The 144,179-nt window shown below is 31.2% G+C and overlaps 3 protein-coding genes and 1 long non-coding RNA gene across 9 annotated transcripts in view; 3 read left to right on the top strand and 1 right to left on the bottom strand.

The window, feature by feature from the left end:
• The window catches only part of LOC145312058 (uncharacterized), a 102,152-nt gene extending 95,093 nt beyond the window's left edge, over positions 1-7,059 (bottom strand). For 2 of the 6 annotated variants that reach the window (XR_013876884.1, XR_013876883.1), the window contains exon 1: positions 6,442-7,040. This is a non-coding gene — a long non-coding RNA (uncharacterized LOC145312058). Of the gene's footprint in view, positions 1-6,441 lie in introns of all 6 variants that reach the window. The other 4 variants (XR_013876886.1, XR_013876885.1, XR_013876887.1 and 1 more) reach the window with 4 other exon arrangements.
• Positions 7,060-60,186: 53,127 nt separating this feature from the next.
• Positions 60,187-62,631, top strand: LOC145312044 (uncharacterized). The gene is made up of 4 exons (XM_080151175.1): positions 60,187-60,385; positions 61,371-61,461; positions 62,116-62,169; positions 62,457-62,631. The coding sequence occupies exons 1-4, from the start codon at positions 60,310-60,312 to the stop codon at positions 62,503-62,505; spliced, it is 270 nt and encodes an 89-aa protein (XP_080007301.1). The 5' UTR covers positions 60,187-60,309; the 3' UTR covers positions 62,506-62,631.
• LOC145312043 (uncharacterized) lies at positions 62,566-68,915 on the top strand. Its single transcript, XM_080151174.1, has 8 exons — positions 62,566-62,698; positions 63,021-63,074; positions 63,769-63,830; positions 64,256-64,374; positions 65,435-65,541; positions 66,572-66,681; positions 67,378-67,492; positions 68,164-68,915. The coding sequence occupies exons 1-8, from the start codon at positions 62,654-62,656 to the stop codon at positions 68,221-68,223; spliced, it is 672 nt and encodes a 223-aa protein (XP_080007300.1). The 5' UTR covers positions 62,566-62,653; the 3' UTR covers positions 68,224-68,915.
• A 6,871-nt stretch (positions 68,916-75,786) lies between these two features.
• On the top strand, positions 75,787-142,289 carry LOC145312587 (insulin-degrading enzyme-like). Its single transcript, XM_080151842.1, has 43 exons — positions 75,787-75,893; positions 76,140-76,206; positions 76,523-76,564; positions 86,114-86,211; positions 88,830-88,883; positions 89,608-89,682; positions 90,957-91,047; positions 95,627-95,705; positions 96,954-97,049; positions 101,222-101,339; positions 101,937-102,008; positions 107,950-108,131; positions 109,437-109,497; positions 110,152-110,255; positions 111,166-111,247; positions 111,765-111,905; positions 113,231-113,309; positions 113,851-113,926; positions 114,896-114,938; positions 115,332-115,379; positions 115,864-115,910; positions 116,350-116,382; positions 117,656-117,717; positions 118,457-118,535; positions 119,091-119,197; positions 119,687-119,814; positions 120,448-120,515; positions 121,347-121,461; positions 122,668-122,727; positions 123,351-123,428; positions 123,955-124,064; positions 124,402-124,631; positions 125,032-125,213; positions 126,074-126,159; positions 126,509-126,645; positions 128,936-129,037; positions 129,564-129,678; positions 135,927-136,065; positions 137,055-137,131; positions 137,907-137,955; positions 138,717-138,815; positions 139,569-139,684; positions 140,927-142,289. Exons 2-43 carry the CDS (start codon positions 76,200-76,202, stop codon positions 141,030-141,032), a joined length of 3,873 nt encoding a protein of 1,290 aa, XP_080007968.1. The 5' UTR covers positions 75,787-75,893; positions 76,140-76,199; the 3' UTR covers positions 141,033-142,289.
• The last annotated feature ends 1,890 nt before the right edge of the window (positions 142,290-144,179 follow it).

Here is a 144,179-nt window from a genome sequence, read left to right as displayed (position 1 = left end):
CAACTTTGCTTTTATGAAGTCCTTCTTAAAACCTCTCTATGTATGATTTATTTTAGGCTGAATTTTCGTGTCCTTTGCAAAGCAAGTGATAAAAATGGCCATTTATAATATTTGCTTTTCTTGTCATGATTATGCGGCATCTCCTAGGGAGTGAAAATTGAACTTGAAATTTTCAAATCAAATTTTCTCAAAAAGCCCCCGCTGAAATATTTTGGTTTTACCTGGAATCATCATAGTTTTATGTCTTTTTTCACCATACATAGGTCCCAGGGCTCGGCACTTACTTTTGTCTTGATTCAATTCTAGCCCACAGTGACAAAAAAGGTTCTTGAATTAAATATATAAACCAATTTAACTTTTATATTAAAGCAGTTCATCTATTTATATTGGGTTGTTCTCACTTTGAAATTGCATGTATTTTGATTAAACATATTTTGGATGCACAAGAAACAAGGGTAAAATATATTCTTTAATAACAGTAAAATCTAACAAAAGTGAAGCATTTTAAACAAGGACAATCAAATCCATTACAAGCGCAGCTACTTTTTAGGATAAATAATAAACAGTGAATTGTATAACTGTAAAAAAAATAATTCCAAACTAAAGACGAACAGACATACAGTTGTGATAAAGTGGCTGCTGTGCTTCCAAAAATTGACCCTACATTGTAGGAGGTTGTAAAAATCAGTGCATAAATAAGAATTCAGTGAATGAAAAAGCTTGGAGGGAGAAAAACAGGGGGGGGGAGGTGTAAAAGGAGATACACCCCTGAAATGCATTTTTTCCCCTATCAAGAGAATGGATTGACTCTTGAACTATCTTCTCTCTTCTCTATGCATACGTTTGAAGTAAGCTGCCGTTTAGGTATTCTTAAATAATTCAGGGAGGATCAAGACAGTTTTTCATGCTTTTTAACATAATAAATTTGAAAATAAAAAAGCAGTTGACAAAGAAGGTAGGTATTTTATCTTAGGAAAGGGTTATACCTGCAACTTTTTTTACCAGTCAAAAATCTATGTTTAATTTTGACAATGCAATTGTTCTAAGTAAATGGCATTCAGGGTATAAAATTGTGTATTAAAATGTAGAATTAGTAGGTATATTTTATTAAAAAGGCAAAGTGGTTATTCTTACAGAGAAAAAAAATCAATTTAATTTTTAGTTGAACTGAAAAAGCAAGAATTAATATAACGCCCCTGACGGCAGCCCTGTTTGAAAGATTACTATCTGTGAGAAGTGAGGGACTCCTAACTCTAGATATGGTGTGCACCTAATTCCGCTGATTATTACAATATCAAAACGTTAAAACTGCATACATTTTTAAAACAGCTAAAACTTTACTCTACCCTCATAATCTAGAACTCTTTCTAATATATTACAGGGATCTAAAGTGATAGGATGGCCGATAAATTGATGTACATCTTCAATGATAATATACATAATAATCCCTTATTTATATTACACTTTGTGGTGGAAATATTTAGACACTTAATGAAACATCCAACCAAAATTCCCTATAGTCCCCAAAGTTGTTCAGCCAACAAATAGAAAACGTTATAATATAGCTTTGGGGGCCAGTGAAATAAAAAGGCTAATGTCCCCTACCTTCCTGAACATATCAGCTATGTCCCTTTTAATAACGAATATGAAAATAAAAACTAGCGGAACTGAAAGCACTCCCTTGATATTTGATCTTTCATGCTCAACGTTTTCAATTTTTAAATCGGGAACATTGTGACTTGTGTGTATGTATGAGTGTTTGTGTGTGTGTATGTGAGAATAGAATATTTAGATGCGGGGACATATTATATTTTTAGAGATTTCAATCATGTGGTGTTTTTAGTTATTCAATTTCAACCTTAAACCATTTAAAGCTATTCTAATAATCAACAGGGGTTAAAGACAAATGTTTAAAGATAAGAATTGAGAAGAAAATTAATTTATCGACCATTATCAACTCCCTACCTAAATTCCTGATAATATCGACTGTGTGTGTGTGTGTGCCCTTTATCTGTCGAAGAAATGTCAAAAATCGGTTAACTATAGAATATTTAGATAGAATCAGAGATTATTCATTATTTAGTCAAATCAACCTCTATTAATCAAAAAGTCAATGTATTGACATACTTTTTTGTTAACATATATCGACTGTTGGTATTACAACAGAAGGGCAATGGCTGACCTATTATTCTTAACCTGAAGTTAAAGATGTAAATTGAATGATATTTACGTCGACATAACGTCAAATCTTTCGACACTTCTACTGATAAACTACTGTAACCACAACACAATTTAACTACATATTTTGTTGATATAATAACAGCATAATATTATAACCGGGAAATGTCTACAGCTTTATAAAATATTCAAATTTTCCTGTCTTATCTGAAACTTTTAAAGAAAATTGTATCTAAAGGTAGCGCATCAACCTAATAAAGAGTAGCTTCGCTACCAAGACACACATTCAAGTTTTTGTTTTGTCAATTACAATGTAAATAAGTTAAGATTGTAGAATTGATATTCTTGATTAAATCTTAGCGCAAAGGAGATAAGTTTTCAACCGAGTGACAACACAAAACTAGAATTTCATAGAATGTTCAAAACTAAAATTGTTAGAATTCCCAAATTTATTTTTAAGTACTTTTTTTTAATCAGATTAATTTCTAATGAATACAGAAACTTGCAACCCTTTAATTGGGTCTGTTTATTGGCCATGACATTCCCTTTAGCCTTATACGACTATTAAAGTTGAGCATATAAAATAAAAGAAGTCAAGAGTTTTTAATGTCTTGTTATATGACGCTATTAATAAAGCAAATTAACCCCAACACCCGAACCGTTTCAATCAATCTATATAACAATGAAATAACTATCTTGGCAATTTGAGGGGAGTAAAATGAGATAAATCAATGGACTAAACCACTTAGTAGTAGACCTGCCTTTATTTGAAATATTAGACTTAGTATATTAGACCTATTTTATACCAGAGTTGCTGGTATAGTCTTACAATATTAAGCCCAATTGTACGAGGAATCCTCTTTTCGATTGAAAGGATGGTTCCATGGTTAGGTTACCACTTACGTTGTCAAGAATGGCGTATTGACGCACATGTCCCATATGAATAAAAGTTATGCTTTTTATTTACAAAATGAAGAAAAACTAAGTCTAGGTGTAGTCTAATGGAGTGACGTTATATGGATGATTAAGATAAAGAGACAGATAAAAATCAAAATTTGAAGGGTTTTAGCCTAGAGAAGGGTGGGGTCCATTTTTACCCGTTTTCTTATCTCAGAAATATATTAAAATTAACATTTATTTTTATTTCATTTTGTGTGGTAGGTTACGTTTTAAGAGCGCAGCTTTACTATAAAAAAGGCATTATTTGGTAATCATCGTTACTTTAGTTAGATTAAAATAAGTTTTCTTTAGCCCAAAGGGACGAAAAATCCAGGCTAACAAAACTGGTGGTTACTAATTTTATGGTTGTTATTTAAATACTTTATTACAGTTTACTCTTTTTTTAAAATCTCAATCTAAAACGCTCTATTTTACATCAAAAGTATCTGGACAAAAAATGTTACATTTCTGACTTTCTCTTTAATGAAAACGCAATTAACTTGGAAAATATCTTTACTATAAATATTAACTAAAACAAGAAAGATAACATCCATATATGCGAACTAATGTATCGAATGACCATAATATAGATGATTTTATAGAGTTGCTCCGCCTTTATAAGCAGAATAAATGACTAAATGGTAGCGCCAATTAAAGTTTTATAGCAAGAAAAAGCCTCATATAATACCTAGTAAATCTCAGTTGTTATTTCAAGTAGATTGGACAATTATCTCTTTCTAAGCTATATTACAGACGGACAAATTACAGAGAAGCCTCGCTCTCAAACAAAAATTTGGTTGTGTGGGTGAAAAACATTAACTTTAAACAAGAAGTAAATGATTTAAGGGGCTGGGGGGGAGGGGGCGAGTTAGAGTAATCGTATCAGGGGTCAAGGGGTGAAGTTGGAATTTTAAAAACTAGGAAGGAGGGGGGGGGCACAGCTGGTGGGTAGAACAGGGGGTGTAACTGCGGGATATTTAGGTACTGAGATGTGATGGGATATATCTTTAAAAGCAGTAGGGTTTTAAATAAAGGGAAAAATAAATAGGTCAAAAATTTCCTTTTTTTCACATAAAAAATTAAAGAGGAATATTTTATCATTTTTCCGTTAAGATCTATCTAACCACTGAAACAATTAAGTTTTCAATTTTAGAGAACCTTACATATGTTTTTTGATGGTTTCAGGCTTTATTACTCCCTCCCTCCCTAAGGGGTGAAGTAGATAGAAAAAATACATTTTATCAAAGACTCAAAACTGTTTCGAAGAAAGCAAATAAGTTTCAGTTTTTCCAAAATTTGTTTTTAGTATTGGTATCTTTAACCACATTTTTTATTTAGATTATTTGCTGTTTCCTTTACTGTAACTAGATTAGAGAGGGGGGTAATAATGAGGGGTAGGGCTGGGAACATGGGGCGTGTCAGGGGTCAATCGTAAGACTTAAATTCATTGGAGAGGGGGGGGGGGGGTAAAATAGGAAATAGGTGTTATGGTGTTGTATTTAGAAACTTAATTTAAAGTGTAAGTGATGATTTCTTTAAAACTACTTTGAAAAGCACCGACACCCGTCTAAATAAGTTACCATAACTGAAAAACAAATTAATTTTACTCTAAAAACAAGTATATTCATATCTTTAGGTAGCGCAGCATTATCAAGCTCACAAACAATTTTGTTAGTGAAAAAGAACTATAAATTATTTTTTTTTATTTACTGACTAAAGGAGGGACAAGTTATAGAGTAGTTGTGTTTCTAAACTTGATGACGTTATTCAGTTGTCAAAAGTAAGAATTAAAAGATTAATAATTTTAATTGACTTATTTACAATCATAATAAAAGATAGGCGGGAATTATAAGTTGGTAAATAAGGCAATAAAAATAAAATATTTTTGTTTTTTTTAAATTCATTTGTATTTAAAATGTTTGTAATTATAGATTAAAAGTAGATGTTGCTCTATATTCAAGAAAACGTTACATAATATAAAACTAAGGCAAAACAATTAAATATGTACATAAATAATAACCCTTATTAAAAATGAATACAAAACAAATGTCAATAAAATTAAAACCAACAAGACTAATATTGTCCTAAAGTGGGTAGTATAATTATAGTTGATGAAAATTACCTGTAAAATTTTTTTAACAAATGTTGCCATAAAAGTTACATTTGTAAAGTCCATTCAATTTAATTTAAATTAATGTAATTTCTATTTTTAATTAGTTTATAAACAAGGAAGATAGAGCTAGTTAAAGAGTACAACAGATAAACACCAGTTATATTGTAGCTACGCTTCTAAAAGCAGGAAAAATAGCAATTAAACATTAAATGATAATTGACGGTTATGTTCTCGTTGGTGACATTTTTATATTGAATATATATAATCTAATATATTAACAAATTAGCGGGTTTTTTTAATTAAGCGTGATTATTAAACTATAAGGGAAGCTTTATATATGATCAAGGACGTCCAAGCTTCTTTATTTGGGGGGGGGGGGTATCTTTTAATCATAGAGGCAAGGACGACAAAGCCTTTTCAATTAGGGGGAGGGGGTAAAAAATTAAAATCTAAAATTTGGAGGTGCCAAATTCATTTTTTTTTTGGGGGGGGGGGGGGTTAAACACCCCTCCCCCCCCCCTTCCTGTATATGTTCAGAAGTAGAGCAGTTTTAGCTAAATAGAAAAGTTTTTAGCTAATGAAAGAGCAAATAGATAATAATCAAATAGCTTCGCTATTTTTAGGACGAACAGCTCAAATATATTGAAACAGAACCAAGTTATGGAGTAGCTGCGATTCTATAAACTGATATGTATATATATATTTATATTATATATAAATATATTTTACGTATATAATAGACAGCTAGATTAGTTTTGAGGTTTATAATAAAGTGTGGTTAATTGATAAAAATTAAATCATATCTTATCTGCTATTTAGCATATAATTTATTTTCCTACGTACTAAATTTTTGGGTGGTAATTTTTTCTAGGGGCGATTTCTCTTGGGAGGATAGTAGTATTCTCCCCCCAAATAGATGTAAACCTAACCAGTACCTAGGAAATGCTACATTGTAAAAGAGAACCATATCGGTTCAGCAGTTAGCGAGATCATTCGGTACAAACACAAAAGTATCCTGTTACTTTATTACATCGCCAAGGGGAATTAGTTAAAAATATATTGTTCTACAATTAAAATTACAATATTTACTACAATAGTATATAATATATCTATACCTATATATTTCATATATTATGTAATGGACATATATACCTTTAATAAAATGATGTCTTACAGATAAATATAGATCTAATGCAAAAATGGCATTATACCTGGGTCCATGAAGTATCCAACGACTTTTTAGTTGAGGGGGACGCTGCTCGTCTAGAAGAGGGGGTTGGTACACCCCCACCCCGCAAACCTTCCAACATTACTCCCCACCATTAGAAGGCATGAAGGAGCCCTTGTTTAAAAATCACTTTTTTATATTTTTATATGTATTTTTTGAAATCACTAATCTTAAGCTTTTTCTCTTAATCAATTAATTCTCACTTAATTAACAACAACGTGTATAATTATTTAATTCAAATTTTAACTTCTTAAAAATTTATTTTTTAACTAAACACCTTTTTTATAAGGTTTGACACTCACAAATATGTAATAATTTTCACATTTTATAAACAATTTATGTGTAAATCACTTAAAATTTATTAATTTTATCTAAAATTTAAGTATAACCCAGCAAAACTTTATTTAAATTAATAAATCCACTGACTCAGCTGTGTATATAAGCTAAGTGTAGTGCACACCGGCAAATACACCACAACTTTACTGAATAAAGTGCCACCAGCTGAAATATTTTTCCTGGCCATTTTTTATAAAACTGCTTTTTTCTTCAATAATTTTAAAAATTTTGACATTTAACCTACAAAAATAATTTTTTTTTAAACCCCTAAAACTTCCATGAAAACTGTTTCACATTTCTTTGAAATTAATTGATGAAAAATGTATTATTTTAACAACGTCCACCAATTTGTACAGATGGCAACATTTATTTCAACTGGCTCCACAAACCCACCCTTCTCTCTCCTTACATATATTACACTTCTTCCCCCGTTCCCTTTTTTTCATTTCTCCATTCCCTTTTTCAGTTACTCGAATTTTTTCGTTTGAAATTTGAATTTTTAATAAAGTTGACTCTTCAATCTTAATTTATAAATCATTCAAAATATTATTAAAATATATTTAGAAAAAAATAGTTAGCTTTTTTAGGAACAAAAAATTCGTCTGATCAAACAAGCCTTCCTAAATTCAAATTGATCCTTTGCCCCTCTCCCTCCCTCTCAGTGATCTCCCTCTGTGAGAAGAGTTACACAGGCTTCCCTTTCTTGTTGAACCCATTATTACAACAATTGTCCTTCCCATTTCTCCTTTTGTGATATTTAATTCCCCCGTTCCCTGCCGTTCCATTCCCCCCACTCCTTAACAGCAAGAAGATTATATCCATTCTGACAAAGAAACAACGTGAAAAAATGAACAATATCCACTAAGGCATATTAATTTACAAAGCAATTTACGCAAGGGACTATTAGGCTAAACTATTTGTACAATAATTACACCTCTTAATATACTTTCTCTCTGTTCAGCTAATAACACTTAATTGTTAATTTTAAACATTTTTAAAAGAAGTTGAAATTTAAATTAGATAATAATTTATTTAAATTTATTCATGAATAAGAAATTAAATGATTTTTAAACCAGAAAAATATTTTTATAACAAGGTTGAACTTTAATAATTTTAATGAAAAAAAAAGCGAAACAAAATCAACAAAATGGGAAAATGATTTATATCCAACAATTAAAAATTCTCTGTTAATCAATTAAAATTTGAAATGTACACTTAATAGAGCAAAATCTGCATAATTGCACAAAAATGCTGCAAAGCTCGGCATCAAGATTTCCCCATGACAAGCAACCTGCCTCATTTTAGAAAATTGACGCAGCCGACGAAAAAGAAGATCTGCCAAATTATTTATCAAGTTGGGGGCTTGGGTAAAAAATTATGCATTTTATCCTTATCCCTGAAAATATAATTATCTGTTAATAAAGGGTGAGCAAAAAAAAATGCGTAGATTTTTAAAATTCAAATTGCGCGGCTTGTGTTAATAGTAGAAAAATGTTACGCATACCATTAGAACCGATAAGAAGTCTATTTTTTAGAAATGTAAGAACGATTCCTCTGCTACGTATAGGTAGGGAGCTACATGTTAAAATGTCCCAACTGACTTAAAACTTGACTTGCGAGTAAATTTTGGGACATTTTACCACCTAGCTCCTAGATTATTTGTAGCACAGGAACCGTTCTTATATTTCCAAAAAATACAGTTCATAGCGGTTCTAACGGTATGCGTAACATTTTTCTACCATTAACACAAGCCGCGCAATTTGAATTTTAAAAATGTACACACGTTTTTTTGCAAGAATTATTCTCTAATATTTACTAATATACTCGCAAGTCAAGTTTTAAGTCAGTTGGGACATTTTAACACGTAGCTCCTTAACTATACGTATCAGAGGAATCGTTCTTATATTTCCAAAAAATAGACTTCTTATCGGTTCTAATGGTATGCATAACATTTTTCTACTATAAACACAAGCTGCGCAATTTGAATTTTAAAAATCTACGCATTTTTTTTTGCTCACCCTTTAGGATAACAACTTGAGTCAGAAAACACTTTTAAAAGTGAAGCTTCCCTATAATTAAGTTCCGTCCGTACGTAACGGATAGCTTTTATCGTTAATTATCTATTTCAAACTCTGAATGCTGATTCCTGTAATAGTTAGACAAGATTTAGAAAGCAGATCAACTCTATAATTGTTATACGAAAGTCCGTATGTCCATTTTAAACATGATGATTTTTTCATCGGATATTTGGAATAACGATTCATGGAACAACAAGGTACAATATTAGAAGCGAAGCATCTCTAAAATCAAGGCATAAAAATGTAAAAATGTAATCCGTCGGTTTGGCTGTATTATTTTAAGGTACTTGTTATCTCATCTTCTATTAAAGATAGAAAGCTGAAAAAATCCATGATCACTTAACCATGTGTCCGTCTATTTTGACAAGCTTTGCACTTATGGATTTTGTCATCCTTGAAATTTTTTTAATTCAAGTATAAGATGCCTAGATGATTATATTAAAATGAACATAGGAAGTTGTGTAAACATTAATGAATTAAACAAAATAAACAAATCACTATTTGTTTATTTTTAAATTTTTACTTTTTTCTAATCCAATATATTTAGACAAAATATCTTAATACATAAAATTTTAAGGTTTTTGTCTAAAGCCTAAGATTTCAATAACCACTGAACCGATAGGGTTTTATATTTCAGTTTTTCTTTAAATACTCCCTGTGATGGTTTTAGGCTATTTTTTTTCTAGAACCTATGAGCTAGGGCCGTTGCCTCTAGTAATTTTTCAAAGTACTTGGCTATTTGTTAAACAAGTATAAACGAAATCAAAACACAATATAGCGAAGCCTCGCAAAACGTACAAAAGTTTATAAAAAGAAATCCTACCAATAATCTGATTAATGTTATTTCCTAGCTTGTGTAATTGTTCAAGGGAAGTACTTACATTTTTAGTCAAACTATAGGGTAGTGATACTTATAACGTCGTGTCTAATCATATATCTATTACAAGTTTTAAATCAATAAGATGATTCTATCTTATCTAAATAAACAACTAGATCCACCATGTTTTCCGTATTGATGGACAAACACACAACAAATTTTGAAAATCATTGCTTATTTTTTTCTGTAAAAAAAAATAACATTTTAATCAATCAAATAAATCTTCCCAATAGATTAAGTTCAAATACTCAAAAAAAGGTGCTAAGGAGGCAGAAAAAATGTATTAGAAATTCAGGGAGGCAGAGGACAATGTTAACAATCAAATTAATTCTATTCTCTAAATTATCATAAGCTATGAGATGTACAATTTTACATAAAATCATTAGATTGGAGTATGTAATATTAATTTATCAACCATTATCCTATCCTTGGATATCCATGATAAAAAAATGAAGGAATGAAAAATGGGGAAGGCTCTAACCCTGCTTGTTATTTTAACATAAAAGAAAAATGGGAATTTTAGGGGGAAGGGGAATTTATTTTAAAGCAAGGGGGTGGTTAGGTAGGGATAAGGATTGAGTATAAAGTATATCTGACATGAAAAATATATCTTCTAACCGGTTTATGATAATAACAATAATAAAAGGAAAATCTCATTATTCGCTCTTTTTTTAGGTGCAACTACAAATCCTAGCGATTTTAAAAGACTAAAAATTATAAAAAGATTTTATCCCCCATTATAATAAAATTAGCATAATATTCAAAATGTAAACCTAGATATTTAATTATATCCAATATGATGCATTTCAGTATGGCTGAGAACTGATTCTAATTAAGTTAAAAGATAGCAAAATAACAGCTTTAAAAAATGTTTTTTAATAAGTCAAAAAGCATCAATTTTAACTTAAAAACGGCATAAAAAACGTTATTCTATAGCTTTAAATTACTAACAATATTTGTTTAAAAGTATTGTTATATTTGACGTTTTGTAACGTAAAAACGTAAATAAAAAAGGTTTAAAAAACCGTTTTTCTATAGCCATTAAATTACTAATAATATTTGTTAAAAAGTATCGTTAAATTGGACGGTTTTCAACGTAAAAATGACATAAAAACGATTAAAATAACCATTATTCTAAAGCCATTAAATTACTAATAATATTTGTTGAGAAGTATCATTAAATTTAACGATTTTAAACATAAAAAACTACGTAAAATACGATTTAAAAACCGCTATTCTATAGCCATTAAATCACTAACAATATTTGTGCAAAATTGTCTGTAATATGATGCATTTCAGAATGGCTGAGGACCGACTCCAATCTAGCGGACATAGCCATATATAGTTTATAAAACTTTGGGTACCAAATGTAATCTACAGTCCAATGTTTACAAATGGTTATAAAACTTTGGGTACCAAATGTAATTTACAGTCCAATGTTCACTAATGGTTATAAAAGTTTGGGTACCAATTAGTCCTGATTTAATATTATTTGCCTTATTTATTATAGGTTTAATAATTGAGAGAAAATTGCCTGTAATATGAGGCATTTCAGTATGGCTGAGAACTGATTTTAATCTAGCGGATATTTATCGGTTGCAAAGCCATACTGAAAAAAATAAAAGATCCCTCATTCATGGAAATATTTACAAGGTAGAACATGTTGGATAGTTAGGTTGCTAATATGGACCTCATTTATTGGTAAGGGGTAAGGGGTTGGGGGCAGACCCACATGGCAGGATTTATGCTAGTTTTTGTTTACTAGGTTTAAATTTAGGATCAATTATTTTTTTCCTTTCACAAAATTAACGTTAACTTTTCGTGCAAAAATAACCACTTAAAATAAAGATAGGAGTCTGAAATTTTTTGTGTAGATTCTTTAGACAAATGAGAATCGCAGTTCTTTTATGCTTTATGATCGATTTTTACGTTTAAATCCCTTTAATTATGCAATCTTTGTCCGTAGGTACTACGTTTAAAAAAGTCTTTTTTTATACTATTAAATAAAAAATGTTGATTGTCTTTGAGTGTCATTTACTCGTTAGCCTTTCAATGTAGATCGATGAAATTTTAAACATAGCTAGTTAAAGTAGTTGGTAGTCTCTGTATAAAATTTCATTAATATCACATGAATACAAAAAAACTTATTACAATCGTAAAAAACGACACTAAAAACCATAAACCCCAAATGAAAATAAAAAAAACATTTTTAGAATAAATTATTTCAGACTGTTCACGTTATCGTCAGCTAAGGGGTTAATAAGAGCCCACTTATTGAAACCATTTTTAAGATTTTTCATGAAAGCGAAAGTGTTCCCCATTTTCAGGCCATAAAGGGGGAGAGGGAAATGGCCACAAACCGGTTAAAAGATATATTTTTCATGTCAGATATACTTTATACTCAATCAGGGATAAGAAGTAATAAGGGGCAGATGGGCTGAAATGTGCCGCAGGGTTTCAACAATTCTGGGGATATTTGGTTCAGGGTTTCAGATACACTGCACTAGTGTTCCTTCCCTGCAGCTAAAGTGTGATATTAGCAAATTAATAAACACGCAATTGTAAAATTACATATCCATAATAAGCACACGAAGAAGCTCTTTATAGTGCCTATAAAAAAGTGGATAAATCTAAAAACTTTTGGCTGAAGTATCCTGATTGACTTCATATTAGTTTAATGGATTATTTTAATATGACGTCATTCGGGAAACTTCGGCCAAAAGTTTATAGATTTATTCCTTTTTTGTAGGCACTATAAAGAACTTCAGCACAGGAAAGTTTTATTTATAGTCTTAATAGCTTTGACAATTCTTAATTCTTTGAATGTATGTAATGAAAAACCAGTCTTTTTGCGCATTTGATGAAACTTCTTAAGATACAATATAATAATCACAGATCAATTAGACCATAGAATCAAGACCACAACCCAAAATAATTGGTTGAAATATAATAAATTAATATTACTTAAAATCTACCAATTTTTCAGGTTTTTAAAGAAGATGTGATGTAAGGATTCTCCATTATCATGACAAATATTTATATTTTTCGGAGGATGGGGTCATTCTCTCCATAGGCAATGTCTCTTACAACAAACAAATTCAACACTCTCCCTTTGATTGCATAGCCTTTGTGTAGAAATCATTTCTGTGGAAGTTTCTCGTGCTTGTGCCTGTTAAGGCGCCAAGGCATTCTTACTACTTGTTTAAGCAAATAGTACCCTTTTTAATCTATTTAATGGTACTAATGGCTATTCCCTAGCATCCAGGGGCTCCATATTTGAAGGAAAAGGTATAGGCAGAAGAAAAATAGCATAAATCAATTTAAAGACCTAAGTTAATGAAATAAAATAGCCTTGAACCATCCCTGGGCATATGTGAATCTTCCTTAAAAGGAGAACTCAATTGGTTTAGCAGTTATCGAAATATTAAGCTTCAGACAAAAAGATCTTACTACTTTATTTAAAAGGATGACGCAGTGTGAGTCAAAATGAAAATTAATACCCCTCCGAAAAAAATATACACTTTTTGATTGGTCTATAAAAATATAGTCTGTTAAAAAACCCTGAGTATTTTTGTGAACCTAAATCAAACATCTTTACGCCCTCTTTTTATGTTCATCAGTCAACAAAATCATTATAATTTTCAGTATTGAACAAATTTTAGCAAACCCAGGAAGGGAAAAGACAATGTTAGTAAAATTTTGATAATTTATCAAATATCTACATCAACTATAGCTGTTTGTCTGTTTGTTTTAGTTTTGAAAAGCTTTCCCGGTTTTGTGCTGTTTTCAATTGGTTAGCCTAATGAATTTTTTTTTTATTTAAATTCAATTCAAAATAAGACTTCCTTTGGATATTTTGTGTTAAATTTTTTATTTGATTTAAGGATTAACAATTATGACAACATCCACAAAAGCGAAGCTCAAAATGCGAAGGAATGAGTGAGTGTCAGAACTTAATAAGTAGAACATCAATTTGTATTTTTGTCGATTATAGAGTTGCTACGCACATGTTCAAATTAAAGAAAAGAGCTTACAGTTACGGACGGACCGAACGACACTAATTTTAGAAAAGTTTCGCTTTTAAAAACTTCACATTAAAAAGGTTGAAAGAAGATTATCCTTCTACTCTCTCAATAAATTAGAAAATAACACAGAGAATTTGAAGTTGTGTATTCACATCCGCGTATTAACATATCCACATCATTTGGGGTTTCGGAATAAGACACGATAGCAATTAAAAAGGAAGGGGTGTTTTAAAAATGTTTTTTAGCAATATGTAACATTACTCACGTGTTGCGGTGGGGACACTTTGACGACTTTCAAATGGGCCTTTGAATAATAATATCAGCCAAAAGCCTCGGAAATATCAACACAGCCAAGTAGCTACAAAAAAGTAGAAAGCTGTTGTGATAATATAAGGTTCTGATTATATTATAAAGTGATACTTGTGAAGAAATGATTACACACTGGACTTAATATATCAATTTATCAACTTTAGTTAATACTCCAATATTGAGAGATTTGGCATGGCAGGGAACCAAGGATTGGTCTTATGGGTCTGTGATTAAATTATAATTGTAGAGTGGATGCAATGCTAATATTAAGAACATTAAAGTAAAATAATAGCTAGGGCACGAGCTATGTATTTAACTATACCAACAGATCTATGTTTAACTCTAATACTATAACCACGGGATGGGGACCCTTTGCTGACTTTCATTTGGGTCTTGGGATATCAGCCAATAACGTTGGAAATAAAAATACAGAAAATTCACTACAAAAGAGTAGAATCCTATATGCAAGCAGACAAAAAAGATTATCACCACTTGAACCAGGTAGTTGTCTGGGTAAAACATCTATACTTAGATGTTTATTTCTAGAACAATGAATTATTATTCATTTTTAAAAATTCCATGGAAGTAAAATTTTATAAAACCAATATAAACTGACCAAGCTATATTTGCTCGATTCACTTCACCAAAAGATTTTAAAATATTCAAAATCCATAATGCCTGGTTACTGAAAGTTGGATGATGAGATGATTCTACAGGATGTTATTAGTAAAGTTCGCTTACAGCTCAGAGTTCATGAAATCATTAAAAGAACCAAAACAAGAAAAAGAGGCAACAAAAGACAAATGCTGTACAGGCAGATCTTTATCTTTCTAAGGAAGAGAGATTGGATACTGTATGGAGAAAGGAAGAAGGTGAACATTAAACAAATTCTCTGAATGTCTTTTTCTTATGAAGATGCACGACTTACGCAAGGTGAAAGTTGCAAGACTTGCAAGAACAGAAAAACAAGACCTGGCTTAGATGAATGTTACAGATGTCAACTTTTCAGTTAAATCAATCAAGTTTTATTAGTTGACCTTCAAGAGATGTTTCAACAAAATAACACATCTTGAAGATATTTATAGTTTAAATGTTTGAATCTCCTACAATTGTCACCTATATGTTTGGCAGGCAACATATCCATATGAGCCGGTACAACTTTATAACTTCAGCTGGGTCAGTACGGTATTTTATATAAAACAATATATAGTTTATTTTAGAAATAATTATAAAAATGTTTTCATGATAGTTTTGCAATAAAATATTAAAACTAATTGAAAAAAAAATTAATTAATGAAATACGGCTCTCCCCCGATCTGGTGCAGTGGCTACACTAAACGAGTGTAACTGGTGTGCCAGAGGTGCGCCACTTGGTGGTCCAGATCACCTATGCCATTTTAATTTAAAAATTGATATAAGGTGCGCCAATCTGGACCACCTCTGGTGCACCCCAATCCAGCCCACCATTATATGAATTAAAGATCCAGCTCAGTAGAACTGCCTGGTACAATCAAGGAAGCAAGGTTCCCAGTGCTGGATATGATTAAAGACATGCTCAAAGAATATAGAGAGCTGTACCCTAATGAGGAAAACCTGTTTGATTTTTCAGGGGATGGAGTGTCTGCTGCACAAGTAACTAGTATTTTCTATTATGTTGTTTGGATTATGCTTCAATAGTCTGCAGTCAACCATAATTTTACCAGTTTCCATTTGTAAGAAGACAAGAAAGAGAAAATTATCTAATACTTTCATGGATTATGTTGTGCAGACAATTATTAGGGAAAGGCTGAATTTATTGTCAATATCCACACGATTATGAAGCTAAACTAGCTAATAATCATCTATGAAGCTTGATAGTTGATAGGATTGGCAATAATTGGTTTAAATGTAGAGCCTTTCTGCATTATGTTGTCACCAAAGCAGAGGATTTGGGGATGAGAGGCCTTACAGGTGATTTTTCATGCCCTTACTGTGATGTAAAGGGTATGACTTACATGTGCATTCCTTTTGAGGCATGGAAGATTGAGTTGGGAGTCAATGAATCATTTTTTTAAAGCTGACTAACAGAACCATGGTGTCTCAACTGAGAAATTCTGTCAAGGTCAAGTAATCAATCAAGAGGGTTGGACATATATTCAAATCCTTAAAGATTGCATTGATCTAGTGTGGGATATAACCACCAGATATGATGCATCAAAGACATCTTGGTTATTGTAGAAAATTAATGACTATGTAAAAAGCTGGCTGCAACAATTACAAGACAATAGTAAAAATGCTCTATTCAAATGGAGAAGGTAATTGAAGTAGAAATTCACAGCTCAAACTTCTTGGTAATTTTGATCGTCTACCCCAGGCAGAATTTATGCGGCTGGATGAACCACATATTGGTGTGAATTTGAAGGCCTCAGAATTTGGAATCATTGGAAATTATCATTTCTATTTTCTTTCAATGTTGGCTGACATTTAAACCCAGGAATCTTTGATATTCTGCATAGTTTTCATGTGTTGCGATGTCTTGAGGAGTTTTCAGCAGACATTAAAGTAAATAAAATTCAGAGCATGGTCAAGAATCTCAACCGCAAGGTTGCAAGCAGATATGGAGAAAGTAGTCTTGTTATTAATACCCACATGTTCTACCATTTTTCTAAATTTCTGCAGAGGTTTGGGCCATTAATGCACATGTCCATTTATCTTTTAGCAAGTGTGAACCACTCTTTGGGAACATACATAAGTGGATACATCCAAGGACTGAAGGAACTAAGGAGAAGAATCTGTATCAAACAATAAGCCTCAGCATTTCTGAATGAAGTGATTTCAGTTTGAAAGGATAGGAAGACTACTAAGTATGATAAGGATCAATATTTCCTTGTGGAATCTAACCGTCCGTTTTTAGTGGAGAACTGTGACGATAGCCTCTCATAGTGGTGGGGATCCCAAGTTCAATCATACTTACCTCTTTCCAGAGTCTTCTCTCAAGGAGTCAAGATTGGCATTGGGTACAGCCACTCTGTAACCACAGTATTAACACACCTTCAACATAACAATGTAGGCAAAAAAGTGATGCTTGATGGAGAGGACATGATCAACAATTCTTATGGAGGTGAACTATTTTGTTAATAGTTTATTGTTGTTGATAATAAGTAGATATGTCTACTTAATTCATTACTACTGTTATTGTAATGCAATTTTGAATTGTCCATGTTAGCAAATTTTTAAAAATAAGTAAACTTTATACCAACATGAATTGGATCTATAAAAATACACATAAGTTTAGTAAACCGACCTTTAAGTTTAGCTATTTTATTTAGATAAAGATGCAGAGAATATCCAGGAAGATAAAACAAATCTGGATAAGATAGGTAAGATTTGTTTATGATTTTCTTTGGAAGAATATGATTTTTCTTAACCCATTAGTGCCGAGCGCCACTTTTATGGGCCGATCGAGCTGTAAGTTTCAGGGAAGCTTTATAATGGTCAAAACGGAATTCGTATTTTTTTGTTTTGCTCTAGTGGCGTGCACAGGAAAGTTGCAAAAAAACCCGGTTCGGCTTGGCCATAAATACCAACCAGGCATTAACACCCGTTTTTGGTGCTTTCCCCCAGTTTTAAAACCCGGTTGACCTGTATAAACCCGGTTATTTTGACCAAAAATCGAAAAATGTAATTTTTGAACGCCAAAAGTGAGATGAACACTTTTTAGAACTTTGATACGATCCGTAATTGAAAACTACACAACCTCATGTAATCTAAAGAGCTACAAGTATAATACGAAGCGATTTATTTCAAATTTTGTGTTTAGCCGGCGATTTCGGGTAAAAAAACCCTGTTTTGTTGTTGTTGTCAAAAAAGATCTATTAGTGAAACCGGGTAATAAAAATTTCAGACTCAAAATGGAAATGCCGAACCGGGCCTATATAGGGCGTAAAAAAACGATAAAAAAATCATATAAAAAATAATAATTTAAATAAAACGAATTCACAAATAGATGTACTTGTCAATAAACATTAGATTTCACGAAAAAAATCAGCAACTTTACTATAAAAACAAAAAAGTTAGATGGGGTATTTTGAATTGTCATGATTTTCAAACTTTGTTGATCTATACCAGCAAACGGAAGTAAGCTAAACTGCCTGCTCCAGGGGGAAATGAAAGCCAGGGTAGTAGAGGGGGGATTCATACTGAGAATGATGCAATTATGAAGCCGGAAACCGGTTTTTTTTCCATTTTCTGGCACCGGGTTTTAAAACCCGGTTCGGCACTAATGGGTTAACTAAAGGTCTTATCTTAGTTGTGAACTTTACATGCGTTTTTAATGTAAACATTATTGATATTCATACCTTGAATAGGATAATCAAAATAAAATTGTTTCATTATTTTCAGATGTTAAAACTATAGATGGACAGGGTACAATATCTAAGGAGGGCAACTGTGGTACATGGCAGGGCCCAATGTTTATGATGCAGTATATGGCTGTGCTGTGCATGCCTATGCCTTGTATACCCATGTACGGCCCTATGCAGTCTATGCAGCCTATGCAGTCTTTGCAGCCTTTGCAATCTATGCAGCCTCTGCAGTCTATACAGCCTATGCAGCCTATGCCTTTTAATTTTTCATCAGGTTCTGGACCCTCTAAAACAAATAATGGAAATCAGTTCTCTATCTATCACCCTTGGTTTCAAGGCCAACATGGTTGTCAAGTTAACAAAACAAATGATGTAAAAAGTGAACCCTTTCCAAAGAAAACAAAGTTGGTTGCTAAAGAAAATGTTGAGGATTTCGATCAATTATTTCTCAAGATTTTGAAGATTGTTTGGCACAGCTAGCTTAAGCCAGGTACAGGTTTACCTGGCTTAAGCTAGCTGTGTTGGAAAGAAATGGAAGAGTTGTTTTGGAATCATTGTTAAAATAATAAAATGCTGTTACTTCCTTATTATTACTGATATTTTTTATTTACAAAATAGCTATTTTTGTGTTTAATTTTATTTATTTAAATTACAATTATATATATTGAAAATAAGTGTTCTTTTCAAAAATATTATAAATATGAAAAAAGGAGATTCTTGATGAAAAAAAATTAAATAACTAACTTAGGGATTAAATGTTACCTCGGGGGAAAAAATGACTACATCGGGGACAAAAATGATACCGGGGGAAAAAAATGACTACCTCGGGGAGAAAAAAAGAATATTTACATCCACTATTTAAGGGGTCGTTCATGTGAGAATGGCTATTTTATATTATACGATTGGTTTGAATCTAATGCCGGGAACTTTTATGATATATTTGATTATTAGTTAGTTAGAAATAATTCAATTTCCTTTACACTAACTGAATTATTCATGACTAATTATATTTTCAGAAAAAAATATAAGAAGGAGCTTCGTTACAAAAGAAATTCAAACTTTTTGGTTCAATTGTAGAGTTAATGTTCTAAATGAAATGTCGAAAATTGCAAAGTAAAGCAAATCAGACAATTCTTTCTCGAATGCTCTTTAATAAAAATATAGAGTTTGTATGCATCATCAAACAAATTACATATTCATTAAGATAAATAATAGCAGACATTATAATCTAAACAAGGATAAAAACATCCATATTTTAACGAAGCAAAAAATAGCGAGTGTGCCCTAGGATCTAGGGGCATTGTAAACAAATAGGTATAGAAGGACAGAAAAATAGCCTTAAACCATTCTAAATCTCAAATCTAACAGTAAAATGGCCTTAAAACATCATGGAAGCTATGTGAAGCTTCCCTAATAGGAGGAACTCAATCATTGCTTAATGAGATATTAAGCCACAGACAAAAAAAACCTTACTGCTTTATATAGTAGGATAAATGTACAGAACGACGGACAAGGTAAGTAATACAATGACAAATTCCCTTTAAAAGTGGATTTCCACAAAAAAAGCCTTAAAGACAACCAAAAACAAGCAAAATCTTCACCAAAAATCATGCTGCCTGTCCCATTTCCTCCAAAACTGAACTGACGGACAACAATATAAATTACATAGTAGCTTGGCTACTAAAAAGTTGTTAATGAATATTGTTTGTTATCATGTGTAATTATTAAAACCACAAAAAATAATTAGCTGAGAGTTACTGTGTGTGTGTGTGTTTGTTTTTATAAATATTGTATAAAGTGTGCTTTTCTGCAAACAAGTGTGTGTGTATTAGTCTGTGTATGCATGATTGTGTGTGTGTGTTTGTGTGTGAGTATGTTTGTTTGTATGTATATGTGTGTGTTAAATGTGTTTAGAATGAGAAATCTAAGGCAAAGTCATTTATTTTGCAAGCATAAAACTAACAAACCCCACTTTAGAGATTAAAATTTTTTGCCTATTCTCAATAACACTGATCTTTAGTCTTTTAGAACCTCACCTTTGTAGATGGTAACTATCCTAATTCAAAAATCACCCATTAAAAGAAAAGGCCTGAAAACTATCCTAAATTGTAAGAAATAAATTTTAAGATTATATTCTGATGAAGAAAAGTTTTTTTTCTCATAAATATAAAGAAATTTTCCTTATCGACTTAGAGAAGACTAAAAAATCGTAATTTTGTTCTCATTTGCACAATTTTCTGAGTCGATATGAGTATTTTTCTATAAACTTGCTTGACAATTCACGCTTCGTTTTTATTAAATGAATAAGTTGGGGTACAATGTTTGGCACTTTCGATATAAGTAAATGATAATAAAAAACCCATAGAATGCGATAATAACTTCAGAAAAATCGAAGAAAATAGTTTTCATACTTAATTAATGTTTTTAAGTTTTTCTTCAAAAAGTTTAGATAAGATGCCTTTAAAAGTCGTCTATGATTTTGTCAGGGATAAAAATATAACTTTAAAATAAGAATTACAACATATTTTTTCAATTAGTACAACGTAAAATTTTGAACATTTTATTGATCATTATATTTTTTAAAATGTGAAGTAGAAACCTGAATATTTTATCATGTTATGATTTGATTGTCTGCTAGATTACAAGAAAAAAGATACTGACAGTACTTGTTGGTTCTTTTAATAAAATTAGGTAGATTACTTTCAGAACCCCTCTTTTTGCAACGTTATTTCAATAGAACAGAGCCGTAGTCTTAGTGTTCTCAATATCTAGACAGCCAACCATTGTTTTAGAATTGTTCAATTTTTTTAACTTCTGATAAAAACAGAATTAATGGTATTTTTGTAAATATTATACCTCCAAGAAATGGCTATACTTCCCAATCATATGTTGTGTGATATTTAAGAGGAATTATTTTGATATAATGTCATTAAAATATTCGTTGAAAAAAGTGCTATTCTAGCTTATACTTCACATTTTAATGTGTATGATAATTCAAATAAAAGATAATGAAGATTTATATTATATTTAATTCTTAAAATTATAAAGAAAAACCTGGAAACAGTAAAAAACTGACTTTATTTTATTGACGTAGGGAAAATTTTTTCAAATATTTGAATAAAAAAACAATATTAAACAAAATAAATTATTTTTGATATAGTCACAAAAAGGCTTAATGAGTTTAGGAAATATTTCATTCACTAATCATGTCATTTAAACTCTATTTCACAGAATACAGTGTAAAAAGATGTTCTCGTTTTAATTTTAAGTAATTTCAAATGCATTTTAATACCTTTTAATGATTTATTTTTTGAAACATCTTTTTATAAAATGTTATTGATTTTTGAAGTTATATGTTAGAATGTTTTTAAATTTTGTTAACATTTTGTTTTAAATGTAGAAAATTGGTAATTCTAAACATTCAAAAAATGATTTTATTAAATTTTCATCACTTAAATTGCATGTTTGATGAAATTTTCAACTGATAATTCAAGAAAAATCGTTTAAGTTTTATTATATTTTACTTTGAATTGTTAAAAAAATATATTATTGTCAAAAAAGGAGAAGTTATGTTTTCCTCAAAAAAAGACCTAAAACATGAAAATTAACACGTGTAATGAGAATTTTTTTCTTTCAGGTTTAATTTTAAGTAATTATTGATATTTTTTGTAAAAAGGATTTTATATAAAAAGTTTTAAAACTCGAGTTATGTAGTGGTTCTAAAAAAGGTTGCGAATTTATGCAATTTTCTTGCAAAAAAAATTTCTAGGATTTTAAAAATAGCAAAGGGTGTTATTAGACGTACTTACAGATACAATTGCTAAGTCATTTTGGCCAAACACTAAAATAAAGTTTTGACATCTGAGGGTCCAACCGTGAATTCCAAAGCTTTAAATCAACACTTTTCTTAATGTGTATGTGTACAGCTCGACTTGAATTTAGAGATTTGGTGCAGTTAGAAAATGCATTTCTATGTGGTTGGAATTATCAAAATATCAGCTACCACATTAAGTAATCTAGGGAGTAATGGGGGGGGGGGGGTGGTTTATGTAGTGGTTCATTGACGGAGTAAAGGATGTTGCTAAAATATCTGTTATAAACATAAGTCTACACATTTAATGATTCGCAATCTGCCCCCGGCAACATTTAAAATTAATAACGCAGCTTCTCTTAATTATCTTTGTCCGTATGTCCGCCTGTTTCGGATATTGTTATAATCTTCTTCTGACAATATTTTTAATTAAAACCGCAGCAACTTCAAATTTATAATTTTCTATCATTTGCTTTAATTTTTTTAGCTGTAAACATTTTTAGCTTATTTAGAATTTCATACATTGTGCATTGTAAACTTGAATTATTTACATGTTTATGCTACTTTTGATACAAATATCCTTGTTTTTCATGTTAAATCATTTAAATAAAAGATATGTTTAATTTTTTAACATTTTCACTTTTAAAGTTTACTTATTTTGTAGGCAAAAAAGTGTTATTTATTATCTTTTCCTATTAGGTATCTTTTTGGCTAAATTATAATTTAAATACACAATTAAATTGGAATGAACTTTTAGTGTTGATTTTAAAAAATATATGAAGGACCCTAGCATAAAGATAAATTTAGTAAATTTTATAATAACGCTTCTTATTTGATGGCTTAACAACCTTGGGGATTTTTATTGAATTTTGATTGGTTGGTTCATTAAGTTGAAAGTTTGAATTGTAATCTGCAGAAAAAGGTAATTTTGTGTATAATCATTGGGGATGTACATCAATTTATCAGCCATTGTCTTATCTCTGAGTATTACTGCTTAAAATATACAGTACAGCCATACTTTAGAAATATTTCCAAGAATGAAGGTATAAGACAATGGAAATTAAATTAATATCAAGTTAATTTTTGTGTAAGATTCTTTAATTGGTAGCTTGTAAGTATTGAGAAGAAGGTTTAGGTAAATATCAATTTATTTCATTATCCTCTCCCTCCTTTTATTTATTTCTCATGGCCCAAAGTTGTAGAATCATGTAATTGCTAGGCTGTTAAGTTGTCTTTTAAAACAAGGATGACAACATCTGTAAAACATTGAACAATTAGAGTTTAAAAGATACAAAGAAAAATAATAATAAAGTTGCAGAAACTCTATATACATATTTGAGTTGCTACGCTTGAAATAATATGACATATGTCAAAAGAACTAAACCTATACAAAATATTTGTAAGTTTTAGATACCTTTATAAACTTTACTTAACCTTGAATTATGAATTGTGATGTATATAGACTTACAGACCTAGCCTAGGTATAACTATAGAGCAGCCACGCTACTAAAAACTTGATGTTATCAGTCCCCTGGCCTATCAGTCATAATTTCAAATTTAGTGGTTGACAGATGTTATTAATTACTGTCATATAATTAGTAGCATAGCAACTCTATAACATAGATAGAGACTGGCTGTACGTATGTCCATAATTATCATATAATTATTAGCATAACAACTCTATACATAGATAGAGACTGACTGTACATATGTCCATAATTATCATATAATTAGTAGCATAGCAACTCTATACATAGATAAAGACTGACTGTACATATGTCCATAATTGTCATATAGTTATTAGCATAGCAACTCTATACATATATAGAGACTGCCTGTACATATGTTCATAATTATCATATAATTAGTAGCATAGCAACTCTATACATAGATAGAGACTGCCTGTACATATGTCCATAATTATCATATAGTTAGTAGCATAGCAACTCTATACATAGATAGAGACTGACTGTACATATGTCCATAATTGTCATATAATAGGTAGCATAGCAACTCTATACATAGATAGAGACTGACTGTACATAAGTCCATAATTATCTTATAATTAGTAGCATAGCAACTCTATACATAGATAGAGACTGTCTGTACATATGTCCATAATTGTCATATAATTAGTAGCATAGCAACTCTATTCTATACATAGATAGAGACTCACTGTACATATGTCCATAATTATCTTATAATTAGTAGCATAGCAACTCTATACTTAGATAGAGACTGACTGTACATATGTCCATAATTATCATATAATTATTAGCATAACAACTCTATACATAGATAGAGACTGACTGTATAAATATCATATAATTAGTAGCATAGCAACTCTATACATAGATAGAGACTGACTGTATAAATATCATATAATTAGTAGCATAGCAACTCTATACATAGATAGAGACTGACTGTATAAATATCATATAATTAGTAGCATAGCAACTCTATACATAGATAGAGACTGACTGTATAAATATCATATAATTAGTAGCATAGCAACTCTATACATAGATAGAGACTGACTGTATAAATATCATATAATTAGTAGCATAGCAACTATATACATAGATAGAGACTGACTGTATAAATATCATATAATTAGTAGCATAGCAACTCTATACATAGATAGAGACTGACTGTATAAATATCATATAATTAGTAGCATAGCAACTCTATACATAGATAGAGACTGACTGTATAAATATCATATAATTAGTAGCATAGCAACTCTATACATAGATAGAGACTGACTACATATGTCCAGAATTGTCATATAATTAGTAGCATAGCAACTCTATTCATAGATAGAGACTGACTGTACATATGTCCATAATTGTCATATAATTAGAAGCCTAAGCGTAGCTATTCTACAGATAATTTTGATTCTTCAATAAGCTTTGCAATTACTTGATTAACTGCAATATCTTAATAGTTATTTATCGCAACGTATTAAAGTTACCTTTCCGCGGATATGAAAATGAAAAAAATTTAAGTTTAAAACCAGTTTTCTTAGCCCCAAGGGACCGAAAGCTTGGGCTAACAATTCTGGTATTAAAAATATGATTTTTATTTTAATATTCATGGCAAATTACACTACGATTCTTTACACGATTTTTCAAAGCCAAACTGAAAAAATCTAACGTTATCTGTTCTTTTATCAATCAGAATTAGTTGCTGCACAAATAAAGAATAAAGTTGTTCTTGTTACAAAGCTCTGACTTTGGGACAGAATTTTAATTACTAGTTTTTGATTTGAGAAAAAAAAATGACATATATTATTGATTAGTTTTGTTAAAAATCCGGTATTATTTTTAGTAGCGAAGCTACTTTATGAATCAAAATTTTCCCTTGTTCCAAGTTATTTTTGTGTTTACTTTACATTTGAATAAGTCACTGTGCGACCACTATAACAAATGGATATATTATTACTTGGATGTTACACCAGATTATCATGTTTTCTAATAAAGTAAAATTAAAGTAACGATTATCCCTTCACACCCTTCACACCATCCCCTACCCTCCTACTGGATGAACAAACTGACCAATAAATGAGTCTATGTTAGCAACATAATTGACGATAATTTTTCCCTGTCATAATATCCACTATATTCCATTTCCATTCTTGTACATTATCATCATATCGACTTTTTAAAAGTCAAATTATTCGCTAAAAATATAATTTTTCCCCCTAGAAAATTTTTTATATTCCCAAAGGTGTTTTTTAAGGTGTACGTTCACTTCTGCCAAATATACAAAATTATTAAATTATCAGAACCGCAAAATATTTGCCCCAAGGATCGCTATATTGAACATTTCATAAGCCAAATGTGGTTTTTATAAACCCCCCCCCCAAAAAAAAAAAAATAAACTCCCAAAATGCCTTGTATGTTCGTCTTCTGTTCGTGTTAATCTCATCATCAAAAACCTTCTTTTTTTGCAACTGTGTCTTATTGCGAATTTTAAACACTTTGCAGATAATATGCAGAAGTTATGGCTCACCATTTTTGAATGCAATAATAATACACATAAATTATGACTCAATATGTGTGTGTGTGAGTTTATGTGTTCACATAGTGTGTGTGTGTGTTTTTTTTGTCAAAAAATTGTGTATATAATATTTTTGTGTGTATGAATCGATAAATTATTACTTGGATGTTACACCAGATTTTTATGTACTCTGATAAATTGATGCCTCAAGCTAGCTAAAATAACGATACCCCTCATTCACCCCCTTTGCCTCAATCCCCTCCCCTTGAATGAACGAACTGACCATGAGGTCCATATTAGTAACCTTAATTAACGACAAATTTTAATTAGAATATCTGATTAGGTTCTTATTCTACCCGATCTTATTGAAATGTTTAAAAGCTTCGCTACTTTTGGACGTGAATTTCCTTGTTTTATGTCTGTATTAGTCAGTTTGTTTGATAGTGTGTGTGTGTGTGTGACTGTTTGACAATCACGCAACAAAACTTGATTGAATTTTCCCTTTTAGTTTTTGAGATGATGATTATATATTGACAAGTTCTAAATTAACCACCGACAAAAGAAACATTGTATCAAATAGTCGCGCGGTGTGTCATAGCTTCCGTTAAATATATCTCATTATCAATTCAGCTTATGTGATTTTTTACCAAATGGTTTCGTTAAACTTTATTAATGTTCTTTGTTATTAGTGGAAACATTACATTTTGGAAACATTTAAATAGAGAGTTTTATCGATGCCCATGAAGATTAGAGTTTCAACGTATTTTTTCAATGCTTTTCAATGTTTTTTTTATGTTTTCCTAGGTTTTTTTCTCTCGATGTTTTCAAAAATATGAGAAATTAATAGCACACCTGTATGAAATGGTCGTTGGCTCCGAATAGTCATGGATCTAAAGGGATAAGACAATTGCAAAAAAATTGATGTATATCGCAAAAGATTAATCACAAAATAGCTCCCTCTATATATTACAATTAGTGGTTGAAACGTTTGGACATTTAATTTAATGAACCGAAATTCAAAAATTTTTCCAAAGTAAAGCAAACCAATAAGAAAACATTATTATTTAAAACTAGTGTAATTAACAGTCCAAGTTCCTTAATGTCATCTCTTAACACAAGCCCTAAGTTTGTTCATATAAAGATTATTCTAGTATGGCTTCAAAACTGTTCATTATCCGCTGGAATAGAACCGTTTTTATGCCAAACTCAAAAATCATGTATAGCATCTTTTTCACTTTAAAGTTTTGTAACGGAGAGAAGCAATTATTATTATATATATCTACTAGTGGCTACGCCCCTAGAAGCGTCTAGGGGCACATAAGGTAGAAGGGAAAAAAGTCGACCTCATCCCATTTTAAATTTGAGTTTCAAAAGAGTGAAAAAAATTTTTTGTTGGGAGGGGGGTGAAGACACCCGCCCCAAAAATAGTTTAAAACCTTCCCTGGACCTTTAAGAAGCTTCACTGTAAAGGAGAACAATATCGGTTCAGCGGTTAGCGAGATCCTTCGGGACAGACAAAACAGGATAGGATACAGTTATTTTTATTTTTATTCAAAATGATTTTTTAAAATTATGATTTTCTTGAAAATATTTTTGTTTTGTTTCATTTACCTTTCTGTTAAATATGATTTTTAATTTTCTTTTTAACAGGGCAAATTCTAAATAATATATTAAGGATGGTTAGGCGGCCACTAGAGTTAAGATAGATGGATATTAATATTCCTTAATCCATAATAAAAAGTACAAGGATATCTAACTGTGTTTGTGCACCGAAGAATTTTGATAACCACTGAACCGATAAGGTTCTCCTTTACAGGGTAGCTTCTTATAGGTCCTCGGAAGGTGTATAACTATTTTGCTTTTGTGGGGGAGGGTACCCCCATCCTCCCAAGAGAAAACTCCCCTAAAAAAAATTTATTTTTATTTTTAAAACAAAAGCATAGTAGTCGAATTCAAACCTCCTCCCTCAGTAGCGGGTAGTGTCTCAAAAATCAGCCATGTGACGTCATAAAAATGAGTAATATGGGAGGAGAAGTGGGAAAGAAAACCCCTAACAAAGAGATATATAATCCCTTATTTTTATGACGTCACATGGCTAATTTTGGAGACGCTTTGTCCCGATACCTTCCTCAGACTTTTGGGGTGAAGTCGCTAGTAAGTTCATATTGTAAGAATATTTGATGATTAATCTACCTCTACTTTGTCTATTATTGGTGCAATGGTTGTTGATAGTTTCAATACCAGGGATTCAAAAGAAAAAAAAGGAGGAGTGTTCAAAGTGAAGGGGGGGGGGGTATTTTAAGGGTTGGAGATGATAATTTCCTGAGGGGCTGGAGATACATTAAGTAAGTAATGGGAATTTTCACGGGGGTGAAGGGGACGCAAAGGGGTGTTGGGGGGATAGAGCCTTTAACAATAGGGAAGCAATGACTTTAAGGATTTGATACAAAGTGGGTTTCAGGGATGTAGGGTCATTCTATCACTACTTTACATTATTGTAATATATTCTTCATATTAATTGATATCTTAACAGGGTAGATATTAATATACGCAAGTAAAGGGAAAGGCATAATTTATTTTTGCAGTAAGGCTTCGAAACCTATTAACAACCGCTTGATTAGAAGTGATACTCAGCCATTCTGTATGGTAATGTATTATAGATAATTTTCCACCCCTATTAAAATAAAAACTAAAAGTTAATACCTGTTTTGTTAGCCCGGATCTTCGGCTCCTCGAGGCTAACAAAACTTACAATTTTACATTTCGATAAACGCAGAAAACTGTGTATAATACGATATTGAAATTAGATGTTTCTTATTCCTTAGTCCGTAAAGGGACTAATAATTTTCATGTTACCTATCCCTGGGTCTGTGAGGAGCGATACATTTTTTTCTCATGTTACCTATCCCTGGGTCCGTGGGGGTAGGTATTAATCCATACAAGGGGAGGAGAGAGATAATTTAATTTAATTGTGGTTACAACATAGAGTCAGGCGTAGGTGCTACGAAAAATAATTCATACATTTTCAAAAATATTCCAGGGATCTAAAGGGACAAGACAATGGCAGATAATTTGATGTACATGATGCATTAAATTACCAGTTTTGTAGTTTACAAGTTATGGTTGAAACAGTTAGGGAGTTGAATCCATTTTTATAGAAGCAGAAATATAATCTATGATTATGGTTTGGACCCTCTAAAACTGTAATCTACCTTTCCACTTTCCCCTCTCTTGGTGAAGATATCTTCAACGCCAATACGATTTTTGAAATGTAAGATTCTGCTTTCCCTTCTCTTGGTAAGGATATCTTCAACGCCGATACGATTTTTGAAATGTAAGATTCCACTTTCCCCTCTCTTGGTGAAGATATCTTCAACGCCGATACGATTTTTGAAATATAAGATTCCACTTTTGTCTCTCTTGTTGAAGATATCTTCACCAAGAGAGGCAAAAGTGGAATCTTAAATTTCAAAAATCGTATCGGCGTTGAAGATATCTTCACCAAGAGAGGGGAAAGTGGAATCTTACATTTCAAAAATCGTATCGGCGTTGAAGATATCTTCACCAAGAGAAGGGAAAGCAGAATCTTACATTTCAAAAATCGTATTGGCGTTGAAGATATCTTCACCAAGAGAGGGGAAAGTGGAAAGGTAGATTACAGTTTTAGAGGGTCCAAACCATAATCATAGATTATATTTCTGCTTCTATAAAAATGGATTCAACTCCCTAACTGTTTCAACCATAACTTGTAAACTACAAAACTGGTAATTTAATGCATCATGTACATCAAATTATCTGCCATTGTCTTGTCCCTTTAGATCCCTGGAATATTTTTGAAAATGTATGAATTATTTTTCGTAGCACCTACGCCTGACTCTATGTTGTAACCACAATTAAATTAAATTATCTCTCTCCTCCCCTTGTATGGATTAATACCTACCCCCACGGACCCAGGGATAGGTAACATGAGAAAAAAATGTATCGCTCCTCACAGACCCAGGGATAGGTAACATGAAAATTATTAGTCCCTTTACGGACTAAGGAATAAGAAACATCTAATTTCAATATCGTATTATACACAGTTTTCTGCGTTTATCGAAATGTAAAATTGTAAGTTTTGTTAGCCTCGAGGAGCCGAAGATCCGGGCTAACAAAACAGGTATTAACTTTTAGTTTTTATTTTAATAGGGGTGGAAAATTATCTATAATACATTACCATACAGAATGGCTGAGTATCACTTCTAATCAAGCGGTTGTTAATAGGTTTCGAAGCCTTACTGCAAAAATAAATTATGCCTTTCCCTTTACTTGCGTATATTAATATCTACCCTGTTAAGATATCAATTAATATGAAGAATATATTACAATAATGTAAAGTAGTGATAGAATGACCCTACATCCCTGAAACCCACTTTGTATCAAATCCTTAAAGTCATGATAGAGTTTAACTTAAAGTCAAGAAAATAAAACATTATGATAACCCGTTTTACCCCATCCCTTATCCTCTACCCCACTTTTGCTTTCATTACAAAATTCTTCCATCCTAACTTAACAACGCTATTCAATAATGTAGCTCACCAAATTTACACATAAGGTGACGTTAACATGGGAAATACATATAATTAATTATGAAAATAATATATCCAAGTGCGTCTGTCGATAAAAAGAGAAAGACGCAATAAATCATTTAGCTCTTTATTTTTAATTTTTTAAGTTTAAAAATATTGTACTCGGCTATTCCTTGGCCGATTTAGGCTTTTAATCATATCCTGGCCGAGACAAATTTAGACCGTTGACTAATCAAAAATCGGTTCAGTTAGAGGGATACCCAACGTCTCAATTTATTGCTACCAAAAGTCTTATAACTACGTTGCAATTATATAAAAACCCGTAAATTGAGTTTAATCAAAGGAGTATACTACACATTTCAATCACGCCCCCATCCCATGATACAGCGTGGCATTAATTTGTCATCGACCTAAAGTCATTGCTTCCCTATTGTTAAAGGCTCTATCCCCCCAACACCCCTTTGCGTCCCCTTCACCCCCGTGAAAATTCCCATTACTTACTTAATGTATCTCCAGCCCCTCAGGAAATTATCATCTCCAACCCTTAAAATACCCCCCCCCCCTTCACTTTGAACACTCCTCCTTTTTTTTCTTTTGAATCCCTGGTATTGAAACTATCAACAACCATTGCACCAATAATAGACAAAGTAGAGGTAGATTAATCATCAAATATTCTTACAATATGAACTTACTAGCGACTTCACCCCAAAAGTCTGAGGAAGGTATCGGGACAAAGCGTCTCCAAAATTAGCCATGTGACGTCATAAAAATAAGGGATTATATATCTCTTTGTTAGGGGTTTTCTTTCCCACTTCTCCTCCCATATTACTCATTTTTATGACGTCACATGGCTGATTTTTGAGACACTACCCGCTACTGAGGGAGGAGGTTTGAATTCGACTACTATGCTTTTGTTTTAAAAATAAAAATAAATTTTTTTTAGGGGAGTTTTCTCTTGGGAGGATGGGGGTACCCTCCCCCACAAAAGCAAAATAGTTATACACCTTCCGAGGACCTATAAGAAGCTACCCTGTAAAGGAGAACCTTATCGGTTCAGTGGTTATCAAAATTCTTCGGTGCACAAACACAGTTAGATATCCTTGTACTTTTTATTATGGATTAAGGAATATTAATATCCATCTATCTTAACTCTAGTGGCCGCCTAACCATCCTTAATATATTATTTAGAATTTGCCCTGTTAAAAAGAAAATTAAAAATCATATTTAACAGAAAGGTAAATGAAACAAAACAAAAATATTTTCAAGAAAATCATAATTTTAAAAAATCATTTTGAATAAAAATAAAAATAACTGTATCCTATCCTGTTTTGTCTGTCCCGAAGGATCTCGCTAACCGCTGAACCGATATTGTTCTCCTTTACAGTGAAGCTTCTTAAAGGTCCAGGGAAGGTTTTAAACTATTTTTGGGGCGGGTGTCTTCACCCCCCTCCCAACAAAAAATTTTTTTCACTCTTTTGAAACTCAAATTTAAAATGGGATGAGGTCGACTTTTTTCCCTTCTACCTTATGTGCCCCTAGACGCTTCTAGGGGCGTAGCCACTAGTAGATATATATAATAATAATTGCTTCTCTCCGTTACAAAACTTTAAAGTGAAAAAGATGCTATACATGATTTTTGAGTTTGGCATAAAAACGGTTCTATTCCAGCGGATAATGAACAGTTTTGAAGCCATACTAGAATAATCTTTATATGAACAAACTTAGGGCTTGTGTTAAGAGATGACATTAAGGAACTTGGACTGTTAATTACACTAGTTTTAAATAATAATGTTTTCTTATTGGTTTGCTTTACTTTGGAAAAATTTTTGAATTTCGGTTCATTAAATTATAGTTTTAGAGGGTCCAAATCATAATCATAGATTATATTTCTGCTTCTATAAAAATGGATTCAACTCCCTAACTGTGAAACACTCAACTTAATGCACTAACAAATCAAAGTCCCCAAAAATGTTAAGACAACGTAAAAGAAACTTGTACAGTGTGTTTTTTTTTATGAGAACTTTTTTGAAAGCAATTTTACCCCACTTATAGTTATCAGAATTTAATGATAAATGGCTTATTTTCTTCGTTTTTTATAACCATTTATAGAACATAAAAAAAAATATTTCAGTTTTTATTAAATAAGTAGAGTAAAATAAAAAATTCAAAACCTATGTGTCAACATCTAAAAATGGTTTTAGCGCTCAAACCTTCTACCCTTTGCAAGAATGGCTGCAAAACGCTTCAAAGTTGAGGTACAGAATTACAGATACTTTTAGGGACATGTACTAGAACATATTAAAGTTTGAAGGCCATATCTCAACCAGGGAGGGAGTACTGGCTCCTCAAAGTGGACTACTGAAAATCCAATTTTTTCTTGCAATGGGTAGAAGATTTGAGCTTAAGAAAAACGCGCTAAAACCATTTTTAGATGTTGACACCTAAGTTTTAAATTTTTGATTTTACTGTACTTTTTAAATAAAAACTGAAATATTTTTTTGATGTTCTAAAAATGGTTATACAAAACGAAGAAAATAAGCCGTTAACCATTAAATTCTGATAACTATAAGTGGGGTAAAATTGCTTTCAAAAAAGTTCTCATAAAAAAAACACACTGTATTTCTTATATTTATTAATTTTGCTTGTTTTAGAAAAGCTTCTATAAATGATCTAATGTTGGTTAGAAATTCCTTTTTTAATATAAAAATGTATTTGATATTAGAAAATTGTTCTTTTGTTCTATATCATCCTATGTATGTAGCTTAAGATTTCGAAAACTACTAAACTTATTGAGTTTTCCATTTCAGTGAAGCCATAGGTCCCGGTTTTAGGCTTTTTAATTTTTAGAATTTATAGTTAGAATTTAAGTTTCTTTTTAACTGGGATTGTTATTGCTATTCTGCTTTCCCTACCTCATCGAGTACAAATACCCTAGATGTTAGAGGCGTAGCTGATGTATATAGAAATCTTGTTTATCCTATGCAGACGGACGGTTAAGGTAAGTTACAATGGGAATGCAAACGGACAATTGTATTTATAGAGAAACGTCGCCACATTGATGACAAACAAACATCAAAATAAACAAGAAATACTTTTGAGTACAATCTTATTGCTATTGGCAGCTAGGATACCTTTTTTTTGCAAAACAGGGCTGAGCAATTATTGTGCAAAAAAATGAATCTTTTGTCATGCAATTGAATTTCGTGTATTTTCGCAAATCCGCCAAATTTTGTATTATATTTGCCAGAGATATAAAACTATTTTGAATATGTATCTATTTATCCATTTTTAGTAGCGCAGTTACTTTTTAACTAGAACTAGCGGCCGCGCCCTTAGCATATAGGGGATATGCATTCAAAAGGGTATAAATAGAAAAATAGCCTTAAACCATCTAAAAATAAACCAACCCTGGATACAAGTGAAGCTTCCCCAAAAAGGATAACTCAATCAGTACAGTAGTAGTTGAGATCTTAAGATTCAGAAAAAAAACTTTCTGCTTTAAGTAATAGGATAAACCTATCTGTATTTCATAGTTTTTCCAACTTTCCGCTAATAAAAATTAAAAAAAAACTAGTTCTCCGATGGAACTCTTATTTAACAAACCAGAGTTTACTTTAAAATATTGCACGATATTTTCTTTACTATAGTTTACTGTTTATTCTTAATCTTAAATATTGTTCGCTTATTGCTGCGCTGCCTATGAAAAATATATACTTGTTCCTCATTTACATGATTTTTAAAAATAATTTTATGTTGTGTTAAAAATAGCTCAAGCTCATTATAACTTTTTTGCATCAATAAAACTAGAGAGAAAGAAAGAGAGAGAGAGAGAGAGAGAGAGAGAAAGAGAGAGAGAAAGAAAGAAAGAGATAAAGAGAGTGAGAGAGAGAGAGAGAATGGGACTTGCAATGAATTAGCAAGCAATTTGATTTATACATTTTACAAACAGTGCTAAGATGGTAACTTTAAGAAGCTTGCTAACACAAACACACAACACTCCCACATACACACACACACACACACATACACACACAAGCAGTGCAAATATTACCCGCGAGAAAGGGATCAAATTCGCACACACACTAAAGCTAAAACACAGGATTTCTCATATAAAAAATTGAAGTGGAAAAACAAACAAAGATACAAAGACAGCTAATTAGTAAACACAAATTCAAGCAAAATCTATGCAAAAAATAAGTTTATTAATACATTTAATTGAATGAATTATTTAAATATTTGAATTGAATAAATCAGGAATCCATAATATTCAAAAATTATTAGTATCATTATGAAATTTACAAAAGAATGAAACTTTAGATCACAGATAAAAAGAATTAAAATAAACTTAAAATAACATTCCAAATCAAATTATAAGGAACGACTGAATCCAGAAAATAGCCTAAAAACAAAAGGATCATGATCGAAAATATTAATAAAAATCACAAAAAAAACGCTTTCAATAAAAGTTATTGACTAAGTCACCTGAATACATAAAAACATTTCAATACACACTAAAAAGAAACCCTTTTTAACAAGGATGGCAATATTCATCAAAAGTAAAGCTCTAAAATAAAACGTTCGAACAAACGAACATAAACACTTGTAAAGTATCAAAACTTAATGAGCTGAATATTAATTTAAAAGTTAAACTAAAATTGCGTATAAACTTACTGCAAAATTATATAAATACTGGATACTGTTTAAGGACATACTTACATTTTAAGGGCTTGATTAAAGATGATCCGCTAAAAATATTGTATCTTGTTGTCTTAGGAATCAATGTTCTAAAAATCAGATAAATAGGATAATTAAACAATACAAAAATTTGTTTTAAAAAATGTTAAAATCAGCATTTTTAAATGAACTTACATACTTTCTTGGTAGAGTTGGGCCGGATACTTTTTTGGCCTGATACCGGATATCCGGCTGATTTTTAATGCCCTATATCCGGCGAACGCCAATATTTGGCAATATACTGAATATCCGGCCCAACCCTACTTTCTGGCAATGATAAAAGAGTTGCTTCGTTTTCTAAAACCCTATTTATAGAAAAGCTTCGCTTTCAAATATAGATGAAATAAAAAAAATAACTTACTAACACAAAAAAAATATCTCTGACACGCAATCTAAAACATTTACAATAATTTTTAATCAAACAAACATTGAATAATTAATACATATTTACATAAAAAAAACACAAACAACCAACAAACATATAAAAAGTGTCCTAGACAAGAATTCGCGAGTTCATTCGAGTTGAATCATATAATGTTTGAGTGATATTTACTTTAAAATTTTAGAATGAAAGATTTAACCTAAAATTGACCAATAAGGCAAGGAAGAATATGCAGAATTACAATAATTATAGAAAAACATCGTTTTGAAAAATCACATAAAAAGTATCCATCGCAAATTGTATCATGTAATGATTGAGTAATCATTTACTTTAGAATCTTCTGAAAAAAGAAATTTAACCTAAAATTGACCAATAATGCAAGGAAGAACTTACATTAAGATTTATTCATCGCATAATATTATTGACAGCTTTCCGCGGCGATTAAATAGAAAAGTATAAGATTTAAACTATTTTTATTTTAATATTCCTAGAAAATTGTATGTAATACAATAATATACAGTCATGGCTGACTAACCGGTTTCAATCTGTTTGGAAACCAAACGGGAAAACTAGTCCCTGTCCCAAGTCAAACAAAAACACATATACATACACACACCACAAACACACACACACACAGACATGCAATGACTCTAGAACAATGTCCAGAACTGGGCGGAGCTGAGTTATTTAGTAGGTCATTTGTTAACTCATGTCTACAATTAAATTATAAATTAATTAAATCAACATTAGGTCTGATCCTTAAATTAGATTTTTAAAAAGAAATAAAACTAAATTAGGTATGATAGATTAAAAAACACATTAATTACATTTTCCAACAAACAAATATTTAACATTTTAAACTTAACAAGGACTTTTAAACATACGGTATATTTTAACTAAGCCTTCAAGTTAAAATTACCCCTTCTGTATATTACAATTACTGTTTGAAACGTGTGTACACTAAACTTATGAAGCAACCAATCAAAATTCAATAAAAGTCCACAAAGTTATAAAGCTAACTAATAAAAAAAACGTTGGGGACTAGTGCAATAAACAACCCAATTTAACAATCATGCACCAAGCCCCGTTTCATATTAAATGTATCAGCTGGGCCGGGTGACGGTTTATACTAGAATATGTACCAACAGAGAGAAAAAACTTGTAGAGTAGATTAATTTCTGTTGAAGAAATTCTTTGTGCAGAAAAAGAGGAAAATAGAACAAAACCAAAATACCCATATCAATATTCAATATTCTTTCCCTTTTATGTTTCCCCTTCCTTCCAATCCTAATTTTATTCTCTTTACAACTCCCCATTCTTCCCACCCTTTTCACTTTGTGCTTCTGGACCAGGGAAGTTTTAGGGTTGCTGTGCCACAATGGATATAGAATATATGTGGATATTATAACAAGGGAAAAAATGTCGTCAATTTAGGTTGCTAACATGGACATCACTTATTGGTCAGGAAATTTTTTGTCAATTTAGGTTGCTAACATGGACATACCGTATTGGTCAGTTTGTTTATCCAGTAGGAGGGTAGAAAATTACGATTAACCCTTTTTGTGTAGATCCTAATTGCTCCTTCTTGCAGAAAATAAATCATAAATACTCTCATTCAAATAATTATTTCTCAATTGAAATCATTATTTTAGATACCTAAATATGATTTTCTGAAGCTCTGTTCTTTTTAATACAAGTAATAAAAAAGAATATTTAAAAAAAATGTAATTGTAATTTTTTTTGTAAAAAAATATTAAAATGAATTTTCATTCTAACAAACATTGATATACATTCAAAATACAATATAGAACTTTTTTTTTTTTTTGGTTATCTTATTTTGACTTTAATTGTCCATAAGCACAGTGTATTTTCCAATTTTTCGCAGGCCATATATCATTGATGCTCATTCAATTTGCGGACAATATTTTGCAAGATTTCCATACATAGTCTGAATTCCCTGCTATTCTTGTCTGCTGTTATTATATCGATATAAGACTGTTTTCATTATGTCATTTCATCAAATCAATCAAAGTTTTAGATCTATATGGATAAGATAATAGATGATAAATTGATGTTCATCACCAATGATGATACACCAAATAACTATTACAATTCGTGATTGAAACGTTTGGACACTCAACTTAAGGAACCAATCACTCAAAATTCAATAAAAGTTTCCAATATTATTGAGGCAACGAATATATAAGAATACGTTAATATAAAACTTTGGGGACTAGTGTATTAAACAGCACAATGTCCCCCCCCCCTCCCTCTGGTAATTACCATTTTTTAAAGTCAGCCATGATCATTTTCATGCATAAATTGCATTCAGATTTGATTTTCGCCACTGCATCTAGAGTCATCTAGTAGGGTACTGACAGGGCCTAAAATAGCCTAAAACCATCCCAAGATTTTTATTTATAATTGAAATATCCAAGAACCATCCAAAGAGCTTCCTTATAATTGAGAACTTAATCGGTCAAGTTGTTACCAAGATCTTGTCGGACAAACAAAAAGCTTTACCACTTTATATTTTACTAGCGGCTTCGCCCTTAGCCACGAGGAGCTTTGCCCCAAGAGGTAATTGAAACAAATTTCTTTTTGTTTTTTAGGGGGTTGGGGGTGTCCCACCTCCCAAGAAAATAGCTTAAAACCACCACAAGACCAATAGATATTAAGCTTCAGACGTACGTATAGACGGACGGAGGGACAGACGGACGGACAGACATCAAGCTACTTTGTATTATAGACTAGCGGTTGCGTCCCTAGCATCTAGGGGCTCTATATAAGAAGGGGTAGGAAAGAGCAGAAAAATATCCTAAAATAAAATAGAATAGCCTATAACCATCCAAGGACCAAAGTGAAGCTTTCTTTAAATGGAGAACTCAATCGGTTCATTAGTTATCAAAATCTTGATCAACAGACAAAAAAAACCTTACTACTTTAAATGCCAGGAAAGATATCAGTATAGAAATGAGAATGTATATATAAATCATATTGGATTGGTTTCTATTATGTATCAATGAGTAATGGGTCAGTTGTAATCATTTCATGTTATACAATACAAGATAATATTTGAGATACAGTGCTGAATTATGTCTTCAGTATAGCTTCCAAACCGATTAATATCACGGGGATTAGAACCGGTTCTCAGCCACACTTAGAAATTATGAGTAGCATCAAGTTACAAACAATTTTCCATGAATATTAAGATAAAAATCTTAATACCAGTTTTATTAATAAGACAGAAGAAAAAATATCGTCTATTTAGGTAGGTAACATGGTCAGTTCGTTCCTCCAGTAGTACGGGAGTTGATGGGGGTAAAGAGAGTCAATGGGGGTGTATCGTTATTTTAACTCACTGTGAGTTTCACTTTATTTTTTAGAGTACATGAAAATCTGGTGTAACCTCCAAGTAATAATATACCCATATGTCTGAACCAAAGATTTCACCATTTACTTGGATAAATCGATAAATTGATAGCGTTATTTAAAATAGCAAAGCCTAATTCACCATTTCTGTTTGTCCTTGTTAATATAGAACCATCCTATCGATTTAGGAATGATTCTCGTCATAATTAGGTATAATTCATGAAGATCAGTGTAAGTTTTTTTTATAGTATTGTCGTTAACAACAAGGTTGACAACAATCATCAAAGCGAAGCTCTGAAACTGTAGTACAAACGAACATTAACTTTTGTATTGTGTCAGAACTGAATAAGCATAATATGAAATAAGTTTTTACAAAATTGCACGTAAATTTGTTGCAAAACTGTAAATTACATTTTTAGGACTTAATTATAGAGACGCTTTGCTTATAATATTGTAATTTGTTGTCCTAGGAATCAGTATTCTAAAAATCAGACATATAATATATGTATAGGATAATCATATCACAAAAAAAGATAAAAACCAACATGAATTAAACTGGATAGAAATATCATTCTCATTTAAACAAAAACTCATTTTTATGCTAAAATGTGGTTTAATTTTGGTTTTTAATTTTCATTTTTTCCCCGGAGGTAGTCATTTTTTTATTGAACATTAAAATTAAAAACAAAAAAATCTTCCAAATTAAATAGAAAAATCTTTGAATTATTGGTCAATTTAATTTTAAAAACTTTTTTTCATAGTAAAAATTGAATTTAGAAAAAAAATGAATATCTTTTTTCTCAGATTGAATTTTAAAAAGTCGGTCTGAGAGCCACCAAAGTCGGGAAACTCTATCGAATGGAAAAGGTTTGAAACCGATAGAACAGTTCTTTATACTAAAACATATTTTAAAGAAATGAGTTATTTAAGCATAAAAATGTTACCTCCGGGAAATAAATGAAATAAATAAATATTTACATCCACTATTTAAGGGGTCGTTTATATGAGAATGAAAGTACAGACGTTTGGTAACGATTATAGAGTTGATACCTAATTGTTATAGGAATCATCATGCAAAGTTTGAATCGATAAGATAATTCTAACATGTCTAAATTTACGAGAAGTGCTAACCGTTACGGACAGACCGACCCTGATTATAAGGATGACAACATTTAGTAAATAGGAAAAACTGTTGTTAATACTGAGAAATGGTTCCAGTTACGGCCGTGTAAAAGTCAAGGCGAGAAAAAAAAGGGTTTGTGTGTCCAGTTTTACTTTACTTAAGATTTAAAAAAAGACAAGGACGACAACAGACATAAAAGCGAAGCAAAAGGACAAATATACAATAACTATTGTAGAGTGTCAGAACTTTAATTTATACTTTAAATAAAATTGTACGCTGTGAAAATTTTAAGAATCAGCATGTTTTAAATGGACTTTCTGGTAACGATTATAGAGTAGGTACGCTTCCTAAATCGTACCTAACTTTTAAATAGGTGTTAAATCGATAGGACAACTCTGACTTGTCTAAATTTACGGAAAGAGCTATCCGATACGGACGGCCGGACCGAACATAATTATACAAAAGGTTAACGTTAAAAAATTTTATCTTTTGACCAAAAAATACGTTTAAAGAGCTTAACGTGAATACATTTATTGAGAAAGAAAAATAAGGTATGAAGGGGGAAAAAAATTTTTAAAATGGAGAAAACAGAAATAGAGAGAGAAAGAGAGACTAATGTTATATAGTAGCTGCACGTCCAATGCTGAAAAAAGGTTCAATATTTATCACTAAAAGTTTTTTGAATTTCTCCACAATTTCTAACTTAATTTTACATCTCTAAAGTATAAGAATCGTAATGATAATCATTATATATTAAACTAGCGGCTACGCTCCTAGTTACTAGGAGCTCTATATTTATAGAAGTAAGGAAAGTAATAAAATAGCCTAAAACCAATAAAAGATTAAAAAATAATATGATATCAAAGTTAAATAGCCTAAAACCATCCAGGGACCTATAAGAAGCTAATATAAAAGAGAACTTATTCGGTTCTTTAGTTATCGAAATATTAAGCTAAAGACCAGAAAAACCTTACTACATGTAATAAAAGAGCTGAAAGTGTTTATGTTTGCCCAGGAAGATCTCTTAAATAGCTGGTTAGTTGGAAGGGAAGTAAGGTTGTGTTGACATATCTCTGCAATAACTGTTGCCATTCTTTCATATTCAAATTCAAGAATTTATGTCGACAAACGACATAATATCAAAAGTCTAATTATAATCACAAACTTTTGTTGATATGATAAATAATATTTGAACAAGGCCTAAATCTAAAAATTAAGTAGCCTAAAACCTTCCTGGGACATTTGTGAAGCTTCTCTAAAAAAGATAACTAAATCAGTTCAGTATCAACATTACAATTCACTTTTAAAACCTACAAGCTCTTTATAACACTATTCAAATATTGACCATAGTCTTTTGTCAACATAATAACAGTGAATCCGTCTATGTGAAGCCAAGTTAACCTTGTTTGCTTGCCAATTATCAATAATTCAAATATCAGTTCAGTAAAACATTCAGATTTTACACATAAAAAGCATTTTCGCGTCTCTTTACATCTTGCAGCTGTGGGCAAAATTACCCCCCCCCCCCCCATTCCTCCCCAATATTTTCACATTACAAATTATCCCAAGCTAGTCAAGCCCCCCCCCCCTGTTCTATCTGTGTATAGTTACGTTTTCACATAAAAAGTTTAGAAAAATAATTACATCACGAAACCGAATTTGTCCCGGCGAATCATGAAAGCCTTGCTGTATACAAGCGCTTGCTCACTCTAGGGATTGGGACAGATATTCCAGTATGGCATCGCAACCGACTAATATCTCCTAATTAGAACCGGCTTTCAGCAATACTAAAAAATGATATATTGCATCGGATTACAGACAATTTTTCACGGATATGAAAAAATGAAAATCATAGAATTAATACCAGCTGTTGGTCTGGCCTCGGTCACTAGGGGCAAACAAGATTGGTTTTAATTTATATTTTTTATTTTAGTATCTGCGGAAAGCTGTTTATAGCACAAAAAATAACACTAAGATTTTAATCCATTTATTATTGTAAAGTTTCAGTAGAGAGACAAAAAGACATCTATTACTTACTGAATGCCTGTCCCTCTCCTAAGGACTCGGAGCTACCAATTGTCAGCATTAGAAATAAAAACATATAGATAGATAGATGAATTACAATAAAAACAAGTGACAACATTTAACAGATTCGCAATAAATGTCTTTTCCCTCAAAAAATGGCCGCGAAAGGTCTTTTTTTCCCTGAAAAGTTGAATAAGCAAAAGCAAAAATAAATTAATACATCCTATCATATAAAGTAGTAAGGTTCTTTTTGTCTGTTGCTTAAGATTTCGAGAACCACTGAACCGCACGTGTTCTCCATTTCAGGAAAGCTTCGCCTGGGCCAGGGATGGTTTAAGGAAATTTAGATTTATAGATTTAAGTCCCCCTTTACTTACTGAAACCCTAGATGCTAGGGATGCAGCCGCTAGTGTAACACAATTCAACGCGATTTAAATCTTTCCCCGAAAATTGCAGAGTTGTTAAATATTGAATAAATATTGAAGAATTTTATTTTTTTTCGTTGATTTCTAAATAACATTTTTTCAAACGCCCTCTCTCCAATAATTTTGATTTGATGATCATTGAGCGTAAAATTCAAGATTTATCAATAATTTATTATCAAATGACAGAAGAATAAATATTAAATTTGATTCTATTCAATATTCAGTTTCATATTCACAGAAAACTAACATCAGATGAAAAGGGGAAACTTATTGAAAAACTCTTAAAAAATCGTTTCAATTTGTAGCCCTAAGGAAGTGCTATGCCAATAGAAGAAAATGTCTTTAATGACAAACTTATCCGACATTAAAAAATTTGGCTAAAGTTTCATAAATAATGAATGTTTCAGAAATAGAATATATATAATTTAATTCAAGGCCTGTTTTATATTTTTGTCAAAAGTGAAAATAAGGTACTTATTTCTCCATCTATATTATTCTATGGTCTTCTTAGAATTATGAATAAAATTTTTCTTTGTAGTTTCTCAGATGATTTAATTAAAATTAATTTTAAAAGATTACAAAAAAGATCATTCATTTTTTACAAAACTTTTATTAACGTTCATCAATTTTTTGAGGTTTCTCTAGATCTATTGTAGGTCAATAGGAAGATTCTTATATAAAAGTAACAGGATGTCTATCTGTACCGAATGATCTCGAACGGTGAACCGATATGATATTTCTTTAAAAGCAAATATTTTTTGTTGTTGTGTTGAATACACTTATGTTAATTATCCTATAATTAGAAGGATTTATTTCCTCTGTACATGAATATGCAAAATTTATGGTATGATCCCTTAAATTGCCAGTGATCAGGTAATGGCAGATAAATTGGTATACATCCCCAATGATGATACACAAAATTACCCCTTTCTGTATATTACAATTAATGGTTGAAACGTTTAGAAACTCAACTTAAAAAAAACTAACCAATCAAAATTCAATAAAAGTCCCCAATGTCATTGTGCCAACTAATAAAAAAAACAGCATTATAAAACTTTGGTGACAAGTGTAATAAAAAGTCCATTGACTAGCCATAAACCCTTTAATGTGTCTTTAAAAAAATTGCTTGTTATCACAAACGCCCTTATTAGCTATAAATATTTTATATTAGAAATTGGAAATAAAATTAAAATTCAATAAGTTCAAATAAATTTTTTAAAGAGTTTTTACTTTTATTTTTATTAAATTTAAGCAATAAAGCTTTACTATTGGATACTAACGTCCTTATTAGCAATTAATATTTCATGTTAAAAAAGAGTAAAAAATGTAAAATTGAATAACTCCTAAACCATAAAGTTACAAAAAAAACCTCTACTTGTAAACTGAATACGGTTTGGAGTTTGTGTTGATTTTTACTTACTTTAGCGGCTATTGACCAATTTGATTATAGATTTATGTTTTTTTTTTAATGAAGTACTACAAACTTTAAATCCTGCATCGCTAAAGATCTCGCTACCCACTGAAACGAGGTTGCCATTTTCATGGTTCTTTATAAGTGTCCCACTCCTCCTTTCTTGGGGTTTTAGGTTAAATCTCTTACGAGAAATGATCATTTAAAAATTTTAACCCCAACAAAAAATTTTATTAAAATTTTCCAGCAATTAATATCTGCTCGATTAGAACCGGTTCTCAGACATACTGAAAAATCATGTATAGCTTTATATTAAGGATAATCATCCGCAAATATCAAAAAATAAAACCAGTTTCGTTAGACTGGGACTTCGGCCATCCGGAACAAAACTGGATCTAATCTTTTAAATTTTCATTTTAATATCCGCAGAAAGCTGCGATAAATAATCATTAAACATATTAATCTTGTGGTGTCATTGTTCCATTGTATTATTATTGTAAGTAATACATATATTAAATTAATCGTCGCTTAAGTAAAAAGTATTACACCCATGGCCCAAACTGGAATAGCTATTTATGGAAAGAGTTCGACACATATGAAAAAACTTGGGCAAAAAACTTTGTAAAGCTGAAGCATTCCCTCCCATTCCCTTTCCCCATACATACGTTGATGTTTTTTTTATACCTCTTTTACCACCTACCCCCCAAGTATTACAAGTTTTTATTGCTACGGCCCTTTTTTTTACCCCCATATTTTACTCCCTCCCCCTTTATTCATATGAAGCTGCTTGTGAGTTTGGTATATTCAGGGAATACGGGATGGTTATATAAAAGAAAACAAATTGCAACGTCTAACTTTATAATTTTTCATCTACGAATTACGTTCTTGTTTGCTGACCAAAATATTCATGGCTTAACTAAAATCATAAATTATGAGATTAAATTATTTATTGTTTATATCATGTTTGATTATTTATTTAAAACATATCATTCCGTTTTTATACGTTTATTGTCCAATTCAAATAATAGATTTATTATCCAGACAACTACCAGGCCCAAGTGTTTGAGACTCTTTTCGTCTGCTAGCAAATTGCTTTCTTCTCTTTTATAGGGGCTTGGTTTTGTTTATAATACCATCGCTATTGGCTGATTTCAAGACCCATACAAGACCCTGTGGACATATTTACTTATAGCGCAAGCTCTTTCTTTTCTTTTACTTTAATCAATTCACTTACATTTTTTCGTTTATCACATTCAAAAAAGTGGCAATCCCTTTCTCTACAAGAACATAATACAATGAAATATATAATATATTGTAAATTGTACAATGCAGTAAATACATCCTTTTTTTTCTTTAAAGTATCTTTTTTAGACCTTTTTATTCGCCACATGCTTGCATAGAGGTAGGGATATAACCATGGACAAATAAATAATCTTTTTTACTTTAAAGTATCTTTTTTCAGACCTTTTTATTCACCACATGCTTGCAGAGAGGAAGGGATATAACCATGGACAAATAAATAATCTTCTATTTAAATCAAATTATTATTGGTGAAGTATTAAGAAGAAGAAAGAGGTGTTGATTAATTAAACTTTCATTATTCATTAGCATCTAAGCAGTGAACATACTTAAAAAGTCGAAAGTTTTAATGGTTTACAAGCTGCTGTAGCCCTAATTCTTCCCCCCCCCCCCCCCCCCCAATTACTTCTAGATAATCTTTGCTCCAAACAAAAAAAAAACATTGCTGATTCATATTATAGACTAGCGGATACGCCCCTAGAGGCCTATATTGGTACTTGAAAGAAATGGTGGAGTGGGGCAACCATTCACTTTTTATTTTGATGATGAAAAGAAAAAAGTAAGAAAATTTTTTCTCGGGGGCAATTTCTCTTGTAGTATTATTGCCCCTGAAAAAAAATATTCATTAACCTTCCCTGGATTTATGAAAAGCTTCACTGTAAAGTTAAACAGTATTGGTTCAGCGGTTAGCGAGATCTTTTGATATACACTGCCTGTTACTTATAAGGATAATTTTAATACAAATAAGAAAGGGAACTGCAATCTTTGAAAAATTGGTTAAAATTGCTTTAATAAGTTACATATTACAGTTTTTACTTGGCTTTTTACAGCCATTTTTTGTAAGAAAAATTAAAAACGTTTTTTATGCATAATTGATTAGAGGGAGCGAGATTATCTTGTCAAATACCCACCACAGTTTACGGGTCTGGAGCTTGAGTTGATTCAGATTTACTTCAGTTTTTTATCTCCTGATACCTTATATAGTTTTCAGTGTTATAAATAAGTATATGTTCCACAACACAAAGCTCTATTATTACAAGTTTTTGAAAATTGACAATTTTTTTTATTCATGTGTTCAATTAAACTTTTTCTTATTCTGACAATACAAATATAAAATATTTGGTCTTATTATCTTTTTGTAGTTTAATAATAAGAAAAAATAAAATCAGATAGAGATTTTAATTTCATCTCAATTAAATAGAAGAACTACGTTAAGACAAGATTTTTTTTACAAATTAGAAAATAACAGTTTTTTTATGTCATTTATGAATTATCCACTTCCAAAAGTTTCATATGTGTAATATTGCCTTAGAAAATAGTAAACTAGAAGCTTTTTATAGTACATATAAAAAATGACGACATGATGACCAAAGATTGGTCAATTAAAATGTATACTGGATTGCCATTGGTAATTTAGTTTGTGTATTGGCCTGTCATTTGTATTGTATGACGTCATTTTTAAATAGGCATTATAAAGCATAATAATGTGATTATCCTCACTAGTTTACGAGTCTGGTAATCTAAACCATCAACCAATTGTTTTCAATGGGAATGGCGTAGAGAAAGAGAAAGATAGATTGAGAAAGAGAGAGAGAAAGAAAGAGAGAGGGGGGGAGAAATCTAAGGGAATGGGGTGAATGGTAAATGGTGGTTCTTTGTAGAAACTGATAAGAAATAACATTGGTCAAAACTCTTCAAATTTTTTCATTAACTCTGATTATGCCAAGCTTGTGGAGTCTGAGTGTTTTAACTGTTTTTGAGACTTACATCACAAACATTAAAAATTCTTGTTTTATTTGTTATCTTATTTGTATTTCATTTAAACAAAACTTATATTAAAATAAGATATCTTAATTATTTTAATTGCAACAACTATTAGATAATTAGATATAAATAACTTTAAGTTAGTGATAAATTGGAAAAAACAAAGGGTTTTCTTTGAAACAGAAACTTTCTAAAATTCATTTTCCAACTTATTGCTGTTCTTTTTCTTGTTGCTGTTTTACGGCCACATTTATATGTGTGGTACATTAGTCCTGGAGGGGATGGAGCAAAAGGGGAGCTATGTTGCTTCTAAAGAAATGTGTAAGGGGAAGGGGGCGGGGAGGAAGGTCCAATTTCCAATTATAATGGCAGGTTTAGTGAACTCACAAGTAGGGTTTTTAAAACTTTACATTTTATTTCTATATCTAATTTTTATCAGCGCAGCTTCTACATAATACGGTCTATCTTACCTGTCTTTTTTTATGTTTTAGAGCTCTACAATTTAGTTGGTTCCTTTATTTTCTTTAACATATTTTAAGTTCAAAAGTGGATTAAACTTGGCATGCAGTAAAAGCATCAATCATATATCTTATTTTTTCATTTGTCAGTAAATTTAACCCTTTTTTTGGTTGAAGTTCAAGGAGTCTGTCTGAATGTCTGTTTGCCAGTTTTGGATGATTTTAAGAAATTTGTTTTAACTCTCATGTTGTTGTATTCCTTGTTATTTTATATTGTTTTATAAAAATTGTTTAAATTAATATATCTTTAAATAAAAAAAAAATATCTATTTTTAAGGATTGGCCACGAACTGAAACCGAATCAAGATATTATGGTACAAAACAAAGGTCATTCATTAAATTATCATTTTCAAAAAAAAATTATCCAATAATATCAATTTTGGAAAAAAATATTGATTTTGAGTTTTTTTAACAGATTTATGATTTTGTAAAGTCTATTTACTTTGTATACCTTTAATTTTTGTTTTAAAATAAAAAGGAAATATTGAAAGAAAAAGGGGAAATTATTTTTTAAAGCATTTATAAAAAGTTTAATATTGTACCTAATAAGAATTGTTTCTATATTTCTGGAACCTTTATAAAAATGTTTGTCTAATAAAAATTATGCGATTATCTTAGAATTTAACAAAACTAGAAGATCATTTGCTTGCAGCTTACAGGGATCTAAAGGGATAAGACAATAGAAAACACAAAATTACCCCTTCTGCAGATTACAATTAGTGGTTGAAACATTTGGACACTCAACTAAATGAACCATCTAATCATAATTTAATAAAAGTCCCCAACGTTAAGCCAACGAACAATAAAACGTTATTTTAAGGCTTTGGGAACTAGTGTAACAAACAGCCAAATATCCCTTCCCACCCTGGACGGCTTAGGTCTGTTTTATGTTGAAATTTAATTTCTTTTGACAATTTTGCCATGCTTGAAAAAACATATTAGATTCGGTATATTTATAAGGAGTATTATCAATAATATACATCACAAGGACTTCTTTATATTATGGTAGCAAAGCATTGAAAAATTAGGACTTGGCAAAAAAGACTATTGAGGAAATCTTTAAAGGAATACTTTTTTCAATGGTAAAATATGCAACATGTTTTGTTATTTTACATTGCATTTGGTATTGAACTTTCATTCAATTAGGATAAACAGACAGTCAACAGATTGACAGAGTAACTGCGCATTCAATATTATCTATACCTATAATTTAAGTAAAAAGCTATCTAAAAAAATCAAAACTATATCCTTTAAATGTTAAGTAATAAATGTATAATTATCATTGCTAATTATTTTCGCCAAAGATAGTTTACTCAAATAAGCAAATATATTTAAAACTGTTTTTTTACACAATTATTTTTATTTTCATAAAAAATACTATAAAACTATTCAATAATATGGCTCTAAAAATCACCTTTTAAAATAAAATATTAAAATTTTTGTAAAAGCAAAATAATGCTTTAAATCAACAAATTTTTAAGTTTTTATTGATTAATGGATGACGACCAAACGTTTTTTTATAGAGAAGCCTTGCCACTAAAAAGCACACCACTTTTTAGGCTACAATTTGGCTTTTGAATATTTATTGTCAATGTAGAATATGGACCCCCTGCTGGCTTTAAACATGTGGGAGGGTGGTGAGGAAGGGAGGGGCGCAGGTGGAAAAAAGTCATATAAGAATGCACATTATACCTTTAAAATTTATTTATAATATTCAATTAACTATTATTCAAGTTTACATTTTATTTTATTTTTGATTTAGTATAACAACTAAAAATCTTTTAACAAAAATATTAAAACTTTAGAGCTTTAAAGTTATTATAGTTTTAAGACTAGAAAGTATCTTTTAATTTTTTCCTCGAAATAAAACACATTACAATTTTATGTTTTTTTGTCATAAAAACGCTTTTTACAGTTTACTATTTTGACTCTGCACTATATTAATCTAAGCAAAAAAGGCAACGTTTAGATTAGTGTTTTAGCGCCCTAGAGAAATAACTTGATTTCACCAAAAGCAAATTATTTTTTTTGGCAAAATCTATTGCAAAACTCAATATCCTCTTGTTTAAGTATTGTTTTTGTCTGTCAATATCTCGTTAACCATTAAACCGATTGAGTTCTCTAGTTTTGTGAAGCTTCCCACAGACCCTAGAACGTTTTTTGTTGTTAATATTTTCGACTCCCTACCCTATCAAATACACATCCCCTATATGCCAGGGTCGCTGCAGCTAATTGGAATAAAAACTAGCCTCTAGGGTTTTTTTTCTCCAAGAGGTAATTTAAAAAAAATAAAATTATTTTAGTGGTTACCGAGATCTTAGGGGACAGACATCATTCTACTTTGTACTATAGATAGCAAATTTCGACCATTCTCAATCCTTCACACATATTATTGTACAAAATTCATTTATTAATGCATGTAATATTTGCAGAATCTTTCAGGTTTTTTACACTTTTGCTTACATGATTGGACACCGTTTAGATAGGCCATAATAAGAGCTGGGGGGGGGGGGGGCGGGCTAAAAGAATTAGGGGAAAGTTGGGGGGAGGGGAGTCTGTATTAAGTTATTTTTTCTGCCTCACCTGCAAATAGAGGGGGGGGGGGGGGGGTGAGGTGAAGGATAAAAGGAAGTTACTAAGCTAAACAGATATTTAACACCTAAATAAAATCTCTTTAAAATGTCACACAAACGTAGTGTATGGCCGGGGGATGTTGGGGTGGGGGTAATATTTGCACACACGCACACACTTACAAATTTGCTAAAAATTACATTTTTACTCCCCTCTTACACTCTATTATCCATCTATCTAACAGTCTATCTATCTATCTATCTAACCGTCTATCTATCTATCTATTTACTGCTGACTAACCACAGGAATTAAATAAAATGCTGTTAGATTTAGATTATCAATTTATTGTTGTGAGAAAATAACTTTATTTGGCAATTTCTCAAAATTTAAAAGTTAGTTGCAATTTCTAATAATGATTATTTCTCAACAATTTTTTAAAATCTTTTGAAAAATAGACGGATCAAAAAATCAAACAAATTAGTTTTTAAATAAAAGAATGAAATCCAAATAACATAACAATCATTTTATTCACATAAGAATACATCTTAAAATATATTTACAAAGCTAAAACTTTTCAATTTTGAGTGACAGTTTTATTCCTAATTTTAAAAACTCTTCAAACTAAATTGTTTGAAGGGGAATTTTTTATTATTCTGTCTTTTCATTACAACTAAGAATTTAGAGTAAAATACATTGTTAGTTTAGGAATTTAGATAAGTAGTACATTTTTAAGATACTTTAAATTAAAGCTTTCACCCGTTCATTTAAGATAAAAGACATTTAAAATCAATATTACAGACAATTTTCCACGAATATTAAATAGAAATAATAAAATTAAATCCAGTTTCGTTAGCAGGGGCCTTTTTGGCTAACAAAACTGGTTTTAATCTTCAAATTTTAAATTTTAATATTCGCGGAAAACTGTCTATATTGCAATGCTATGAATAACAATTAAGAAATAACAAAACAGTGTTAATTAATGAGTGAGACAGAGAAACTATAAAAAAAACTCTGTATCAAAGTTTTGATGATTCCAAACTTGCACAAATTGAAAATATCTTGTGTGAGAGAGTAACAACATGGATAAAGGAATAAAAGGGAGCTTTCACATAAAGTATATTGTTGAACATTGATACCCCTCTCCCTTCTATTATTTTTACATAATCCTAAGATATAAAGCAGAAAATTTTTTTTGTCTGAAAATACTGAACCTATTGGTTTCACCATTTTAGGGAAGCTTCACACAGGCCCTTGGATGGTTTTAGGCTATTTATCATTAGATGTTTTCATTCCGTGTTTCTCTCTTAAATATATAGGCTCTTGATGCAAGAGCCGCAGCCGTTAGTTGAAAATAAGAGGAAAGGGTTAGATTTTGTTGGATTGTTAAATACTTAAGGCCAGGTTAGGTCAGGTTGTATTGGGTACAGTATAACCCTGCAGGATTAAGGCACTGCAGGTGGAGACCCCGCAGTGGTTAGGCATAAAAAATCTCTTTTATGAATATATACAATGAAAAGGAACCATAAAAAGTCAATATGCTTTGTAAGACTATTTGAAGAAACATTTAATATGGCCTAAAATTTAATAATGTTTTATATTTAAAATATTTATTTTTTTACAGGAATTTTTATCAATTTATCCCTTAAGAAGAGAATCAAAAGTTAGAAAGGAAATATAAATTTAAATTCCAAAGAAATCATATTTGGGAAATGAAAATTTTATATCCAAGCAAAATAGAAAATCGTTTAATAATGAAGATCGAAGTAGGACATTTTTTAAGGGAGGGAGGTGACATTGGGCTTTTTATTACAATAGTCCCCAAAGTTTTATAATATCGTTTTTTCATACGCTGCCTCAACAACTTTGAAAACTTTTATTGAATTTTGATAGGTTGGTTCATTAAGTTAAGTTTCCATACGTTTCAACCCAGGGAGTAAGGGAGGGGACAATGGATCGAATATTCAATTTTTAGGAGTCTCAGACTTTGGGGACTGGCTTAAAGGGAATGTGCAAGAATTTAGCAGTTTCTGACTGAGTTTGGGGACTTGCGCATAGAATGCCGCTACTCGTTATGTATGTTTTGAATATTGCAGACGGGGAGAAGGGATAAGGGAAGTGGGGGGAAGGGAAATAAACACTCGTTGTGTTAGTTTGGAATGTAGCAGACGGGGAGAAGGGAGAAGGGAGGTGGGGGCAAGGGAAATAAACAGAATAAAAAGGGGCAGTCATATTCTTGCTAACAGCTAACCGGGTCTAATAATCTTTTAATATAAAAATCACACCAAAAAGCCTCAATATATTTAATCAAAAACAAGTTGTGATTTCACTTTACATGATGCTATAGAAATCTATTATTCAATTAACAATCCCTTTATAATTTCCTACAAATTTATTGGATTAAACTGCTTTTCATGCCCTTTTTTTGATAACTCTTATATTAAATTAATTGCCCATTGTCCCCTCCTTTACTCCCTGGTTTCAACCACTAATTGTAATCTAGAAAATGAGTAACTTTGTTTTTCATTATTGGGGATGTACATCAATTTATCGGCCATTGTCTTATCCCTTTATATCCCAGCATTTTTGCACATGAGAAGCGCAGCAATAACAAGCATAAAAAGTAATTCTGTTGAATCGCAATATATTTTCAATCAATTTAAAGACTCAAATGGTACATTGTAGAGGTTGCGTGATTATAAAATATTAGAAATTAAAAGAAATAAGTGATATTTTCTTACTATTTGTAACAAACATATATTAAGCTTCCGTAAAATTTCATACTTAATCATTCAAGTAGTTTCAGAGATCTAAAGGGACACATACCTAATAAGCAACTTCTGTTTGTAAGTTAGAAGGAAATATCTAGAGTAAATTAGTGTTAGTTAATCCGCGGCAAATTGATGTCGTACCATTTCTTCCTTCATACTAGTTACTATGTGCAAAATCTATCCATAACAGTTTCACTTTATGCATAGCGCAAAGATATGTATCATTATTTTTTGTACTAGTTACTATGAGCAAAAACTATCCGTAACAGTTGCACTTTATTTATAGTGCAAATAGATGTATCATTTCTTTTTTGTACTAGTTACTATGAGCAAATGAGCAAAAACTATCTATAACAGTTGCACTATATATAGTGCAAATAGATGTAACACCTATTCCTTCATACTGGTATTGTTATTTTATCCAGCTACAAGTTTCACTTTATTGGAGTATACGATAATCTGGTGTAAGATCCAAGTAATAAGAAATTTTGATTTGCAACTTTTGATTAGCTATCCTTGGTTGTTTGATATCATCTAAACTATCTCAATGTTGCATAATTAAAGACTGAAATTGATTGATTTTGAAACTTGCCGTTACCCAAATATATATTAGGAATTTGGATGATATCCAAATCTAATGTCCTACCATCTCTCTCAATACATATTATATACATCTATATATAATGCACATTATACATGTAAATACTCACTGTTTAAATAGAAGTAATAAAATAATTCTGTTATTTATATTTCTATAATTTTTTTTTCTCTTTTTCCCCCCTCTAATCTTTTACAATAATTCTAAATCACTCTCTTTTATATAACGATAATGATGCGATAAATAACTATTAAGATATATTTTGCCAAGCTCTTTGTTTATTTTTTCTATTTTTTTCTCAAACTTTTGTGTAGTTGAAATGAAATGCAATGCAAATTGCAATTAATGATGTTTCTCAGGAGAGATTACAATTTCAACAAGCAACATTGTTCTGGGTGCATTAGTTTTCCCCTGCATTTTTTTCAATTTTATAGTAGTAAGCTTTTTTGTCTTCAGCTGATTTGATTCTCCGTTTCAGTGAAGCTTCTAATAGGGCCAGAGAAGGTATTGACTATTTTGGGGGTATCTACACCCTCACAAAAAAAAATGACTACCCCCAAAATATTTTTTTCTTTTTTAGACTTAAAATGCGCCCCAACCTTAAGTGCCTCCAGAGACCTCTAGTTATATTACAAATCACATTATATATTGTAGTAAGGGTTTTTGTCTGAAGCTTATGATCTCCATAACTACGGAACTGATTGGGTTCTTTGTTTTAGGTAAGCTTCTCATAGGTCCCGTGATGGTTCAAGGTTATTTCATTTTCTGATTTAAGTCTTGGGATGATATAAGCGATTTTTCTAGATGCAATGGGCGCAACCGTTAGTAATATATATGAAGCTATTTGTTTAGTTCAATTATACATCCTAAATAAGTAAAAGTTAAGCTAAATTAAAGTTATGTGTTGTTAATTTGTATAAAAGGAACACATTTTTAATTAGACTTTTAGTAGATTTATTATAATCAAATACCGCTTTGCTTTGTTTGTGAAACTTTCGAATTCGAATATTATTTCATCACAATTGTCTCTTTTTTGACTATGGAATTATTCTTTCTTGTTATTGATGTACTTAAAATTGTAATTAAGAATTACAATTTTGGAAAGAGTATCTTGCATTTCTTTTAGATTAAAATAATTTTTAATAGAAATGATAAATCAAATCCAGTTAGATAATTAGAATGTATACTTATAAATGTGATTATATTTTAAAATTTTTACACTTTTTTTCTTCATCTGAAAACAAAATAAATATATTCTTAAACGGTAAAGCCTAAAATGTCGAAAATATCATAAACCTTTTCCCAATCATTGATGATCACTTTTATCTTTGACTTACTTTTTTTTTATTGAATCATATAGTAATCTTTATAAATATTCAATTATTGTTTTTATAGTAATGTGTTTTTATTCGTTGGCTTAACAACTTAGGGATTTAATCGTAAGGAATGAAGGACCTGAATATGTTTGTCGGTACAGTACTGTACATTTACAAATTTGAAGTAGAGATACTCTATAGTTTATGCTTAAATAAATGAAATTTGTTAAAAAAATTAGCAACGACTTTTTCTTACTTATACATACATTGCAATTAAGCAACTTTTAGGTTTACAATAATTTTTTTCTCACCAGGTATATTTTAATTGTGAAATAAATCTCTTTTTAACTTAAATAATTAACAATAATTCATAAATCAATAAATGAAGTTCTTCATTGCTTTTGTTTGTTAGAATATTGATCTATCTTTGTCTGCTTGTATTATTACTCAGGGATCTTAAGGGATAAGACAATGGCCGATAAATTGATGTACATATCCAATGATGATACACAAAATTACAATTTACTTTGACCCTAACCTTAATTTTAAGTATCATATACAGAAATTAAATGAAAAGCTCTCAAGAGCTCTCTTTATATTGAGACAATGTAAAAAAATTCTAACTAGGAGCGCACTTAAAACCTTATACTATTCTATATTTCATTGTCATTTAATCTATGGAATTTTGATTTATTCAAGCTCGTATGAAAGTAACTTAAAATCTATTGAAATCAAGCAAAAAATGGCAATCTGAGCAATTACAGACTCTCATTATATAGCCCATACTGGTCCTCTATTTAAAACAATGAAAATTCTACCATTTGAATTGTTAGTGCAATACTTTAGAGTTAAATTCATGTATGAATTTAAACTTAACATAGCCCCTCGCTCATTTTTTAACATGTGGAAAACACGAGGACATATGTCCCAGGGTAATATTAGGCTTAGAAACCAAGAAGATTATAGCATCCCATTTGCCAGATTAAACTTGGTTAACAATCTTCCACTTTGTACTCTTCCAGCCACCTGGAATGCGTTTTTCATTAACAATAGCTTTATAGTGGAACAGGCAACTTCTAGATTTAAATTTTATAAAAAATTGAAAAGAAAGCTTTTAGACAGTATTGTAGTTGCCTGTGAAAGGCTATTGTGTCCCTCCTGTGACCTTAACATTAATCTATGATTGTTCAAGTCAACCTGTAGCTTACCTTTTGATTGCTTAAAATTTATACATTTTTTATAATCGCACAGAGACCCCATTTTTTCTCCACTTTCCTATTCCCCCCCCCCCCCCTACTTTTCCTAAACATCCTTCCTTACATATTGCTGTATATAGTGTACATATCTTACTTATATAAAAGACCGCTTAAAAAAAACATTTAAATCGAAGTCTAAAATTAAAAGGCTGTCAACACCGCCCTCAGGCGTTTTTCAGTCCTTGGATACTTGTATTATATTGTGTTAATCCTATAGTATTCATTGTTTATATAAAAAATAGTTTATTAATAAATTCTTAATGCAATGTAATTACCATTTATGAATGTTGAATATTAAATGTATATGTTGTTTTGTCCCAATAAATATTTGAATTTGATTTGAATTTGAATTTAAAGTGGTTGAAACGTTTAGACACTCAACTTAATGAACGAACCAATCAAAATTTGATAAAGTCCCCAAAGTTGTTGGGCCAACGAATAAGAAAAAGTTATTATAAAACTTTGGTTAAAGTAATAAACAAACCAATATCCCCTTCCTTCCTGATGTATGGTATATATTGTATGGAGAAGGGAGGATAAAGGATTATACAGATAATTCATAATGTCACACTTCCTACTAGCAATAATACAGAGTTTAGTAACACTAGAATGTTGATATAGGGTTAGGTAGGCAGATATATCCAGATAATTCATAATGTCACACTTCCTACTAGCAAGATTACAGAGTTTAGTAACACTAGAATGTTGATATAGGGTAAGGTAGGTAGATATATCCAGATAATTCATAATGTCACACTTCCTACTAGCAATATAACAGAGTTTAGTAACACTAGAATGTTGATATAGGGTAAGGTAGGTAGATATATCCAGATAATTCATAATGTCACATTTCCTACTAGCAAGATTACAGAGTTTAGTAACACTAGAATGTTGATATAGGGTTAGGTAGGTAGATATATCCAGATAATTCATAATGTCACACTTCCTACTAGCAATATAACAGAGTTTAGTAACACAAGAATGTGGGTGTTCCCCCCCAAAAAAATTTAAAAGCATATGCATGTGTTCTAAGATAATAGCCTTAATTTTCATTTGAATCAAAAAGATCTCTGATCTTTGGAGTGGAGGTAAGGGGCGAAACAACTAAATCTAAGAATCTCTATTATTGTAAAACCAATTGTTTACTTTCTTTGTTGATATATAAATACTCTAAATTTCTTAATTCTGAGCCCATGAACAGAATCACAAATAATAAAATTTTTTATTTTTTACTTTAAACTCTACTAACGGCTACGTCCTAGCCTCTAAGAGCTGTGTATTCGAAGAGGAAAAAAAACCTAAAATACCTTTATCTGTAAATGAAATAGCATAAAAACCATACCGGGACCAATCTGAAACTTACCTTAAGTGGAGAACTCAATCGGTAAAGTACTTATTGAAATCTGACGCTAAAGACAAAAAAACTTACTACCTTATAATGATAAGTTTATAATTTTTTATTTTTATTATTACATTAAATCTATAGAAATACTGTAAAAATTCTACCAAATAAAACTTTTAATAGATTTCTATGACGATTAATCATGAATTTGCAAATATTGGTTTTGTAGAATTAAAAAAAGAAAATGAAATCAATATTTAATAGTTTTTTTTATTTATGAATATTTAATAATGATTACATATTGAAATATGAAGATTAAAAAAATGTTTCTTTAAAAAAACACGAATATTAATTAATATTTCTTAACTTGCATTTTTATTAAACTTAGATATAGAGTATCCACACTGATGATGAAAAAATAAACTGCAAATCTATTAAAATAATTATTCTATGTCATAGCAACTCCCTTGGGACCAGATGGGGAAAGAATTACCGTACAAAATCATAAAATATATATGAAATTTGGGGGAAAGGAGGGGAGGGGGTTCTTAAACAAACCATAAGAAGGGGGTAGTTATATTTGAAATTGTCTGATTTTAAATAAAATTAATTCGCCAACTAATATTAGTTTATTTCTAAAATCATCCAAAGGCTTAAATCTAATTATAAAATAGCCTAAACGTTGAAAAATCGGCCTTTCAATCAATAGGTAGCATGCAAGTTCGCCATCGATATCGTAGCAGAGTAGCATAAATTAAAAGAGCGAAAGATCATACCATTCCCGGCTTAATTTAATAAAGAGTAATATATGTTTCTCTCTCTTTCTCTCTCTCTATCTCTCTCTCTCTCTCTTTTAATTTATGCTATTTTGCTACGATATCGATGGCGAACTTGCATGCTACCTATTGCTTGAAAGGCCGATATTCCAACGTTTATCGCCAAAAAAATTAGGAAGTAATTCATAAGCTACCATTTGAGATATCGAACAACGTACCATACTACCTTTTTTTAAAAAAAAAGTTTTGCTGGGTAACTACTACAGGAATCACCATGCAAAGTTTGGACTCGATAGGAAAATTCTGACCTGTTCCAATTAACGAAAAGAGCTAACCGTCTGTGACGGACGGACGGACCGACTCTAATTATAGAAAAGCTTCGCTTTTAAAACATGCCTTTCTACAAATTAACATCTCAGGAATCATCATGAAAAGTTTAATAGATAGAGATAGATGCCTTAACGATTAGAACTATTCGTTACGGACGTTCGGAAGGAAGGATCGATCCTTATTATAGAAAAGCTTCACTTTTAACAAAAAATACAATTTCTTTAATTGAATGCAGAAAACCATGTACATGTATTGTTTTTATCTTTGTTCTTTAGAAAAAAAGATTTAGTATGGAACAGGTCATAAATTATTCATGAAAATCTTACAATTCTCCTCTCTCCCTATCTCTTTCTCTCTCTCTCTCTCTCTCTCTCTCTCTCTCTCTCTCTCTCTCTCTCTCTCTCTCTCTCTCTCTCTCTCTCTCTCTCTCTCTCTCTCTCTCTCTCTCTCTCTCTCTCTCTCTCTCTCTCTCTCTCTCTCTCTCTCTCTCTCTCTCTCTCTCTCTCTCTCTCTCTCTCTCTCTCTCTCTCTCTCTCTCTCTCTCTCTCTCTCTCTCTCTATCTATCTCTATCTTTTTCTCTTTTTCTCAAATAAAATACATGTTTTATATTTTCCAATGAAAAGAATAGTTTTCGTGATTTTTACATTGGATCTTGTAATTGGACAGGTTTCGTGATTATTTCTAGAATAAAAAATGTAAGGTTTGGTGATTAATAGCTTTCATTTATAATTTCAAAAATATGTAATTATTTCAAAATAATTTATGAAGGGTGTGTGTCCGGAGGGATTGTAGAGTGTTGGAAACCTAGGGAATTGTATCACTATCTACCAACCTTATTTTTCCTAGAGGGTAGATACAACCCCCTTCTTAAAGCCTCTGGTAAGACAAATGACAAACATTCTTCCCTGCAGAAAGCAGGTTTTTACTGGGTTTTTAGAGATCATTCTTTACCTGACAAATTACAAATATTTATTTATTCATTGTTTTAGAATTTGCAAGTTAAAGAAAAGAAAGTTTCCATTAGACTTATTCTTTTAAGATTTAGAGCTATTTACATCTTTATGACTATGTTGCTTTCTTTCTTGATGTGTAAGATTAAGAAAACAGGAAGCAAATACGAATGGACATATCCTGGTTATAGAGAAGCTGCGCTTCCAAAAATCTATTTTTTTTCAAGTTTTAAGTATTTAAGCAAAAAGCTTTGATAAGTCTATATTATTCAGTCTATTAATTATATAGGCTACTTTTGATTCTAAATAGAAAAGCCTCTAGAACAGCCGCGCACAGCACAACAGGTGAAAGCTAAAAATGTACACATACAAACACACACACACACATACACATACTCACACACACACACACACACACACACACATACACACACACACATAAATACAACAGTGAAAGCCTAAACATTAAAATAGATGTTTGGGAGTTAAATTTTTACCTAAACATACTATTTCAACATTAGAATAGTGAAAAGTAGGGAAAATGGTTCAGAAATTGAAGGAAAAGTCTGTCCATAAGGCCATGAAGGCCGTGGATAAAATGTATAATGAATTGCCAGGTTAATATAAAAATATGGGGTCATGGAAAGAAAACGAAGTTGCGGTTATCGTATTTTCACAGTATCTTTTGAAAGTTTATTTTAGGTAAGGTTAGGTTAACTAAATATTAATGATTGCTTCGCAGGGGCTAGAAAAAGGAGAAAAGCTAATGTGAAAAAACGACGAAACCCGCAACTTTGTTTTATTTCCTGATCCAAAATATATTCTAATGATTGCTGAAAGGAAACGACAAATTAGAATCTAATAAACATGAAAAATATTATCTACGATACTAGTGGATGCGCCCCTAGCATCTAGGAACTGTCTATGTAAAAAGGCTTAAATAAAAAAGTATAAATAGTCTTCAAACCATCCCGGGACCTATGTGAATATTCTCTAAAAAGGAGAACTCAATCAGTTCTGTATTTATCAAATTTAAAATTGAGACAAAAGAACCTTATCACTTTACATAATAGGATTCAGATATTTAGCAATTTAAATAAAAATAAATTATGTTATTTAATACTTTTTCCCTATTATTACAGGTCAAGGAGGTATAAAGACACACTAAAATTAATCAAAAAACAAATTAATTTAAATTATCAAAAATAATTAAGTCTATAAAATTTAATCCAAAATAGATAAAATAATATCAAGCATTTTTAAACCGAGCCATTTCTTTACTACTTTAATACCTACATTTCTGCAAAAAAATCTGAAAGATAATTATCTTAAATACGACACAAAAAAATACTTATTTTTCAATAAAACAGTAAAATTTGAAATCTTTGATTCTCTAAAACAAAAGATTTGAACATAATTTTACAGTATATCTTTGATATACGCTGGATTAGAACCGGTTCTCAGCCATATCGAAAAATATCTACCAGCAGTAAGGGATGGGAAACCTGCCCAAAAATTTGATTTTGTGAGAAAGGGCCTTCGGCTCGCCAGGGTAACAAAACAATAATACGATTTGATAAATAATTATTCTTATTTTTTTAGGTTTTACAGATATTTTCGATGAAGACACCTTTTATCAGTTTGCATTTATGTTCACCATGTGTACAATTGTCTGTGTATTCTTGTTATCCAGGTATAAGATATTTTGGATAGGTCTTCAGGTTCCGGAGCTCCAGGCCTCCAGGTGCTCTCTGTACAGGTAAAAAATAAAAATTTTTTTTTTTTTGAAGAGTTAGAGGTCAACTTATAAAACAAAATATGCATCTTTTTGAATGTTATTCACATATTTGAAGAAAAAACATACATATTTTGTTTCATAAGCTGACATCTAACTCTTAAAAAAAAATTTGATTTTTAATTTTTACCTGTACAGAGACCACCTGGAGGTCTGAAGTTCCGGAACCTGGAGGCCTATCCAAAAAAATCTTAAAACTTGGGAAAATTCATCATATAAGAATGATTTTATCTTTAATAACCTATCCTCTGAGTCCAAAGATAAAGCCTATATACCAGGTTTACGCAAATGTGTCAGAACCCCGCCCCCCCTTAACATTATATTCACTATATGTACAATTATCTGTATATTCTTGTTATCTAGGTATAACTTTATATTCACTATGTGTAACTGTACAATTATCTAAGTGCCATGTTGAGGATAGAATCACCTCCTTTATTTTTAAATAAATAAAAATGAAAATTTTAAAATGGGGTGCTTTTTACTAATCAAGGCACTTTACTGGAATGCACCTATATGAATATCTGAATGAAATCATGTGATCATGTTTAGGTATATCACCATCAGATCTATAGATCCTATTGACAAGGACCACAACCCCCTAAGGTATTTTTTTATTTGGATGATATTTTATAAAATTTTTCATTAATACAAACAAGCAGGATATCTGTCTGTCGGTGTACAGCCACAAATGTATATATCCTTTAGGATAAAATTGATAGGATTGTTTTCAGTAAATGCTGCTTCTCTGCTAAGTTTTTACCTTTATTAAAAAATTAGTTAAATCTAATAGATTTCATTTATAACATAAAAAAATATTATCATCTGTTTAAAAATTAGACTGAAAGAAAAGTATTTATATAATTAATAATAACTCTTTTATTTTATTCCAGATGCCCACCAAAATCAGCCTACCTTGCTAAAGGTGAAAAAGTGAACTGAAATATTTTTTATTCCTTTAAAAACATTCTTTTAATGTGAAAAAAGACAATTATATCCCTTTGAAAAACTCTTAAAATTGTGAAATAAAAAAAACCCTACCCAAATAAAACGTGATAAAATAAAAAAGATAAAAGAATAAGTACCCAAAATGTGTTTAGTGGATGAAAATAAAACACCCTCTTTACCTTTAGAGGTAAGTTTTTCTTTTCTATGTTACATCGTTCTATTATATTACATTGTCCGTCGGTTCGTCTGTAATGCTCTGAGAGGAAGCGATTCCATGGAAAGTGTTATGTTTGAAATTTCAACAGACGATTCCTATAACAAATAATAATATGTATACTCTAACTCACTTATCCCTTCAGAGTGTCTAATAACCTAAAGTTAAAAAAAGACCTTAAGTCTGAAAGTTTTATTGTCTATCCGTCTGTTTATCTTTTATCATTTTGTTTGTAATTTTTTAAATATTTTATTGTGATAGTTTCTTATATTTTTTAAAAATCTTGTTTTCCCAGGTTTGGGTGCATATATTTTCCTTCCTACCCCCAGAATCCCTCCATATATGTCAGGTATACCTTTAGCAGCAAAGTTACTCTACAAATCTCATGTCAAAATATCTGTAATTGACTTTCCAGGATGGATTGGAAACCAATTAATATCCGCTGGATTATAGCCAGTTCTCAGTCATCCTAAAAAATCATGTATAGCATCGTGTTACAGACAATTTTCTACATGCATTTAAATAAAAATCATGAAATGAATACCTGTTTTGTTAGTCAGGGCATAAAGCCCCTCGGGGCTAAAAAACTGGATTTAGTCATATAATTTTTCATTTTAAAATTCGCGGAAAGCGGCCTATAATAGAATGCGATAAATGACTATTATCGATGATTATATACAAAACTATTATAAGGAAGAATTTAGTAGTTTATTTCACCTGTACTCTTCAATGCTTGTTTGTGTATATTATTGATCAATATTACGCGACAAATACATTGAAAAGAAATACATCAATTGATTATTATCTTGAGGATAAGACAAGAAATGATAATTTGATAAACACCCCAAATAATGATGATAAAATTAACCCTTTTATTGTGTTGTTGGAAAATTTTGAAGATTAGTATTCTGTATCAACCCTAAAGTTTTATTCCAACGAATTTGAGAAATTTGGGTACCATCAAAGTTTACAATGTTCCATCCATCCCTGATTAATATTATAGGCTATAATTTTACCAATAATTTACAAATTTTTCTTTTCAGTGTGTATGTTCTCCTTGGAGAGCTGAAATATTAAGATTAATTAATTCTGGAAAAATTCCGAGGTAGTTATTATTTAATTTTTTTCTAGACAGCCTTTAAGATTTATGGCTGCAAGTGTTCAGATGCGTTTGTGCTTTTTTGTATCAAGCTGCCATAACCGACACTGAAACAATAGCAGCCGAGTCAACCCTATTTTCATTTTTAGAGAGGCTAGACAGACATACTTGGACTAATATTACCACAGTGTAGAAACAATCTGAAGCAGCTTGTAGTGTCTACAAGAAAAGGGACAAATGTTCCAACGTTTAGCAGAACTATGCTGATTAGCGTCATTATGATTCAATCGAAATAGTTAGGCCACTTTTTTTTCGAGATACTATAAGCTGCTTCCTAGAAATTCTTTTTAATTTGGACAAACTAATAAATATGTCTATCAATTTCTCAATTTTCTGTCTGACCATTAAGAATGATATGCTTTAATATTTAGACTTGGCCTACGACTAGAACGACTGAAGTTTGACCCCAAAACTTTGTGTGAATACAGACGGTCAACATGGGAATCTTTGTCTGTTTGTGTTGATAAACCTATTCTCATCGTTGGAATAGGTATGTATTTATCTATCTATCCATCCATATGTCTATCTATCTATCCATATGTCTTTCTATCTATCTGTATGTGAATACAGACGGTCAACCTGGGAATCTTTGTCTGTTTGTGTTGATAAACCTATCCTTATTGTTGGAATAGGTATGTAGTTATCTATCTATCTATCCATATATATATCTATCCATCCAAATGTCTATCTATCTATCCATATGTCTATCTATCTATATGTATGTCAATATAAACATTCAACCTAGAATTCTTTATCTGCTTTTGTTGATAAACCTATCCTTATTGTTGGAAAAGGTATGTGTTTATCTATCTATATATCCTTATGTCTATCTATCTATCTGTATGTAAATGGAGACGGTCAACCTAGGAATCTTTGTCTGTTTGTGTTGATAAACCTATCCTTATTGTTGGAATAGGTATGTGTTTATCTATCTATCTATCCATATGTCTATCTATGTATCCATTTGTCTATCTATCTATCCATATGCCTATCTATCTATCCGTATGTGAATACAGACGGTCAACATGGGAATCTTTGTCTGTTTGTGTTGATAAACATATCCTTATTGTTGGAATAGGTATGTATCTATCCATCTATATGTCTATCTATCTATCTGTATGTGAAAAACTACATGCAACCTAATAATCTTTGTCTGTTTGTGTTGATAAACATATCCTTATTGTTGGAATAGGTATGTCTTTAAATATCTATCTATCTATTCTATCCACATGTCTATCTATCTATCTATCTGTATGTGAATATAAACAATCAACCTGGAAGTCGTTGTCTGTTTGTATAGATAAGCCTATCCTTATAGTTGGAAAAGGTATGTATCTATTTATCTATCCATATGTCTATCTATCTATCTGTATGTGAAAAACTACATGCAACCTAAGAATCTTTTTCTGTTTGTGTTAATAAACCCATTCTTAATGGTGGAATAGGTATGTATTTATCTATCTATCCATTCATATGTCTATCTATCTATTTAGACGACCATATTTAGATCTGTCTACCAATCTAATCACGCATTAATGATCTATATGAAGGTGTGTATGTCCCCTATGGAGAGAGTATTATAGCTGTAGATGCCCGATCCCTGACTGAACCCCTACGAGAAATTGATACATCCACTGAATTAGATTCTATTTATGAGGTGAGCATGAATCAAAGAAAGTCTTTTAAAAATCAAATAAATAAAAAAACTACCATTCTTCTCTATAAAGAGTCACACTTTATCGATTTACACATGAACAAGTTGACAATATTCATTGTTAGCAAAGCTCAAGAAATTTCATAGGCGTAAAAAAAGAGACCGACAATCGAAAAAACAAAATAGATTATAAATAAGTTGCATTTTAATTATGGGAATCTTCATTTAGGAAATTTAGTTATAAACAACTAGCGGCTTCGCCCCTAGCTTCTAGGGGCTTTCCCCAAGAGGTAATTAAAAAATTGGAGCTGCCCCAGTATCAATTTCAAAATTTTCGGGGGAAAAAAAAATTGGAACTGCCATGAACTGGAACAGTATCAAATTAAAAAAAAATGGGGGGGATTTTTTTTGTTTTTGGGGGGGTTGGGGGTGTCCCACCCCCCAAGAAAATAGCCTAAATCCACTACAGGACCAATAGGTATATACCCTGAAGAGTAGAATCCAATCGGTTCAGTGGTTACCGAGATCTTAAGCTTCAGACGGACGGACGGACGGACAGACAGACGGAGAGACATCATTCTACTTTGTATTATAGATGACTAAGTATTTGGCCATAACATTGCAAAAAAGCTTGCAGAATAATCAAATAACCATAAGATGCTCACACATTTGCTTTACAAGCACAGATATTCAGATTTAAAATATCTCTCTAGTTGTGGCTACGCCCCTGGAAGCCTCTTGGGGCACTTAGGGTAGGGAGAGAAATCCCCAAATTTTTAAATCTAAGTTTGAAAATGAATAAGTTAAAAAATATTTTTTGGTGGGAGGTAATTTTTCTTAGGGGTAATATCTCTTGGGATGTGTGTGGAGATATATTTACCCCAATTAGTTATAAACCATCTAATAAGAAGCTCCAATGTAAATGTAAACCATAACGGTTCAGCGGTTAGCGAGATCCTTCGCTACAAACAAAAAAGCTTACTACTTTATATAAAAGGATTAAATTAAAGCACTTTATATTATTTGTTGTTAGGAGGATGAGAAGATAACAACCTTATTTGGAATGCCCGGATGTAAGAAACCTTTCAGGTTCAGGCTAGAACCTGGAGCCTGGTGGGAGATTGTACTAAATATTAAACCAAGGTAATCTGAGAAGATGTTGGTAAGGTGAAGCTCTTTATAGTGCCTATAAAAATGACGTCATACTGGCCTACCAACTAAAATGTATACTGGCCTGTCATTTAAAATTTGGTATGTTTAATGGCCGGCTTATCTTTGGTCATTTGTAATTTATGACGTCTTTTTTAATAAAAATATAAACAGCTTTGCAGATTAGGGAAGTGTAAACCAAGATAGTTTCAAGAGGGAAATTAAAGGAAACTTAGAAAAAGAGGAGGAGAAATTGTGGAAGAAAAAAAGAAAGAAGAAAAGGATAGAAATATAAAAAAGGGAGGAGAGAAATTTAACTTATTGTGTTCGTTTTCTGTTATGTTATTTTTTTTGCTTACCCGCCTTTGGGTTATTTCAACTAAAAGAGGCTAAAATTTTAACAAAAAAGTAAAAACTATTAATTAAAGATAATTTCTCGTATTCATTCGAATCCAGTGGATAGGAACCAGTTCTCATCCATACGAAAAAACTATGTCTAGCATCTTATTACATCCAGCTTTCTACAATTATAAAAATGTACAATCATAAGATTGAAACCAGTTTTTTAGCCGGTGCATTCGGCACCTCGGGGCTAAAAAACTGGTTTTAATCTTATAATTGTACATTCTATATGCGCGGAAAGCTGTTTATAATACGATGCGAGAAATAACTATTATATGTTTATTGAAGAGGTCCTCGAACCCTGAATGGAGACAAAATGGTTTGGAGTGGAGGTGGACTTGGAGGTAAAGCGGAGCTCCAATCTCATGGAGTAAACTTCTCCTTTAGAAAAACTGTTAGAGAGGTAAAGTTTAAAGCCCATTCTATGTGAGAAAACGGAAAGTGTCATGAGTGACGTCATAAAAATACGTCTATTTTCCATCTCTTTTTAAGGGGTTCTTAACCCACTTCTACTATCATCCTTCCTTTTTCGACGTATTTTATGACGTTAAACATGACACTTTCTGCTGTCCCATCCTTTAAAAAATTATAGGATCTCGCTCACCACTAAACAGATTTATGTATCTTTGTTAGGGAAGCTTTATAGAGGTACCGGGATGATTTTTACATTTAAATCTTGGGATGGTTTTAGGTCTTTTTTACCGCCCTTATGCTAACTAGTGTTTTTCTGAAAAAATAAAAATATAATAATATAAATAAGGTATAATTTCTATTTCTTAAAAATAATAAAGAAATTATTCAAATATAAAATTTTATAAATTTTGTTCGTGTAAAGAAGACGTAGTTTTTCAGAGAAGGGGCAGAATTTACCTTCATATGATTTGACCTCAGACAGGCTATGTATGAGCCATAATTGTTGGTAAGGCGTCTATAGAAGCGTCTTGACACGCTTTACAAATAAATTGACCAAACCTAAGGTCTGCGATAGACCCTAGGTTGTGTCCTTTTGCCCTTTTTTTTTTTGGAAAAACTTCGTCTTCTTTCAATGACCCAAAAATTTTCTTTAATTTTCAGAGTTGGGTGTCAGAATACTCTTTTGGACAGTTTCCAATAATCTATTTCTGGAGACTGTGACAATTAGACTAATACAGAGCTTCCCTGATGAAATATTAGAGATAATTTCCACTAACCTATTTCTGGACACTGTGACAATTAAACCAATACAAAGCTTCCCTGATGACATTTTAGAGATAATTTACAACAGACAAAACAATCCATAGATAGAGATTTTTTTGGTCTCTAAAATAAAATGAATTGGTAATTCCATGTATTGGATTAACTAAAGTAGGTTATTAAAAATAGAATCATAGAACCAGCTTTAGGATTCTCGAGATAATTTTTGTACAACTCCATTTTTTATTATAAAAAAGTATTCTAAAACTATAGAAGAGCTATAACTTTTTAAAATTTTTTGATAAATATTAAAATATTTTTGAAATAATTTTGTTAATGCTGCTATCCAGTTACCGAAACTATTTTTAAAAATTTTAATGTAAACAATCGATCTATTGAACCTACATTCAAACTTAATACAAAATGAGTAACAAAAAGACCAATTGATAACAATGACAGCATACATTGAAATAAATCACATAATAGCCGACTTAATAACATATTCCCAAAGACATATATTTATTATTAGCTTTTCTACTGACGGACATACAACATTGTCAATTGTAGACTAGTTTTTTTTTATGTGACCCTTAACTACTGTAAATGTTAATTATTTGTATACTGTTTATTAATAAAGTATTTCTAATTTTTAATTATTTTTGTATTAATGGCAGTTTTCCTAAAATCGGATAACGACCTACTATGCTTATTTTAGGCTAGATTAGTTAAGAAAAATTAAGATTGAGGGTTTAGGAGATCAATTTATAGGTTTTAGAGAAAAAGAGAACAATCGCCTTACAAATCAAAAAACTATTCGCTTCAATTCAATAAAATATTGGTGTTATTATGCCTTTTTTTAAAAAAGACATCTAGTTTTCACTTCTTACACCAATACAATTTTTTTTCAATGCTTTTACCTCATTTGTATAGTCTTTAGGACATCTAAAACGGTGGTTTCAATTTTCTTTTGGCAATTTGTCCCTTTGTTGGTTTGTTAATAGTCCTTTAACCCTGATTCACTCAATCTAATTTGGGCCATAGTACAGCCAGGGAAAAGGGAATGTGATTCTGACAAACAATTCTAAAGAAAAATTCCCCACAACCCCCTTCCCCCCCCTTATTACCCACCCCTCTTCAGTTACATAAAAAATATAAGATATACCCCCTCCTTACTTCCAAAGGTTTCGAGATTTTTTTTGTAGAATTGATTGTTAGAATAGCTAGGCCTGAGTACAGCTACAAGAATGGATTTCACAGTTTTAAATTCGCATTCTGTTTGCAAAAACCTTTGGCATCACGTTTTATGAAAACTTATCTTGTAACTAGCACTACTTTTACTTTTCCCCGATATTTGATTTATGAATGAGAGAAAAATTACTCATTTACTTATTATTAGATATAATTATGGATTAGTTTGGTTAGGTTTATGTAATATCAAAGCTTCTCTAAAATACAAATACTTTATCCTATTATATAAAGTAGTAAGGGTTTATTGTTTGAAGCTTACGATCTCAATAACCACTGAACTGCATAGGTTCAGGTAAGCTTCACATAGGTAGACTGTGATGGCTGTATGCAATTCTTTTTTTATAGATTTAAGATTTAGGTAAATTTGCTCGTCGTCAGGAAGGTGGTAGTGAATTCGAATTTTGGATCAACACCGCGTCATTACTAAAGTCGTCAAAAATGATTACTACTGCTGCCATGTCAGATGCGCGACAGACTAGGAGAAATGTCTTTGCCCAAATCAGGCGCAATTCAGTACCATGCACAGTTAGGACTTCCAGACAAATCAAAGAGTTGGTTGGCTGTTAACCTTATACCTCGTATTGTTTGGCTCTCCTTATCCTTGGTTGTTGGACTTGATGTTAAAGTGTCATGGACAGCAGCCTCTGCCGTATGAGGTAATTAATAACAGTTTAACTTTAACATATAACATTTGACACCCAAAATTAAGTGTTATTTCATAAAAAGTTCTAAAAATAAGGGTGTTGAAAAGTTAAAATTAATAAAAAGATTAAAAATGAACGTAGGAAAAAAATTGTTACTTTTTATTAGTAAGATAGATGAAAATTAATCTACATCTCCAATGGTGATACACAAAAGTTCACCTTCTATAGATTACAATTAATGTTGGAAACGTTTGGACACTCAATTTAATTAACCAACCAATCAAAATTTAATAAAATTCTCCAAAGTTGTCGAGCCAACACATGAGAAACGTTATTTTTAATCCTTGAGGACTAATGTAATAAACAGTCAAATGTCCCCTCCCTCACTGAATAACAGGTAAAATTCAAATTATGAACGGAGGTCAGATTGAGTTTAATTTTTCATGGAGTCTCCACATAGATTATGGACCATTAATCCTATATTAAATTTTTGTAAGTTCTTAGAGCTAAAACGCAGCCTCTGTTTTCAAAACAGAAAAATTACTTTTTATATAGGTAGTATTGAATAAAATTTTTATATATCGTTAACAAGGACAAAAAGTATATAAGTAGCACAGAAAAACAAATCATATAACAATTGTTATAAACTGCGAGCCAAAAAAATAGGTAAATCTGAATTTGTAGAATGGCAGCTTTGATATTCATTTAGGATGATTCTACTGTAAATATAAAATGTAGATGCATCTTTTGGTTACAAGTTTCCACCGTTATTTTTTTTATTAGCACCAATGAAGCACAAGATCTCAAAAACAGCATTTTGGTTAAAAACTGGTGAACCAAAAAGATATGCAAATCCAAAACAAATCAATGGAAAAACGATTTTTTGGCACTTTTATCCTGTTTTAAAGATTGATTCTGATAAATTAACCATTTTTGAAGGGATTTATGAATTAATTATTATTAAATGTAGTATAAGGTAGAAATTAATGATTTTTTAAAATAAGAAATGTTAGAAAAAAAGAAATACGACCCCTATCACTTTAGAGGTCAGCTGCTTAAAATCTTGATTATGAGGATGATGACCTTCCAGATGCTCCTATTTGTGATGATGGTGAGCTAAATGTTATCTAAGTACATGCCCATTACAACAACTTGTCTATCAACCTATATACCATTTTTTGTAGTCATAGCAATCTTCAATGGAGGCTAATTACAAGAAATATAAACATCTTCTAAAAATGACAGTATTTACCTTATGAATTGGAGTAATTAAAATTGCAATTTTTTTCTTTTTAAATACTGCTTGACTGGAGGCTGAAATGAATACAAAAATTGGACCATAGTTCAATATATAAGTTGTCATCATGGTCATGCACTTTGATAACATTTGGCTCACCATCACTACCCGTAGGAGCATCTTAAAGGCCATCATCATCAAAATCAAGATTTTAAAATGATTTTTTTTAACACATTAAAAATCATTTTTGTATACTATTTGGAGTAATTTTTATCTTTAACATGTATTTAGTTTCATCCATAAGATTGGAGGTCAGCAGCTGTCCTCTAAAGTGATAGGGGTTGAATTTCTTTTTTTCTAATATTTCTTATTTTAAAAAATCATTAATTTCTACCTTATACTACATTTCATAATAATTAATGCATAAATCCCTTAAAAAATTGTTAATTTATCAGAATCAATCTTTAAAACAGGAGAAAAGTGCCAAAAAAATCGGTTTTCCATTGATTTGTTGTGGATTTGCATATCTTTTTGGTTCATCAGTTTTTACCCAAAATGTTGTTTTTGAGATCTTGTGCTTCAATGGTGCTGATTAATGAAAAATTAACAGTGGAAACTTGTAACCAAAAGATGCATCTACATTTTATATTTACAGTAGAATCATACTAAATGAATATTAAAGCTGCCATTCTAAAAATTCAGATTTGCCTTTTTTTTTTTGGTTCGCAGTTTATAATTTTAGAAAGTTGTTATTAAAGTATAACAATATAATACCTAGTAAAGTTACGTTTGCTTCTATCTATAATACTGTGAATTTTAGCCGAGCTCATGTGAAATGGAGAGTAAATAGTAGAAGGGAAAACAAATATAAATCACTTTTCTTACGTAACAACGGAAACACTCTCATGATAGAGAAGCTGCGCTGCAAGTGTAAATTAAATTAATGTGTAATTCATAGACAATGCCTTACCTATGCATTTTCTGTGTATGAAGGGAATATTGAGAATAAATTATGAGGGAAAGTAGCTTCTATATTATTTGCAATGTCTGTCTAATACCAGATTTTTAATTGGTAAATATAAATTTTTAGCATGTTTTGTCAGTAAATCAATGAATATGGCACTTTTTTATATTTTAAAAAAAGTTCTGTATATAATTAATAAAATGGTTAAGATTTAAGGAAGAACTGAGGACATAGAATTGTAAATTATACTTGTTGATAAAGTTCTCTAATTCGTTAGCTTTAAAACATTGGGGACGCTTTATTAAATCTTAATTGAGATGTACAATCTAGCATTGTCCAAATAATGTCAACCTACTTAATTTTAAACTCTGTATTATGTTTATGATTATTTGTTTTTCTTGTAAATATTAAGCTATGATTGCATGGAAGTTGTTATCCTTGTTATTGAATGAAAAATTAAGCCTCATATTATCCGTGCTTGCACTAGCTGTTATCAATACCTTTTCATTATGATATACAGAAAACAAGAACATTACTATCCGATAATAAATAACCTGAAAATCAAAATGAATATTTAGTTTTAAAGCATGGCTAATAAAGCTGGTTTTAATTCTAAAATTTCTAATTTTAATATCTGAAAAAATATGTCTATAATACGATACCATAAATAACTATTACCCCACCATCACAGGAATCTTTAAAAGATTTAATGGTAGATTAATTCTAAGCTATCCACTACAGCAAATATTGATGGAAGCCCATAAATGTAGAAATGCTTTGTTTTAACAAGCATATTAGTTTTATAGACTTTAAACCAATTATTTTCTATTCCCCTCCACCACCCCCAAAACAATTCTTTTCTCTATCCAAATACTAACCATTGCTCAATCCCACGCCCTCAGGATAATATAACCTTATAACTTACAACCCATGAAAAGGCATGGATTTGTGGGGTGGATGATGGTTCCCCCCTTTCCTCCAATATTATTGTCCATATTCTCACCTTCCCATACACACTCTCTTCTTTATGGGCCGGAGGTTGGTGACGTCACACGCCAGTGTATAGTAACACAGAGGAGGTTCACAAGGTTGCCACATTTTATCAAGAAATACTTTCGCGGATTTTTTGTTAATTAAAAAAAGTTATAAAAATATTTTGGTGCTTAATTGGCAGAATTAATTTTCACATTGAAACAAAAATTATCAAGTTGAAGGAACAAAGACAATTTAAAAAAAATATAAATATTATGAAAATTGTTGGCAACCCTTGTAGCAGAAGGATAAAATCCAACACAGTGATAATATAGTTGAAAACCTGTGAGTGCTGGGAAAGGATTATTTTGGTTTTATTTGCACTTAAAGCCAATATGAACCCTTTTTTTTCGCAGTGAATTGTTTTTATTTAATAATTAGAACATTTAAATCATATAAAATGTAAATTTTTAATACCTATAGTATTAAGGATTGTTATAAACCTATTGAATAAAAAATATTTTGACAGTTAAGTTAAGTTATCATGTATCATTTTGTTTTGAAAGTATTAAGTATAATTGACATGTACATTGTACATAATCTTATTATAAATTTCATTGCTTACATGGCATTAATAATATACATTTTTATTAAATTAAAAACAAAATTATGCCTCTAAAAATCACAAAATATTAGCAGAAATTATTTTTAATGAGAAATGGTTATTAAAACATAATATATTATTTAGATTGATATACAATTTTAGTTTCAAGACATAAATATAAGCTAAAAACATTAAAAAACAAATTTTATTCAAAACCTTTTAAGAAACGTTTTATAAAATATTATATATATTAGGCTTTTTAATTCAATGCCTAGTTGGATATTGTTTTTTTTTTAAATTATTATCTTTTGGTGGGTTAACCTTAAGTTTTGCTATACCTATCTGCTTAAATAGTTGCTTTGCTCCTAGGCTCTAGGAGAGGGCGAAGGAAGTCAGGGAAATAGCCTAAAACCACCCCAAGATATTTAATAAGCTTCTCTTTAAAATACAACCAATATGGACCAGTATTTTTAGTGAGCCTCACTGATTTTAGTGAGGCAAATTTTTTAAGAATTCACCTCTTGTATAGGCAATGGAAGACAAAAATCCTATTATATAAAGTAGTAAGCGTTTTTGTCTGTCCCAAATGATCTCGCTAACCGCTAAACCGATATTGTTCTCTTTTACAGTGAAGCTTCTTATAGGTCCTGGGAAGGTTTTAAACTATTTTTTGGGAGGGTGTCTTCACCACTCCCCCTCAAATTTTTTTTTACTCTTTTGAAACTCAAATTTAAAATGGGATGAGGTCAACTTTTCCTTCTCCTACCTTAAGTGCCCCAAGAGGTTTTCTAGGGGCGTAGCTGCTAGTATATTATATACAATTAAAAGCCTCTTCTATTAAGCTTTTTTTCCCTCACTCTATCTGTAACTATGTGTTAATGAAAAGTTGATTTCTTTGTTGAATATCTGAGTTGTTTTCGGGTAGAATTTTATGATATTTGTAATTTGGTTATGTTTTAAAAATAAAAACAGCAGGGGTAAATATTTCCCATACTTAACTTACATAAAAAAATACCTAAATTCTTTCTGACACAAACAAGAAACTTCCCTAAAGGACAAACTAATCAGTCTAGTAAATTGTAGACTAAAAAGACCCCCTATCTATTTTATTTAAGCACACTTATTATACAAGTTTATGATATAACTATAAAATTAGAAAATCTAATATTGCATCATGATATTATTATTAAAGCTTTAGTATCTCAAGTGTTCTTCAAATATCATTTATAGATATTAAGAAATATGACATGACGATGTTTTGAGGAGAAATCGTTTAATTACATAAGCTTATTAATTTCAAGAGGAGCGTTAAATAATAGTTATATATCGCATCGTATTGTAGACAGCTTTCCGCGAATATTAAAATCAAAATATAAGATTTTAAAAAAACAGTTCTGTTAGCCCTGAAGGGCCAAAGTCCCGGGCCAACAAAACTGGTATTAATTTAATGGTTTTTATTTCAATATTCATGGAAAATTGTCATTAATACGATGCTACACATGATTTTTCATTATAACTGAAATCCGATTCTAATCCAGCGGTTCGAAGCAATACTGTAATATCATTCATTCTATCAAAATTTGATTTTCTATTAATGGTGTCGTCATTAGGGTGGGGAGTTTAATAATTTTCAGACATTAATTAAGTAATATTTGTAAGGAATTTGATATACTAATCATGCATCATTCATTATATTATTTATTTGTATCCATTGAAGTGTTCTTGAAATTTTTATTTTTGTTAAATTTTAAAGATAATACATTTAATTTATCTAAATATTTGAATTGGTATTTTAAAAATTTGAATGGCTTTTATTTAGAGTTGTGATACTAAATATAATACCAATTTTATCTATAGATATAGAATTAATAAAGTATGTATGGGTGTAAAGTTTTGAAATGGTCTGATTAAAGTTTAAATGAGAGTCTGCATGAGTGGATACACAATTAATAAAGTCTCCAGGCACAGTGGAAAATAATTTCATAATATAGAATTTTTAATAAAAGTAATATCTATAATGAGGAAGTATAACAAGCGGCTTCAACTCTAAATGCATCTAGGGGCACTTAAAGAGGGAAGAATTGAATTCGACTTATTTTGATATTTTAGAAAAAAAGAGGAAATGTGGTTTTTATATACTGTTTATTAATAAAAATTATCTATATATAAACTTTCATATTTAACTGAATTATTCTACTGTGTCCCTAGGAAACAATTAGAATATATAAGAAAGGAGATATTCTGTTTAAAGCCACTGCATCCAGTGACATGATAGGTAAGTAATCCATACATGAAAGTTACAGGATCTATGTGTTTGTACCGAAGGATCTCGCTAACCGCTGAACCGATATGGTTCTCCTTTACAGTTTAGCTTCTTATAGGTTTAGAATTTTCAAAACTAAATTTGGGGAGGATACCACCATCCTACCAAGAGAAATAACCCATAGAAAAAAATCACCAAAATTATTTTACCTTTCTGTTTAAAAGTAAAAGTAGAGGGGGGGGGGGGGTTCAACTTCCAATCAACATATTATACACTAACATGGTTTGTGTGACTGAAGTGTATTTTAAAGAATCCATGTTTAATTTAGGTGATGGAATCTCCGCATTTATGGAAGAGCATCAGAAATCAAGTAAGTAATAGTCCAATCGAATTATAAACAGCTTTCCGTGGATAGTAAAAAGAAAAGTCATAAGATTAATATCAGTTTAGTTGGCCCTAAAGGACCGAAGGTCCGTGCTAACCAAACTGATATTGATTTTATGATTTCTATATTGACTGTAATGTCTGTACTACGATACGATACATGATTTTTCAGTATGACTCAGAACCGGTTTTAATCCAAAGGATATTTACGGTTTCAAAACCATACTGGAAGAATTAATCTAAAACACTTTCTGTCTTTTTTCTGTAACCACTTTACTTCCCTGTTTTAATGGATGTTGTCATCCTTGTTTTCTCAACCAATTGAGGTGTTATGTGCCTAAAGGGGCTTTACTCCAAGAGGTTTGATCAAACTAATTTTTCGTGTTTTAGATTTTAAAGAAAAGTAAAAAAAAATTTTTTTTGGGGGGGGAATTTTTTTCATTTGGGGGGGGAATTTTTTTCATTTGGGGGGGGGGTGTTAAGGGTGTCCCACCCCCCAAGAAAATATTTATAAACCTTCCCAGGACCCATGAGAAGCTACCCTGTAAAGTGTAAAGGAGAACCCGATCGGTTCAGCGGTTAGTGAGATCCTTTGCTACAAACAAACAGACAGACAAACAAACCTATATAGCCCTCATTACCCTATAGCCGTTTCCAAAATCTTAATGGACAAAAGGAATGACATCCTAAACATTTTATCAAATGATCGAAAGTTTTATATTTATTCATGTTCCCATAGTAAAAGAATGTAAACAATTTAGTCATGTTTTTCGTGCTAAAATATTTTTGCATTACGGTGAATGACGCAAGTATATTAAATCAGGGGAGGGAGGGGACATTTGGCTGTTTATTACACTAGTCCCCAAAGTTTTATGATAATGATTTCTCATTCGTTGGCTTAAGAACTTTGGGGACTTTTATTAATGAATTTTGATTAGTTTGTTCATTAAATTGAGTGTTCAAATGTTTCAACCACTTATTGTAATCTAAAAAAGATGTAGTTTTGTGATTTATCATTAGGGATGTACAGTACATCAATTTAGAGGCCATTGTCTTATCCCTTTAGATCCCTGAAATGAAATACTTTATTATTTGGTTTTTGTGTAAATTTATGTTTATACTTCATAATTTATGGTTTTTCTACACAAGGTTTTTTTTATATAATTTTTAGTAGTTCAGCTAAACTACTATACTGAGCCTGATATAGACGTCCAAGGGTGAGTATAAAGGGTAGTTTAGCCCCATTAAACTTTGAAACCCCTCAAATTAAAAAATACATTAAATACCCACTTAAACATTTGAAATCCCTAATTTTACCATCACCAAAAAAGTTTGGGCGTCCCTCAAATTTGAAACAAAGTTATAATTGTTACTACTTTTAACTGATTTTGCTGTTTTTAGATATTGAATTCTAGCGGCTTCGCCCCTAGCCTCTAGGGGCTTTGCCCCAAGAGGTTTGATCAAACCAATTTTTCGTATTTTAGATTTAAAATAAAACAAAAAAAATTTTTTGGGGGGGGAATTTTTTTTTTGGGGGGGGAGTTAGTCGACCCCACTATTTTAATTTTAGTTTTAAAAAGAAAAAAAGAAAAACTTTTTTTGGGGGGGGTATTTTTCATTTTTTGGGGGGTTGGGGGTGTCCCACCCCCCAAGAAAATAGTTATAAACCTTCCCGGGACCTATGAGAAGCTACCCTGTAAAGGAGAACCCGATCGGCTCAGCGGTTAGCAAAATCCTTCGCTACAAACAAACAGACAAACACACAAACAAACACACAAACAGACAGACATCGTTCTACTTTGTATTATAGGTATCCAGAGCTCGGCAGACGTGCGTCAGCCGCCTGTAAGCTTGGAAACCAAACTTTTGCAGTTTTAAAAATCAGCTGGAAGTCTAAACCTGACCTAAAAATGGCAATTCCTCTTAAAAAAGAATTTCAGGCCCAGTCAGTCAATATTCAAGTTCATTCATTTAAGATATTTTCGGTTTCTTTTCTTATTGAATTTATCCCCTCCCCCACGTCCTTTCACCCAACAATCTTTATAGACGATATCTTGGCAAATTATTTGATTAACAACTGTAATGTTTTAGCATATTGTTTTCACTGCACTTTTAATGAACATGTTTGTCCTTGTTTTTATTGAATTTTTCTTAACTTTTACCATTTGTATTTTAAAGTATACCAGCATATATCCTTATAATGAAGTAACAGGATGCTTGTCTGTCTGTACCGAAGGATATCGATAGCCGCCGAACTGATATGGTTCTCCTTTACAGTGTAACTTATCATAGGTCCTGGGAAGGTTTATAGCTATTTTGGGGGAGGGTACTGCTACCCTCCCAAGATAAATAAACAGAAAAAACATTACAAACCCCATCTAGCGAAGAAGCAGCTGCTCTTAGAGGCCTCTAGGAGCGTAGCCGCTAGTAATATACAAGTCCTTTTTGTTAGTCCTCGGGTCTAACAAAACTGGTTTTTAAAATTTCTCATTTTAATATCTGCGGAAAGCTGTCTATAAACTACTATTCTGAAATATTATTTACTCTACTGCTATTTTTTAAACATCCACTCTACAACTTACTTTTTATTTCATTATTTCGCTACTTACGAATGTGGTATTCCTAGTTTTCTCTCAGATAAATATTGATAAAAAAATCTCAATACTTGATTAACATATAACAAGATCTTTATTTTTAAAAGCGAAGCTTTTCTATAATTAGGGTGGTTCGTCCGTCCGAGATAGTTAGCTTTTATTCGTTGATTTAGGCATGTTAGAATTGTCCTATCGATTTCAAACTTTGCATGATGATTCCTGTAGTAGTTAGGTACGATTTAGAAAGTAGCAACTCTATAATCGTTACCAAAATGTCCGTCGTCCATTTTAAACATGTTGATTTTTTTGACTTTTTTAATAACAATTTTTTATGTGATTAAATCATCCGATTGATCTGATTTTTTGATTACTGATTCCTATTACAATAAGGTACAATATTATTAGCGAAGCATCTCTATAATCAAGTATTAAAATGTCAGTATATCCTTAAACAGAATTCTGTATTTAAGAAGTTTTGCAACAAATTTACGTATAATTTTGTCAAACCTTATATTTTCATATTTTGCATATTCAGTTCTGACACTCAACAAAAGTTAATGTTCGTCTGTTATATCGTTTCAGAGCTTCGCTTTTATGGATGTTGTCATCCTTGTTTGTTATAAGATAATATGAAAAATATTAACATACTCTGCTGCATAATCAATTGTATTGGAAAATTGTACCAATCACCGATAATAGACGAGAAAATATGTAAAAAATAACCTTGGAAAAGAGAATAGACAAATGAAAAGCGGATAGCTCTTATGGTTGATTTAGGCTAATTAGAATTGTCCTATCAATTTTAAACTTAGAATGCTGATTGAAGTAAGATCAAGATGCGATCGTAACAACTTTAATTGAAACATGTTGATTGTATAACTTTTTATATGATAAAATCATCCTATCCTATTCATATGATTCTTTGAATAATGATTCCTAGGACAACAAGTTACTATATTTATGTACTAGATATGTAAGTATTACCTTAAACAGTATCCTGTATTTAATCAATTTTGCAAATTTACTTAATTTTTTTTTAGAATTAAAAATCATATTTTGCTTATTAAGTTCTGGCACTATACAAGTGTTAATGTTAATTTTTCCTCCCGTCTTATTTTATATAGCTTCGCTTTCAGGGATATTGTCATCCTTGTTAATGTAAATCTGTATATATATGATTCGTTTTTCCTAGATTAGGGTATGACAAAGAATAAAATGGATTTAGAATATTAGTGGATATATTGACAGAGGAATAATTGTCGTCAATATAATTTTTCAAACACGGACCTCATTTATTGCTCAGTTACTTTTTCCATTAGTAAGAGATGGGATGGAGTAAAGGGGTGGATAAAGGGCAAAGTTATTTTAGCCAGCTGAGATTATAACTTTATTAAAGTACACAAAAATCTGGTGTAACATCCAAGTAAAAATGAATTGATTAGAATGAATGATTTGTTTTTATAGAACTTGCAGATAAGATTCTTATACACATACAACATTTAATTTTAACAGAGAAAAAAATGGTAATGCATTATTCACAAAACTGAGACCTTACAAATACATAGTTCTCTAAAGTGATCTTAGATAGTTCTAAATTATAATATACATACAAAAACATTAAACAAAGGCCTTACTAATTATTCTTCATTATAGGCCAATCAATTTTTTACTTTACAATATACATTTCCCAAGATTCCTGTAATTTTTTTTTGTTAGCGTTGTAAGGACCAATTAATCTCCTCTTCAACAGAATATTATCAGAAAAATATTGGTATAATACCTACAATTATTAGTTAAATATTCCCCCCCCCCCCTCCACCCAAAAAACTGCAGTTCAATGAAAGGATCTAAAGAGATAAGGAAATGGCCGATAAATTGATCTACATCTCCATTGATGAAACACTAAATTAACCCTTCTGTAGATTACAATTAATGGTTGAAACGTTGGGACACTCAATTTAATGAACCAACCAATCAAAATTCATTGTAAAAGTCTCCAAAGTTGTTAAGCTAACTAATAAGAAAACGTTATTATAAAACCTTGGGGACAGCTCAATGTCTCCTCATTCCCAAGGTTTAATGGGATTTTTATACGCTCGCAAAAGTCTGGGCATATTTTAAGCGTCAATGAATGAGGTATGGATTTTAAAAAATGGAAGTCTTCCACAAGTAGGTTCATTCAAACGAATATACAATTTTTTCTTAATAAGAACACCTGGCAAATCTGTGCCTAACTAATAGATATAATATATTTAGATGGTTCATCTGACCCTAAAATTTACCAAACTTAAAATTTGGATTCCTTAGCAGACAATCACCTTTCAACCAATGACATGTCTGGAATGTATCGCCAATGTACTCCTATTGGCTGATTTAGAGAGTGTGTCTCTAGATTATATATATTGACTAACTTAATCTAATCTTACTAAAAGAAAAGCACAAATACGATGGGTTTGGTTATGGATGGCACACTTGAGGCTTGGAGAAATGGTGCCAATATATTTTTATTTGTGTACAAGTTCTTTTCAACCAAAATCTAAAAGAAACATATTTTTAACAGAAAATTAGTTACTCTTTTATTTTTATTATAAAAAATATATATTGCCTGAATTGAGTTTTAATAGTATTCTTCTATCAAGGTTTTTTTTTGTCTGCAAGTAGCATAGCTTAAGGAAAAATAAACTTAAACTCCTATCCATTGTGTGAACAATAGTGACATGAAATACACCCTTGAAGGGATTGAATCCTTATATGAAGTAACAGGATATTTGTTGTTTGTCTGTGTGTCTGTTTGTACCGAAGGATCTCGCTAACCGCTGAATCGATCTGGTTCTCCTTAACATGGTAGTTTCTCATAGGTCCCGGGAAAAATTATAACTATTTTGGGGTACAACCACCCTCCCAAGAGAAATCATAAAAAAACAGTAGAGACCTCTAGGGGCGTAGCCGCTAGTAATTAATAAGGAGCTTGGACACTGCTAATTTAAACAAAATAATCATTATATAAAAAGTATCTAAAGTATTTAAGCCTGCGATTTGGAGCGTGAAATAATAAAAGTTTGGGTACTAGCATAATTTTAAAAACCAATGTACCCTCCTTCCCTTATACTTAACCCAATTTAACATGGAAAATGTTGAGCATGACTTCTTCGTTTTTCAATTTCTAGAAAATCTTTTGTCACCAGAATTGCATGTTTTATAATAAAGTGAAACTCACAGAGGGCTAAAATAAAGATATCACCATCCACACCCTTTGCCCCACTCCCTCCCCTCCTACTGAATAAACGAACTGACCAATAAATGAGTTCCATGTTAGCAACCTAAATTGACGACAATTTTCCCCAGTCATAATATCCAGGTATATTTTACATCCATAGCACGCCCTTGCCTTTTATGTTATAAATGTAGATAATTTTCCTCCCCAACTTTAACAATTTATGATAACCTAGAGAGGTTAAGAAATATGAGTAAAGTTTTTTTCAACTCTCAGGATGCCAGATTAACAGGGATGAATGATCTTAAAAGTTTTATTTATAGCATTAAACGGCTACCTATTTGTTATTAAAGATATAAATCAGTTTTGTTAGCTCCAAGGGGTCGAAGGCCTGGGTTAACAAAACTAGTATTAATTTCATGACTTTTATTTTAATGTCTATGGAAAATTGTCTGTACATGATGCTATACATGATTTTCCAATATTACTCAGAACCGGTTCTTATCCACCGGATACTAATCTATTTCGAAGCCATACTGAAAAACCTATCCAATAAGAAAAAGGCGGCAGAGGAAAAGTGGCGTCTGTGATGTAATGTAATGATACACAATTAAAAGGAGAAAAATAATTGCAATTCAAAAGGTTATCTAAAATCAGTTTTAATAATTTAAGGCGTTATTATTTTTTTTCTTCTGTTACTACTTCCCTTATATTATGGCAATGCATTTGCAGTTATGCGAAGCACAATTTAAAATTATTATTCTCTAAAGAGTTATAAATTTTTATACATTTTTCTTATTCTATCTTACACTTGAAGTCAACAAAAGTAGAATTTAGAAATAAACTTTTTTTTACTAGTATGGCTTCCAAACTGATTAATATCCGGTGGAATAGAACTATTTCTCAGACATAATGAAAAATCTTAAATAGCCTTATATTACTTACAGTTTTTCACGAATATTTCGATAAAAATCATAAGATTCGGAAGCTTGTGGCTAACAAAACTTAATGTTATATTTACTTCACACAGGCCATGGGATGGTCATAGTCTTTTTTATTTTAAGGATTTATTTTAAGTCTTAGTATGGTTTAAGGCTATTTTTCTGCACATCCCTTGAAATACGATGGGCGCTAGATAATATGGGCGCAGCCACTAGTACCTTTAAAGATACAATTTCCTTATATTTGAAATGTATTTTAGTATTTGGAATTTGTGCTTGTTTTTTTGATGTTTCTAAAAATATTATGACTATTCAAAAACTGCATTATTACCATCAACTTTCTTGCAGATATACAGTGATAAGACAGTTGGAATAAAATATTAAAAAAAAATTATATATTATAAATTTAGAGATGAATCAAATGTTTTTATTTTACAATGTTTTTTTATTTATTGAGGATAAGGGAAGTAATGGTAAAGTGGATGAATTAAAAATTATTTGTAAAAGCAGACCTAAATACTTTTTTTAAGGGCAGGTATTAAAAGGTGCTATTTGAATTCACAAGCCGTTGCGCCCCCAGCATCTATGAGCTCAGTATTTGAATGGTTTAATGGGATGAAAAGTAGAATAAAACCATCCTAACACTTAATTCTAAAATAGCCTAGGGCATATGTGAAGCTTCCATAAAAAGGAAAACTCAATCAGTTCCGTATTTATTGAAACCTCAGGCTTACAAAATATATTAATATTTTATATGATTGCGAAGGGGAAAATTCATGAACCGCACAAAATTTAGTGCAAATCTATTGTCTCATCTCTGAATCCATGATTACCACCAACTTTTTTTTCCCTGTCAGATGAAGGTCAACAACAATATTGCACAAAAATATTGCAATGCATTTTTGCAATAAATACCCAGAAATTTAGCAAGTACCTTACACAGCTGGTTGCAAAGCTACTCTACAAGTCAATTGTGTCTGTCAAGTCTATTTGTAATTATGAAAAGGAAAATATTAAGGAAAAAGACAATGGAAAAATAATTATATTTTATAATATATATATTTTATATTTATAATTTAGCAAGTACCTTACACAGCTGGTTGCAAAGCTACTCTACAAGTCAATTGTGTCTGTCTGGTCTTTTTGTAATTATGAAAAGGAAAATATTAAGGAAAAAGACAATGGAAAAATAATTATATTACCAATAATAGAAACAAATCTGCTCTTTTTGAAGACTAAAATCATTGGTTAAAATGTTTAGACATTGTGAGTTTAGACCAAGGAATCATTTGAATCAAGATAAAAGTTATTTTATGAAATTAGTGATTATTAGTTCTTTGAAGATCTGTTTTGACTGAAAGATTGAAAAAGTATAACAGTAAAGGCTATTAGTTCGTTTTCTCTTCCACATTGAAGAAAATATTGGTTCAAAAGAGCCATGCTCATAGCTAATAATTCTTGTTCAGTTTTATGATGAAAGTGAAAGGTTTATGGTTCTTTTCAGTATATAAAACTTTTATTGGGAATTTTTATGTAGCCTAATAAATGATAATAATATTGTGCAAATACTTTTCAAGTGTTTGGTCTGAGGAAAGATATAATACATATAACATACATGGAATTGGATATATATGGACAAGGAATAAACTTGTCGTCAATTTGGGTTGCCAACAAGGCCACTAATTATTGGTTAATTTGTTCATCCAGTAGGATTTTAGAGAATGGGGTAAAGGGGTTGAATGGGGGTGGTTATCGTTATTTTAGCCAGTTGCGAGTATCACTTTGATCGTTTGGGTTGTTGGTCGTGTCTTATTTACCTATACGTAAGGTAGTCCTGTAAACCGACCCAACACTATAACACCTAAAATTCAACAAACCCTTCGATTGCAAGATCTTTATCTGGAATACCTAAATGTGATTTGTAATGAATTGTGCCTGTTTTTGGGCTCAGGCTTTTATCACTTTTCTTGTTAATGTCATGTGTATGACATTGCACTACTATTCAATGAACTTTATCTATTTTATGACGTGGGGTAGTCAAGATTTAATTTGGTTTAGATGATTAAAACCAGGGCCTCAGCCGCGCATAACCTTTCAATAATGTATAAAAAAGATGAATTATCTGTTTAGATAATTATCTGAGACATCTAGCTAAATGATATAAAGATTTCAACCAGACTTACACTTTGCAGACGCTCGGCTGCCGAGCCCTGATAACCAAAGACATGTAATTTATGTTTTTTGGGGAAAATGTAAATCCGATACTTTTCATCGTATTTTCAACACCAAACGTTTTCATTTTTGTTTTTGCAAATATACAAGAACTATTTGGTACAAAATTGTAGAAAAGTAATCCTTATAATAATGTAACAGAATGTCTATGAGTCTGTTCTGAACGTCTGTTATATTTTTAGCTTAATAGTAAAAAGTTTATAAAAGTAACAGGATGTCTGTATGTCTTGTTAACTTTAAGATCTCGCTAACCGCTGAACCGATATGGTTTTTCTTTACAATGCAGCTTCTCACGTACAGGTCCTGGGAAGGTTTACAGCTATTTTGTAGAATGGTAACATCATTGAGAGAAAAAAAATTTGTTCCTCCCCCTAAAAATTGTCTTTTCTTTTAGAAACTAATAGCTTAAACTTCAGGGCTCCTAGAGGTCTCTAGGGGCGTAGTTAGATGTGAATAATGGTATAATTTAGATTATATGGATAAGTCTAAAGAAAGAATTTTAGGATTTTCAACAATTTTTCACATGAATCTGATAGGAATGTTATTTTTTTTAGAATGTTGTTGCGCTAGTGTACCAGATATAGTCCGGCTGGGTTCCAGCCTTTGTCCTTTCATCTGTCCCTGGCTACCATTCAATTCAACAGCTGCAAAGGTATTAATATATATGCTAGTGTACCAGATATAGTCCGGCTGGTCTCCAGCCTTTGTCCTTTCATCTGTCCCTGGCTACCATTCAATTCTACAGCTGCAAAGGTATGAATATGTTTTCTGCAGGGATAAGGGATTGGAAACCCGACTGAAAATTAGATTTTGCCTCCTTTTGAAAGTGCAAATTTATTTCTTACCTATACAATTTTTCATATTTTACTAAACTAACTAGTGCACCTTCCCAAAACCGGTATTTTTGAGAGAGTTGAAAAATAGGCATTGTATAATATTTTGCTACGTTTCCCATCCCTTATCCCTGATTTTTAAAAGCGAAGCTTATCTATAATTATTGTCGGTCCGTCCGTCCGTCCGGAACGGATAATTTTTTTCTATTTATTTAGGCATGTTAGAATTGTCCCATCGATTTCAAATTTTGCATGGTGATTCCTGTTGTAGTTAGGTACGATTTAAAAATCGTAGCAACTTTATAATCATTACATTCTGATTAATCAGTTCTGACACTATACAAGTATACAAGTGTTAATGTGCGTCTGTTCTGCCGTTTCAGAGTGTCGCTGTTATGGATGTTGTTATCCTTATTTTTTGTAAAAATATTAACAATGTACGTACAGATAAGTTATATGCAAAGTTGAGCTACATTTACATATGATAAAAAAATCAATGCTATCTATAATTAAGCTATACAAAACATGATACTGTAAAAATGCTATATCCTTTTATTAGTTCTTTTCCATAAGAAAATTCTCTAGATTAGCTATACAATAAATTGTGATGCTGTAAAGAAAAATATACAGATAATTTTGTTTTGTAATCTACTAGCGGTTTCGACCCTAGCCTCTAGGGGCTTTGCCCCAAGAGGTTTGATAACCTATTTTTGTGTTAGTTAGATTTAAAAAGAAAAAGTAAAAAGAATTTTTTTTTATTTGGGAGGGGATTTTTTTTTGGGGGGGAAGGTGGAAGGTCGACCCCCTTTTTCAATTTTTGTTTTAAAAAAAAAATTTTCTTTTTTGGGGGGGAGGGGATTTTTCATTTTTATTGGGGGGGGGGGGAGTATCCCACCCCCCAAGAAAATATCTTAAAACCATTATTATTACAGGACCATATTCCCTGAAGAGTAGAGCCCAATCGGTTCAGTGGTTACTGAGATCTTAAGCTTCAGACATACATACAGACAGACAGACATCGTACTACTTAGTATTATAGATAGTTGAGCTATACATGATAACAACATCAATGCTTTAACTCTGATTTGTACTTTTGTTCTTAAATTCAGTGAAAATAAAATTTAGATAATTTATATCCAAGGACATATTACCTATTTTGTTTTGTTATTTTAATCATATCAAATGATGCATATATTTTTCAAAATTTACCCACTATTCAAAGGGCCTCGAAAAGTAGCTTAAACCAAGACTGAAAATGATATAGTCTAGAACCATCACATTACCAAAGTGAAGCTTACTCAAAATAGAGAAATGAGATTAGTTTAGCAGTTATAAGATCATAAGCTTCAAACAAAAAATCCTTACTTCTTTATATATTAGTATATTACTTAATTAATCTTTAAAAAAATATTTTCATTCTCAAAACATTGTATAAAATAAATATAGCAACCTAAGCAATCAAGATAAAATTGTTTTTGTTTCATTTCTTATACTCCTTAGTCAGCTATTGTACTTTATCCTGAGCTATTTTTTGGTATAAAATCTACTCTGCAAGCTTAATGTTTTTACATTTCTTTTGGATGCTATGTATGTGCAAAAATGTGAGTTAGATTACTATTAAAATGAAATAGATTTATGAGACTTATAGTCTTATTTTTCAAGTATGTAAATAATCAAATATAAATATATGTTCTTTGGTTATATTTTTATATTTTTGACAAATCTTTGTAACTAATCATTTCTGATTTATGTAATTCATTTTTTCACGGAATTGTTAAGGGTTTCTTAGAAGGGATAAATCAAATGACAACTTCTTGGTACAAAGAATAAAAATAAAAATTATATACGTTAGGACTATTATCCTTATTGGATTTTCGTAGAAATATTCTTAAAGTGCATTTGATAAAAGTGAAATCTATTTAGTTTTTAGCCCTAAAACCCCGTACAAATACAGACATCTATTTCCAAGACAATCGCCTATAGACAGTAATAAAGAACATTCTTATAAAGAAGTTGCGCTTCTGAAAATATGAGATCTATTTACATAAGGGGGGAATTAATGTATGTTTGACTTTAGCAAAGCTTTGGTTAATATAATGGATTACTTCTTATCAGTACGGCCATTTATTGCCAAAAATTAAGTAAGAAAATTGACTGATCTTAAAATTTAATTTTTATTTGTGGTATAATTAATGTATATTTGACTTTAGTAAAGATATTGTTTAATATGTGATATTTGAACATAAATAAAATGACTTTAGTTTATTCATAACATGGTTAAAGGAAATTTATGTTTTCAAGTATCTCGTGTCCCTAACCCTGCAGACAATTGATGACATTGTACGGATTTTTTCTCATGAAAATCTTCTAATATTTTGATCGAAAATCTTCGAATTTACTAATCATCTAAATTAATTTGAGTGGTTCTTATTTGTAGGTTAATGCAGAGGAGGCCAGGAGAAAGGAAGAACAACAAGAAAATGTTTTGGAGGTAGTTTTAATAGACAGAAATTTTAGTTTCAAAGCTACTCTATAAATTATTTTACCTGTATTGTCTGCCTATCAAGCAGTCTGTTTAAAAATGGGATACTTAAATATATTAGGCTTTGCAGATATATGATAAAATTATTTTTGTAAATATTCCCTGCATCTAATGACCATATATAATGCAATTGGGATTATTAATATGCTAAGAAATAGCGGGTTTCGTCATATTTTTACACTGGCTTTTCTCCTATATCTCGCCCCATGCGCATGCGGGGGGCTCTTACATCATTAACATTTACCTGACCTAACCAAACCTAAAATAACCTATCTAAAGCTAATGTGAAGTTCGACGAAACCCTCTACTTCGTTTTTTTCCATGATCCGAAATATTTTAAAAGAAAAGGATTTTTTAAAGCTATAGATTGTAACAAAGCCCTCAGCAATTTAGTTTAAATAATTTTGTTCTGAAATTAAAAGCTGACTGAAAATGGATATAGAATATACAAGAATATTATGACAGGGGAAAATATGGCGTCAATTTAGGTTGCTAACAGTGACTTCATTTATTAGACAGTTTGTTCATCCGAGGAGGGGATGGAGTAAATGGGTGGATGGGGTATAACGTTATTTTAACCATCTATGAGTATCACTTTATTAGAGTACATGAAAAACTGATGTAATATCCAAGTAATAATATATCGATTTGTGTAAATCAAGTTTAAATTTAGAGTGAGTCAGAGATTGAATGTCAAGAAGTTGACAAGAAGAAGTACAAATATCTTATGCTCAAAAATGGAATGAAGGTAAAATTAAGTTTTATGTAAGGTTAGGGGACAATGGACTTTAATTTTTATGGCATCCAAAATTTACACGTTCTCTTATTTGTTGACCTAAAAATTTTGGGACTTTTATTATGCTAAAAAAATTATTAACACATATGCAAAACTAACATAAACTACTAGTTTTTTCCTTTTTATTTTGCTTCTATAGGACATTTTTCTTCTCCAATTACAAATTTACAAAATTTTTAAGGTATCCAGTATTTACAAAATTTGGCAACAAATTTTTTGTACAATGTTGCATTGTTTAGACTTATATATATGTTCTGCTTATTAAGTTCTGACACTCTACAAGAGTTATTGTTTTTTTGTCCTTCGTTCTAAATTTTGGGGCTTCTTTTTTATTGATGTTATCATCCTTGTTTTTAATTGTGATTTGTAAGATCTAAGAAGTATAGTTTATTTTATAGTAATGAAATAATGGAATTATCGAGTAAAAATTACAAAAGTTTTAATTTTATTTTTCCTTATTAGTTTGGATTACAAAATACATTAACTTTTAGAGCACAACTTATCTAAAATTGTATGTAAATATAAGTAACCAAGAGTAACCGGAGAGCCGAAGGTCCGTGCTTGTATTAACTGGTATTAATATTATGATTTTTATTTTAATGTTCGTGGAAAATTGTCTGTAATTCGATGCTGTACATGATTTTTCAGTATGGCTGAGAAACGATTTTTATCCGGCGAATATTAATCTGTTTCGAAGCCATATTGGAAACTATAATTCCTTTAATTTATCCGCTATTGTCTTTGTGAGTTTACGTCAAAGAAACATTTTTTTCATTGAAAATTTGATTATTATTATCACACACACGAAAATATTATGATGATGACACAAAATTATGACGCTTGCAAAATACTTTTCAAAGACAACAAAAAAAGTTAATATATAAAAGTTGATATATTAAAAAAAGGTAGAAGGGGTAAATGGTGTTTTACCCCCTCCCCTTCCAATTTGATAGTGTTGTAGGCACTCCCAAAAGTACATTAGATTACCACCCCTACCCTTTATTTAAACAGTCTTTGAATGTTTATTTTCATAAATTATCTAATACTAAATAAATTGTTTTCTTTTGGATATTACTTAGCCTAATATCCGTGGGTGCCCTAGTATTGCATTCCATTACACGCTGACGATGCTCTGGATTCTCTAGATGACAACTTTAAAATCGAAAGAGAACCCACCATAACAAGAAATAGGTAATGCTAATAAAAGATCAATGTATTTATTTTAGATATTGTTGATTGAAGATTCATCTGCTTCAACCAGTTCTTGTGCGTTGGAGATTAAAGTTGGAAATTTCTCTGATCCCTCAAATTTACAAGGTATACATGATTTCTGAGTGCTAAAGTCATTTAGGGAGTATGGTAGTTAGGCAGTGAGGGAAACTGTGCTTATAAAGATGAAAGTATAAGACTAGTACACAACATTTAAGGTTGATCCACAGAAGTATTAGATCAACTATTTTTATAAAGATATGTTTTGGCTGAACTTATGCAGGTTGACATTTGGAAAAAATCTGCCGACCTTAAAAATTTCAATGTTTAGTGTGAGTTGAAAAACCTTACACTTTCCTCAAGAACAGCCTACAAATAAAATGCAATGTACTTAGATTTAATTTGTATTAGTTCAGTATTTCAGAATAAATTTCACTCTTTCGGCAGGTCGAAACATAGCAAGAGGATAGCTTTAAACTTTTTTTTATAAATAATTTATTTAGTGCAATTTTATATACTAACCAGTATTGACCAGATTTAAGAGTGTAGAGTGTTTTAATTGCAATTTTAATTTACTTTGTGCGAACAATGAATATAGGATATACGTGGATATATTGACAGGAGAAAGCTTGTCATCAATTCAGCTTGCTCATATGGACCTCATTTATTAGTTAGTTCGTTTATTCAGTAGGATGGGAGGGTATGGGGTAAAGGAGGTGAAATGGGGTATCGTTATTTTAAAAAACTGCAATAGAGGGTAATTTTCATAATAGCTGAAAACAATAAAATAGTTTAAAGAAATAAGGAGCATGGATGCACCAGGAAAACTATTTCGCCCCAGAATAAAAAAAAACAATACAGCATAATATTGAACATACTGAACATTAATTGTTTAAGTATAAATATATAACCCAGACAACTACATGGTTTCTGTGATAGGGACCCCTGCTCCCTCTATTCTTTTACTTTTATTAATGAACTAGATTTTGTTGAAAAAAAATATTACTTCTTATTGATGATTGTTTTGACTGTTATCTTAATAATTTAGATGGTTGTCAGGGTAATTTAAATCCTTTTATATATTTATAATTTAAATCCTTTTTTTGTTTGTAGCTTCAAATTTCGATGACTACTGAATCGATTGAGTTTGTCAATTTATGGAAGGTTCTTATAGGTCCCTGGATGGTTTAAGGCTATCTTATTCATATGTCAGTGTTGGTTTTAGGCTATTTTTCTACTTTTCTTACCACTTGAAATACTGAGCTCCTAGATGCTCGAACTGCAGCCTCCATTAGAATAAAATCTAGTAATATTTAGCCTTGTTAAGTGTGTGTGTGTGTGTTTGTGTGTGTGTGAATATGAAAGCTTTGAAGTTACAAACTGGATGGAAATCTGGAGTAAATTAATCAAAATTTCAAAGTACAGACACAGATATACAGACAGACACACACACACACAGACAGACAGAAAGACAGACACACACAAACACACACACACACAGACAGACAGAAAGACACACACACACACACACAGACAGACAGAAAGACACACACACACACACACACACACAGACAGACAGACAGACACACACACACACACACACACAGACAGACAGAAAGACACACACACACACACAGATAGACATAGTTTTAATGTGCTTCAATTTCATTAATTGAAAATAGGGTTCGCAACCGCTACACTTTTATCTAAATTAAATTTTCAAAATAATCATATACATATGTTCCTACAAATAAGTTAAATTATTTGTATATCTATAATACAAAGTAGCTTGATGTCTGTCCGTCTGTCCGTCTAAACTAAAAAAAACCACCCCCCAAAAAATTTATTTACATTTTTTGTAAAATCTCAGTAACTGCTGAACAAATTGGGCTCTACCCAGCTGGGAATATACCTACTGGTCCTCTGGTGGTTTTTAGCTATTTTCTTTGGGAGGGGGGGAGGGGTGGGACACCCCTACCCTAGATATACCACACTTTTCTGGGATCTTGCCAAGTCAAGTATCAACTGTTGGGAATATCAAAGAATGACTCCATGCAAAATTTGGGCTGGATCCGGCCAAAACCGGCCGTGAATTTTATAAAAAACCGGTTTTTTCCGGTTTTTAGGGGGTATCTGTAAATCGATTCATCTGGAGCAAAACCGGTTGGAGGTACAAAAAATTTTACTTCACATGAAATTTAGCCAATGTAATTGCCTACAAAAATGTACTTCATCATCAACTTGATTGGACAACTCTTTCCCCTCCTAAATGTCCATTAAAATCTCGGAAACGGCAAAAATCGCCAAAAATCACGCCTTCGGCGGCGAATAACGGCTAAACGGTCAGCCGGAGGCGAATGAAACACAAATAAAGAAATGTCCGCCTCAAAAAGTTGTTCAACATCAAAGATTTGCTTGAAGTCTCTAAAACGACTCCTTCCCCTCCTTTAAGGGGAAAAAATGAAAAAACGTGATTTTCAATAGTATGCCCACTTCGTGGGTGTGGGGGGCACTGAACCTGTCACCCCAGGGTCACCAAATATAAAGTCTAGGCAGCCCACAATGCTGAATTTTCACCAAGTGAAAGTCTTGTGTCATTATCTCTTTTGAGAAAAAACTTATTAATTAATTAAAATTTCAAATTGTGATTTTTTGATGGATTTCTTTGATGAAATGACAGGCCAGTCAATTTTTAGGCCATTTTTGGCGGTTTTTAGGCCGTCACGCCCAAACGGTTTGAGATAATCTTACAGGACCTTTTGCCCAACCTAAGTCTGGTTATTTGTGAGGTCTAGGAAAAAAAATCAGACTTACGCAAAAGATTATAATTATAATCTTTACACAGAAAAATGGCACGAGGTGAGTGATAGAGGGGGCAAAATGAGACTACCAGCGATTTTTGACGGCGCGCAGCGACGTCGTGCTTCATCCAATCCGGAATTTTTTTTTTCTTAGACCTCACAAATAACCAGACTTAGGTTGGGCAAAAGGTCCCGTGAGATTATCTAAAACCGTTTGGGCGTGGCGGGCCAAAAACCGCAAAAAATGGCCTAAAAGTTGACCAGCCTGTCATTTCATCAAAGAAATCCATCAAAAAATCAAAATTTGAAATTTTAATTAATTAATAATTAATTTTTTTCTCATAAGAGATAATGACACAAGACTTTCACTTGGTGAAAATTCAGCATTGTGGGCCGCCTAGACTTTATATTTGGTGACCCTGGGGTGACAGGTTCAGTGCCCCCCACACCCACGAAGTGGGCATACTTTTGAAAATCACGTTTTTTCAGTTTTTCCCCTTAAAGGAGGGGAAGGAGTCGTTTTAGAGACTTCAAGCATCTCATTGATGTTGAACAACTTTTAGAGGCGGACATTTCTTTACTTATGTTTGATTCGCCTCAGGCTGACCGTTTAGCCGTTTTTCGCCGCCGAAGGCGTGATTTTTGGCGATTTTTGCCGTTTCTGAGGTTTTAATGGACATTTAGGAGGGGAAAGAGTTGTCAAATCAAGTTAATGATGAAGTACATTTTTGTAGGCAATTGCATTGGCTGAATTTCATGTGAAGTAAAATTTTTTGTACCTCCAACCAGTTTTGCTCCAGCTGAATCGATTTACAGATACCCCCTAAAAACCGGAAAAAACCGGTTTTTTATAAAATTCACGGCCGGTTTTGGCCGGATCCGGCTCAAATATTGCATGGAGTCATCCTTTGATATTCCCAACAGTTGATACTTGACTTGGCAAGATCCCAGAAAAGTGTGGTATATCTACCCTACCCCCCCTAAAATAAAAAAATCCCCAATTCCAAAATGTTTTTTTTTATTTATTTTTGTAAACAAAAACCAGTAATTGGGGTGGGGGAACCCCACTGCACTATGGGGCAAAGCCCCCATTAAAACCCCCTTCAAATTTTTTTTTTAATTTTATTTTTTGTGTATGCGAACAACCTGGGTTTAATTTTTTCTGAATTAAAATTTTTGTGTGTACAGTGCACAACCTGGGTTTAATTTTACCACAGAGTAATTAAACAAAGAATAATTTTTTTGAATATTTCTGTTTAGGAGGGTTGACTTCCAATTACTTCATAGGGCTAAGCCCCTAGAGGCTAGCGAAGCCGCTAGTTATTTATATAAAAAGGTGGTATGTTTGTCTGTCTTTTTGTGTTTTTACCAAAAGATCCCGCGAACCGCTGGACCTATAATGCTATCCTCTAGAATGAAGCTTTTTGAAAGTTTTGGGAAGGTTTATATTTTCATTTTGAGAGTGCTGCCACCCTAACAAAGAGAATCATTAATCAATTTCAAACATACATTAGGTTACCCCCTTAAACATTTGAAACCGTTTTTTTATCCCCCTTAAAATAAAAAGCTTAGACGTCTCGGTTAGGTAAGATAGGTTGTTTCATTTAGAATGTAGGAACTTTCCAACAAAATTTGTACTTAAAATACATAAATATATGAAGTAAATGGATTTATTTTTACTTGGATCTTACACCAGACTATCATGTACTCTAATGAACTGAAACGTTTGGCTGGCTAAGATAGCAATCTCCCATTCACCCACTCTACCCTCCCCTCCCCTCCTACTGGATGAACAAACTGACCAATAGATGATGTCCATGTTAGCAACAATTTTTCATAATATCCACGTATATTTTATATCCATTATGATGTATATATTTTTTCAGGCCTAGCTCATTTACTCGAACACATAATATTTACTGGTTCAGAACTTTTTCCAAACGAAGGATTTGCTTCCTATCTCAGGTTGGTTTATGCTATTATATAAAGTAGTAAGTATTTTGTCTGTAGCGAAGGATTTGCTAACCGCTGAACTGATATGGTTCTTCTTTACAGTGAAGCTTACTAAAATTGAAAGAAAAAGTTCAACTTCCCTCCCACATAATACATAACTCATAAGTATTCCTAGAGGCCTCTAGGGGCGTAGCCTTTAGTTGTTTTATATAGAAAAAGAATAGATTTTTTATATAGATGTACTGTCAAACATTTTAATAAGTTCAACTATAGAAAGAATTTCTAGCAGATGTTCAGTTATGTTCAGTAACAATTTTGACTATTTATAGCATAAAATGAAACGATGCCCTTTTTTTAACAAAATATGTAGCGTTCTAACCAATATTATGACCGGATTGATATTATAATTTATTCTTATATATCATTTGGATTGAGATTCGAAACTTTTAAACTCATTGATCTACCACCAATATAAAAGACTTTTGGAATATATTTGCTTTAAAAGATATTACTGGAAAGGCAAAAACTTATTTGTTAATTCTTGAAATTGTTTACAACTTTTCAGTTACCCGAAAAATACTCAACTTTTCTTTCTTGAGAAAGAACCTTGTGTCTAGAAACAATGAATATATATTACAGTATGTCTTCGAAACCGATTAATATCTGCTGGATTAGAACCGGTTCTCAGACATATTGAAAAATCGTGAAGAGCATCGTATAACAGATAATTTTCCACGAATATTAAAATAAAAATCATAAAATTCATTCCGGTTTTGTCTGCCCGTGCCTTCGGACCCTCGTGTCTAACAAAACTGGAAATAATCTTTTACATTTTAGTTTTACATCCGCGAAAAGCTGTCTATAATACGTTATTATAAAAAGTTATTCATTGTTCTTTTATGTCTAATTAAAAAAACGTATCTTTGTCTGTATTAGCTTTTGCTTTTATTTCCTGTTTTTTTAGTAGCAAAGCTGGCAGGGAGGGAGTTGATAATGGGCTATTTATTACACTAGTCCCAAAGTTTTATAATAATGTTTTCTTGTAGGTTTCCTTAATAACTTTGGGAAATTTTGTTTGTTTCGTTCATTAGGTTGAATATCAACACATTTTAACCACTAATTGTAATATACAGAAAAGGATATTTTGTGAAAATCATTTGGGATATACATTAATTTATCTGCCATTGTCCTTTCCCTGTAGATCCCTGTACGCTTAGTTAGTTGGGCTATCATGGATTTTCTCATCTCTATATCTTTTAGTACTCGAGGAGGGAGTAACAATGCCTATACAGCATCAACCTACACAAATTTTCATTTCCAAATTCCAAAGGAACACTTTCTGGACGCTCTGGACAGGTAAAATGTGTTCTCTCTATTCCTGTTACGTTGTCTTCGAATGTAAAGATCTCTGTAACAGCGTGGAACAAGGAGATATTTTGTTTACCATAAATTAGGGGGGGGGGGTGGTGAGATTATTTAATCTCCCATTGTTCTCTCCGTGAATTCCTGTTTTTATCAGATAGTTAACCAGTGACTTTTACGTATGTTAGAATAATGGATATAGAGTATACATGGATATCTTGATTGGGGAAAATTTGTCGTCAATTTATGTTCTTAACATGGACCATATTTATTGGTAAGTTTGTTCATTCAGTAGGTGGGGTGGGGCTGGAGTAAAGGGGATATTGTCATTTTATCCAGCTGCGAGTAACACCTTATTAGAGTACATGAAAATCTGGTGCAACATCCAAGTAATAATGTATCACTTGTTAGAATTGGAAATATTGAAGGGTTTCCAATCCCAGGACTTTAGGGATTAGACAATGATAAATCTTTATCCAGGGACATAGGGAAGAGATTTCTTGTAAAGTGAACCTAAAACTAGGTTTTAGGTATCCCATTTAAAGCAAGGTTGAGAGGTAGCTCTGCATATTACGGTGAAATGTGCCTGTTTGTTGGCAAATTCATCTCCCCTATTCTATGTAAAAGCAGTTGGTATAATTTCCAACCTCTTATAGAGTATTGAATAGAAATAGAAGAGTAGAAGAATATTCTGAACCCTTTTTTCGTCAAATCTAAGAGAGAACATTCCTAGCAGACAAAAGTATTGTTTACTTTCGACTCAAGCTGATGTGGATTCTTAAAAATGATAGACTCGCTATTCGATAGTGAGGCAAAATTATTTTTGTGAAAAATCATCCAAAAGCACATTAAAAATCTACAAAAATTAAACAAAATCATATGTTAATAACCCTTTTAAGATTTTATTTCATTTTTGTAAATTTTTTTATTCGATTTTGGAGGATTTTTCACAAAAATAATTTTGCCTCACCAGCGAGTTACCAGCCAAACTTTTTTTTTAAGAATCCAACTTTGTTTCAAGCTTTCAAATTGTAAACGAAATTTTTGGGCAATTAATTCTGATTCCGCAAAGCTTTCTACTAAGAAAATATACTGTTAACAGCTGACTTTTATGTATGTATGAAATGAAAAAAAACATGCCTTCGTAGGAAAATGTGTACATAATTTCAACCAATGAGATCCAATGTAAATTCCGATGCGATTCTCCTATTGGCTCAATCAGACATTCCCTCTCTTTCTTAGTACCTTTATTGAGTATTGATACTATCTTCTAATGTCTTCTCCCTAATTGATTGTATCCACAAAATAAGCTCAGATGTCCTAACTAAAACAAACTTAACTAAACTTCTTAGTTGATTCACAAAACTACAAATATTTTAATTTGAAACAAGGATGACAATATACATACAAGCGAAGCTATGAAATAAACTAACATTAACACTTAAAGCAGAATATAATTATATAAGTAAATTTGTTGCAAAACTGCTTAAATACAGAATACTGTTTAAGGACATTAATTACATTTTTAGGGCTTGATTATAGAGAAGCTTCTCTTATAACATTGTACTATGTTGTCCAAGGAATCAGTATTCTAAAAATCAGATGAATTAGACATTTATATCACATGAAAAATTGTTATCAAAAAATAAAAAATCAGCATATTTTAAATGGACTCATGGACTTTTTGGTTACAATTATAAAGTAGCTACGCTTTCTGAATTGTACCTAACTGTAATAGGAATTATCATACAAAATAGGCACCTCCCCCCCCCCCCAAATAAAAAAGCTTGGACTTTGTCATTTGTAAATTTTCTGAAAGGGAACGAATAGCGAGTAAAATCAAATAAACCAAAAAAAACTTCGTAGAAAAATTAAACATCTCCAATTTTGTTTTACAGTCATTTTGTTACCAAATAACTTCAGCAGACTTACTTTTCATTTTTAAACGTGTACAACTAAGAGCATAATATTTTATATCTAAGTTTAGTTTAAATGTCTGTTTTTTTTCATTGGAGCTAGGATTGAGATATCGAATTCTAGTCTTGACTCTAACTAAAGCATCTGACTACAGTATACTAGCATTGTAAGTGCTTATTCTATCGGCCTCCTTAATAGGAACTAAGAATTTTTTTAATGCTGAAAAATTTTTTAGCTGAATTTCGTAGCTGCTTTATAGAAACACAAAATTTGTTAGTTCGTAGTTTAGATGGTTTAAACTTGATCCTAAAACTTTTTCATTAAAGTAATCAAAGGATATTGAAAATATTTTCTACAGTATTTGTGCAAAATATAGATGAGATAAGTGTATAAAATGAGGATAATTAAATGCTCTTTACGTTTATTTAGACATGTTAGAATTGTCCTATCGATTTTAAACTTTGCATGATGTTTCCTATAAGAGATAGGTATGATTTAGAAAGCGTAGCATCTCTAAAATCGTTACCAGAAAGTCTGTTCGTCCGTTTTTAACTTATTTAACAATAAATATAAATCTGATTTTTGGAATCCTGATTCCAAGGACAACAAAGTACAAAGTTACGGGCGAACCATTTATATAATTATGTCCTAAAAATGTAAGTATGTCTTTAAACATTTACAAAGTTACGAGCGAACCATTTATATAATTATGTCCTAAAAATGTAAGTATGTCTTTAAACATTATCCTGTATTTAAGCAGTTTTTCAACAAATAAACTTACAATTTTGTTCCGACTTTTATACATTTATATTATGATTAGTTCTGACACTCTACTAGTGTTAATATTCGTTTGTCTTACCATTTTAGAGCTTCGCTTTTATGGATGTTGTCATCCTTGTTTTTTAATATGGCACGGTTTTAACTCAGATTCGAGCCCATCACCTTTCCTTACAACTGACCATATTTTAGTTGTAGACAAATATTATTTTAATTTCCAGAATGTTTATTTGTCATAAGATTAAAGTTTTTATTTATGTTTTTCTTATTTTATTTTCCTTCAGGGATTTTTCATGCAGAAACAGTCAGGGATCTTCAGAAAAAAAAATATGGGTGCTGCCATTTCTACCACTAACAAAAGTGTAGTCACTATGTTTTTGAAATAAAAAGGTGTATAATTGGCAAAATGTTTTTACTGGCAAAGTTACACATATACCACTGTCATAAACACAACTAATTGTGGATGTAAATTTAATAAAAAAAGCAAAACCCAAAAGAGAAACACTCCGTTGACTTATTTTCAAATTAGCGTCAAATTTGTTATAATTAATCCCTTTTAACGTTGTCCATTTACTTATCAACATAATTGCCCTTTCATCCGCCGTCAAAGTTTATGGTCTTGTCCTCTTCGGGTAAAAGATGTCATCTTAAACATACTCTGTATGTGAATTACAGTGTATCGCGCTCAATCGATCAGGGTATTAAGTAAGGTAACACCCAACAGACAACCAACGTTTTGATTGCACGAACTTTGTCTAGAAGTCCTAACTGTGCATGGTAATGAGTTGCACCTGTTTTGAGCAAAGGCATTCCCCATGCTATAACTCTTAATGTAGAGCATTTAACATAGTAACAGTTTTAATGTGCTACGTTTTAAGCCACAGTCGCGGGTCTTAAAGCTTAGCGGCTAACTATCCCTATCTAAAATAAGACGTAGAAAAGCTTTCAGAAAAATAAACACACACAAAGGAAAGGATATTTACAAATTTCCTTTTTTTTTGGAAGGGACTGAGTTATTAATATTTTTTTTTTTCTCGCTGAAAAATATATTGTAAATAAATCACGATTAATGGTTAGAAACCAATTTAAAGCTTTTGAGAAAGTAGTTTTATATATCAAAGTAGTAAGGTTTTTTGTCTGAAGCTTAAGATCTCGATAACTACTAAACCAATTGAGTTCTTCATATTAGAGAAGGTTGACATAGGTCTTAGGATGGTATTTGGCTTTTTCATTTTTAGATTCAAGGCTTTGTAAAAAAGATGATTAATTTGATAATTTTCATCTTCAGTGTCAGTCTGTCAATCAAGCATATTACTCTTTTTGGAAAGGTTTCGTGATTTCTATGAATTATTGCAAAAGAAATTCTTTTCAATGATTCATCTTGTCAGTTTGTTCATGTGTTTTTAATGTTTCGCTACTTAAGGATGTTGTCATCCTTGTTTTAATGATTACTAAGCTTGTCCTTATTTTAGGTTTGTATCCTACTTTATCTGTCCTGTGTTCCATGAACAAACTATTCAGAAAGAGATTGAGATAATCCAATGTGAACATCAGAAAAATAAACAGAATGATGTCTGGAGGGCTAATCAGGTATAATTATTTCTTCCAGGGATACATTGACTGGACAATATATGAATAATTAGTAATACACTTAATATTTATGTGAGCCATTGTTATTCCCTTCCAAAATTACGTAAAAATGTTGCTGGAAGAGAGTATTAAACAAATGTTGCTAAAAACGACTATTAAATAAAATGTTGCTGGAAGCGAGTATTAAATAAAATGTTTCTGGAAGCGAGTATTAAATAAAATATTGCTGGAAACGAGTATTAAACAAAATGTTGCTTTAAGCGAGTATAAAAAATGTTGCTGGAAGCGAGTATTAAAAGAATGTTGCTGGTAGCGAGTAATAAAAAAGTCAATACTTAAAACGAGACTAAAGGACAAACGACTGGAAATACGTGTTAGTATTGCATAACATTGTACCCAGCAAAGGAATATCTATAAATAATCTACAATGACCAGTAACACTAATAACTATCAGCAAACATAAATGTACAAAAAGTCTAATTATACGCGTGTTTTCCTTGGCCAGGTGATCCATGCGAATTATTGTATTTTGGATATTTACTTGTATGCCACCTTGTTTTATATTATTTGTTCTAATTATTCTAAATTTCTATGTAGGTTGAAAAGTGCAGCGCCAACCCCAAGCATCCATTTAGTAAATTTTCAACTGGAAATAGAGCTACGTTGCAGGTATATATTTATTTTCAGTATGGCTTCGAAACTGAAACTGATCAATTTCCGCTGGATTAGAATCGTTTCTCCAGGCATATGAATTAAATCATGTATAGCATCGTATTACAGAAAATTTTCCACCAATATTAAAATAAAATTAAAACTACTTAAGTTATCCCGGGGCATCGGCCCTTCGTGTCTAACAAAACTGGTATCAATCTTACAATCTTATATTAAAATATCCACGGTGAGCTGTCTGCAATAAATAACTATTATGCAGATTATTGAGCAATTTTGTTTCAGAGATACATAAAATAAGAAATCATATATAAAAATTGTAGAAATTGTATGTATCATAATTTTCAACAATCTACATATACACATAGAAATATGAAACATTTACTTCAAGTTTACGCGTGTTTCTGAATATAAAATACATGTAATATAATATAATAGGACAACTGTATGAAATAATAGGAGAACTGAGTGTATGAATGCTAAATATATAAAGATTGTATTTACAAAAGAATTATACATTTATATCACAAGGTTTGGCAACCGTCCTTTAAAGAAATAAACTCTGGTTACATTATTTATAACGAGCACTATGCCCCTAGAGGCCTCTAGGGGGCCCTTGAGGAAGGGGGAATTTAGTTCGATCAACCAAATTTTTATTTTAGATTAATTTTTGGGTGAGGGGTAATTTTTTTCTTGGGAGGGTGTTGGTACACTTCCCTAAAATAGTCATAAACATTTCCAGTACCTATTAGAAGCTACCCTGTACAGGAGAACCATATCGGTTCAGCGGTTTGCGAAATTCTTCGGCACAAAGAAACAGACAAACATCCTATTACTTTTTCATAAAGGTTGAAAGTTTTAAGAAAAGCAGCTGCAAATAAAATAATCGGTTATAGTCCCTTTTGTGGCAACGCCCCTTAAGGGGCGATTCGTCGTATTTTCAAACTGGCTTTTAATAGGTTATTTTAGGTTAGATTGGTTATATTGGGTTAGGTGATTGCCCCACAAGATTAGGGAATTAGCTAAAAATAAGAAAATACGGGTATAGTCCCTTTCGTAACATCGCACCTTATGGGGCGATTCTTCGTATTTTTCACAGTCACTTTTCTCCTATTTCTAGCCCCTGGGGGGGGGGAGGTGGGCTCTAATCCTGCGGGGCTAATTACCTAACCCTGTGGGGCAATCACCTAACTCAATATAACCTAACCTAACTTAAAATAACCTATAAAAAGCCATTTTAAAAATACGACGAATTGCCCCTTATGGAGTGATGTTACGAAAAGGACTATTCCCAAAAATACTGCTGTGAAAATACGAAGAAAGTTATGGCGATTGCTCAAATAAAATTGGAAGCTAAATATATGACAAGCTAAGGTCCAGCTAAATAGAGCTGCGATTGCCGAGCCTCAATATATTACATTGGAAAGAATTGAATTTCTGAATGGGAGAATTTTCTATAGAATATCAGATATTGAAATTTATATTCAAACAATATCACTCCATTAAAGAGAGAGGTCATTTTCTAGTAAATCCCGTAAAGGTGTGTGTTATAAGGCCTAAAAATAGTAGTAGAACGATAAGGTGCTCTATATATTTGTATTCCTTATTGAATAGAACAATAGGGAAATTTTTTTTTTTTTTTGATAACCATACCTGGAATATCTTTAAAAAATACGAAATTTCTATCAAACGCTTTGTTTGGCTCAAACTGACAAAAATTTTAAAAAAGTATAATTATAATAATAATGTTTTCTAAAGGTACAAGGTAAAGGTTAAGAACAATCTGTACCAATAAACAAAGGAAGAAGTCATTCTTTACAGGTTGATTTATTATAATTATATTTTTTTTTATTTGTGTCAGTTTGAGCCAAACAAAGCGTTTGATAGAAATTTCTTATTTTTCCAGGAAAGGTTATCAAAAAAAAAAAAAAAAATTTTCCCTATTGTTCTATTCAATAGGGAATACAAATATATAGAGCACCTTATCGTTCTACTACTATTGTTAGGCCTTATAACACACACCTTTACGGGATTTACTAGAAAATGACCTCCCTCTTTATTTAACCAGGAGAATTATTTTCAAAATAGCAATTTATTGTTTTTTAACATTTAATAAAGATTTCATTAAAAACAAGGATGACAACATCCATAAAAGCGAAGCACTGAAACGGTAGGACAAACGGACATGAAAACTTATATAGTGTCAGAACTGAAAATTCAGAATATAAATGTATAAGAGTCGAAGCAAAATTGTAAGTAAATTTGTTGAAAAACTGCTTTATACAGGATAATGTTTATGGACATACTTATATATTCAGGACTTGATTATTAAGTTGCTTCGCTTATAACATTATACTCTGTTGTCCCAGGAATCAATATATCAAAATCAGATCAATCAGATGATTAGATCACATAAAAATTTGTTGTTAAAAAAGTAAAAAAATCAACATGTTTAAAACGGACGTACGGACATTTTGGTAATAATTATAGAGTTGCTACGCTTTCTAAATCGTACCTAACTACTGAAGGAATCACCATGCAAAATTTGAAATCGATAGGACAATTCCAACATGCCTAAATTAACGAAAAAAGCTATCCGTTACGGACGGACGGAAGGACGGACCGACCTTAATTATAGAAAAGCTTCGCTTTTATAAATAATAAAACTTCATTAGTAAGAAAATTAAGTTTAAGAAAAGTTATTTATTGCATCGTATTAAAGACAGATTTGCGCGGATTTTAAAATGAAAAATAATAAGATTAAAACCAGCTTAGTTGTTATATTTAAATATACGTGGAAAATTGTCTGTAATACGATGCTATACTTGATTAATCAGTATTGCTAAGAACTGGTTCTAATCCATCGGATATTAGTTGGTTTCCATGCCATACCAAAACTTAAATCATACGATTTGTAATTACAAAAAAGCAATTTAATAACTATTTTGGACTATTAGGAGCACCTTGACCTTTGCAAAACTTTCGATACACAATATATTCAAATGGATATATGATAGATGTTGGAAATATTTTAAGAGGAATATTTGTCGTCAATTTAGCCTGTTAATATGGACATCATTTTTGGTCAGTTCGTTTATCCAGCGTGGGAGAAGGGGATGAGGTAAAGGGGTGGATGGGGTTTATAATTTTTTTTAGCCAGCTTCGATCATCACTTTATTAGAGTACATGAACATCTGGTAATAATATACCTATCGATTATTATCTTAAAATATTATGTAAAATTTTAATTGTTAACTTAAAAAATCAAATAAAAATTTTATAAAATCTTCATAAAAGAATTGTTACATACTTATCAAAGGATTCTATGCTATTGAAGGGGTTAGAAAAATATCTTACAACTATATTAGAACTTTAATCTATAAATGACATAGTTTATTATAGCTTATAAATGAAATAGTTGAAATCTTAAGCTCCAGAGAATAATAGGAGAAGTAGAATACTACTTTATAACTTACCATCTTCAACATAAAATCGGCAATCAAACATACATAATTTGTAGAGTAGCTCCACACAACAAAAAATTAATACAGTAATTAATTTAGGACACCTTGACCTTGGCAACGCTTTAGAGAGTTTCTCTAGAAAGTTTACGGCATCCAAAATTGATAAAAGTTATTTATCGCATCGTATTATAGCCAGCTTTCCGAATATATTAAAATAAAAAAATATAAGATTAAAGCCAGTTTTGTTAGTCCCGAGTTGCCGATTGACCGGGCTAATAAAACTATTAATTTTTATGATTCTTATTTAATATTCGTGTAATACATGGTTTTTCATTATTTTTGAGAACTGGTTCTAATCCAGCAAATATTAATCGGTTTTGAAGCCATACTGGAATAATGTTTCCAAGAAAATCAAATAAAAATTTGTTAATCTTTGACAATCAAGCATTTTATGTCTGAAAAGAATAAATATTATTATTTATTTAGTGAATAAGAATATTGTAGTACATAAAAATTATACAGAATTTGTTAAGAGCCCATGTATATACCTAGTACTACTTTATTACTTACCTTAGGGAATAGGCAGGCGGCGGTAGGATCATTTATTATAGCAACAAGGTATAGGCACTGTTCACTGCAACCTTTATTTAAAGAAGCAAATAATAATCAATACATAGTAAGATTCAAGGATATTAAACTCCAAAGAATTTTCATATAAGGAATGATTACAAAATCTTTAAATAGTGAAAAAATCATTGATTGACAAACGAACAAAGTGAGTTGTAGACAAGGTTTTTAGTGATCACTGAAAGAGTTAAAAAGAAAAAATATTTTGAAAATCACTTCAAAAATCTATTATAGATATACATATATGACTTTTGTAAATGATGCTTATTGGAAAATGGAATCTTCTTAAAATTTCAGACGTCTATATTTAATAGCAGCTGAGATATTTTGATTTTCCTCAATCCATTTCTTTCTATAAGAACAATAAGGGATTTTAAAATTCTAGTTCAGCTTCCAGTGATCAGTGAATGGCTATTTATTATCATATATGATTCATATGGATCAAGTCACTTTTGGTATGATAGGCCAAATCAATGCCTATATAGTAATTATTTTTTGTAAAGAAAACAATTTATCTTTTAAGGCAAACGAATAAAAACTTGATTAAAGAATAGCTGCTCTTTTTATGATCATAACTTTTATCTAGTTTAGTAATATTTTTTAACTAAATGTATATATATGGGGCAGATTTGATATTATGATTATGATCCTTTTTTATTATCCTGGATGATTAACTAAGTATAGACATACTCTATTTGCTGTATTGGTCTTATAAAGCAATGGATATATAATATACATACGTGGATATTATGACAGGGGAAAATTTTGTCGCAAATTTAGGTTGCTACTTTAGTCCTCATTTATTGGACAGTTATTTCCTCCAGAAAGAGGGAAGGGACGGGGTAAAAGAGGTGAATTGGGGGGTTTCGTTATATTATCCAGTTGGACTGACCATTTTATTAGAGTATGCAAAATATGGTGCAACATCCAAGTAATCAATTTACGTACATAGATGATATGTAGTTTGTAATTTGTATGTAGTTTCAATATTGTTTTAGTTATTACATGATATACTTCTCACTTAGACAAATAATGAATGTATAAGTATAGATAAAGCCATACAACTCCCAAACCTAATTGGCGGGGAACTTTTTTTTCTGCTAGGAAATTGCTTTCTTCTCTTTTGTAACAACTTGGCTGTGTTTATTTTACTTGTAACTAGCGGCTAAGCCCTTAGACTTTAAAGGCCTCTAGTGACACTAATATAAGTTTGAAAAGAAAGGTAATTAGGTAATATATCTAGGGGAGTTTTTTTGGGATAGTTTGCCTTTACCAAAAAGAGCTAAAATTTATAAGATTTATATTTAAAGGACAGCTCTATTGGTCCACTGGTTAGTAGGCTCTTTTTGTACTGACATACTGAATTTTTTGTTTAGGATATATTAAAACCGAAATAAAAGAATAGCTGCTCAAGTAAATAGTAGTCCATTCAAAATTCACTCTAATTTGCTTATACAGATTTATTATATGTTGTAGGTCAATTTTTTAAAAAGCAATTCATTCATGCATTTCTAAATTAAATTTCATATTTTGTCCATTCACGTAACAAATTATGAAAAGTGAAATTGAATTTTTTACATACGCGATTAAAACAATTACACGTGAATTTAAAGTTTAAGTAGATTTAAATATAACATTTTGGTAATATCCTCTTAGAAATATTTTTTTTCAATATTCGAACCTATCACCTCCCCGGCGACGAGCGGATGCACTACGTGTTTAGCCACGATCGTGGGTTTAGTGTTACGTGTTAAGCCACGGTAGCGGGTTATTTCTTTAGATAATGATATATTCTAATTTCTCCATATAGAATTAATTTGCTTATTTCTAAATAAACTTTTAATTTTTAGGTTGAAAATGGAAGCAATAAGAACTTGAAATACGAGGTGTATTCCTTCTACAAGCGAAACTATTCAGCAAACCTGATGTCCGCCTGTCTTCTACATAACACAAGCATAAACAAGCTTGAAGAGATAGTTCTTGCTAAATTTATTCACATTCCTAATAAGAATATTCCTCAAACTATATATAGGTAATATTGAATTATATTTTATTTGTAAATAATAGATATTTTCTATTATAACTTCTTGGCAACTTGTCAAAAAATTGTGGACGTGGAATGCGATCAAACAAACAACCTCCTTTAAAAAAAAACTTATTCTATAATTTCCAAACCCATCAAGTGTAGTGTTCAGGCGTCCAAATTTTTATGTCAGATATCAATTTGTCAGATTAAATAATATTTTTATGGAATTGACATAGATTCGCAAAAATTTGAATAATAAACCTAGGGTAAAGTTTAATTTTACTTGAAAAGAAGGACGCATAGATTCAGAAAGTTTGGCTAAAGGGTTAAACAGACATGCTCAAATTCTTTTATATTCAATTTATATACAGCTAGCGGCACTCTATTTGAAGGGGTAAGGAAATAATGAAAAATAGCCAGAAACCATCCCAGGACCTATGTTTAGCTTACCTGTAATGGAAAAATCAATCGTTCTAGTAGTTTTCGATATATTTAACTACAAACAAACAAAAGCCTTACTGCTTTATATTATAGGATTGTATTATGTTTTTATTTATGTGACTCAACTTTACTATATCAAAGGTCGTCGTAGTTTCAATAAATATATAAAATTTATCTCTACAAAGATATTATGTTAAGTTGAGTTTGTGTGTATTTTACTTTCTATGCAATATGGAAGAATTTAAGAATAAGCTTCCCAGGGAGGGAGGGGACATTGGACTGTTAATTAATGTTATTCATATTTTATTATTTGACTATTAAACTTTGGGATAGTTTTCAGGTTTTTGATAGGTGGGTCACAAACTGGTAGTGTCTAAAGTTTTCAACAAATAATTTTAATTTTACAGACGGAATAATTTTGAATATCATCATTTGGGATATATGTATATAAATTTACCGTCCATTGTCTTATCCCTTAAGATCTCAAAAGATTCCTTAAATTTGGTCTTATAGTTTAGTCAAGTTAAATTTTTAAAATATATATAGGTTAAGCCGTTTGGCCGCTAGCAGCCTTTAAAGTTAATCGATTTTTGTAGATAATCGATACCAGGAACATTTTACTATGAACTGCACTAGATCCAAATACTAGATACAAATATTGTAATACACTACTAAAGATCAGTTTCGACGAAGCCCAATCTGTACAACTTTTGCACCAATTTTGACGTCATATTCTCCATCTCTTTTTTAGGGGTTTTCTTTCCCACTTCTCCTCTCATCTCCCTCATTTTATGCCGTCACAGGAATCAAAAGTGGTACAGATTGGGCTTCGTCTCAGTTTTAAATTATTTTAAGTATTTATTATTTTAGAAATTCAGTCTTTCGTGCAAACCAGATGGGACTCAAATTATTTATAGTGCCACTTAGAGAGGTATATATATATTTGTAAATGTCTATCTATTATCTAAAAATATGTCTGCTTGTCTATCTACCTGTCTCTGTCGCTATGTCTATCTGTTAGTCTGTTCGTCGGTCTCTCTGTCTGCAAGTTTGTGTGTCTGTTTATCTATCTGTCTACTTATGTGTCTGTCTATCTATCTGTCTACTTATCTGTCTACATATCTGTCTACTTATCAGTCTGTCTCTTTGTGTGTCCGTCTGTTTGCCTATTTTTCCGTCGATCTGCCTATCTGCAAACCTAGGTTGTCCTTCTAACTGCCAGCTTTACTATCTAGCTATCTGTCCGCCTACATGCATGTACGTCTAAATGTCTGACTGTATATCCGCCAATCTGTCTGTCTGTCAATCTCCCAGTCTATTTGTATATATTCATTTCTCGTATTCATTCGAATCCGGTGGATAGGAACCGGTTCTCATCCATACGAAAAAACTATGTCTAGCATCGTATTATATCCAGCTTTCTACGAATATAGAAATGTAGAATCATAAGATTAAAACCAGTTTTTTTAGCCCGTGCCTTCGGCCCCTCGGGGCTAAAAATAATAGTTTTAATCTTCTATATCCGCGGAAAGCAGTTTATAATATAATACGATGAAAGAAATAACTATTATCTATCTATTTCCAGATTTTCCATTTGAACCTGACGTTTCCTCTTGTTGGGTTCAGCTGTTATCCTGAATGTTGTCCTGCCACTTTTATTAGGAATATAATCATTACAATGTGTCAAATGTGACAACTTTCCATACAAAAATCACCAACCTACATTGAAATTTGAAAAGGATAATTTTGACTATTAAAGTCAACAATCCTCCATTACGATAAACAAAATTTCCCCTTCTTAAGATTAAATTATTGTTGAAAATGTTTGAACACTGAAGGTTTGTACACACAAATCAAGATATATCAAGATTTAAGTCCCCAAAGTTTTCAAGCAAACGAATGAGAGATCATGTTCAAATGTCTCCTCCCTCTCTGTCTTTTTCATAATATCAATAAAGAGTCATAAAATCAAAATTCAAGGGTACTGTAAACACATATAAATGAAAAGGTTAAAGGAATAAAAATCTAAATGATTATATTTTATAACTTTTAGTCATCTATTACACCACAAAGGAAAAGGAAGCATATTTTCATATCTTAGAAGGAAATTATTAGATCATTTAAATCTATACCTACTCTTAAATAATAATGTTAATATATCCGTCGATCTTGAATAAACGAATAGGTCGGAATAGGTTATTATTTTAAATAGAAGCCAAATAAATGCCTTTGGGCAGTTTTAGTCTATTTTCCTGACGGCATCTTCATCTCCTAGAGGTTAGGGCCGAAGCATAAATAAATCCAAGATACTAGAGGTGAAATAGGTCAACTTACAACAAATCTTAACGGACGGACAGGAAAACACTCTAGTTATAGAGTGGCTATACTATATTAATAAAAGAAATAGGAGTTTTTCCTAAAAGTGCCAGTCGAATATTGCCTTCCCCCTCTATTTTTAAAATAAATTTAAAAGAAAGCAGGGAGTATTTTTTTGGCTATTCCTTATCATTATGGAGCCCATAACTACGGACCTAAAGTAAAAAAATAGGGGACTTAAAACTATTTTCTATAAATTTTTGAATGATCTAAAAACTTATAGACTTGGATTTGCTCATCATGTTGTATCAACACACAAAACTTTTGATTTCTCGGATATCTCTTTTCTAATACTCACCATCCAGGTAGGTTGGGAGGTCTTTAGACCTGGCCGGTCGGTCTGTCATCAATGACAATCTACAAAATTTGAATAGTTAACAGTAGAACGTAGTGAAATGAAAAATTATAAGATTTAAACTAGTTTGGTAACAGAGGGGCCGAGGAAATTTCGTGGAATATTCATGATTTTTCAGTATGGCTGATAACCTGTTGTATCCTAGATGATATTAATCGGTTTGAAATCTATACTGGAAAATTGTTGATTAGTTAATTAGGTATTCTATGTTGTCTTAAAACAGAGACTTTATATTTCATCATATATATTTAATTTTATACATAGTGTATTTTTGTTTAAGAAAAACTGTTGAAAACTATGAATTCTTTTTTCTGGCATAAACTCTCCAGTCTACTGAAGAAAATAAGATATTAATTAATTTCTTTAAACTAATAATAAAAAGGAACAAAAAGAAAACATTACGTAATACGTCATGCATATTTGAAAACATGAAAAATATCTAAACCTACTTAGATTTTACTATTTAGTTAACAGAATATGGAGAGAGGCACACTGACACAATTATATCCATAGTCTTCCAATACCTGCAGATGTTAAAGCAAGGTCCTTTACCAGAATATTTCCACCAGGAACTGGCGAAGATCTCCAGCCAGCTATTTGACATGAAGGTCAGCTTATTATCTTAATAAAAAATTCCGTTCGTTCGTAACGAATAAATCTTTTCGTTAATTTAGGTAGAAATATTCCATTGTTTTCTATTTTGGTTTGATGATTCCTGTAACAGTAAGGTACAATTTAGAAAGAGCAACTGAATAGCCATTATCAGAAATTCAGTATGTCCCTTATAAACATGATAAATTTTTAGCTTTTTTTTATAGCTATTAGATTCCTAGGACGATAATAGAAAAGTGAAGAATCTTTATAGATAAGTCTTCAAATGTAAGTATGTCTTTTATTTAAGTAATTTATGATATAAATTCTATATACGGTATTCTAGTTTAGACTTTTTAATAACGTTTAATGCGTTGTTAAGTTAATTTTCATTTGTCTTACTATCTGATTTCCTGAGCTTCGCTTTTATGGATGTGTTAACTTGCTTAAGATTTTTATTGTTGCTTTTCAAAATGTATGAGCTTGTCTTTTTGCTCTGACGAACCCCAAACTGCCCCACTTTGAGAAAGGCGATTCCAGTGACGTCATATACGAAGGGGGTAAGAAAATCTCTTCAAAAGATATGGGAGAAAAGGGAAGAGATTTTCTTCCCCCCTTCCCTAAACGTATATGACGTCACTGGAATCGTCTTTCTCAAAGGGGACAGTTTGGGGTTCGTCTTTTTTGCTCTTTGTGACTAGCTGTTAATAGGATTAAATTTTGTCATTTATAATTTTTCTTCTTCATATTTTAATCAGCTTTAGTTTTCTTACTAATATTGAAATTAATCCTAAAAGTAATCAAAAAAAGCTATTTTGAAAGAAGATTATTATAATATTTTGAAAAATATGATCGAATACTATGTTGAAGTCAAATAAATACTTAAATGAAAGAGGGGTAAATTAGCAATTGATATTTTAATTTACAGGCAACAGGGCGTTTTTTCTCAAAGTTCCTTGATGAGTCCCGACCCCCCCCCCTCTTTATTTTGAAACAAAATTGAAAATAACAGGGATTATTATGTTTTTTTTATTACTTTAGATCAGGTTATGGGTAGTCCTGTAGAGTTAGGGCCCCACGCAGGGTTTTGGCATATGAATAAAACTATCCCAACTCACTTTTTTCAATTTAATTATTGATATAAGGTAAGGGGTTTCAAATTTGGTAGGCCCTTTAAAGAAATGATTTGCAAACATATGTAGAACTTAGAATAAAAATGTTATCTGTTATTTTTTTTGTAAAATTTTAAGGGGGGAAAATAAGGGGTTTTAAAGTTTAAGGGGGGTAAACAAACACCACTTTACCTCCACCCTTGGTCGTCCATGGTCTGTAATTATTTCAGGAACAAGATCAATCCATAAAAATAGTGGAACAAGCTGCCCATGCCATACATTTATATTCTCCTAAAAGCATTATTTCAGGTAATTTTATGTAAAAGTTACATCTACTCTATAATTTATGTTTCTTTTTATAATAAAGCAAGCTTCCTATGCTCATACGTCTGTATTTCACAAAGGCAATATTTCTGGTAAAAAATCACCATTTTGAAAACAATTATACAAAGCATTCAGAGTTCTTATCTTGACCTTAAAATAGCAGGATTTGAAAAATATAAAGTCTGATAAATTTTATGTTGCTTAGAGTAAGGCAAAATTTTAATTTTAGAAAATTCATGATATGATAATTCTATGATTTAGCATAGAATGAATAACATAGGGTTATAAGTAATACACTGTGATGCTCTTCAGTAACAACAACATTTTGATAATGACAATAAAATAAAAAAATAAAAGTTTAAAGATTTTTTACAAAAAAACATTGGAGGATTTTTGATGAATTGGTTTAAATAAAGAATATTAAAAAAATCTTAAATCATGCAGTTTCAGTTTCCATATTCTTCCAGGTGATTGATCAGCAGGAACTTTTCTCTGTGTCTACATTTACATAATTAATTGTTTTTAGGTGAATATAAGTTATCAGATTGGGACCCTCAGAAAATTGTGAATATTCTCTCTTTCCTCACTCCAAACAATCTTAGGAAAGCTTTCATAACAAATATCACAGGGAGGGAGGGGGACATTGGGCTGTTTATTACGCTAGTCCCCAAAGTTTTATAATTCGTATAAAACGCTTCTTGTTCGTTAGCTCAACAACTTTCGGAACTTTCATTGAATTTTGATTAATTGGTTCATTAAGATAGGTTTCCAAACATTTCAACCACTAATTGTTATCTACAGAAGGGGTAATTTTGTGTATCATCATTGCGGATGTACATCACTTTATCGACCATTGACCTATCTCTTTAGAACTTGGCAACTATCATTTTGACCATTAAAGCCTGAACAATAATTTATATATATTTTTTAAGCAATCGACTAATTACTTGTTGTAAAAGTATAAATGGCAATTAACCCAGCTTGATTGCACAACCTTTACTAAAGGATCTGTGAGTGAAAAGTTGTGCCTGTTAATGGGCTAAGGTAATCCTTCTACTTTACAAATAATTTAACGTGTCAAAAATTTCAAAAAAAAGATAACAACTATAAAAACACTAAAGTAGAACAAATGTAAAAAAGATAAACTAAAAGCTTTAAAAAGATTATCTTCAAACTGTCTTCATTTTTGTGTATCTCAAAACCTTTTTACCAATTTCTATTATTTTTTTCTTAGTGCAGCTACTTTTTACAAGTGAATGTTTGTGCGACATTTAATTGCATATCATATAAAGTTTTCTATTAATTTAAAAAATAAATGTATAACTCAGACAACCGCCTGGTTCAAGTGTTGGGGACATCTTCGTCTGCTAGCAAATTGCTTTTTGTGCTTTTGTAGGGAATTGGCTGTGTTATTTTTTTCGACGTTATTGGCTGATTTAAAGACCTGATTGAAAGTCGGCACAGGGTCCTTTCCCGTGAACATACAGTTATTTAACCCCTGTCCCCTCTATTCTTATACTGTAATGTGTAAAATATGGACTTTTTTTATGAAAGCTTATTTTGCCTATTAGAATTACTGTGTTATCAAAGAATGCCAAATACCTAGAGACAAAGGTAAAATAGTTTTTCTTATTCATTATTCTGCAAAATATAAACGCATTACTTTTAAGAACAATTTGAATTTAGAACATTGGAGGATTTAGTAAAATAAACTACCAGTATGGTTTCAAAACCTAATAATATCCGATGGATTAGAACCGGTTCTCTGCCATACTTATAAATAATGTATAGCATAGTATTACAGACAATTTTCCACGAATATTGAAATAAAATTCATAAAATTAATTCCGATTTTTGATTTTATAATTTTTTATTAAATATCTGCGGAACTGTCCATAAGATTCGATGCGATAAATAACTATTCAATGTATTTTTAAGATCAAATAGTTTCAAACAGAAAATAATTTTTAGAATTTAAAGCGCCTGAAGCATAATATTTTTATTTAGGTTGAACCATATTATGGTACAGAATATCATGTGGATAAAATTTCTCAGGTGAATAATTTGGTTTAGAATCTTCTGTTTACATATATTTGTTTTCTTGGTGTACTTCAATTATGATTACCTAGGCTATTTTAAGTGATGTTTAAAACTATGATGTAAAACTAAAGAACATGTTTACATTTTTTGGTTACTGAAGCTCCCCCCCCCCCCCGTTATTTTAAAATTTTGAATAAAACACATTTATAGCCCCTGTGGAAGACCTTTATTTACGGGTTCTTTATTTTGTTTGTGGTTCAATGCTATATTTTGGAATCATCCTTATTTAATGATATTAGATCAGGGGTGCCAACAATATTATTTCTAAATCTTAAAAGAATGACGGTTAACATGGATAGAATATTTAACGATAAATTATTCTTAGATAAATCTAGCATTCGTTGTCTTTTCTCTTCCTGAGATATTATTTATCTACTAAAATGACTGAGACATGTGCTTTATGTTTACGAATCAGAAAAAAATTAAAAATGTTTTACAGGAAGTAATGGCTGAATGGAAAAGTGTGAAACCAAATGAAGAAATGAGGAAATTTTTACATTCTATTATTATTAAGAAATTGCATTTTTGTTAATACCTTGCTTTTTAAAATGAGAAATTGAAATGTCTACCTTCCTTGTAGAATAATCATGGGGGTGGAGGGGGGGGGGGGATTAAGTAAAAAACATTTTATATCTCCGATATATTACCCTCCTTGTTGATCATTACCCACCTCCTCCCTATAAAAAAAAACAATTGGTAGGTGAAGGGGGGAGGGTGGAGTAGAATTGTTATAAATTGGAGGATGCAGCTTATAATGTTTTCAAAAAAAATAAACAAATGTTACAACGCTTTGGCAAATTATCCCGATTTATGTCATATTATACGGGAATATGCCGTCCATTTGCATAGTTTTTGGAGAAACTATAAGGTGCTTCCAAAAGATGGTTTGGTAATAACAAAATTAAAATGTAAAATTAATTAATAGTTTACCGGAGCCAAACTCTTATCTGACAAACAGGAAAATTCATTTCTAGCAATGTTCCAATTTTAATCTTCTCTTTTAGGAGTAAAGTCACTTTATAAGTTACACCTGTTATTTAGTGTTCTTTTCTAGTAATGTTTTAAGTTTAATCTTCTCTTTTAGTAGTAAAGTCACTCTATAAGTTACACCTGTTATTTAGTGATTTGTCTGCAATGTTAACTAAATTATTTTACCAATTTTAATTTTCTTCCCGTCCCGTCTCTTTTAAGGTCTACTTTTTCACTTCTATTTTTATCCATTTCCTTTTTTGATTACATTACCAATCAAACTATTAGGCTTTTTATCTCTCTTCTTTTCATAGTCTACTATCAGGGGCATCCAAGATTTTTTATTTGGCGGGGGTAAAAAATTTGTGTAATGGGGGGGTAATTTGTTTTTGGTGGGAAGTAAAATGTGCTTGGGGGGGGGGGGTAATTACCCTCCCCTGAAATCTGTTGGCAGGGGTAAATTTTTTTACCCCCAAATAATTTACCCTCGGGGTAAATTTTTTTACATTAAGGGGGGGGGGGGGGTAATTTAATAATATAAAAAGGTACCTACCTAATTATAACTACTATTAAATATTTAGTAGTAAAATTTTATTTGATTATCTACACCCCCCCACCCCTTGGACGTCCTAGTCTACTATTAATGATAAATTGATGTATAGGTTTTATATCCACTGATTCACCATCTCTTAAGTTTTCGCCATAGTTGCATATTGTTTTCCTTGTTTTTTTTTATGAAAAATGATTTAATAAGAATCCAATGAATGCAAATTGGTAAGAAATTCTTTTTTAATTTCGAAGATTTTCTCTTGATTTTATTATCAGTAGCGGTGCTACTATGTAAGATTGTTATGTTGGCATGTCCTACGCAATATGTTGACAGGGGTTGTGAAACCATTAGAGGGTGAAAACAAGGAAGGTAGTCCTTACCAATTTTAATTTCTACAACCCCCCCCCTCCCCCCCCTGCACACCACTGCAAATATATCAGCCATGATCCCTTTTTTATTTCACATAATATATTATTTTAAAAATAACATGTCATCAATTACCACTCTTTACAATACTGTCGACGTAAAGAGAATAGTGGAAGAAAGAGTTTAAGTTTAAAATTTTTTATTTTAGCTAAATTTATTCTGATTTATTTTTAAAAATTTTTAAATCCCTTACTTCATACAATTTCTTTTATTTCACTAAATAATGCGACGCTAACTTTGGACTAACCATCCTTGTTTTCCAAAGAAATGAATTCTCCCCCTTTAGTCTGGAGCCGTTAATGAAAACTGGAAAGACTCGCAGACAGCCTGAGCTCACTGCTAATCTAGGTAATTCTTTTTCCAGTGTGGCTTCGAAACCGATTAATATCCGCAAGATTAGAACCGGATATCAGCCATACAGAAAAATCATGTATAGCAATGTATTACAGACAATTTTCCACAGATATTAAAATGCAAATAAGAAAAGTGATATTAGTTTTGTTAGCCCGAGCCTTCGGCCCCTCGTAGCTAACAAAACTGGTTGAAATTTTTTAATTTTTTAATTTTAATATCCGCTGTAAACTGTCTATTATACGATGCGTTAAATAACTATTATTATTTTATAAAATGTTTCAAATGAAACTTAAAGGATATATCACATTAAATTCTTAAATTATTCTTCATGCTTCATCCTATTAAATAAAAGTATTAATGCTTTTTGTATGAAGCTTAAACATTCTATAACCACGGAATCGATTGAGTTCTCCTTGCGATGGTTTTAGACTATTTTATTATATATTCTTGAGCTGATTTTAGGCTATTTTTCAATTTTCAATACATATCAACTGGTCATAAATGCTATGGGCGCAGCCACTAGTAATACTAAGAATGATTGATGTAAAGCAGGGAGAAAGAGGATATTTGGCTGTTTATTACACTACTCCAAAAGTCGTACTATATCATTTTCTTATCGAAAATTTAGCCAGCGACGAGCATCACTTTATCAGTGAACATGAAAATCCGGTGCAACATCCAAGTAAAAATAAATCGATTTATATCTATTATCCAAGATGAAAACATTTTGTAGAACGGGTTCGCATGCGAGTCTGGTCCTCCCCCGATACAAGATTCATCCTGCCAAAATCATACTTTCAGTTCAGATTCAGGTAAAAACAGTATCTTTAGAAAATGCAGTTAGGGTTTACACTTTCCAAAACTAGTTATGAACCTTCCCAGAACCCCTCCCCCCCCAGTTTTGAAATAAATTTAAAATAAGGGAGAGGTTAGTTTTTTTAACTTGTTTGTTTTTTATTTAAGTAGCTTGGCAAGGATAAGGCCAGGTTTAGTTAGGTTAGGTTATATTGGATACTGGGTAGCCCCGCAGGGTTAGGCCACTGCAGGTATTTCCACACCAGGGAAAAAATCAATTTCTTTAAAGCATAATTGGGTAAGTGTCAGAACTCCCCCCCCCTTATGATTAAATTGTAAGTTATTTTTTAAAATGATATTAGTGGCATGTTAATAGGTAATTTCCTAAATATGATTAGCATCATCCAGAAACTTAAACAATTGAAGATATTTGTGATTAGACCCCTAAAAATAAAAAAAAATTGTCAGGTGCAGTTCTTATAAATTTTATATTAATTCCAGGAAGCAATCGTTACCACCAATATTTTACCACTTGCCCTGAAAACAATTTCAACAAATATATATTTTTTTAGTTGGGAGGGTTGTTACTCCTCCCCCCGTGAGTACAACCTGTTAAACTTGATGGTCTACATTCTGAAAGACGCAATGGTCGAAATCGCATACCCAGCTACGCTAGCAGGTAATAGGTTGCATTAATAACTACCGGCTAAGCCCCTAGAAACACTTGAATGAAGGAGGGGGTGGGGGAGTGGAAGCTCTATTTTAGATTTTAGTTTGAAATATAATTTTATTTCTAGGGGCGATTTATCTTAACAGGGAAGAGATACCCTGTCTTCAAATAGTTATATACATTTTTGGCCCTATTAAAAGCTTAACTGTAAAGAAGAGTCATCGGTTAGCAAGATCCTGCACTACACACAGATAGACATTGTGTTACTTTAGATATTAGAGTAAAACACTAGAGGGGGAAGGGGTTGAATAACTGTATGTCCCTGTGCCGACTTTTAATTGGGTCTTTGATAAAACAATGAACAGCATTGGTAATATTAATACAGCCAAGTCGCTATAACAAAAGAGCAAAAAGCAATTTGCTAGTAGACGAAAAAGGTCATTAACAGGGGGATCCAGGTAGTTGTCTAGTTATACATCTATACTATTTTGTATTTAGGTCTTTCCTACAGTTTAAAGGTGTCCAAGTACGGGATGGAGATATTGGTTCGAGGCCATGCTAAAAAGAAAACATTGAAATTAATATCAGAAATTATTGATCAAGTTTATGGACTTGATTTTAAAGAGGTATGTTTTTTTTTAATTTTTCATTGTTTATTTCCGTTTTTATATTCTTTCAATGAATTACAAGCTTTTGAGAACATTAACCTAACATTAAGATAACCGACTAATAGACCAACAAATCAACTATAAAACTATAAACATTAGAATAATACTTAATCTATTATTGACTGTATTGCTGTATTGAATTTAAGTTTTTATTATTAAAAAAATTTATTTATTGGTAAATATTATTCAGTATAGTGAAAGATATTGTTTTTCACTTATATTAGCGCAGCAACTTTATAGTTAATTTATATCCATCCACATAGTACAAAAAAAGACCTCTTAGTTTACAAAGTTCATCTCACTTTGTAAATGTCATTCAACATGATTGGGGATTATTGTAGGTTTTTTCATAAATATCATTGGGTTTCATAGCAAACCCCACCCCCCCTTCCCAGAAAAATAATAACCAAGGAGTAAATTACCTTAGGGTATATTTTTTTGAGGAGGGGGGGGGGACTTTTTTGAGCATTTTGGTTTTAATTACAAAAACAGAATATAACCTATGTATTATTACTTTATCATAGATCTGTTTATAAACACTACGCCATATATAACCGCAATCATCCTTGTTATATATTATTATATTTTAAGGAAACCTTTCAACTTGTGTACGATGTTCATAAGAAAGGTCTCTTAAGCTGCCTAGCTGAACCTCTTAAGTAAGTTCATTATTTTTCCTCATCTTTTTATTATTTTTATTTTCTTAAAATAAATTAGAAATAGATATTAAAAACATTAAGTTAGATAATTAAACAAAAGCAAGGTGGTTTTTTTTTATAAGAAAACTTTATTGTTTGATGAACATTTTCCGTCTGCTAGCAAATTGGTTTCTGCTACTGTAACTTGGCTGTGTTAATATTCCCGTCACCATTGGTTGATTCTCAAGAAACCGATTGAGAGCCGGCACAAGGTCATTAGGGTAGGGAAATACAGTAATTTAACCCCTTCCCCATCCAGTATTTTACTCTAATATGCGATGTACACCCTGTTGAGTAGCAATGTGTGGTCACACGAGGAAATATTATTATTAGAGATACACCCTGTATTATTATCATTATTATTCTAGGAGTCAGGCTAAATATTTGATGAACACCCTGTTGAGTAGCAAGGTGTGGTCCCATGAGGAAGTATTATTATTATAGATACACCCTGTATTATTATTATTATTATTCTAGGAGTCAGTCTAAATATTTGATGAACACCCTGTTGAGTAGCAAGGTGTGGTCACATGAGGAAATATTATTATTATAGATACACCCTGTATTATTATTATTCTAGGAGTCAGTCTAAATATTTGATGAACACCCTGTTGAGTAGCAAGGTGTGGTCACATGAGGAAGTATTATTATTATAGATGCACCCTGTATTATTATTATTATTATTCTAGGAGTCAGTCTAAATATTTGATGAACACCCTGTTGAGTAGCAAGGTGTGGTCACATGAGGAAATATTATTATTATAGATACACCCTGTATTATGATTATTCTAGGAGTCAGTCTAAATATTTGATGAACACCCTGTTGAGTAGCAAGGTGTGGTCACGTGAAGAAAGATGGGCTCAGCTACAAGAAATCAATCTTGACCATGTCCTGGACTTTGCTCAGGTTTCAATTTTTATATATTTTTTTGCAGCAATGCGGTTAGTTTCACACAAAGTGCTTGTTGTCCCCTCTTCTTATTTTTTTTAAAAAACTTATAGATTTTGCGTGGGATTTGTATTCCTATGTCTAATCCCGACAGAAGGCTCTAAGCGAAGCATCATTATAATCATGTCTGAAAATGTAAGTAGAAGATGATTAAAGTCCCTCAACAGATTATGACGTCATACGATAAAATTAGCAATGAGAGGCCAGCATAAATTTTACCATTGGTCAATTACAGTGTATCCTGGCCTCTTATTGACTATTCTATCGTATGACGTCATAATCTGTTGAGGGACTTTAATCATCTTCTGTAAGTATGACCTCAAACAGTATTTTGTTTTAAAGGAATTTTGCAACAAATTATAATTTCTGACAATCTTTAAGTGTTAATATTAATTATCTCAACTGTATGATTTTAGAGCTTCACTGTTAGATACGTTATCATCCTTGTTATCATTGTATTTGAACAGTAATGAAATAACTCTTTTTTCAAAAATATACATAATTTTCAGTTAGTAAGAAACTTGATTAAAAAGTTTTTTTCTTCTACTAACAACAAAGGATTAATCCAAAAGCCTTTTGTTACTTTTGATAATACGAAAACAAATGACAAAAATTCTCTAAAAATCTAATCATTTTTAAAAAGAATTTTAATTATTGAATTAAATAGATAAATACGTATTTTATTTAGTGTCAGAAAAGGATAAATTAATTTTGTTTTCATTAGAAATGTAAAGTTGGGGATATGAGTAAATTTATTGTTCATTAAGTGAATTTCCAGTCTTATTTCGAAACCGATTAATATCCGCTGGATTAGAACCGGTTCTGAGCTCGTCTGAATAATCATATATAGCATTGTTTTACAGACAAATTTCCTCGAATATGGAATAAAAATCATATTGTTAGTACCAGTTTTGTTAGCCCGAGCCTACGAATCCTTGGGGCTGACAAAATTAGTTTACAATTTTTCATTTTAAGCGGAATGCTGTCAATAATACGATGCGATAAATACCACTTTCTTTGTTAAATGTCTGCTATGGTTTGTATTTGAGTAGCAAGGATATTAGCTGCTCTACTGCTACACTTAATTGTAGCATAGCTGCTGAAGTACACTGCAGTTTGTTCATAATACTCACTAATTAATCATTAATTATACATTGTATTTAGAGGTTTCTTGAGAATCATAGATTTGAGTGCCTTGCTTTTGGAGATATTGACATAGAACAGGTACTTTTAAATAATAATACTTTCATTCTTTACTAGCGGCTCGTATTCATAGGGATAGGGGAAGCAGAAAATTGCCTAAAACCATCCCAAGACATAAATAAAAAATTAAATATCCTAAAACCATCCCGGGTCCTATTTGAGGCTTCCCTGAAATGGAAAACTCAATTGGAACAGGAGTTATCGAAATTTTAAGCTACGGACAAAAATAGGATTTCAAAAGAAAATCACATGCAGGATGGACCAAAGAACTGTATGAAAATAATATCTCTTATTCAAAAATTTGGTTAGGTTTATAGACCCTCCCCCGAATTTGATGAAAGCCTGATTAGCATGGTGGGAGGAGATATTGGGCTGTTTATTACACTAGTACCCAAAGTTTTATAGTAACGTTTTCTTCTTCGTTGGCTTAAAAACAAACTTAGGGAACTTTTAAAGCATTTTTTAATAATTGGTTCATCAAGTTAAGTTTCCAAACGTTGCAATTACTAAATGTAATCTACAGAATACTACAGTTTTGTGTATAATCATCGGCGATGTACGTCAATTTATCTGCCATTGTCTTATCCCTTTAGATCCCTGCTGGTTAGCCTATCTATTTGTATTGATTATAAAATATATTTCAGACAAGAAAGTTGACAGATCTGATATTGAAACGAAGAGCAGATTTTCTGGATACAAGATGTGAAGCTCTACAATGCAAGGTGCGTTTTAATAAAAATCATTATTATAGTTTAGTTTCTTGCAGCGATTTCAAGGACAAACCCCAAACTGTCCCAGTTTTGAGCAAGACGATTCCTGTGACGTCATATAAAAAGAGAAGGGGGGAAGAAAATCTTTTCCCTTTTCTCCCATCTCTTTTGAAGAGATTTTCTTCCCCCCTTCCCTTTTTCTTTCCCGTAAATGACGAAACTGGAATCGTCTTGCTCGAAACTGGGACAGTTTGGGGTTTGTCATTTCAATGGATGAGACAGTGGACGATAAATTAATGTTCATCCCAAACTATAAAATAATACCCATTCTGTAGAAATAACAGACAAGTACCTCCCTTCCTTTTTCCCCATTTGTCTGCTTCTAAATTATTTTCTGCTACTTGGCTGTGTTAACATAAGCGACATGGGTAATTTTGCATATAATCATTGGGGATGAACATTAATTTATCGGACATTGTCTTATCCCTTTAGATCCCTGGAAATTCTTGTTTTAAATTAACTTTAAAACTGGTTGCAGGTTGAAATGAACCCACTACTTGCTGACTGGTTCAAATCTGACAATGTCGAGAGAATTGTACATTCGGAAAATCTAATAAACAAGCACAGAAAAAGTTGCAAAGAAAAAAGGTACATTCTATGTTAATGGTGTTAATCATGATTTTATTATTATACAATAAGGTCGTCTATAAATGAGAAATTCAAAAGATATTCGGATTTTCAGAGAGTTGTCCTTTATGCTTTACTAACTCTTTTTAGGCTAACTCAGTTAAACTTTTGACTAAAAAAACATTCCTTTCATTTTTGTAAGTGTTAAAATGCCGAGTAACTCAAACACAAAGTCATTATGAGAATAATGTTATTTGGTAAAGGATTCTCAAACAATCAAATAAATAATAAACATTACCGGCGTTTTTTTTCTTCATGTTAATTTCTTAAAATTTTAATAATTTGATTTTTTTTTTAGTGTAAATTCAACAGCAAAAACTGAAGCCAATAGTGATACTACTAAAGAAACAGTTAATGGATCTGCTGTGGCTAATACTGATTCTATCAAGTCTGATAATACTACAGCTGATGGTGAAGATAAAGGCGCAGCCATATCAACAGCTATAAAAATAAATGCGCCAACCACATTAAAACGAGGCCCCAGTGCCAATACTGAGATTAGACCTGCTTTTAGTTCAGCCATCAAAGGTATAGTTCCTTGAAGGATATAACATTTGCATAAATAATAGATGTTTTTTACTATCTTTAGATTTAAAATGTATCTTATTTCGAAAAAAACTAATCCTGCCCTTTTAGGGAGGATGCCGAACTTTTGAATCTTTCTAATTGGTTATGGTGTTGAGGTATATGTCTAAAATTATTTATAAAAGTGTGTCTTTGTCACACAAAAAACTTTCAACATGTTTGTAAAAACCGATCTCAGCTAAACTGAAAAATCATGTATAGCATTGTATTACAGACAATTTTCCATGAATATTAGAATAATAGTAATGTGTAAAGCTGTCTTTAATACGATGTAGTAAAAACTTATTTCAAGCTTTTAAAAAATTGAATACCCTGCCATCATGTGACTATCCCTCTGAAAAAGATGGTCAGCCAAGCACAGAGCCGTACTCCCTCAATGGAAAACCTAAACCTGCAAATGGAACAACGAAAGGCACAGAGACAAAGACTATAAAATTCAGTGATAAAGTTGAGACACGGAAGCCAAGTACTGGTCATGTCCCCCGGACTCTAAACAGCCTTACAGCACCTAGATCTGATCAAGGAATGAATTTTGAATTATTTTGAATTACACGCGAGATGTGTTTTAAGTATGGAAAGTAGAATAATATCCGAAAACCAGACTTAGATATAAAAATTTAATAGCCTCTTACCATCCGGAAACCTGTAAAAAGCTTCCATAAAATGTATTTGAAGGAGAAAAATAGCCTCAAACCTGTAAGAAGCTTCCATAAAATGAAGAACTCAGTCAGTTCAGTAGTTATCGAAATCTTAAGCTACAGACCAGTCACACCCCTAATTGAAATAAAAATAATATTCCCTGTTCGGTCAGAAATTTGAGACACTTGGTCAATATATTTCAGTAAGCCATATATCTATGGACTGAGTGTCTTCGTTGATAAGAAAGTAGAAAGGGTTCAAAACAATAAATAGAAAATTTGAATATTTATTTACGGACAAAGGTCAGCTAAGATTAATACTTTTCCCAAATATATTTCTACCCCTCCGTAGAATTTTAATGGTACCCAAATGTTGGCAAAACATAAATACTATATAATGATAATTTCAGAATAATATTACTGTCACTGCTACAGACAAAAAAACCTTACTACTTTTAACTTTACATAATAACTAGCTGCTGCGCTCCTAGCATTTAGGAGCTCTGTATTTGAAGTAGTAAGGAAAGTAGAATAATAGCCTAAATCCAAATTGACATATAAGATTTAATAGCCTAAAACCATCCAGGAATCTATGTGAAACTTCTCTAAAATAGAAGACTAAATCGGTTCAGTAGTTCAGAAATCTTAAGCTACAGACAAAAAAACCTTACTACTTTATATAATAAAGTGTTGAAATACTAAAAGGACACTTATAAGTCTTAATTTCTTAAATTCATTATCCCAGGATCTTCTCGGAAGGGTTCCATATCTCCTCCCGGAGCTGGCGCCTCAACCTCACAGGGATCCAGACCTACCTCTCAATCTCCGCCCAGGTAAAGGATAATAATCATTTTGATTTTGATATGATCTCTGTCTATGTGTTAACAGAGAGGGAACGAACAATTGACTGTTTAATACACTACTCAACAAAGTTTTATGATAGCCGCTTTCTTATTCGTTAGTTTAACGATTTTAGGATTTTTTTTTTACTTTTGATTTGTTGGTTTATTAAGTTTAGGGTCCAAACATTTCGACCTCTTTGTAATCTACAGAAGGAGTAATTTTGTTTATCATCATTGGATCTGTACATCAATTTTTATTGGCATTTTATTATCTCTTTATATCCCTATTACCAATTTCGAATTTTTATATAATAAATCTACAATAAATTATGTGTATCAGGTTGAAGTCAGCGTTGGCCTCCAGTAGCAAGCACCACAATACAAACATCAACAACGAGACTGCACCAGTGGCCAGGGGAGGGGGAGGGGGAGCCGAGGGGAGCGAGTGTACAGAAAGAGATCTTTTGATTCCTCTAGGTTTTTTTTTATACAAAATAGCAGATTTAAGTACACAGTGGATGATCAAATGCAATCAAATGTAATTCAACAAGGATGACAACATCCATAAAAGCAAAGCTATAAAACAGGGGCGTCCAAGCTTTTTATTTTGGGGGGGGGGTAAAATTTTTTTAAGGGGGGGGGTAATTCGGTTTTGGCAAGGATAAGGGATGGGAAACGTAGGAAAATATTCTTTCAGGCCTATTTCAAGCCTAGGCCTAATAAACCAGTTTTGGGATGGCGCAGTAGTTCGTTATAAACGCTAATGAAAAAGCTGTGTGTGTGTGTAGATAAAGTATAGAATCAAATTCAGGTAGCTAGTTTAAAGTAAAAAACATAACTTTTTATAAACCAATATATTAATGGCTTTTGTTAAAATAAAGTTTTTTCTCTCCCAAAATTTTTTTTATCTTTTACTTTGGTAATTTGAACTGTCAGAAAGCTATCGTTGGGTTTCCCTCAGACAGATTTTAGTTTGTATTATTTGCATTTTTATTAATGAGTAAAAATTTTATTTGAAAATTTCATTGCTAATTAAAATTCAAAATAAATAAATTAATATGCACTTGGGTAACATTCTATCAAGTTCTTTGGATACTATTATGTAATGATAGATTTGTACTGTGTTGTATTGTACAAATATTAGGGTTAAGGTGTTGTATCAATTCTGTATTAAATTTTTAAAATTCAAAATACAACATGTAATTTATAAACTACCAAATGAAAATTCGTAGATACCTTCTTTCCAAAAAATAATCCTTTTTTTTTGTTTTTTCTATATGGCCCTTTTTTAATGTTTAACTCTAAGCAGATTTAATAATTAAGCTAATGTGAACCAACACCATTTATATTTATTTTTTAGTAGCAGACAAATCATTATTTTTTCTAGAATTCTGCTTCTAAAATTTCCGCCAATTGGTGATTGGTTGATACAAAACAGGCCTATTCTTATTGGTTTAGAGCGATAGCTACTTGGGAGCGTCCGCCAGTTTGATAGGAATTTGTAAAAGTTGCAATATCCCTTTAGAATCTAAGCCGGGACCTAATAAATGGCCAGGTTTCCTATCCCTTATCCCTGGGTTTTGGGGGGGTAAAATGGCGCGCCGCAAATTTTTTTTACCCCCCCCAATATTTTTACCCCGGGGGTAAAATTTGCTTGGGGGGGGGGGGTAATTACCCCCCATGAAATCTGTTGGCAGGGGTAAAATTTGTTTAATTTAAATTTTATCAAAATTTAGTATTAAAAATGCGCGCGAAGCGCGCAAAAATTTTTTTTGTTAGAGATTTTCGATTTGGGGGGGGGGTATATACCCCCCCAAAATTGCTTGGGGGGGGGGTAAATACCTAAATACCCCCTCCTAAATGGTTGGGGGTGCCTACGGCACCCCCAGGGTAGGGGTAAATGGGGGGGGGGGGTAAAATGAAAAAAATTTTGGTGGTGCCTACGGCACCCCCAAATTCGTTTGGGGGGGGGGGGGGGTAATCGCCCCATTACCCCCCCCCCTTGGACGCCTATGCTATAAAATTAAAAGGAAGAACAGACGATTAATAACTCTTGTAGGGTGGCAAAACATTAATTTATAAGTCATAACAAAACTGAATGTACATTTGTTGAAGGACAGTTTTTATATCATATTATGGATAGTTTTCCGCTAATATTAAAATAAAAAAAATATCGGATTTATTTCTTCCTAACGACTGGGCCAACAAAACAGGGAGTAGTTCTATAATTTCTTTTTTTCAAGGGAAAGTTATCTATAATACGAAACGATGAATGATTTTTTCCCTATAATAACTTGTTTTAATCCAGTTAATCCAGTTTTAATCGGTTTCCAAGCCATACTAGAAATTCTTTTCCTTTAATATACTTTTCAAACCCGGTAATATATATTTAGCTCGGATTAATTTCACTTAAACATCTTGAAAAGAAATTAAATGTTAATCATAATATCATTTTTCATAATTAATTAAAAAATTTAAATTATTTTCCTACTAAAGAACATCATATGAGATAAAATATAAAGTTTTTTGAGCAAGTAAAGTTTTTTTTATCAAGGACATCCAAGCTATTTTTGGAGGTGTAAAATAAGGAATTAAAATTTTAAACAGGCATTAAAAGTTCACATTATTTTAGACTTGTTCTTTAAGGAAAAAGATAAAATAGATTAGTTTTTTTTGTTGTTGACAAAGTGACAGACGAACGTACACATATTTTATAGTAAAAATTAATGTGTAATCCTGTTTTGTATAAGAAATAAAATGTCTAAAGGTTCGAATACTGTGGTTATTGATAATGAACAGCATACAATGTCTATGGTCGTTTTCTTTCTTCAGATTAATTCATCTACCCTGGAGAAAAGTTGTATCTTAGGTAAAATATTTATTTCTTCCTTTTATAAGGATGTCTATGAGTCTTTCTGTCTATGTTATCTTAGGATCTCGCTAACTGCTGGATCGATTGGGTTCTCATAGGTTCTGGGAATGTTAATAACTATTTTGGGTGCAAAAAAATCGCCAATGAAAATAATAGCCCACCCCACCTCAAAAAAATATGTATAATTCCCCTTAAATGTCATTTATTTTAAAATCGGATTGGTATAAAAATAAGGTAAACCTTTCTTTCACAGAGACTAATTTATCAAAGAAGATATGTATTTTTTTTTGGTGTTTACCCTTACATGGTATTATGTTACTCTTGTTTTAGCTATATTCTAATTTATTGGATTTATTATTACTTGGATCATACACCATATTATCATGTACTTTAATAAAGGGAAACTCCCCTCCTTCTGGATAAACGAACCGACCAATAAAAAATGTTTATGTTGGCATCCTAAATTGACAATTTTTCCCCTCTCATAATATCCACGCGTATTCTATATTCATTTCTATTTCAGAGGTGTTTACCCACATGGTGCGTGAGAGAGTGATTACGCGACTTCGGAATCATGTTATCCTTGGCTATCTTGTAAACTGTGATGTCAGAAAAATTAATGGAAGCATTGGGTTTAGGTTAGTTAGAATTTTTATGAACAAAGCTACATCATAATTACAAATACCCTTTATGACATTTTAAAGGGGATATTATCGTCTGGTAAACGAGAAAACCTTTCCATTGCCAACGGCAAAAATTAGCCCCATCCCCTTTCTCCTTTAAACATTAATTTACAGTTTAAAAACAGTTGAATGAAGCAATGAATGTTTGTAGACCACATTTTAAAACTTGAAATATTTCAATCATTTTGGTTTCACTTTTTATAATTTTTTTTTATTTAAAACTAACGTGGGTTTAGCAAATCTAGTTTTGCCATATTTATTTATGCAATTCAGAACGATGTATTGTCTGTCCGTGTGTGTTGGCCTTTTTCGGGGAATATACCTACTATAGTTTTAAGCTTTTTTTAAGCCCTTAATCAAGGCGAAAAGTCAATAGAATTTTAATCATTTAGCTCTAAACTTACATTTTTTCGCATGTACAATAGTGTTTAAAGGCAATTAGCTAAAAGACCATAAAAATGAAAGTTGTAAAGAAAACGTTTTGCATTTTAAAAAGGTAAACAGTGTATATGGTTAGTTAATTTCTGGAAATAAGAGGGATAGTGTATAAAAAAAGATAATTTATCACTTGGATGTTGCACTAGATTTTAATTTTTCTTCATCCCCTCTCCTCCTACTGCATGAACGAACTGACCAATAAATGAGGTCCATGTTGGCAACCTTATAGATCCCAAATTTTCCCCCTGTCAATAAATCCACGTATATTCAATATCCATTTTTGTATAGGTATATCAAATATGAATTAAAAAATCGGCATTATTAAAATCATAATTTTTTTTACAAAATTAACTTTTTTTATTAATCAACAATATTGATTCAAGAGAATAAAAATGCATAATTTTGTTTGTTAAGATTTATTTTTAAAATTTATATAATATTAAATGCTTTGATTTAGTCAAATATGCATTAAACCTTAAATACCATAATATTTAATTTTTAAACAGTTTTCGACAATTATTGTCAGGCGTTTGTATCTTATTTTACAAGTCAAATTGCCCTTTGATTTTAAGCTTTCAATTAATGAAATTAAACCGACGGATAATAGCTATATTTGTATTTTAACAAGGATGACAACATCCATAAAAACGAAGCACGGTAGGACAAACGGACATTAACACTTGTATAGTGTCAGAACTGAATAATCATAATATAAATGTATAGGGGTCAAAGCAAAATTGTAAGTAAATTTGTTGAAAAAACTGCTTGATTCAGGATAATGTTTATGGACATACTTACATTTTCGTAAGGTCTTGATTATAGAGTTGCTTCGCTTATTACATTATACTTTGTTGTCCCATGAATCAATATACCAAAAATCAGATCAATCAGATGATTAGTTCACATAAAAAATTGTTGTTAAAAAAGTAAAAAAATCAAAATGTTTAAAATTGACGTAAGGACATTTTGGTAATGATTATAGAGTTGCTACGCTTTCTAAATCTTACCTAACTACTTAAGGAATCACCATGCAAAATTTGAAATCGATAAGACAATTCTAACATGCATTTATTAATGAAAAAAAGCTATCTGTTACGGACGGACGGACCGAACCTAATTATAAATAGAAAAGATTCGCTTTAAAAATATTTGACAGATATTTTTTTCTCGCATAATCTATCTCTGTGACTTCTGTTTGAAAGAGTTGTTTTGGTAGAGAGGAGGTGGCGCAGTTAATTGAGTTTAGATTAAATGTCAGACACACACCTCACACACACACACCACACACACATTTCTCACACCAATACTGGACATTTACAGAGGTGAGGGACCGGGCTCCAATAACATACAGAATGACCCTCGAAAAGGTATTTTTTAGGGTGTACAGCCCTTATTTCTTAATGTATCATTAGAAGTAGCATATGTCCGTGTTCTCTGTACATTTCCACACAAGCATATAAAAAAAATTTAATTTTACCTCCATTAACACCGGAGATTTTTAGAGCTAAAGTTTTGAAAAAGTGACTGAGCAAAAAGTAACTTTTAACATGAAACGACTTTTTTACCAAAATTAAGGTAGAAATCCTTTTATTTTTGTTACTAGCAGAAACTTTATACAAAAATGAAAAAAAATTTTTTGATTTTAAGTTAAAAGCATTTTTTATACATATTTTTTGAGTCTTTTAAGCTTAATGATATTTTGAAAAACATACTTATTATGCAAAATTGTTTTAGATTGAAAAACCAAATAAATCTTTATGAATTTAACAGGAAAGTTGTTTTTGTTTCATAATCCTAACTTTAATAACAAAAAAGTTATAAAGAAAATAAAATTACAATATAATGATTTTTTAGTCTAAAAAGCTTAATTAAACCCCTATTAAGGGATTGAGATGTCAGAAAAGGGGGCGGAGCAACTGTCATAATTAGTCATAATTACTCCTTTTAAAAAATAAGGGTAAGTAAATAGCTTGAAATTTGCAAATAATCAATTCATTTAGTAGTATTTTTTGTCTTTAAAAATTGATATTTTTTGGTGGAATAAAAAAGAAATAATTAGTTAACTTGTTTTTCTTTGTATATCATTCTTCAGTTACCAGAAAGACATAATATAACCATCCAAAAATTCTAAGAAACCAAAAAAACAAATTTTCTCAGTCACTTTTTTAAAACTTTAGCTCTAAAAATCTCTGGTGTAAATGGAGGTAAAATTAAATTTTTTATATATGCTTGGGTTGAAATGTACAGAGAACACGGACATATGCTACTTTTAATGATACATTAAGAAATAAGGGCAGTACAACCTAAAAAAAACTTTTTCGAGGGTCATACTGTTTGTATAGATGATAACCCAGATAACTACTTGGTATTTCATTGGTTTTTCATTGGTTGCATATTGCTTTTTGCTACTTTGAAGCGACTTGGCTTTACGATGCTATTGGCTGATATTCAAAGACCCAATTGAAAGTCGGCTCAGTATCCTACAAATTATTTCTACAGTTCTTACAATTTTATTATCATTTAACTAAGCCTAATCAATCTAAGACACAGGGCACGAAAGGACAGATTTTTTCAGTTTCAGAAGGCGTCTTGGTTTTATGGAAGAAAATTAGCCTAGAATAACTCAAACACTTGAATATATGTAATATGGAAACTTGATCATTTTACAATTTAACGAGATCTAGACTGACAAACAAAAAAACGTACTACTTTATATGGGAATTTCGACCCTTTAAATGGATAGTTTGAACTAAAGTGTACACATTAAAAAAGTTTCAAGTAAACGGCTCCACATTCCTAGACTATTTAGCAGCGGCCAGCTGGCTGAAAATAATTAAATTATTAATATTATACCAAGAGGATATAAGCAGTAAAAAACCCCGCAGGGGGTATAATTTTCTAACACTTCTTTCATATTTAGTCTTTTAAAAGGATTCAAAATGCAAGGACATATGTTTTTTTAACTCTTATTTTATACATCTTAATTGGAACTGATGATCTATTTTTATAGAGAAACATATGTATTCCATCAATAAAAAAAGTTATAAAATTAAACTGTGTTTATACATATCATAAATACTAGATTTAGACTTTTTGTGCACTCTCCCGTACCCCCATAACATTTTTTGTCTTAAAAATCTTTAAAAATACGCATTTTTCATATATTTATAAAGGAGCTAAAAATCAATAAAATTTTTATAACAGCGGTGGTGTGCACATGATTTTGCATGGGGGCACATGTAAATTTTACCACCTACTTACTATAAGACACCTAAATTTTCGGGGGGAGGGGCGGTGATAAGATTTCAAGAGGGGTGTTATCTTATTGTAAGGGAGTGGATATATCCCCGTACTCCCAGGTCAAACAAACGTTCTGTGATTGTTCAATGTTCAATTGACGCGTGAAGCGCGCAAATTTTTTTCTACCTATATTTTGTAGGTGGGGGGGGGGGTACTTTTTAACGTTACACTCCTCTTGGCGGTTTTATGGTATTGACTCCCTTTAATTTTACCACGGGGGTGGATGACTTTTAAATTTTACTTATCAATACATGATCAATTAAAATAAAATATAGGATTTGATTAAGTCTAATATCTCTATATTTCATATTTACGTACTTCTTTATTAATGAATAATTACTTTTCTTTTAAACAGTTAAATAAAAATTATCTTGTACAGTTTACACTTTATACTCTTGTGAATCTTATTTTCTTTTCAGTGATGTCAAGGACAACCAACTTTAATCTTTTGTTTAAACAATATCTACTTTTACTTTACAATGGATATTTTATTATTGGATTTTACACCAGATTTTCATGTTCTCTAGTAAAGTGAAACACGCAGCGGGCTAAAATAACGAAACCCTCCTTCCTCCCCCTTTACTGCATTCCCTCCCCCCTACTGGGTAAACGAACTGACCAATAAATGATTTCCATGTTAGCAAGCTTTGAATACATTTTTTCCCTGTTCTATTATCCATTTACTGTACATTGTTAAAATTCTATTAATGCAGCAAATGCGAGTAGATGACAACGAAGCTTTTTATAATGCCTATAAAAATACCTCATACAATACAGATGACTAATGCTAGGCCAATTACTAAATTACAGACTAAATTACCAATGGCAGGCCAATATACATTATAATTGACCAATGGTAGGCCAGTATGACGTCATTTTTATAGGCACTATAAAAAGCTTCGATGATAACTCTATCAAAGATAACACTAAGTTAAACAAAATCTTTTGAACATTTATCAAATATTTGTCTACTCTTTCTCAACTTTTTAGGTGCAACTACTCTACATACAAAATCATTCACTGTTCTTGCTTTCATCTTAAAGAAGGTGTATCAACTTTTTCACTTTTTATTTAAGATAGCTAGCCGGATCTTTTAGTAAGTAGTAGATGTAAAATTTTTTATAGAATTCAGATATGCAATCGTTTTTTTGTAGACCTCTTATTTTTTAAGTAATTTAAGTTTTTTAAAAAAAAATAAGTTGATTTTAAAGTACTAAAACGCAACAAAAAAAAGGAAAAAAATGGCCATTATAAACAAAAATAGTAAGATCTTTAATTTGAAACCTTACTTTTTGAATTTTGTCAGGTAATTATTGAAAAAATTGATTTTTTTAAACCCACGAGAATAAAAACTTTGAATTTAATTTTATCATTTCACAGGTAAAAAAAATATGGGTTCATATATACCTTTAGAATCTGAAAAATATTACGAATCCATTGTAAGCAAAATTGAAAAAAAGTAAAAAAAATACAAAATGAAAAAATGGCCTATTGTATTTTGTTGTACAGGCAACACTTTCGTCATCCCCTAGTTACCCCCTCTTTACCCCCTTCCCATTTCTATTCTCAATTCAAAAAATAAGGTGGTTGCCTGTGGTTTAAAAAAATCGTTTTTTTTTCAATAATTACTTGACAGAATTGAAAAAGTAAGGTGTCAAATTAAAGATCTTACTATTTTTGTTCATAATGGCCATTTTCTTTCTTTTTTTTGTTGCGTTTTAGTACCTTAAAATCGACTTAATTTAAAAAAAAAAAAACTTAAATTACTTAAAAAATAAGAGGTCTACAAAAAAAACCGATTGCATATCTGAATTCTATGAAAAATTTTACATCTACTACTTACTAAAAGAACCGGCTAGCTATCTTAAATAAAAAGTGAAAAAGTTGATACACCTTCTTTTAAATTGCCATGTATACATTTTGTTAGAATATATGTCTATCTTCATCGCAACTTTTTATAGATACTTCTCCGTGTATAGAACAATAGACGATTGTTTATAATACAAAAAGGCCCCTTTTATTCAGTACGGCTCAGAACCGGTTTTAATCAAGTGGAAATCTTTATTATGTGTATGATTTTATATCAAATACTTTAAATAATTAGCGATTTCCTTCATAGTGCCTTATCGAGCCCTTCCCTTATTTGAAATAAATTTAAAAAAATTTTTTGTTAGGGTAGGTTATATAATTTATATATAGCCCCACTGCACTGGGTTAGGGCCGTCAGCAAGGGTTATAAATAGAAAATAAACACCCTGCCTGTTTTTTATTTGTTTTTAAAATAATGAGGAGGGGTTCTGTTCTAGCTATAGGTACTATGAGAAACTTTGAAAGTACCAATTGATATTTAACATCGGTGACTTATTAGGTTAAAGTAATTCAAAGCTTACAGACAAAGGTAATCTAATCAAAGTGTAGTACATCACATTTATATAATTTCAACGAAATTTACCTTTTTTTTGTAGGATATCTGTTGAAAGTCAGTTTCCACCATCTGCAGTGAATGACGCAATAGAGAACTGTATTGAAGACCTGGAACAATATCTTTTATCCTTGAATCATTCAGATTTCAAGATACATGTTAGCGCGCTTAGATCTGCAAAGGTAATGTTTTTGCTAGGTTTCGAACCTAATACATTTAGTTAATCATTTTTTTTCAGTTTGGCCCCGAAACCGATTAATATCCGATAGGTTAGAACTGGTTCTCAGCCATACTGAAAAATCATGCTTAGCAACGTATTACAGACAATTTCCCACGAATATCACAATAAAAGTCATAGAATTAATACCATTTTTATTAGCCTTGGCATCGGCCACTCAGGTCTAACAAAAAATGGTTTTACTCTTATAATTTTAATATCCGAGAAAACCTGTCTATAATACGATGCGAACAATAACTAGTATTGAACTTATTGAGTTAGTGGAGTTAAATCTGATAGTTATAGAGAAACGACAAACATAAAAAAATGCTAATAATAATTAGATACCAATATAAATTAATTTTATCACATCACAAAAACTTAATTTATATCCATGACTAATAAATAAATTTTAAAAAGCTTAATATATCAACCGCAAAAACGAGACACAAAACAAACTAATTTCAAATTTTTAATAATACAGAAAAAGTCAAATCTTTCATCTAACAAAGAAAGTTTGAAGTTTTGTAAAGTTTATTAAAAATTGACAATTCTGCCAAAGTTTCAGAGATAAAGACACAAAATTTTCTACATTTCATACTTATAAAATGTCATTTAAGATAATAAGCTGATTTCTTGAGTATACGATAAATACTTTTTAAAAATCACGAAACCTTGATAAAAGTTTCTCTGCCTTTGAAGCTTTATCGGGCCACATTGGAACAGAGAATCATCACCAAAAATTTCAGCTGTCTATCTTAAATAATAGCTGAGAAATTCACATGTAATGTAAAGGTGTAATTTGACAAAAGATAAAAAATATCGCCAAAAATACAGCAAAAAAACGAAATTGACCAGAAAAACACCCACTTTTTTTTGTCAAAAACACAGTGACTTTATTTTTGCTAGTGGTAGAAGTGGTAGTTCTCCTTTAAAACATTTTTTGAATTTTAGATGGAATCTCATATGAAGCTAGCTGATTATAACAGAAGTTTATGGAGGGAAATTATCGAAACTACATATGATTTTAGGTAAATTTTAAAAAATGCATTTAAAGATTTAACAAAACAGACAGTTTCGACACCTTACTTATCTAAGTCACCCTAAGCCGTATTCAGCCTGACGAAACGGCTTTTAGCAGTTGAATTACTTAATTAAACAGCTTAGACACATATAAAGTAGCAACTGCAAAAAACTACAGGGATTTGGGAAAGCTGGGCAGTTTGGACGAAGAAGCAGCTGCCCTCAGTCGTAGCTATCTTCAGCTACTCTTAGCAATCAAATTTAAATTTAGCAGCAGCCACCCTAAGCCACATCAAGCAATAGTCATTCATAGTTCCAGACTCCTACATTACAATAATCATCAACTTAAGCCGCGTTCACAGCTCAGCGGCTGAAGGCGCGGCTGCCGAGCCCTGATGATTATTCAATGGTTGTATAGTTGTTGCGCTTCCCTAAAAATTTCACTCATAAAATTTTCCATTTGGTTGCCATGTGTTTAAATAATCGTTCAACGAACTGCAAAATATTTTATACTGCTGAACTAAAAATTTGAAAGAATTTAGTTAATTTATAATACAAATTGCTAATTTGACCAAATAAAGCATTTTCCAAAACAGATAGTACAACTTATCATGAATTTATAAATGTTTAAAATATTCAATCCTTTAAACTGGTTTTAAACATTTGTATGTTCCTAAGAATCTTAAAAACGTTGGTCCCCCCCAAAAATAAAGTCTGTTTATTTGTAAGTTACAATTTATTCTAAAACCTTCTTGTAATTAATGTTTCTATCCTTGTTTTTAGGAGAAACCACAGAGAAAGTGAACATCTAAACTTCATAACCTTATCAAAGGTATACTATTTTATAAAGTTTTTTGTCTGGTGCTTAAGATCTCAGAAATGGTTGGTCTGGTCAGATGATGTATTACATGGAAGTTTAATTAATGTCCCAGGATGGTTTTAGGCTATTTATTACTCTTCCTCACTCTCCCCCACATGCTAGGAGCGAAGCACCTGGTGTTTTTTCATTTTTCTCGAGTTAAAAGAAACACATCCTCCCTTAATTTTGTTTTTACAATAGTAAAAGAAAACATTTCCAGTATGGCGTCAAAACGTATTAATATCCGGTGGATTAGAACCGGTTTTCATCCATACTAAAATTCATGTATATAATACGATGCGATAAATAACTATTCTTGGGATAAAATATGCCTTCCTGTAACTATTTATGATGAAATTTGATATTTTTAATCCCATCAATTGTAAACTTGGCTTCTTTTAAGTAAATATTACTCATGTAATTCTTATCTATTTGTTTAATTACAAGGACCAATATAGCCAAAGCACCTAAAGTTGAAATAGAAAGTAAAAAGAATATAATATTAATTGTATAATCCTTATATAAAAGTAACGGGATGTTTGTCTGTGTGCCTGCTGGACTGATATGGTTCTTCTTCTTAGTGAAGCTTCTCATAGCAATATTAAAACTTTACTAATATGATTTTATTATATGTAAATTATCTTCCTTTAATGTATGCAGTAATTTGTATACACACATGGTTTTCATACAGGCCTTAAAAGCAAGATTTTCATACCTTTTTTAAAATATTCCAGGTTAAAAATTTCTACAAGGACTTCATAAAGAGAAGTGGAGAACAAAGAAGAAAATTATTATTATCCATTGCTCCTGACCCAACTCTAAATTCTGTTAAGGTATTTTAATATTTAGTTACTCGTTTTAAAATAATTTCTGTAGACAGGAGAAAATGTTATTATTAATTGCTATATTGACCCTACTCTTAATTCTGTCAATCTTTTTCGGGGTAGCTTCTTTTGGGTCCAATATAAAGCTTAACTATTTTGGGGATGGACTGGACACTTCCCTTATGAATAGAGTCATACTTGTTAAGAGTACAGATTTAATATTTCTATTTTATATCTTAAATTTGCTGAAAGTCTTAATTGTTAAATAACGTGACTAAGAATAAGATAGAAAATATTTTATTTTTATCTTTTTTTAGAATATTAATTGGTTTATACAAGAAATTAGCAAATCATTTAATACAAAAATAAAATATTTTCTTTAATTGTGTGGAGAAATGTCTACATTGTTGTATTAAAAGAAATTTCCTACAGGTCCAGAAAAGTTTTATAAGTTTAAATATGTACCTCAATACTTTCAAGAAATTGCCCCTGAAATAAATACCCCCCCCCCTAAAAAGATTTTTTAAAAATTTTATTTTGAAACTAGAATTTAATGTGGATGGTTGACAAATTTTGAGGACATTTGTTGAATTTTGATTGGTTGATTCATTAGACTGGGTGTCCAAATATTTCAACCACTATTTGAAATCTATCGAAGTGCTAATTTTGTGTATCATCATAGGGAATGTACTATACATCAATCGGCCATTGTCTTATCTCTTTATATCCCTGGAATATTTAATATTTACAACACATACCTAGGAGGAAGGTAACAAGACATATAACTGGGAGCAGAGACAAAACTTGCGTGATCAGTGTCAAACCCTACCTTCCCTGGACAAGACTGAACTGGATCAATGGTTTGATAAAGTGTTCAGGTAACCTAGTAAAATAGATATATTATTGTTTGAAGAATACATCAGATTTTATGTTCTCTAATAAATTGAAAATAACGTTTCTCCCCCTTCCAACCGCTTTACCCCATCCCCAGCCCCTTACCTACTCCTACTGGATGAACCAACTGGCCAATAAACGAGTTTCATTTTAGCAAGCTAAATTGACGACAATGTCTCCCCTGTCATAATATCCACGTATATTCTAAATCCATTATTAATAAATAAAAGGTTAAATATTTTTTTCTCGTGTCTAATAAATAAGAGTTATTAAAGAAGTAAGTTTTTGAATTTTTTCCAGTATATCTTCGAAACCGATTAATATCTCAGACATACTGAAAAATTATGTTTAGCATTGTAGATTTAAAAATTTAAAAGGTTGATTTCCCTGAGGATTAAAAGTGGCTGTCGACCCTAACTGTTACACATTTAAATTATAAATTCTTATTTTTCCTTGAATGAAAGCAAAGTTCAATTACATTCCGGGATTACTCCTCAACTTTAAAAAGAAATATAGACTCAAGAGATGTAGTATCGGCAGAAAAAATTAATTTTGTCATATTTTTCGCCATGCTAAAATATATTTATGAAAAATACCTAATTCTTACCTAAAGCTAGGTACAACATTAATTAATTTTGTCATATTTTCCGCCATGCTAAAATATATTTATGAAAAATACCTAATTCTTACCTAAAGCTAGGTACAACAACCAATGCTAATTAAGAAGAGAATTGTCTCCTATTCTGTCCAAACACCCTTTTGATTGCCTTTTATAACACAGTAGGGCCTATGAAACCTATTATCCAAACCAGACGATCAAACCTTATGATTGCACGATAATTGTCCCAACTATTCTTGTCAAGTAATACTATTTTTTTGCACGTCTATAAATATCATGCCTCTGACCTAACAGCTGCTTGTTATCATCCTAAGTTATGATGAGGCTTTTGCATAGCCTTAAACGGATACACAATCTCAAATTGTATGTACAACTATCAATATAATTATATATAAATTTCATATTCTTTATATCTGTGTTAATATGTTGCTGAATATTAGATGTACTATATTAGCAACATGTCACATTTTATTTTAACTTTTAATCTTTTACAGTATACCCTGTTCATTCACTTCTGCATATTACAAATTTGTCATAATCGCCATAAGTGTTCATTTTCAGAAACACCATAATACTGAAAAAATGCTTTATTAATATCCCTATTTAGATCTGGAGATGACGGGTATCAGCCACCTGGAGAAGATCCGGACCAGCCTATCAGAACTCAACCTCTGTCTGTACATTTCTCTTTCCCAGAGATTGAGAGAGGCTAAGCTGCATACAACACAGTTGCGTTATTTGGATCATGGAAAGAAAAGTAGCATGTTTCGTCGTATTTTCACAGTAGCTTTTCTCCTTTACTAGCCCATGCGGGCCAATCATTAACTTTACCTAACCTAATATCAAAATCTACTGTGAAAATATGACAAAATCCGCTACTACGTTTTTTTCCATGATCCCGTTATTTTTTTAAGCATGAAATTCAAGATTTAAAAAGCTGGTTTTTTACAAGTTGAATTTATCTTTGTTCGCTTAAAAATTTTAGAAAATTTTGTATTTTTATTAGATCCTTAATATTACTTAGTACTATGCCGTACAGTATTATAAATATATTTATTCTATAATGCAATATTTTTATCAATTAATAATTAAATATAATAGCACAAAATTATAAAATAATGTTGGATAATAAAATGTTTTTGAATATTGATAATTATCAATTATTAAAATGTAAAATTTTCCAGGGCACTTTTAATTTTTTGTTTAATTTATTCATTCTATATAATCTTAAAAATAATTAAACTGTTTTTTTATTCTAAAAATGAATAACGAAGATTTTATTTATTTTAAGAAATTATGATTTTGTTAGTTTTTAGGTTATTTTTTAATAATGATTTTATTCACGTTCAACTTGAATAACGATTTATAAAAACAAATAACAACTTTGCTTTTATTCCTTTTAACTAAAGTATTATTTAAGGAAAGTTATAGAGATGATATGCTTTTGGCAATACTAATCGGGCTATTTATTACACTAGTCCCCAAAGTTTTATAATAATGTTTTCTGATTTGATGGCTTCACAACTTTTATTTAATTTTGATTGGTTGATTTATTTAGTAGAGCCAAATAAAATTCAAAGAGTGACATAACGCTGCAACCAATAATCTACAGAAGAGGGAATTTTATGTAGCGTCATTGGGGATGTACATCAATATATCGGCCATTGTCTTATCCCTTTATATCCCTGGATAACATACCATTCAAGATTTATATTATTAAGAATGAAAGCAAAGTTGTTAAAAAATAACAAAATATGAGAAGATTTAGGTTTAAGACATCTTGTACTTTTTTTTTTAACTGTTTTATTATACCAAACCATATGTAATAATTTAATTTTATAAGATTATATTAATTATCCAATGCAAGTTTTTCTGTGATATTAACTTTTTATTTATTTGATTGTCTTGTATTTATACTTTTCATTTGTATGTAGATTATTCTATAATTTTTGAATATAGAGCTCAACCTTTCATTTACTTTTAAAAGCGAAGCTTTCTATAATTTGGGTTAATTTTGTGCGTTGGTAAAGGATAGCTCCTATCGTTAATTAAAACTATGAGAAATGCCCTAAAGCAATTTGGGGAAAGGGGCGGGGGAATTTTTAGGCAGGGGCGATTTCTTTTTGTTGGGTGTAGGTACCCTCCATAAAAAATATTTAGCTAAATGACCTATATGAAGCTTCAGTGCAAAGGAGAACCATATCAGTCGATTGGTTATCGATTCTTAAAGTGAAGATAAACAGTGAAAAATTCTAAAATTATCCAAATTATTACTACTAAAACAAGGCTAAAAACTTCAATCAGTTCAATAGACATTAACATCTTAAGTTTGAGATAAAAGAACCTTACTGCGTTATATATTAGGATGAGCAGCTGTAAAAACTCCTAATAAGGACAATTAAAGCTTCAAATCAACATGGCTCTTATAACAGGCTCCTATAATCATAAACATAATTTCTCTTGTTTCGCCTTTATCTAGGTAGAATGTTCTAGTATTACTATGAAATACTACAATCAATAACAAGGATGAAACATAAATGAAATAGCAAAGTAAACAAGCAAAGAAAAATAAAGTACATGGTGTTTGATAGTTCAGAAACTCGATGTTAATCTTTGTTGTAATACGCTTTTCGTATTATACTTTATAATTTAACCAGCGGCTACACCCCTTACATCTAGAGCTTTATATATGCAGAAAATCAGCATAAAACTATTCCAAGACTTATTTATGGAAATAAAATATCATAAACCATCTCAGGGCCTGAAAGAAGCTTCACTGATTAAGAAAACCATATCGATTTAGAAAAAAGCTTACTACCTTATTGAATAGTATTGAGTTCGCGTGAAAGGTTTACAATCGATGGGGCAATTCTTCCATGTTTAAATGAATGATACGATAGGGCTTTCCGTTATTACGGACGGACTTATAGACCATATGTGGTATCCGCCTAGGATGAATGGCAGACACCAGAGTCCAAAATGACTACGGCAGTGTGAACAGACGTGGACACCTATACTATAGAGAAGCTACGCTTCTCTAGCAATCACTAAATAATAAACAGCATCTATTCAGTTGTTCCTTTATTGAAGGTCTAAGGATTACTAAAGTTATATACAACAAACAATAGCTACACAGATAGGAATAAATAATCATAAATAAAAGCAATATAATACATATACAATAGTCAGTTTGGGCAATAATGATCCCCCATCCCTGGGAAGGGTGGGGGGAATTAACAATACAGCTTAACCATAATAAGGCTGTCAGATTCAATCATTAATTTTAGGCATAGGGAAGGGGTCGGCAGACCCCTTCCCCAGGACTCGGGGGAGGGCCTTTGGCCCTTCCCCGAACCCCGGTCAGGGGTGCCATAGGCATGGCTCACGGTTGCCGAATACCACACATAGACTAAATAAATGTTCGCTTTCGATAATCCTATATTTCCATAAACATGAAATAATGCAACAAATAGATTAAAATAATTTTAAACATTCAATGTGCAATTAGATGTAGATTTAGTTCAATTAGATCATTCAACATAGCATCATATTCTTGTATATAGGTAACAAGATGTTTGTCTGATTTTTTTAAGTAAGAGGTCTCGGGAACATTCTGGTCTAAATCTTATTGTCCTAAAAATAAGGTAATAATTTGTGTAAAAGTATGTAAGCTAAAATCACGTAAACGGCTAGACAATTTTGAAGAAAGTCACCCCCTGTGTGATAAATGTTTTTGGGGTATGAAACCATTAGTTTTATTAAATAATACAGAACTAATAAATTATATTTATTTCATAATGTGTATAGAGTCACTCACAAGGAAGGATTTATAATCTACAGAGAAATATTTTTTTTCTCAA

The sequence above is a fragment of the Acartia tonsa genome, chromosome 2 (assembly GCF_053477335.1).
Source record: "Acartia tonsa isolate MP-2025a chromosome 2, ASM5347733v1, whole genome shotgun sequence".
Classification (NCBI taxonomy): domain Eukaryota; kingdom Metazoa; phylum Arthropoda; class Copepoda; order Calanoida; family Acartiidae; genus Acartia; species Acartia tonsa.
Note: the sequence above shows the minus strand (reverse complement) of the source record. Positions and strands in the feature narration are given on the sequence as shown.

Bases quoted from the DNA above. Each gene is read 5' to 3' on its own strand.
- LOC145312044 (XM_080151175.1), top strand. From the start codon at position 60,310: ATGGTTCAGAAATTGAAGGAAAAGTCTGTCCATAAGGCCATGAAGGCC. The intron at 60,386-61,370 runs GTTAATATAAAA...TTATTTTTTTAG, and splicing joins AATGTATAATGAATTGCCAG to GTTTTACAGATATTTTCGAT. The intron at 61,462-62,115 runs GTATAAGATATT...GATCATGTTTAG, and splicing joins TGTGTATTCTTGTTATCCAG to GTATATCACCATCAGATCTA.
- LOC145312043 (XM_080151174.1), top strand. From the start codon at position 62,654: ATGTGTTTAGTGGATGAAAATAAAACACCCTCTTTACCTTTAGAG. The intron at 63,075-63,768 runs GTATACCTTTAG...TTTTCTTTTCAG, and splicing joins AATCCCTCCATATATGTCAG to TGTGTATGTTCTCCTTGGAG. The intron at 67,493-68,163 runs GTAAAGTTTAAA...TTTAATTTTCAG, and splicing joins TTAGAAAAACTGTTAGAGAG to AGTTGGGTGTCAGAATACTC.
- LOC145312587 (XM_080151842.1), top strand. The intron at 95,706-96,953 runs GTTGGTTTATGC...TATATCTTTTAG, and splicing joins GGATTTGCTTCCTATCTCAG to TACTCGAGGAGGGAGTAACA. The intron at 113,927-114,895 runs GAAAGCTTTCAT...TTTGCCTATTAG, and splicing joins CTCACTCCAAACAATCTTAG to AATTACTGTGTTATCAAAGA.